General features: G+C 42.2%; 6 protein-coding genes and 1 long non-coding RNA gene across 13 annotated transcripts in view; 1 reads left to right on the top strand and 6 right to left on the bottom strand.

Moving 5' to 3' along the window:
* Positions 1–2766: 2766 nt before the first annotated feature.
* Positions 2767–36255, bottom strand: snx2 (sorting nexin 2). The gene is made up of 15 exons (XM_083783313.1): positions 36029–36255; positions 27684–27792; positions 26188–26348; positions 23653–23719; positions 23093–23136; positions 22735–22876; positions 21951–22029; positions 18246–18321; positions 15937–16050; positions 14981–15074; positions 14600–14805; positions 8576–8719; positions 4329–4409; positions 4167–4238; positions 2767–4036 (listed from the first exon to the last, which is right to left on the bottom strand). Exons 1-15 carry the CDS (start codon positions 36125–36127, stop codon positions 3986–3988), a joined length of 1539 nt encoding a protein of 512 aa, XP_083639439.1. The 5' UTR covers positions 36128–36255; the 3' UTR covers positions 2767–3985.
* Positions 36256–36727: 472 nt separating this feature from the next.
* Positions 36728–43776, top strand: rnf214 (ring finger protein 214). Of its 3 annotated transcripts, none has more exons than XM_083784090.1 (7): positions 36728–36887; positions 36978–37068; positions 38105–38328; positions 39177–39310; positions 40834–41062; positions 41228–41431; positions 42336–43776. In XM_083784090.1, exons 1-7 carry the CDS (start codon positions 36867–36869, stop codon positions 43461–43463), a joined length of 2031 nt encoding a protein of 676 aa, XP_083640216.1. In that variant the 5' UTR covers positions 36728–36866; the 3' UTR covers positions 43464–43776. The 3 variants fall into 3 exon arrangements, with proteins under 3 accessions (XP_083640216.1, XP_083640217.1, XP_083640218.1); XM_083784091.1 differs by having other exon boundaries at positions 36728–36878; XM_083784092.1 differs by lacking the exon at positions 36728–36887 and having other exon boundaries at positions 36977–37068; positions 38107–38328.
* A 9822-nt stretch (positions 43777–53598) lies between these two features.
* Positions 53599–70945, bottom strand: sncaip (synuclein, alpha interacting protein). Of its 2 annotated transcripts, none has more exons than XM_083783740.1 (12): positions 70811–70945; positions 68733–68825; positions 68070–68142; positions 66847–67412; positions 65201–65378; positions 63807–64063; positions 62907–63086; positions 62676–62789; positions 62359–62484; positions 60781–60950; positions 60242–60331; positions 53599–58728 (listed from the first exon to the last, which is right to left on the bottom strand). In XM_083783740.1, the coding sequence occupies exons 2-12, from the start codon at positions 68787–68789 to the stop codon at positions 57678–57680; spliced, it is 2862 nt and encodes a 953-aa protein (XP_083639866.1). In that variant the 5' UTR covers positions 68790–68825; positions 70811–70945; the 3' UTR covers positions 53599–57677. The 2 variants fall into 2 exon arrangements, with proteins under 2 accessions (XP_083639866.1, XP_083639865.1); XM_083783739.1 differs by having other exon boundaries at positions 70772–70921.
* LOC310872749 (kinetochore protein NDC80 homolog) lies at positions 70681–91636 on the bottom strand (the record flags this gene model as incomplete). The annotated part of the gene is made up of 14 exons (XM_083784810.1): positions 70681–70711; positions 72048–72214; positions 73233–73335; positions 73616–73656; positions 73859–73951; positions 76471–76560; positions 76857–77009; positions 78602–78733; positions 85571–85683; positions 86359–86452; positions 86568–86645; positions 87609–87711; positions 87991–88160; positions 91586–91636. The coding sequence occupies 14 exons, from the start codon at positions 91634–91636 to the stop codon at positions 70681–70683; spliced, it is 1419 nt and encodes a 472-aa protein (XP_083640936.1).
* Positions 91637–93762: 2126 nt separating this feature from the next.
* lox (lysyl oxidase) lies at positions 93763–103114 on the bottom strand. Its single transcript, XM_083784073.1, has 7 exons — positions 102567–103114; positions 98451–98562; positions 97732–97863; positions 95820–95976; positions 95521–95616; positions 94461–94576; positions 93763–93910 (listed from the first exon to the last, which is right to left on the bottom strand). Exons 1-7 carry the CDS (start codon positions 103111–103113, stop codon positions 93904–93906), a joined length of 1167 nt encoding a protein of 388 aa, XP_083640199.1. The 5' UTR covers position 103114; the 3' UTR covers positions 93763–93903.
* A 9082-nt stretch (positions 103115–112196) lies between these two features.
* LOC310872354 lies at positions 112197–115604 on the bottom strand. The gene is made up of 2 exons (XR_014570372.1): positions 115462–115604; positions 112197–115273 (listed from the first exon to the last, which is right to left on the bottom strand). It is a non-coding gene; the product is annotated as an uncharacterized lncRNA (long non-coding RNA).
* A 2180-nt stretch (positions 115605–117784) lies between these two features.
* Positions 117785–144179, bottom strand: part of ddr2l (discoidin domain receptor family, member 2, like) — a gene marked incomplete at its 3' end in the record, with an annotated part of 42345 nt that continues 15950 nt past the window's right edge. Inside the window, exons 5-20 of one of the 4 annotated variants that reach the window (XM_083784143.1) lie at positions 143520–143672; positions 140911–141058; positions 137004–137109; positions 134624–134822; positions 133831–134077; positions 133007–133096; positions 132591–132733; positions 128209–128314; positions 126979–127095; positions 123992–124066; positions 122701–122945; positions 121866–121993; positions 121084–121281; positions 120589–120823; positions 119148–119297; positions 117785–118055 (exon numbers count right to left, since the gene is read on the bottom strand). In XM_083784143.1, the coding sequence (XP_083640269.1) occupies positions 117921–118055; positions 119148–119297; positions 120589–120823; positions 121084–121281; positions 121866–121993; positions 122701–122945; positions 123992–124066; positions 126979–127095; positions 128209–128314; positions 132591–132733; positions 133007–133096; positions 133831–134077; positions 134624–134822; positions 137004–137109; positions 140911–141058; positions 143520–143672 (2475 nt within the window). Of the gene's footprint in view, positions 118056–119147; positions 119298–120588; positions 120824–121083; positions 121282–121865; positions 121994–122700; positions 122946–123991; positions 124067–126978; positions 127096–128208; positions 128315–132590; positions 132734–133006; positions 133097–133824; positions 134078–134623; positions 134823–137003; positions 137110–140910; positions 141059–143519; positions 143673–144179 lie in introns of all 4 variants that reach the window. The other 3 variants (XM_083784142.1, XM_083784144.1, XM_083784145.1) reach the window with 3 other exon arrangements.

Here is a 144179-nt window from a genome sequence, read left to right on the forward strand (position 1 = left end):
AAGAGTAACAAAAATAGCTAAATGCTCACATCATGTTGCATCGAGAAGATGCATTGTGAGTTTGTAGATCATCTATTTTGGCCATTATCTTTTGTGTGTTGTGTGTGCGCGCGAGCGTGCGTGCGTTGTTGAGCCAATGAAAAGTATCAACAAGAGTATAATAACTATAGGTTGGATCCATTGAAAAATAAATCCCATTTCTTGAAAAGTAACATTTTTGGACATACAAGGTTTCCGCACCGGAAGCAATATGTAGAAGTGATGCAGAGTCTCCTGACAGTGTGTGTGTGTGTGTGTGTGTGTGTGTGTGTGTGTGGCCTGCTAAAAGGCTCAGTCTGAGTGTTTTACAGCCTGAGGCTCTGCGATCAGGATGAGATTATGACAAGCACAGCAGCCCCACTGACAAGACAGAGAAAAAAGGGCTGTCGTTCACACCGGCTAAAAGGAAATTCACACAATAATGGAATACAGGTGACCAAAGCAGCCCAGTGGTGGCCGTTATGTACTGCAGATAAGCAGCCTCTAATGATCTCTCAGAGTTTGTACCGCTTTACCATATTGCCAGACAATTTCATTTACTCACATTTAAAGGTATATTCAGTGATTTCACTCAAAAAACCTTAGGTTTCGTTTTTGGCTGTGGGACCCAGCCTTTCGTCCAATCAGGATAGAGAGTCAAAAACGAAACCTAAGGTTTTTTGACCCCCAGGGGTTAACTGGGGACAGGGAGGAACTCCTTATATGGCCAGCACATTCTATAGTAGGGAGAATTATCACAACAAAACAAAAAAATAAGTGATATTTGAATTAAGTGAAATCACTGAATATACCTTAAATTCACCACATACAGTACAACCACAGGAAGCAGAATCACAATGCGTCGTCACAATACTGCGGCCTGACGCCTACAAATGCTGAGCAATGATTTGAAGCAATAATATATTATGTGAGTCAATGCTGCAAATATTGTGCTTTTTATATATCAGTAATACACGTTTTTTAGTTTTTGTTGGATTAAGCAGAACACATCACTGTACTATTGTATTACTGTAGGCTACAAAGTCAATGAAAACAAACAAAGTATAACTAACTATCAGCACTAATGCAAATGCGAGAAGAGCGAATGTTTCTTTTGTCAGCAATGACTTTGGTACTGAGGGTCAAAGGTTATCAATTTAGATTTAGACTTAAAAATCATGACAGTGATATATATATTATGACATACATTCCTTTATTTGTAATTGAAGTTGTCCGACCCCATGGGTAATGAAGCAGGAACACAGTCAAAATCAAAGATAAACAATCCAAAACAATCTGCTTACACAAAGCTTTATATTATCCATCTAAAAAGAAAAGAAATCAACAGAAATCTCTCAATCATTGCACATCATTGCCTAGCAAAAAGAAAATAAAACATGGCAAAAAATATTAAAAAAAAATGCTAATCGAGATGAATGAGGGAATAATGTCGATGAGGACTGGGTACCGAAGAACATTGTGGTTTCAGTATCACTAGAATTTCAAACTGGCAAAATAAGCTTCTGAATATCTGATTCTACTGTATATGGTGTTCTATTGATTTTGGTGTATTCGCAAATATTCATGGAATACGATCAGAAATCTGTGTACAAAGGACAAAGATATTTGGTGAACTTTCACCAAATATTAAAAAAACGTATGAAAATATTATAAAGATGAACAAATTATAATTTCATATCCATTTTCAAAGTGGAAATATTGGAAGCACTTTGGTACTGAAACTATTCTGGCGACACCCAATCCTGGTGTTAAAACAAAAAAGTTTGAGAACTATAAACATACTCTGTAGAACCATGGACGGACGGACAAATTGATGGACGGACGGAGAAACAGGTGGACGGACGATCTGTCACCGTGACAACAACTCACTTTTACATTTAAGCCATTTACCCGTTACTCGTATTTGGAGCAACTTTCAGACAGTGATTGGGGAGAGAGGGTGTTCCGTGTCTTACTCAAGGACACTTAAAACGGACAAGCTGCCCTTTGAACCGACAAGTCATTTCCAGTTTACAGGACTCTCTCTTAATGCTACAAGTCTCCTACACGCAATAACTACGATTAATAATACTATTAATGGGATACTTTGTCTTCTTGAATTTCAGTCCGTTATTCCTCCTAAAATACATTTCAGTGTTTACACTTCATTTATCTTCAAAACAGCCTGTTAGAATTTGTCAGCATTAGATTTTTTTTTTAAGAGCAGGAAGCGAGCAAGGAATGTGCTGTATCAGTGCTAACAAACTGATGTCTCATTCTAGCGGTCACTACCTCCGGCTGTATATTTAGAGCATCAAATTCAAAGGGCTGTATTTTGCGTGTCTTAACCCATTCTGACCCGAGATCAGATTCATACGAGGTTTCCACTGGACACACACTGGTCTGATGAACCCATTCTGACCTGAGATCAGATTATAAAAATGTCAGTCGTTCTTCGATTTTTCAAAAAATAGCAGACCTACAAGCTCGTATCGCGCCACTCGGTGGCGCGATATGAGCTTGTAGATCTGCTATTTTTAAATAGCTAAAGCATAACATGATGCTAACACCAAAATGGGTGCCCGGTCAGAATGGGTTAAGTACCAGGTCTTATTCCCTAACTTGAGTAAACTAAAGACCTGGAGGTGTGATCAATGCTCTTTGGCCACTCAGAATAGCCAAATGGCATTGATCACGCCTCCAGGTCTTTAGTTTACTCAAGTTAGGTAATAAGACCTGGTACTTAAGACACGCAAAATACAGCCCAAAATGTCAAGATATCCCTTGAAGTAATGTTTTAAAATAAGTACAAAAAAACGTTTGTGTTCAATAAATTCAATGATTTGGATCAGCAAAAAACATAACAAAAACATACATTTGGTCATTTTATAAAATACACACCAATCGTATCACCTGGGAGGGGTAATCCAGAGTTATCCACTGAACAAAGATGTGAAATGTTGCTTTGTCCCCTCTCTCTCGTCTCAAACATGTTGCCTTCCCTAATGATCATACAGCAACACATCAGTTCACCATTTTCAGGTGCCTGGAGCGCAAGAGATTAACCAGGTGACAAAATGTACAGCAGGAATCAAAAGGTGTACCACCCATGGTCTTTTTCACTGCCAGGCAACCGTTACGTAATGGGGGGGGACGGGGGGGACTACATTTCCTCTACATTTATTACTGATAACCATATTAGTAGTGTTTACAATAGCCAGATGTCCATGTTTTATGCCCATTATGATTTATCACATTAGAAAACCTGAATGAAAAAGGGCCAATGTCAATAAAATGTGGAATAACTGAACCAAAGATGCTATAGTTCCGACCTTTTGAGGTTATACTCTTCTCACGTAGCCCTTTTTTGTTTTGACAGAACAAATGGAAAAAACAATTGCCATTGTATATTTCAAACGTTTGCTTAAATTTATTTGACAGTTGGATGGAAACAACTATTGAAGCCAATGGTGACTGAGGAATGTCAATAATGCTAACAGGGTATTAGTTAGCTAAGTGCCAAGACCATAGCTTTTCTCCCACCATGCGATAAGTACTGTACCTGGTGGAGAAACAAAACAACACACCCTGAAATTCACCCTGAAAGTCAAAATATCAAAGTATTGTTACAATCACTAGTTGGTGGAAAACAAGACACCAGATCAGGGGCAAGAGATAAACGCTGTCATCTTTTGATGACATCACACTGATCAAAAGGTAGATATAGTAGCTCAGAGGGGGGGGGGGGGTGGGGGGGGGGGGAGTATACAAGACGCGTGTGAGCTATTGAGTGAAATTAACAGTAAAATTAAAACAGTGGTATTTAATTACGGCAGCCATGAAAAGGTAATAGATGATTCACTTCCTCGCTGCTTCTTTCCTCTGAGTGTAAACAGAAGAAAGGGGGAGATATGGGGAAGAGAGGTGCCTTCTGGGTAGTGTAGTTTGACTTGAGCTCGTCATCAGTCTATGAGATAGCCTTTGCTTCAGGTAAGAAGGCCTCCCAGTACTTTATCAGCTGTGGAAAAGTAGAGTAAGAAACATAATAAAGACAGTGAAGGGGAACAGCGTAGGATTTGGATAGGAAGGGTAATACTGTGTTTTTTTAGTTTTTGATTTGTTTCTCTGAGTCTACACTGTTAGCCTACCTGTTGTTGTGTCTGAACCAGTGACTCCAGGTATTTAATGATAACCGATTTGAAGTCCCTCACTCTTTCTTTCTGCAGAAGAAATTAAGACACATGAATAAAGTAAAACTGTTTTTTTTTTCTTCTATTGATGTTCAACAACTTTCTTAGCAGTCAACTAACCTCAAACCTGCTGACTTCCTTGCGGATGGTTTTGGAAATTAAATCAAAATCTCTCTCCCCCTGTTGGACCTTCCCCTCCAACTGGAACATGAATATAGACACAGGGGAGGAGACAGAAAGACAGACAGATAGATAGATGCTTTCAATACCATAAAGTTCAAAGGTACCACAGCAACAATTCAAATGTTGCTTTTAGTTGCACCATTCTGCATCCCCAACAGAAGCATTGTTTGCTTGTTTGTTTTAATCTCATTTTTAGATTGTCAAAACAAAGCAGACGTATATGATTATTCAAGTGAAGGATTGTCAAATTAAACTGACTCCTATAGATATGAGGGATACAGAATAGCTGCAGACTTCTATTTAAAAGGCAATGGTTAACAAGGCAAAGGTTAAAGAAGTTTTTTCTAAGCACCTAAATCAGAGTTTCTTCACTTTCAGTACAGCCAATACAGATTTGCTCTCTGAAAATAAACATAATGGTATATTCTACAAACCGGAATACTAGTAGTATACGTAAATAGTACATTTAATTATGAAGTTATTATGAAAGATAAAACCTCCTTGGAGATGAATTGAAATAGTTCTACAACTCACACAACTCTTTGTGTGTTTCTATTTGAGTGTTATTTTAGCTCAGTTTCTCCAGACCCAACTTCTGATTTCCATTTTATTCTGGATTAGTTTTTTGCGTCCGGTTACCCCGTCCACGACAGGCTTCAGATGTGCCTCCTCAGGAGACTTGGCTCAGATCTGAACCCATTTGATTTGGCGTATTGGCTTGAAAGTGAATTGACCCCAAGCATACATACAGACTGTTCTTACAAGTGAATTGACCCCAAGTATACATACAGACTGTTCTTACGAGTTTCTCAGCTGAATACCGGTGATTAGGGATGGGAAATTAAATTATACCAACTTCACTGACAAGTGACAACTAAATGTATTGATGTTTTCTTAAAGATGGAGTGCCGTGATTTTTTCCACCCTATAACTTGATCATCAGGTATTGTTATTATATAAGGAGGAAGAACTTTTTCAAAAAAAAAGTGTACAGTATTTGATAAAATGTCGTTTTTATGTGGACACGCCCACCAGTTAATTAAGTATGCCTGGTTTGCCTGGTGGAACTGAAGCCACACCCACAGCTGTTGTTGTAGTATGATAAGGGGGGAGGGGTTAAGGGAGTGGATGATATTGTGATGTCACTATATCTGTTGGCATGTTTGACTGTCAATGTTTCAGCCTCCAGGAAGAAACCCTAAATACAAAGGGAAGACATCAATGCACATAACAACCACACCAAGGGGTCTAATGAAGTACTGTCACCTAATAAACACATGCAAAACTGGAAAATATACAAAAATTACGGCACTCCATTTTTAACTTTTCTCCACAATGTTCATTTAGAAACCAGATGAATTCTGAATTTGTATTCAAACTGGAAGAGCCTGGAAAAGCAGTACACTGTATTTATATAAGATTTAGCCATTCCCATCCGTACCGGTAGTTGGTTGTACACACTGAGACACATAATTTGTAGTTTAGAAGATTATGTGTATTAAAATGATGAATACTAACTGAATGGTGCTGGCTACCACAATCTAGCTACATGGGTTTTAAAAGGCTCATAAAATGAACACCTTTTTAGTCTAGTTATGTGGGTGATGTTATGCAGAAAGACAATGATGAACAAATTAGAGTGAAATTATCCTATAACAAATCCATTATTTAAGTGACAAATGTGTCACATGAAGGTGTTTGCATGAATAATATATATTTTTTTAAAGTACTGGATACTTAAAGTAGTCCAACAAGTGAAATTTGAAACGGTTCATTTTGACAAACACATTCATGTGACTTTGGACTCTTCAACAGTGAGAATGCAAAACAACAAATTAAAGTAACAGATGGTTGCGTGATAGTGGCAGGAAATTACAAAACAAGTTCTAAACGGGTAAATGCCAGCCAACAAAGGTGTAGATGGACAGACAGACAGACAGACAGACAGACAGACAGACAGACAAACAAACAGGGGCAGGTCCTACCTCCTCAATCTCCTGGTTGAAGGCATGGCAGGGAAAACGCAACAAATGTTTAAAGGCAGGGAGAAAAGAACGCTCTGAGCTTCAAAATCATAAAGAGAGGAACCTCCAGGTGCTACTACTAAGGCAGGCAGTTAGCTGGTTAGGAGCGGTTAGAAAGAAAAGGTTCATTGTGTGTGTGTGGAGGCTCTGCATCCACAGACTCAGCCAAGCAGTGAGTGAGTGAGTGAGTGAGTGAGTGAGTGAGTGAGTGAGAGAGAGAGAGAGTGAGAGAGAGAGATATATATATATATATATATATATATATGCTGGCAGCAACCTAGGTAGGTATCGTATGTGATGTTTAGCCAGCAAAAAAGAGGTACAGGCCAAAATTAATTTAGGAAAAAAGTGAAAGTGATTGAAACACAACAGTTTTGAAAGACGGTTGTACTTTGATGGATGATGACAAAAATATATTGATAGGTTGAACATTTTAATTGGGGAAACGCTCAGAGTACGATCAGGAATCTGAATCTACACAAAAGTAGGTGAAAGTAACCCTGAGTGCAGTTACTTTCACTGCCTACAGGGGGCAGTGTGGGTTAATAATCTGACAGGAGATATAAATAAAGAAATCCAGGCGCACACACACACACACACACACACACACACACACACACACACACACACACACACACACACACACACACACACACACACACACACACACACACACACACACACACACACACACACACACACACACCTAGAAGTTATTGTTTAAAATTAGTTATTAGGAGTAGGACCAGTACACATTTGTGTTTGTGATGCCTCTTGTTAAATTATTGTATGTTCTTTTTTCTCATCTTTAGTATAAAACACTTTGCCTTTGACCCATAGTAATACAGAGTTCATGGGAACTATTGTTTCATCCTAGTCCTGAGCTTGTTGACGGCAACAGCAACACCAAAAAACACCACAACTGACATGGTTGTGTTTCTATTTCAGGCCAAACACAGATTGCACTTTAGGAATTCCACCAGGTAGCTGGTCTGTAGCAGCACCAGAGAGAAGGAAGGAGGGGGGGAGGGGGGGCGGCGTTGTTTTCTCTTTGGCTGTTGTTGTCAAGGAGGCACCAAACCAAAACACTGTCTTCCTGACAACCTCTCAAAACTCTCATTTTCTCAAAAATAAATGTTGGTTGTAACTCTACTGGCCTGTCCTCTAAAGACACTATCTGACAGGCTCTCTCACTCCCTGCACAATGCCTCTGACAGTTTTTCTCTTTTAATACCAGACCCCCTGCCAAGGTAGTTCCCCTTCTCCTCCGCCGTTTACTGTGTGTGTGTGTGTGTGTGTGTGTGTGTGTGTGTGTGTTAAATCCTGACAAAGCACGATAGAGGATGAATTTGTACAGTGACAGCTACAGCCGTCTAATAAATTATACTCTCCTCGCCTCTGCTCTACCTCGTTTGACGGGATATGAAAATTGTACTATACATTTTTATTATGAATTATAATCTTAACCACATGAACCCTAGTAGTAGTGTCCCTATTCTGGGGGCATACTGTAGATATCTAGTTTAGAGGGGAAGAGAGGGGGCCTAGTATAGAACTCTGGGGGCCTCCGGTCAACAAATTGTGCACGTCATTCATTTTTACTAACAAAGTGTACATGTGTTTCTATGCCTTTTATTTCTATTGCTATCACTTTTCCATTTTTGCCCTTTTCCTATATTCGGTCTGCTTTGTGATTCTCCTTTGTGCCATCTCTGGGTGACTCTCCTACTAGTAAGGGCATTTTATCAGGTATTTGACCAATCTGGGAACTAAATCGTTACCAAGAAATTTCTTCACCAATGTGTTTCTAAAGGTGTCTAATAATATGTACTAAAAGTTTGAAATTCAACTCCTGTGGGAAATTGAGTTATTAGCATAATATGTGACCATACCCATAACATCCTATATAAGGCAAAAAAGTCCAAATCTCATCATTCTTTCAGTAGCATGTGACATATGAAACTAGGGGGTTTTCATGATTCTGAATCCATTCCAAGCATTAGTTTTGCACAAAAAACACTCCTTGGGAGGAAAATGAATGAAGTTTGAAATGAATTTCAAACTTTTAGTACATATTAGACACCTTTAGAAACACATTGGTGAAGAAATGTCTTGGTAACGATTTAGTTCCCAGAGTTGAATAGATTTCTCTCACTATACCTCTTTGATCTCGTCCTTGGCTTGCTGCAGCTTGTCGGGCTTGTTGGTGTACTGCAGCTTGGCCTCGGCCTCCCGTCTCTTCTGCAGGAGCAGCTGGGTGTCCTGCCACTTCTGCCACGTCTTCATGCGGTGGTCAAACACTCCCTGGAAATGAGCCAAAAAACACATCACACAGCATAAAGAGATGCACACCAACACTATTATCAACCCATTCTGACCTGAGATCAGATTCATACGAGGTTTCCGCCGGACACACACACACTGGTCTGATCAACCCATTCTGACCTGAGATCAGATTTAAAAAAAGAATGTCAGTCGTTCTTCGATTTTTCAAAAAATAGCAGACCTACAAGCTCGTATCGCGCCACTCGGTGGCGCGATATGAGCTTGTAGATCTGCTATTTTTCAACAGCTAAAGCATGACATGATGCCGACACCAAAATGCGTGCCCGTTCAGAATGGGTTAATCAAATCATCGAGAAGCTATATATATTTCTTCTTAATTATTTATTAATAAAATGCATACGTCATACTATAATTCAGTCAAATAATTCAGACCCATGTCTGAATGAATGAATGAATGTCTGTCTGAATGAATGTCAGAAACACCGGCGTGTCTCCTCATTGCCTGCGCCAATCGCTCCCAGTTTTCACACAGGCATGGACCATAATTATATGGAGGTCTTAACGGAGCCATTTGTTCAATAACATTAATAATGAATTTATTAGTGAATAAAAACCCGTTTATTTGTCCGTGGTCTATCTCCGACCGAGCCACACTATTAGCACACATCTCTCCATGGCAAAAAAAAAAAATCTGCACGCTCCCAGAATCCAGCTAGGCTACATTTTACCGACGCAACTGTCATATTTACTGTACAGATATTGTTTTTACATCACCACACGATCCCACGGGCAAAGTTGCTGTGACGTCATAATCGTCACACTTCTCCACCAGCACAGAGGCCAGCCATGAGCCATCCACACCGTTTGCACACATCTCACCATGCACAGCAGCAACAGCTAGCCTGTCCACACATCAACCTTGAACCACTACTTTGCATTCATATTCATGTCATATTTACAGTACTACGGCCTTCACAGTGACCAGGATCCCCCTTTGCACAGACAGGCGATTGATGATTCAAACCACACATGGGTAAAAACAGCGCAGGCACCATTGTGGCAGACAGGCAGCTGTTACACACGGCGCATAGCCTACTAAGGTTATTTAACCACTTTGCAATGCAATGTTTGAACGTCACTTCATATTACAACTTCAAACTAAACGCGGGTGACACGCCTGGTCACTGACGACGCGCGTCGCGCAGTTACAGATCTCATCTTTCCTGCACCTAATGTGAAACATTGAACAGCACGGCCACGATCACAACGGAATGATTATCTATCGGGGTGGCTCTGTTGGATCAGAACATATCAATAATTTAAGCCACCACTCGACGGAAGGGAAACACACATCCCGTAAAATACAATGATAAAATACATACAGACAAATGCAATGACTAACGTTTGGCTGCCCTGTCGACACCACTTGAGTAGGCCTACTCAGGAACGAAACATTCCTAAATCACAAAAAAACGTCTCATTCTTATCCTGATTAGATAAAGCACAAAAGCCAACCTCCGACTTTAATACAGTACATTATATGCATCTCTATGGGCAGCAGACGGTCAGCTGAGCGCTTAGGGACCGTCTACAAAGTGCAACACCAAAAGTGAAAATATTCAATAGCTTTATTTCTATGCAGAATAATACCAACAAATATACATCACACATCAATGGTGTACTTATGATTGTACTACAGCATCTATTAGTGAATACATTTTTCCCATTGACTTGCATAGGAAAATCTACAACTATAACATTATGTCCTACAGTCCACTTGCCCCCCCCCCCCCTCCCCCTCAGGAGTGTAGGCTCATAACGGGGAAGAAGTTATAAGAGTGCGGGTGCCCCGTAGGCTTTTGTTTTCATTTGCTCGGTTCACCAGCAGCCCTTAGGGTTATCGGTTATGGTAGCCCTTAGGGTTATCGGTTAGGGTAGCCGTTAGGGTTATCGGTTGGCCACCAGCAACATTATCTATCTATCCATCCATCCATATTAGCCTATACTTTTGTGCCTATAACCCAACTTCCCAAGATCATCTGTAAACTATTCCCTGCCTATCAGTAATGTGATCTATTACATCGCATTACCCACACTGAATATCATTTGCTGTTCATATATTCAGAACGGGTAAGGACTAGTTTCTATAATTAACTAAATTATTAGTCAATAATTATTTGCCTATAGGCAACCACACTAATAAGAAACATAATTTCATACAGTATTTATGTATTATGTATTATTTATGTATTGAAATGCTTAAATATTTGTAGAAATGAATTATGCATTTCCCTAGATAAGGCTGACTATATATTAGGCCTGGTGCAAGGATGTAAGTTTGCGCAAGGTATAGTGTGCAAATATAGTTAGGATATATTATCATTGTTAGTTACGCTCTACTCTGGTCCATTTGCTTTACATCCAGCAGCTTAAACAAGAGGGTGGTAAATGGGTAAGTCAGCAGTACAGGGGGCATTATTCTACTCTATACTCACATAATGCAACTAACCTAGCTCTAAAAAGCCAAATGCAACAACATAGCCAATAGAATAGAGACTACTAGACAATGGCGCTATAATAATAATAATAATAATAATATCTCAAACTTATATAGCGCTTTTCTGAGTACCCAAAGACGCTTTACATGGGGGGGCTTTACAGAGGTAACAACAAATTAAAACAACTTTAATAGAAAAAGGAAAAAAGAAACACTAAAAGCTAAAGAACATTAAAAGACAGTGAAAAGGGTTAGCTAGGGAAGGCAATTTTGAAGAGGTGGGTTTTGAGGGTGGATTTGAAGGTTTGAAGGGTAGGGGCATCTCTGAGTGCCTTAGGGAGGGCATTCCACAGGGTTGGGGCAGCAAAGGCAAAAGCTCTGTCCCCCCACGTACGGCGTTTGGTTATGGGGACGTCGAGGAGGTTTGCATCACCAGACCTGAGGGAGCGAGAGGGGGCATGGCGTTTGAGGAGGTCACAGAGGTATGGGGGAGCCAGGTTATTTAGTGCTTTGTAGGTGGTCAGGAGTGTTTTGAAGTGGATTCTTTGTTTAACCGGTAGCCAGTGAAGGTCACGGAGGACAGGTGTAATATGGTCTCTGGAACGGGTACTGGTGAGCAGGCGGGCAGCTGAATTCTGGACATATTGCAGTTTATTGAGGACTTTGGAGGTGGTGCCGTAGAGGATACTGTTGCAATAGTCAAGGCGGGATGAGATGAAGGCGTGGATGAGTGTTTCGGCTGCGGAAAATGACCGAGAGGGTCGGAGACGGGCAATGTTCTTGAGGTGAAAGAAGGCGGTTTTGGTGACTTGGTTAACATGGGGGAGGAATGAAAGGGTGGGGTCGAAAATGATGCCAAGGTTGCGGATGCGGGTGGAGGGTGTAACAGTGGACCCATCAACGTTCAGTGAAAAACCTTGGGTGGAATTGGTGAGGGAGTTGGGACCGACCGCTATGGTGTAGCGAGATGTGTTATAGTGTGGCATGAATGGGACCAGGCGTGGCTCTATGGTCGCCGTCAATGGTGAGTGTATCCAGAGCTAATCTTGCAAACCACTGGACAGATCGGCCCTCATATACTGTGTGTTTTATACTTTTAGAAATACAAAATTCTCAGGATGTAAAGCAGCCTGAAAAATCAATTTCAAGCGGTGCCATATGGGCATGTTACGTTGGTGATATAACATGACAAACAACATAATGTATATATATACTGTATATGTCATCTACTGTAATAGATGTTCAGGCCCTTCACATCTAGATTTAGATTATAGTAGCGCCGAACAGAGAATGACATCACCATTTGTGGTGACTAACCACAGGACAATCAATGATTAATACTTGCGCAAGCAGAGCACGCAAGTATTGTAGTCGGCTGGACGAATGTATGTACGGCATGTATGGTGGGTATATATACTGGATGTTGATGATGACGTAATTAAGATATGTTTCAATGTGGGGTTATAACTGGCTGTTGATGGTGACGTAATTAAGACAGGTTTCAGATCACATACATATACATACAGACATAACCCTTTATCCACCCGACATTGAAACATAACTTAATTACGTCACCATCGACAGCCAGTTATAACTTGACATTGAAACATATCCTAATTACGTCAACATCAACGTCAACATCCGGTATATATACCTACCACGCATACATACGTCCAGCCGACCACAGTATAGTACTTTCAACTTACATACATACGTTAACCATTACCTAGCCTGGGGAACCCAGACCTTTTTATTTCCAGGGAGAAATAGTCTGCGCCTTTGTTAAATTGACACACACACACACACACACACACACACACACTCTCTCTCTGTCGCTCTAATTAATTAGTCTCATGTCGCGCAGCTGCGTCTAGATTCTCCCGGCGCCATAGAAAGCATAGGTGGACCCCAGGCTACCAGTTACCCAACCAATATTGAAACATATCGTAATTACGTCACCATCGACCATATTGTATTTTCTTTTTGGACATGTAATTTTCCTAGAGAACGTTAAATGGTTTGGGTGAGTATGTATGTTTCATCTGAAACTAGCAACTTGCGAGATACACACAACATACATAGCCTACTTGTGTACTACTAACCTCCCAACTTGAAAGTTATCTTAATTACGTCAACAACAACGATGATGGGGAAGAGATAGATTGGTTATGTCACAATCAACAGCCAATTCAGTTTCAGAATCATTTATAAAGAATTACAAACGTTTATAAGAGCATACTATTTAATTATTTCGTATCGTTCAGGAGGTTTTCAGAAGTTACAAATAAGTAAAGACACACTGGTCTGATGAACCCATTCTGACCTGAGATCAGATTCGAAAAATGTCAGTCGTTCTTCGATTTTTCAAAAATAGCTCGTAGCGCGCCACTCGGTGGCGCGCTACGAGCTTGTAGATCTGCTATTTTTCAATAGCTAAAGCATAACATGATGCCAACACCAAAATGTGTGCCCGGTCAGAATGGGTTAATGATTTTGAAGAGGAGAGATTATATCATTTAAAAAAAGGTTTTTTCTCTCTCTAAAGTTTTAAACAAAACAATTGTATTTTATATTAATGTCGGATTTCTTTAAAGATTTCTTTGTTCTTTTATTATTTAATTAATTATTAATATTGGCACTCGACAGAGTGCAGTTCTAGTTCTGGGCGCCTGCCATGCAATGGCAGAAACACAGGTTGAAATCCGCAACACATACTTAATAATTAGTAATTAGTAATTGTCCGACTTTATTTATTTATTATTGCGTATAAACGTTTTAGGGATGTCATTGCAACTACGTTTGCAATTTCCCAGAATTGCATCTTTCTGTGGTTGTCAAAGGCTTTATACTGTATAAACAGTTAATTCCGTATAACCGTTGTAGGCCCCTGTGATGTCATGTGGGTCAATACATCATCATTCATACTGTACTTATGTACTTTTATGTTGTTATTCAAACTGTCAGGCAAACTGAGCTACTTGCTATATTTCGCAGGGCAGGGATCAGGTACCAAAAAGTACTCATGGGGTACACTCAACCAGTGGATGCTGCCGTAAAGAACTCTGGTATCACCTGCAGGACAGGGTCGTCAAGGCTAGAGTGTTAGTGCTAGTGCTACAGCAAGTGCTATGAGCTAATGTAGAGTCTGATGAGGCGAGTCTGAAGATTACGGTGGAAGATTGGGAGTGGGTCTGCTCTGCAGTTCTAACTGCAATGGGGAGTTTGTTCCACAGGCACAGTCTGGGAGGCAGTCTGGGAGGCAGAAGGGAGAAGAGTCTGGGACGTGTGGAGGGTTGTCCTGGACGTTTTAGGGAGAGCTTCCCTATAACTATTTAGCGGTCTAATTTACAAATTCTACTCTGCTCTGTTTTTGAGCACAATGAACTGGCGGTCATTTTTACCTTGACAGCAGTGATAAGGCGTACGTAGTCCCCCAAAAGTTCAGAGAAGAGGTGGAAGTCTGCATTGGCCTGTTCCTGATGGAGCTGGTCTATCTTCTCCTCTACCTCCGCCAGCTGGGATAGCGCCCGCGACAGAGCTGTGTGGTCCTCACTATTACCCAACATTGCCGCCGACTTGGCAAACAGTGCCGTGTTCACCGACAACTCTGGAGAGGAGAGGAAAATATTGTTAGATTGAAAGCATGCATGAATGTGTGCTGGATTATCAGTTGACAGCTGCTTGCATTTTCTGCTACCATACTGGTGATAGGACATCCACAGATGAACATCCGGGGAGTCCCGGTGGTGGGTATAAAACAACCACACACACACATTATCTACCTTTACGGTGACAGACCAGTGACTCCACACTGGCATGAAGCTTCCTCAGTTGAATGTCCAAATTCTCAAACTGCTGCTGCTTCTCTTCAAACCACTGACACACACACACACACACACACACACACACACACACACACACACACACACACACACACACACACACACACACACACACACAGACACACACAGATTTGATGAACTCCTCACACCCGTTATCATTCTCTCTTGCCTCTCTCTCCTCCCTCTATCCTTCTCTCCTTCTCGTCTGGAATCTCCATCAATCCCTTCCTCCACCCCTCTATCCATCTCTCCTTCTACCAGGTTTCTCCACCCCTCTATCCATCTCTCCTTCTACCTGGTTTCTCCACCCCTCTATCCATCTCTCCTTCTACCAGGTTTCTCCTTCCTCCACCCCTCTATCCATCTCTCCTTCTACCAGGTTTCTCCTAGCCTCGCGATACGAATATCACTGCGTGGATTAGTGGACATTAGCCTCGTCCCTCTCAGTATTTAGATTTTATTTTGCAATGTCCCGCCCCATATTTGAATACTGGGCCCTGGTTGGTTATAGCCTGGTTCCAGACGAATCTGGTTGGCTTGTCACCACTTTGGCCATGAAGCCCTCCCACAATTGAGAGGGGCCAGATTAATCTGCCTGGGGTAATATGCATTGCAATGGCAGATGAAGGCTGGCTATGCGAGGCTAGGTTTCTCCACCTTCTCCTCTCCTCATATCTTATCTCCGCCAAACCTCACCCACCTCCTCCATATACACCCCATCTCTCCCTCCCGCAAATCATTCATTCACTCATTCTTCGCTCCCCATATCTGATTTGTTAATCTTAATGCCTTCTTGTCAATTATTTCATTCATTCGTTCGTTCCTCTCCAACAGCATCTTACTTATTCATCTTTAGTGATCATGTTGTTCTTAATTCATTCATTCATTTCTCTTACAGCGTCTGATTCGTTCATCTTGATGGTCATCTTGTTGACAGCATCCGCAGCTTTGTTGACCATACGAAGGAGTCCCGCTCCACTCAGTGCCTGGGTGCTAACGGCCCGCGGCAGCTTGGAAACCAAGACAAATGGGGGCCAACAAACGCTTTAGCAGATACAAACAAACTGGTTAGTAGGCAAAAAAGGGAGAGGAAAAAAAACATGGAGTGTATCCTACGATACAACACACCCCACATTTCTCTTTTCACTTCTCATTTAGTCTTTCTCCATTTCTCTTTTGTTCTATTTTGTTCTAGTTTCTCTCGCATAGTTTTCTCAATTCTCTGTCTTGTTCTCTCCGTCTCTGTCCTTTTTTCCACATTTGTCTTTGTCTTTAAGCTTTTGTTAGTTTTTCTCTGTCTTTCTCAATCTTTAACTCGGTTTCTCACCAATTATGTGTCTGTCTGGCTCTAACTCTGTTATACTCTCTGATTGTCTCCGTTCACATCATCCAGGTCTTACAATGTTTCTTTAATCCAGCTCCTGTTAACGGTTTATCATTTCTATCTTTCCTTTGTGTCTTTGTAGCTGCTACTAGCACTGTTGGGTTTTCTCACCCATCAATTTTCATAAATGCTTTAATTTATAAAAAAAAACATGTAACTCTATAACTCACAATCACCCACTTCCCACAAAAGACAACCTTCAGCCCCAAAACAGGATGCCAATCTAAAAACAAGTTTGCCTTTCCTCCATTCTAGCCAAGTTTACTTAGAGTGGAGATACTAGCTTTTTCCTCTGAGCTGACAGTACTAGTAAATTCCCTCCAAAGACCAGTACAATCTCATTTAATAGAGCAGGCCGCAGCCTGGGGAAAACCACAGCGCTGGGACCCTCAGGAGAGGTGACAGAGTGGGGAGGAGGGAGGAGGGCAAAAATAGCTTTCAATTGAGAGTGGTCCCATTTGTCCCCTCCTTGGTTCTCTAGTTGCATTTCATTAAGAGGGGATAGACAGACGGACAGATGGATGAAAGGACACGCTCGGTCAGGCGGCCAACCGATACATCTGTTTAAAGCTGTGACACCGGGCCATTTATTCTGGGACCCAAATGACACTGGGCTGGCTTTAAACCTAATCCCCCCCTACATGGTTTAAATGGAGAACGGAGGCTAACAAAGAATTAGAGAGTTTGTTGAAACGATGGCCGGCAATAAAATGAGGCAGAAAATAGCTGGGAAGCCAACAAAACCAGTTCGTTTTTAGCCATTAGCAGAGGCCCTTGTTTGCCCCTGTTGGAAAGTTTGCAGCTCCCAGTTACAGGTAAATGAAGTGAGGGTTCAAGCCCACTGAAAAACTGAAACGGATTCTTCTCTATAGTGTTTTCTTTTCTCAAACAAAGACTATTCTGTGAATCTTTCCGTATGTTTGTGACGGAGTGTTTTTACCTTTACAGTTCAAAGAATAATGAGCGGTTTATTAGTCACACACTAACAGGTACGAGCAGCAAAATGTTGGTGGGACATGTTCCATAAAGACTGCACTAATAAAACAATACAAAATAGCAAGAAGATAATGATAATATTTAGCATAGTATAAAATGTGTTCTAACCCATTCTGAACAGGAACCCGTTTTGGTGTCAGCATCATGTCGTGCTTTAGCTATTTAAAAATAGCAGATCTACAAGCTCATATCGCGCCACCGAGTGGCGCGATACGAGCTTGTAGGTCTGCTATTTTTGAAAAATCGAAGACACTTTTAGAATCTGATCTCAGGTCAGAATGGGTTAATAATGAAACTGTCAGGATGTAATAGACATTTTTAGAATCAGATCTCAGGTCAGAATGGGTTAGTAAGGCCAGACGGGGCCCCGGGCCAGCCCAGTTAGGGCGCAGGTAGGGCCGGGCCGCCATTTTCGGGCCTGGTGAGAATTCTAGCTTTCACCGGCTGCCGGGCGCAGCTGCGCTAATAACTTTGGGGCGGGCCCGTCTAGAGATTGAATGGACAGTCAAAAGGGAGACATGGAAGAGGAAGGACGGGTGGGGAAGGATCAACATACGGAATGTCAGAACAGGTAGGCTCCATATATGGAGATCTAAGGGATTGAGGTCAGATGTAGAGTTGCTGGCCGGCTCCATCTATAGGTGATGATCCAGGTTTTGCAGGTTTTCATAGTAATCTGCGACCTACAGTCGCAATAAGGCTTAAGTGATTATCAACTCCTGACTATTCCAGTAGTTTATAGTAGACAGTAGTCCAGTATATATTCATGACAGCATAACCAGTCCAGCACAGAGACTTTTCCGAGTAAAAACATCTGGCTTCTACCTCTGAACTCTCCAGAAACTGCAGAACATCTGGGTCCTTCAGCAGGACAGGGTGCTTCACTGTTCTCATCAGATATCTGGTAGACGGGACACAAGATGGAGACAATACTCAGGTTTTTTATTCATCCAAGTAAACCTAATCTCTTATCTGGCACACTCACTTTCCGCTTATCTGACCTTCTAACTTGACATGAATGTTGAGTTGTATAGTAAATCTCTGGCCCTTGTAAGACTTACTACTGGTTGCTTGTAATGTTTGTGATGAAGGAAAAAGCACCTTTATGACAATCACAGTAACTCTTGTTAACTCGCTCTAAAGTTGTATTTACTGCAGCTTGTTGGGTTGAACAGACTGAATTAGGCATGTAACGATATATCGTATATCGATATATATCGATATTATATCCTGACGATATGTATCGATTTATAAAAAAAAGAGAAGAAAAACTGTGTGATATGAAATGTGAGCTGTAATCATATTCCATCACATTCACGTGCTTTTGGAGAGAAATGAGACACTCCATGCAGTCACTTTCAGTAGTAGTGGCCTGCAGAGGGGAGCTGTATGTGTCTGTGACACAGGTGATGGTCGTTATTGATGCTCATTAATACATCAAGGAAGGGAATTATGTTTCTGCACTGTCAAATAGGTCTACATCTATCCTAAGATGCCGTCAAATAAAATAAGAAATGTTAACTCGAGCTAGGTTTAAACATGAAAGCATGTTTACAGTTGTTGCACAGAAATTAAGTAATTTTACATGAAAAGTAATGCTACTTTTGCTATGTACTGTAGTTAAATAAAAATTGTGAAAAAAGCTTGGGGGGGGGAAGATAAATCATTTAAAAAGGATTCTTCGGTCATTTGTCTGGAAAATAATTGTGTTGTAAATATTGTGAAAAATCGTATCGTGAACCTCATATCTTGATACGTATCGTGAGTTGAGTCTATCGTTACATGCCTAGACTGAATGGCAATTTATTAACCCATTCTGACCGGGCACCCATTTTGGTGTTGGCATCATGTTATGCTTTAGCTATTTAAAAATAGCAGATCTACAAGCTCATATCGCGCCACCGAGTGGCGCGATACGAGCTTGTAGGTCTGCTATTTTTTAAAGAATCGAAGAACGACTGACATTTCTACAATCTGATCTCAGGTCAGAATGGGTTAATCAGACCAGTGTGTGTCCAGTGGAAACCTCGTATGAATCTGATCTCAGGTCAGAATGGGTTAATTATTTTTCATTGGTCATTATGCCAATTCCCTCTTTGTACTGTAGGTCAGTTCTTTTCAACTCACAGTGATGAGTTTCACCGGGAGGACGCAACGCACGTCAGTTCAGCTCGCCACTGAACAGGCACAAAACTGTAGGAGTCACTCATGCAGGGATACACTAGATATCCCACTCTGGATTCCCTCTAGTTGTGTCCATTGGAGCACGCGGCCAAACGGCACACACTAGAGGATTTAGGGGTAGTCGTAGATTCGTAGCTCAGTGGGTAGAGAGGCCATCAATACCCAGCGACATACTAGCGTCATGCATGTAGTTTTGTATATCAAGCTGCCTCACGCTAAGGAAACAGGAGATACAGTAGGCTCCTGCCCTACACGTTAAAAAATTACCACCGCTGAAGTGCCCTTGGACCACTACCATGAAATGTTCTATGAAATAAGCAGGGCCTGGCTGTAAACAAGTATCTGATGCGCAGTCCAGTTACCCTGGGTAAACATAGTACCTTTCCTTTCCTTTACGGGCCCCAGGGCCCGGCAAGGCTTACGAACATCAACGCCACAACCATAATACCCGAGCAAGCAGTGGGCTCTATGCACACGCCATTTTGGAAAGAACTTGGGCCCCTTCCCTACTTCCTTCACAGGTGTTACCGCTGCCTGGTACTAATGAAGGCTCTGTTCCATTCTGGTCAAACAGAGTCAGGGTGCTGCTGTTGTGTGTGTTGGAAACACTGCTGCAATCTCAATTCTCAAAGTGTCCTTGAGTGCGTTCCAAATGGCCCCGTACGAATGTGTAACTCAAATTAAACCAAATGGACCCTTACGGGTTCATTTGGTTCCATCTCAGAGGTATGGGGGCCTTTGAAATAAATAAACAAAAGTTTGAGAACCACTGCACACTATATGGAACAGACTGAGCCTTAATTAGCATGATGGGTATTCGGTAACACCTGTGAAGGAAGTAGGGAAGCGGCCCCGGAAGTAGGAAGAGTTATTCTGTGCATATAGCCCAGCGTTAAAACAGAACCCCAGAGAGGAAGACTGAAAACATTCATTATTACAATGAACCGTGTAATGTTTGACATTACAGTTGGTGAAATTTTTTTACAGCGTGTATCTGTGAGCACAGCCGCATCCATCAGGCTGCAGTTCTGCAGCTCTGAGGCCCATCAGCTGTCACTGGGCTCAGGAGACTGGCTGACCTTCCTGTCAATCACTGCTGCCGTAGAAAAGGGCAGCAGAATGTCAGCCCCGCCCTCTTTAGCCCTCACCTCATCTTTATTCAATCCATCAGGAGGGCAAAAGCTGGACACACACACACACCTCGGACACACAAAGGTGGGGTGTTGTTTACAAACATATCAACAGACACTGTGTGTGTGTGTGTGTGTGTCTCCTTATGTGTATACATGGATTATTTTGTGTGTACTGTACGTGTGTCAGTATATCGCTGACAGCCGTTGCGGTGGCAGTGTGTGTGTGTTGTGATAATGATGTACCTAATATTTGTGGTTTAACCTTTGAAGCAGTAAAGATCTGAACAGGCCTGATCTTTCCCGGTGCTGAGGATCTCACCTCCTACTTTATCGCTGACAACCTGACAACGCAGCACTCTAACTAGCCTCTAACGCCAAAGACAGGGAGAGGGAAGGTGTGTTAGTGAAAGGAAGCCTGAGAGGGAGAAAGAGACTGCATATATCAAGAGAAAAAGAGCTAGACGGGGTGAATGTTGTCCTTAAAACTGCATAAACACAGTTAAGGGACTTTAGCTAAGGTTGTCTCCATTTTAATTTAGTGGTAACGTTGCAGTAGCAATACTAATTAACCCATTCTGACCGGGCACCCATTTTGGTGTCAGCATCATGTTATGCTTTAGCTATTTAAAAATAGCAGATCTACAAGCTCATATCGCGCCACCGAGTGGCGCGATACGAGCTTGTAGGTCTGCTATTTTTGAAAAATCGAAGAGCGACTGACATTTTTAGAATCTGATCTCAGGTCAGAATGGGTTCATCAGACCAGTGTGTGTCCGGCGGAAACCTCGTATGAATCTGATCTCAGGTCAGAATGGGCTAATTAAGTTATCGTTGCTCTCAGAGCTACAGGCCCACGCTACACGTATACATTTGGTTCTTATTACCAAATACCAAAAATATGAAGTCTCAACATGAGGTCCGGAGACCCAAGGGGTTCTTTACCCTTGGGTCCCCGGACCTCATGTTGAGACTTCATATTTTCATATCCAAGAAACACGTCACAGAGACCCCTAAGAGGTGATTACTTTCTCTTCTATGTTTGACATGGAAATACTACATCAAACAGTCACTTTCAATTTGCTATTTGACATTTACATCAGCCAGAGATTCCGCACAACATACTTTTTTGTCCATCTGGAGCACCCCCTTCCTCTCTAATGAACAATCTTAGCCTATTGCAGTTGGAGAATCACTTAAATTGTGACTTAATTACCTTTCTAAGGCAGATCTTCTTTTCTCCACAAAGTCATTAGAAGACTGGTCTTCCTTCCCGACTTTCACCTTGGTCATTCCTAGAGACAAATTAACATAAATAATTAACATAAGGCAGAGAAGCATGTCTAATTAAAATGCATATTAAGCATGTACGCTGTCCATCTACAGTAAAGGGTCAATTAAGCTGAAACATAGGACCTTCCCCCTTGGTATTTTCATCCAATAAACATGTGTTATCATGGGGCAATATACTGACCACAGAACCAATTTCTTTGTTTTGTCATGTACGAAGCACCAGTGTTTGGCGTCAATCCGAACTAGTGTTTGGTGTTAATCCTCCAAAAGGGTAATGTTTCCTTTGGTCCAGGAATTCACATTATTTATTTTTTTAATATATTTTGTAACCCATTTTTCACCCCTGTGTCAATTATCTAATGTGATCCTGGGCTCTACACACCCTCCGCCAACCTGGGGAGAGCAACAGACTTGAACTCATGCTTCCTTCATGCGTGAGTGTCCAAGTTGCTCCTTTACACCTGACAGGGGGGAGTTTCCCTGGTTGGACGTAGCGCGCATGGAAGGAACACATTATTCCAAGGAATTCACATTATAGACATTGCCACTGACTATCCAAACAAATTTCACATTGCCGAATGCCAAAGAAATGGGACAGCCATAGGTTTCACTTGGCCTGTTTTTCTTATCTTTACTTTTCTTTTGTATTATTATTATAATAGCTTTAAGGAAGTAAACTACAGGTAAAATGAACAATGTTGACTTACCCACAATGCTTTTCTCCGGGGCAGGAGGGACTATGTATCCTATGTGCAAGTATTTGGATGCCAGTTTGCTGTGAAGGCCCAGAAAGTCACTGAAACGTCTCTTCACCGTGAACTCATTTTGCTTGAACATGGACATAGAAGTCTGAGCAACAGAGGGAGAGAGAGAGATAGAAACAGAGATATGCAGACAAAGAGACGGAGGGGAAAGGGTTACATTTTAAATATAAATTACACAATAGATTTTATTAAAGTTTAATTTTTCTGCTATTAATTAAATCAAGTCATTATTATAGCATTGTTAAGAGTAGTTTTTGCTCCGACATCCTACACAGGACACCACAATCAAGCATTAGCTTACCCTGGTAGATACTTTGTAGGCCATGTAAGCATTCATCCCGTCACCTGGAAGATACACACACACATAAACCACCCCATTTTTTATTTTCATTTAAATAATATTGACACACACACACACACACACACACACACACACACACACACACACATACACAGCCTACACATATGACTCAAATACACAATGTTACATACAAATTGGTGGTTATACTCAAATAGGATAATATTAATCAGAGTAGAGAATATTCAAGGGCTGGAGCCATGCAACTCAAATCTCACTGTGTAATTAAGATCTACAAGCTTGGGCTTGTAGGTCTGCTATTTTATTTTTAAATCGTGAAAATATTTATTTCAGAAAACTGGAGGATTTAGAAGATTTCTTTTTATTTTGAGGTCAGGCCTAAATGGGTTAAACATTACTATTTCATAGACTACTAGACTCCTTAGGGGAGATTCTAGATAGAATATAGCCTATTGCTCAGACATAATGCTTGTATGCATGTATGTAATATGTACAGTATACGTAAGTAGTTTGTAAGTGTGGATATCATCCAGTGTACTCACCGACTTTCTCTGGGTCTGACACTACTATGTGCATGTCAATCAAGTCTCCAATTTCTTCCTCTTCAATCTACACAGAACAATAACAGCATATTACATTGATTTATTAATGAATGGATGAGAAACCTCAGCTTAGCACGAGACACAACTTTCCTAAACCTTTAAAATGCAATATACCTAGCTGGGTGTGCTGGGTTAAAAAGATGTTTATTATGGATACACAAATCTATACCCAAAGATTGTGCGCTCCAAAACTAGATACAGGCTTTTGGGTTGTGCACTCGGTATGTCTGTTACATTTTTGGCGAGGTGTTCATTTCATCCTGTTGGGAGTGTGGTCATTGGTGTGGTGTGATTATGACCTAGGCCCTCAGCCTATAAAAGGATGACCGTTATATCTTTGTAACGATATCTGTTGCAGTTGTGTGATCGCCGTGTGTGTGTGTGTGTGTGTATATATATACTGTCAGCCCCAAAGCTAAGGCCTCGTTTAGACGGGGACGGTCTCCAGATAAAACGGCAAAGTCCTGTTGCGTTCTCATTTTTTATTGACCCTTTACACGAGAACGCACACTTTATGAAAACGCTATAATGTTGCTAGGTTGGCGGTAACTGGCTGCCAAATAGACCAGTCACCCACGTACGAGAAGAACCAGGTAGCTTCCCCCTTCACACAACCCTATTGGGGTTTTGAATGACGCTTCAGACCACAACGTGGTTGTGGCCGTCGCTGCCTTCTCTCGATAACGCATGGAGTGACACACAGGCTGACAGGCAGCCCAGAGCATGCAGGCAGGGATGGTTATATATTTTATAATACATTAGGCTACATAAACACTGCTGCCGCCTATCAAGGCATTTTATTTACATCATGGTTTTACATTCACCATCGCTGATGAGCGACGCTTTGTAGGGAGGCTTGTTCATTGTAGGAAATCATATACAGTATGGCTCTGCATCAATGTAATAAACATATGCGTTGTGAGCCAACGTGAGCCATGATGTCATACGTTTTGCGGATTCACCGTTTTGCCTGTTTTCACGGAGACTGGAGGAAACAGCGTTTTCAAAGATTTCCACTCTGGGTGGTGGTTTCAGTTTGTTGCGTTTTCACCTCCTGAAAACGCCGTTCTCGTCTAAAGGGACACCAGCAAAAGATTTATTTTGCCGTTTCCTATGAACACCGTTCTCGTCTAAAGACCACCTACGTCCACCTAGCGGCTACTGATCCCATAGGCTCCGCGGACTGTAACCATGACAACAGAGCCCATAGCCTGTGGCCGCGCATGTCCAGGGACTATCTGCTGTTTACACAAAGATGCTAAAAAAGAGCTCACATTTGGTGAAAGTGGAATACAGGCTCGCTCACCGTGTTCATATGGTAATGGTCAATGCCCATGTTCAAGTTCAAGTTCGATTGATTTGTGCGGACGACAGGAAAAGTCAAATGCCCAATTCAACTCTGTCTCTCGTAAAACATGAGAAGTCGCACCGCTTTGACAAGTTGACCATCTGTTCTGTCTAAAAGCAAGTCTCTCGATTGCCAGATGGACCAGCTGAAGGTTCATAAAGTAATGCTCTCATGTGTAATGAGAAGCAGAAGTTTGCAAAGTTTAACCCCAGAACCAAATGGCTAATGCAACGTGGAAAGGATATTATGTAATGCGACTTTGGGTACTTGGAAAAGCGCTAAATAAATTTGAGCTATCATTATTATTAATATTATTACTATTAAGCCTTTTCTACTGAACATTGCTCACCTTTGCGGAGGTAAAAAGATGATGCTGGGATCCAGAGCATACTGGAATGCTGCTATCCATAGATTATAGACCAGAGCTTTATTGATTACTGAGGGAGAAATCTGTCTTTTGGATTAACATATCACATCCACACTGCCCTATGCTGGAATGGGGATTCTGGACATAGCTATATTTCATCCATACTGTATGCTCATCAGATAGCAAGACTTATTAGGCTATCGTGTTGCATTCATGTGTATGTGATGAATATATTATTAATTAATTGTGTGACATGGAGGTGCGTCTGTTGGCTCCTGTGACATTAAGGCATGATAGACTATTATTATCACAAAACGGTGGCCACACTGGCAAACACAAGGGACCTAATACAGTAATTCAGCTCTAAATGCATGAAGTGATAAATGAATAAGAAGTTTGAATGTGTATCATGTCTAGCCTAGAATACAGTTTGCATTCAAGCATATATTTTGACATCTTTTATCTTTTATATGTGATGACAAATGTTGGGCACATACATATTTTATTTGAGGTTTGGCACAATTGTAATTGATTTTGCATGAAGTATAAGACGTTCTTTTTTTAAGTAAGCAAAGCTTTCGTCTCGTAAATCTACTTCTGACGTCCTGAGTTTGAGTGTACGTCCGTCCAAATCAACAGACAAATAAAAAGATTACAGAAGAGTAAGAATGATGTGGGAACTCGAGCTTAGTGAAAGAGGCCCACTTTGTCTTTGTGAAAAGAAGTGTACGAGCATGTCAAAGTGTGTTTGCATGTGTACCTCGTCAAAGGATGTGTGTGTAAACAGGTCATCGTGATCCAGCGTAAGACGTGGCGTGATCACAGAGATGGGCGGGGTTATGGGAGTAATAGCAGGGGAGGGGCCATCAGACAGGAGGACATCCCTCTCTGGACTGTCCAAAGATACTTCTTCTGTTGCTTCTAACCACACACACACACACACACACACACACACACACACACACACACACACACACACACACACACACACACACACACACACACACACACACACACACACACACACACACACACACACACACACACACACACACACAAGTCTGAGTATGTGTGTGTTCATGCGCCAAGGTGCACAGTAGTGCTGCAAACAAATATTCCATATAATATTCAAATATAAAACAGTTTTACTGCATATTAGGCTACAATATTGTATATTAACCCATTCTGGACGGGAACCCGTTTTAGTGTTTTAACTAAGCATTATGTTATACTTTAGTCTGCTATTTTTTTTTTAATCGTGAAAATGTGGCACAAATTTTTGTATATAATATATTCTTTCAGAAGACTTTTTATTTATTTCGACGGCAGGCCTAAATGGTTTAAAATTATATAAATTTGACTTTCGATAGGTTCAAATGAGTCAAACCCATGTGTTTTTTTTCCCCCTTATTTTTAAAATACAAGACATACAAGGAACATGGTACACAACAAAAAACAAACAAACAAAAAACATTTATGACAAAACAAAACCAACAATAACCCACTAGCCCTGAGGGGAGAATAGACCTGTAGAAAGATTTACGATAATAAACAATACTTACAAAAAATAATTGGGAAATAAACTTGTAGGTAAGAAATGACCATATAAAAGAAGCTAAAGAAGAGAGGGAAATTAATCAATTGCAGTTAAATAATTAATATATAAAAGAAAAGGGTCCCATGTTCTAGAGAAGTTATTCAATGAGCCTGTAGTTGAGAATTAAAAAAATGTCTAGGTGAATAAAGGATGACAGGTCTTTAAGCCAGGATGTCGTGGCAGGGGGGGCTAGGATTTTGGGGCGAGTCTGTGAGGGAATGAGGAAGTTATCATTGGCAATCACTCGAAGCGAGTGACATGGCATTTCACAAACAGATAGGATGACTTTAAGTTAGACAAAATACTTTTAGAGAAAGCAGTGTTTCATCAGGTTTGGTATTTTATGGTTTTATTAGTTGAGTGTGAAACTCCTGTCCTTCTGTGTATCTGCCCTGAATGTATGTCACGTATGAATGTTTGTCCATTGGAAGATGCCAAACGTGGTTCACCTTCAACTACGGTATTCACAATTCTAGGCTGCTGTGTTGTTACTATGCATGTTATTTACAGTTATATACTATTTTATATTTTATTTCCAGGACTTATAGTTTGTTTTACCAGTACTTAAATGTGAAGTAGGGTGTAGTTACATTTTGACATAATTTCTCCAATATTAGCTAAGTCAATAGCTGAATGAGTGAGTGAGTGAGTGAGTGCACCTGCAAACAGGTCTTCGGGGTCATCATCAAAGAGTGCATCCTGTTTGGGTCCATTAGAGTTGCTACTGTCATCCTCTGCTGGTAGACTGGCAGGCTCAGACACTGACTCCTAACACACACACACACACACACACACACACACACACACACACACACACACACAACTGTAAATCTTGGGACAGACACAAATTACCTCCACCAAATTAAAATATGGGCATCTCATTACAAAAAATTATCTTCTTGATCCTAGAATAGTTTTTGACTAGATTTACGATAGATAGTAACCAAAAACCATAAGATAATTGCATCCTCCTGGTTAGTCAAACCAAAGTTATAGAATTCTACCAACTTGTATAAAGATTAATGAGTGTTGAAACACATTCTAATGCAGCATCAGCAATAAAATAGTAAAGAATACAAAGGTCAGGACCATCGTTCTAGGAATTAAGAGGGAAGTGCCAGGAAATATGACACAAGAACTAGTTTGAATATTGTTATTATTACTTTCATAAAAATAAAAAAACTTTGACTGTTCAGTGCAGGCAGGTCACATAATAAAAAGAAGAAGTTGCACAACAACCACATCTGTATGTGTGCATATTCCAGTGAAATGCTCTCGCTCCCAACGGGCCATGTTAAATGCTACAACTGCTGCTCCGAGTCCTAGAGTTCTCTGCTGTCTGGGTACAACTGCTGCTCTGAGTCCTAGAGTTCTCTGCTGTCTGGGTACAACTGCTGCTCTGAGTCCTAGAGTTCTCTGCTGTCTGGGTACAACTGCTGCTCTGAGTCCTAGAGTTCTCTGCTGTCTGGGTACAACTGCTGCTCTGAGTCCTAGAGTTCTCTGCTGTCTGGGTATGACTGCTGCTCTGAGTCCTAGAGTTCTCTGCTGTCTGGGTACAACTGCTGCTCTGAGTCCTAGAGTTCTCTGCTGTCTGGGTATGACTGCTGCTCTGAGTCCTAGAGTTCTCTGCTGTCTGGGTATGACTGCTGCTCTGAGTCCTAGAGTTCTCTGCTGTCTGGGTATGACTGCTGCTCTGAGTCCTAGAGCTCTCTGCTATTCTAAATCCTTTAGACCCGTTAACCTCATACCAACCTTGAAACGTACTTTAGTTATGTCATCAAGAACTTATATTAAACCTAATAAAAATAATATACAAAAAAGAGAACTTATTGGCAGGTGGAGTACACCGACATACATACATATACGCAGCTGATCGCAGTAATTACAATAGTCTAAACGGGATGTTATGAGGGCATGAATGACGGAGAGGAATGGTTTAGGAATGGATTAGCTTGTAGATCTGATATTTTAGGATGTAATAACGGAATGCGACCCGCGACCCGACTATGGATAAGCGGTTGAAGATGGATGGATGGATGACGGAATGCCTTGCTTCGGTTTCCTTGCTTCTTTGTTGTGTGGCCTATGACCAAATACTTGGGTTCATATAAGGATTCCAGTAGTCAGAACGTGTTGAACTGGCCTGGGGTAAACAGTTAGGAAGGAAGACGTGGTGCTGTGGAGAGGAAAGGAAAGAAGAATTAGCTGAGAGGACGGAATAAAAGAAAAGCATGAATGGAGGAGGATGTGAGGAGTTGAGGAATGAGTAGCCAGGAAATGAGAGGATGCGAGTGATGATAAAGAGTCGCTTCCTCCTTCCTTACTCAGCAAAAGAAGGTGTGTGTACTGTGTGTGTGTGTGTGTGTGTGTGTGTGTGTGTGTGTGTGTGTGTGGTGGTTTAGCCCACATTAGTGATGGATTGTTGATGACCGATTGTCCAACATGATAATTATGTGCAAGATATTGTGATCACAGACGAATCAAATCATGAATGCATTTTTGGACTTCCGATAATGCAGACAAAACTATATTCTGTGATTATAATGTTTGTATTATATGTAATGAATTGTGCATCTCTTCTGCAAGCATGAATTTCCAGTAAATCTCATTTATCATATCAGATAACCAGGAAGGTGCCATTGTGTAGTACATTGTACTCAGAACTATTCCTGGTATCCTAGCAAAACCATGTAACAGCGAGGCGATAGGAGGAGAAACATGAGAGTCCACGCCGGGTATGCTAGAGCAAGAAAGGGACACCACAGGCCTTTGGACACAGGTCTCAGGTCAGTTTAGTATCACTGGACAGCCAGCAGCAGACGGTTTTACAGACCGTATACAGTAATGTTGCATGTTCACACGGGCAGATGCAAAGATTCACAGCATATTTCTCATTTCAAATCTTTGTAGCTAAAGTTGAAGTAAGTCCAACTTATTTGTAGCTTTTTGTAGCAGCTACAAAAGTTGCTTTGTAGCTCCACGTCGCTGGCTTCCATTGAAAATGAACGGTACACTGTATCCATCTACCCATGTGAATGCAACGTAAGTGTCAAGACTCAAGAGTGGCTCAGTCAGTTACTGTTTGTACTACACTCTAGGCATAGATTTAAGGGTGCACAATTCATAGTTCATCATATCGGTATTGGACAATATTTACTAATTAAAATGCATTATTATCGGCAAATCAGCATCAGAATCCTGTTAGCAGATATTTTATTTCATAATACGGTATTTGTGTTTGAATGTAAAGCTGAAAAGGCCTTTTGTAATGATTGAAGGCTGCAGATTCAATCACTGTTTTCCAGGCAAGCTCTCAAAATGGTCTGTTGTAGAACAAATAAAATGAATAATAGCAAACAAATTTATATAGCACCCTTATCCCAGGCGCTTTTTAGTTTTACATAGATCCATTAACACACAAATTCATACACCGATGGAGGGGGAAACCATGCAAGGCACCAACCTGCTCATCGGGAGCAATTAGGGGTTTTTGCTAATGGGTTCCCAGATTGCTTCTGCACTAACCCGGGATGGAACTGGGAACCAGAGGCCGCTCTACCAGATCTAACTCTGGGGTAGCCCGGGATACAACTGGGAACCAGAGGCCGCTCTACCAGATCTAACTCTGGGGTAGCCCGGGATCCAACTGGGAACCAGAGGCCTCTCTACCAGATCTAAACAAACCGCAGTGCTTGTTTTTTAGAAGTCTGCATATTTGGTACAGTTGTGATGTTCTCGGTTAAAGACCAGCTTGTGCCCAGTGCAACATGATTTTTTTCTACATAAACTAAATGATCTGTAACACCAATGTGAACACTACCCACAGAAAAACAACCTGAAAAGTGAATGGCTTGGCGGCGAGTAGAAGAATGGTCCCAAAACTGAAATCGTAAAAAGAAAAAAACATCTGTCCCTCAGAGCTGCCAATGAACCGCCATCACTTTAGTTCTCTAACTGACATAGCAGACTGTCTGAAATTCCATACATCTGTCAAAATCACTGCACACAGTGCACAGTCTGCAGACCATGGAGGAAAGGTGGCAGGCTAAAGCCAGAGACTGAAATCTGTGCTGTTACTTTAACTTTGGCGATAAATTAACGCTACGGATTTGTGTAGGCCCAGGGCAGGCAAAACTACACTTAGTACAACAGTCCACCATACAGCATCTGTATGTATTGTATAGGTAGACTGTAGAAGGTCATAGGAGTTCACGTGCCGGTCCAATGTATTCTGTGTTTATTGGACACAGTCAAGGGAGCGTCCTAACTATAAAAGCACAGACTCACTCCGCTGATCACAAGGAAAAAGGATGACAGACCCAATGACACAAACACAACAACAACAGAGATACAAACACTGGCAGTCTGGCACACACACATAAATTTGCCTGTGTATGCATTCACAAGCAGGAACACACACACACAAATACCTCAATTGTAAATTGTTATTTTGTGTTTTATATTTATGGGATCTGTTATGGCGATATTGGACATTATTATTTTCATTCACGCATCCCATTGCAAAACGTTCAATGCTGGCTCATTTAAAATCCACAAACTGAGCAGGTTGCATGACGACATCCAAACATGGATATGGCCTTTTCAAGCTTGCCTGTCTCACTCCGACAGGTACACAATACACATACAGTACCTGTCAGAGTGTTTGTGGAAGAGGGGGAAAGTTGTACAGAATGGCACTACAAATATTTCCACATCTAGACCACAGTGTGACATACATCATCCAAAGATCTGGCCATGTCTATGATTGCAGACTTGGCATTCACCTTCTGCATGGACAATATGATTATTTACCATAACAACGTGCAACACAGTGCACAAAAAAAAGAGGAAAAACAGAGTGGGCAGTAAGGAAGGGGAGAGAATGGAAAAGGCAGAACAAGAATCTTCATTGCCACAATTCACAGGCCAGAACTGGTGGAGAGTGCATCCGGCATAATAAAACGACACACTATGTTGGTACACCCAAACATACAGGTCAAGAAGCTGCAATAAAGCGCCTAGAGCAGGCGTCTCTTCCTGGTTTTTAAACAACTGGTAGATGGAAATGATACTTGTGCACGGCTTCAACTTGATGGAGTTGACACGTCTGCAAAGCGTTTGTTTTCTTTTGCTGACGCATCAAGTTGCAGCCACGCGCGAGCGTCATTTCCATCCACATAAATCAGTAATTAGCCACTGAGCAACACAGCACAATACTGCACAGGATACAATGATCGGAACCATGACTAGGCAACCACTACATGAAATGTAGAATTCTGCTTTTGATAGTATATTAGTTACAAGGTGTGTTACCATTAACAACAGCTACACCGATGTTGTCTCCCTCTTTCGAAGGATAAAAGATCATTACAATGATGTCAAATCTACAATAATAAATGGTGGCACATCTAGTGCTTCAAATAACTTCATTGACATTTTCAACCAGTATCTGTCCTACCTGACAACAGGGTCAAAATCTCTCTCAATTGAATTTGAAGACTAGGGGGACACTACCTGCAACCACTGCTGCAGTGTGCTGTATTATATAGTATTACAGATTGATTAATAATTGTCTCCACCAGGCCGAAGGCATGGGGAGAGAGTATGTTTTGCACTCTGTCCGTGTGTGTGTGTGTGTGTGTGTGTGTGTGTGTGTGTGTGTGTGTATGTCCGTCCGTCTGTGTACAGCTAACCTCCGGCACCGTTAACACTGTCGATGCCACATTTTGCACACATTCCCTGGATGCCCCTCTGCCCCAAAATTTCCTGAACGGCCTGTTATAGCGCCACCAGGAGGCCGGCTTTTGAAAAACACATTTTTGGATAATACTCCTCCAGTTTCTCTCCAAAAATGCTGCAAATCGTTACACACTCTCTCTATAGAGCGTCGCAGTCCCTCCCCCTTTCAGAACAACGAGTGGCCCAGGAAATAAATCCCAATGCATTTTGCCCATAGGAATTTCTTAAAGTATTTATTTAAAGACGGTTACGCCGCGGACAAAGCCAACTCGGATCGTGACAAATCATGACAATGAACACAATGTTTTGGGCTGATCAAATAATTTATAAGAAGAAAAACAAAACAAATAGTGTTGTCTCCTGCCTTTATTTTCTTCTTTCTAATACTTTAAGAAATGCCTATGAGGAAAATGAACGGCGATTTATTTTCCGGGTCTCTCGAGGGGGCGGGACTATAGTCATGTGTTCAAGCCGGATCTGTCTGATATTTCATATTCCATTTTTATTGGCTAAAATTGTCTTTCAAAGTTCGCAGGATTAGCCAGTTTTTTTTTTTTTCAATGTATTTTTATTGAGGCTCTGAAATGTCACCGCTCAACAATCGCCATTCAATAAGGTAAATTGAAGCGCAGTCTAGAAGGGTCCACTGTATCCAATACTGGTTCCCATACCTTCGTGAACCCTTCCATGTTATCACGGAGGAGATAAGTCAGTTTCTCCAGAGGAACGGATTAGCCCGTTTTGAACAAAAAGCAGGGTGCAATTTACGTGAAATCTTTCACAGACTTTCCTACTGAATATACCCTTAGAGTATATATGAATAGAGACGGCACCGGATTCCTCCTCCCATCCACTTGCATTAAGTTGCTCAAAAGTTGCGCATGAGGCATTCTCGGATGGATTGCCCCAATAACATGAACGTGCTGGTCGTTGACTATCATTGCGCCGTTTGCGCGCGTTCACGTATGAAACATTCGTTCACGTGTCATGGGCCCAATAACATGAACGTGCGCAATGATAGTCAACGGGCTCGAGCTGCAATGACAAATTCGGCCACTATGTCCATTTCGCTTCAGGGTTTCCTCCGGGTGCCATCTCTATTCATATATACTCTTAAGAATATACCCCACCCTTTTCACATTGGCCACCACCAACAGGTGGATTTTTGCAAAACACATTTTTGGAACAAAATGCTTCAAATCATCCAATTGCCATCCAAGGCGTAAGAAGAAATCAGAAATGGCACCCTTTTCACATTGGCCTATTTTAGCGCCACCAGGAGGCCTCCCACGAACCTGACCTGCCCTGGTGGAGACCTGTGCCCCGAGGGGCACTTTTTCTAGTTTAATATGTTTTCAAGAATTTAAATTCCTGCATTGTAGCTTTAAATCTTAATCTCTGCAGTGTATAGTCTAGAGTCATGGTGGTGGCAGTAGGTGCCCACAATGTCCACTAATGAACAGCAGATAGGTATCTGCTGTTAAAGATGACCTGAAATAGTACATTGAGGGCATTTAATTTCTGTGTTGTTACTTCACAATCCTAGTTAAAAAGGCAGCTGTGCATGTCTCCGCTATACAGCAATGGGGTTGGGGTTGAAATGCACACAGCTTTGAAACCTCCAGACCAGAGTAGAGTTCTCAATTTCAGCTGGCTACAGACAACAATTTATGCAAGTTGGGTTAGAGTTGCACAATCATTGCGAGTTGTATTTTTAAGTTCCGCTGCCAGTTCCAGGAAGTTTAGTCACTGAAGGCTGCCATGACGCTGTTGGGGAAGATGAACTACAAATGAATGGATCAGTTGTTGGCTCGTTCAGCCGTTTCTGGCATTAACCATCTCTGTTTTCTCTCTCTTTCTTTCTGGGCATGGGTCGGGCTCATAAATGTACGATATGATTGGGCTTGGGTCAGACTCAGGCTTCAAATCATTCAGGCTGGGCCAGGCTTTACTTTTACAGCCCATTGAGAACTCTAGACGTCACGAGACACAACCAACCTGGCGGAGACATGTGCTCCGCTGAGCACCAGTTTCTAGTTAACTAGCTACCCTTTCCTAGCATGACTGCAGATATTCTCTAACAAAACAAAAAAAAAAGTCAAAAAATATATATAGTTGTACTTTAACCCATTAAAACTGTCTGACTGTCTGACCGTATGTGGAAAAACGTATGTTGTTATAAAAGTTTCATGTGAAGTACAATATAGGCCTATTTGGCCGCGAACCCCCATCACAAAATGTTTTGTTCCAGAAGCAAAGATGAGTAAAAAAAGAAAATCTACAAGCCTGTGAGCTTGTATATCTGCTATTTGTAATAGCCAATCAATGTGCTATATATCCGGGAAGTTAAAATCTAAAATGACACAGAATGCGTTCCCGGTTTTAATGGGTTAACCTAGACACATCAAACGGAAACGATGGGTTAAAGGCGCATGAAAATGAACTGAGTATGCACTTGTGCACAAACGATACTTATCTCAGGAGTCCAGGACAGAGAAGTGGATTTTTTTTTACTTTTTTCTGCTTTGCTATGAATAAGATGCTTATTTAATATTTGCATAACCAGAGAGCTGCTTGTGTATTTGTTTTGACACTTACGACCAACATATGATTTTGTGGTGTTCTGAAATGTATTAAGCTCATTCTAACCCTTTTCTCAGGCTTATGTTAAACTTCATACTTAGTCTTGGTCTAAGCCTCTCAGGGTACGTAGCATGTATTTGTTTTGACTCTTGAGCATGAATTTGTGGACAAAAGGAATGTATCTCCTGTCAGATAATCAGGGGTCTGTAGTCTGGGCCCAGACAGACTGTTGAGTTTAAAACCAGTTCACATGAGGTAAGAAGACTGCCTGGCTGGCTCTCTGCCTGCATGGCTACCTGTGACTGACTGTCACCTGACCTGACACTGAGTAACCCGGAAGAGGGCAAAATATACACACAGTCTGCGTTTTAATGCGCAAGTATGCACTTCATGAAAACACTGAGCTTCATGAAAACACTGAGCTAGTCTTAGCTAGAATTACAGTGTGCACCGTACACTGCACAGTATAACGCCCCAGTGTTATTTTATCCATTTTGTAACTCTGAGGGTGTACAAATGTAACTACCGGTAAATGGAACCTCCGTGTTCATTTGGTTGTATAATTATGTTAACTCTCAGAGTTAAAAGGGATTTCAGTGTGTTTATGTGTCAGATGAAAGCATCACGCCCAGTGGAGTGGTCCCCTCCTCGGCCTCGCATCACCCATGCACCCCCTCCTCACCTCCTGTGTTGTGGCCGGCTCTGGAAAAAGATCTTCCCCGTCTTCCAGTTCCTGGAAGTCGGTCTGCTCCGGTGGAGGATCCCTGGCCGTGTCCGCCATCTTCACTCCCTGCCTGGGCTTAATAACAATAATATATCCCGATCGAGAAAACAGTCGATAGAGACAGACAGAGAGAGAAGAGAGGAGAGCAGCAGAGGGAGTCAGGAGGTTCTCCCACTGCTGTCATGTGACTTCTCACAGGAAGACGAAGGAGGTTAAAGTGTAGATCCCAGTGTCCGAAGGGACAGCCACGCTGTGATAGAAATTTAGTTTACTTTGAATTATTAATTTTGTTATTGTAAGGCGTGTTTGAGCACGTAGAAAAGCGCTATATGTATATATTACTAGTGTTGTTATTTTTGTTGTTGTATTGTTACTATTGTTGTTATTATAATACTAATATTATTGTTGTTATTAATCTGGCATTTTACTTTTCTATAGAATATAATGTGTATAACAAATGTGGTGATCATCATATATGATCCCATTGAATGATATTTTGCTGTTTCTACTCGGGCTAGATGTGACAGTAAACTAGCCAATGACAGCGCGGATGTCACTCTGGACTATGGGATGTAAACATTTGAGTTGTGATTGGAGGGTTTCACGCGGACCGTGTTCCGCCTGTTTCAACCATTTCCGTGTCAAACACGTCCCATATGTTGTTCGTGTTAGTAGCGACACAGTAGATTATACACAGTGTTTTTATAATAATAGTAGATAATATAAGACGACGGACAAATAAAGTAATAACGTTACGTGGAAGAACGCTGAGGCCTTGTTCCTGTTTGTTCGTGAAATGATAACTTCGGTGAGGCGCGTGAGTGATTTAAAACTTACACCGGGGGTAACATCAAATCACCATTCTTGTGTTGAACTTGATTATAACTTTTCGTTTCGGTTCAACCAGGCTGGTATGGACGGTGTTGGTGAGCTGGGCACAGCGATGACTTCAGGAAATGGACACGATGCTGCCCCAAACCTTGGGAATCGACTACAAGGTAATATCAAATTGAATAAGGAATTTGGTTTGTCATGGCCGCCATGTTGGCTCCAGACCACTGCTGCATTTGGAGCTGATGTGATGTGATGGGTTGGTTTAATCGCCTGCATGCACGTCACCGTGCTGCGTTTTGTTTAATGGGGAGGCCATTTGATTCACTTTGACGCAACGTTGCTTATTGAACAAGAGACGTGGCACTTGGTAGGTTATTGTTCATTTATATATCATTACATTCAGTACAGGCTAGCACCAAGCTACGTTTATAAGTTGCAACACCCTCCATTAACACAGCCCATTCATGAAACAGACTTTATTGATTGATTGACTACTTTATTGGCATTAATGTAATCAGTACAGGGTACAGTCAAGTCCAAAGGTAGCCCCTCTCGGCACCCCCGGTTGAGCTCCTTTCATCGTTCACCCGTAGGGTCCCTCTGCAGTTCGTAAGCATCGTCTGCTTTTTCTGCACAACATATCCAAAAAGTAAAGGGGTAAGTAGTGGGGTACCCAGAGCTTTACTTTTTAGATATGATGTGCGAAAAAAGGTAAGAATTGTGCATCGTGGCAAATATTCACCGGTGTTCCGCTCTGCTGGTACCCGGGGCATTGGAAACTCATCTCGGAGCTACATAATAAATGGTAAATGGTGCATTTATATAGCGCCTTTATCCAAGGTGCTTTACATAGATTGTGCATTACATTCACCCATTCGGGAGCAATTTGGGGTTCAGTGTCTTGCCCAAGGACACTTCGACATGTAGACAGGAGGAGCCGGGATTCGAACCGCCGACCCATGGATCATTGGACGACCTGCTCTACCTCTTGAGCCACAGTCGCCACAGTAATGGACGGAGAGGTTCCATTATGGTGCTGTATTTTCGAGATGCCGTTAAGTGTGAAAGATGTTCCTCTGCAGCTAGTGTGAAGTTTAGACGTTAATCACTTTGCTTAGCAGATGATGTGCGAATGACTTTCAACTATTTGTGACAACTTGGCCTAGTTAGATTTTTGCTCTCCTTAATTTCCCCACCTAGAGCCTGGTTCTGAGGATGGCCATGTCAACGGCCTAATGTCAGAGAGAGGTGTAAACACCGACGAGGACTGGGAGGCACAGATAAAAGCCATGGAGGAGTATGGGGTCGGCCTGGAGAAACAGCACAGCACACTGCTCACACAGCAGGAGCAGGAGGAGGCAGACTACCAGAAAACAAAACTTCAACTTGAGCAGAAGAAGGAGGAAGGAAAACGCCAGCAACATGTACGGATCACGCCATTCTCTCTCTCTCACACACACACGGTCATGTGCATGCCATAGCCGCAATTTGCAACTCTAGATTTTTTTACAATGGGTTGAATCTAGAGTTGCAACAAGCTCCATCCACTTCCTATTCATCATTTTTGGTTTGTGATCTGCTTGTCTTAAATGACGTTAAACTCACCAACATTGCAGCTGCAGTCCAAGCTTGAATTATCCTCTTTCAATCTGCCGAGCTTGTTTTTCATAAAAATCCCCCGTAGACATGTTATGAGCTACTTTCTGTCCAAAATATTCCAAGAGTGACATTCCGAGCCAGCCATTTTGTATTTTTGCAACGTGCCGTAAAACAAGATGGGGGGAGCGCTTGTTTAATAGAATCTTACCTGCGCAGGTAAGACACCCAAAGAAGAGGCAGACGCAGTGAGACGCCCCATCACGCACAGCCTTCTATTAAACAAGCGCTCCCCCTCACATCTTGTTTTACGGCACGTTGCAAAAATACAAAATGGCTGGCTCGGAATGTCACTCTTGGAATATTTTGGACAGAAAGTAGCTCATAACATGTCTACGGGGGATTTTTATGAAAAACAAGCTCGGCAGATTGAAAGAGGATAATTCAAGCTTGGACTGCAGCTGCAATGTTGGTGAGTTTAACGTCATTTAAGACAAGCAGATCACAAACCAAAAATGATGAATAGGAAGTGGATGGAGCTTGTTGCAACTCTAGATTCAACCCATTGTAAAGAAATCTAGAGTTGCAAATTGCGGCTAGTGCATGCCATTGCCATACATGCTGCGGCAAGTTAGCATCCAGAGGAGACACTAACATGTTGCAACTCTGTTCCAAGGTCCTGATGGATAAACTAGACTCTGTACGTGTTAAGCTCCAGCTTAATAACTCCAAGGCCAGCAGGAAGAACTTCCTAGCCAAGAAAGAGGAGTTGAGCATAGAGAAGACCAAAGCAGAGGAGGAGAAGAACAGGTAAACACTCGATCAACAATAGGTCACAGTTGTTTTTGTGTGGGTTTTTTTCTATGCAGGATTGCAGGTCTATGATAATTCTGATCTTATTCTGTTTTTCGTTCATCTGAGAAGTGAACATTACTTCTCTAGTCCACCCAGTGTTGTTAAAATATGTGAGGGGGTCTGTGTTTTCTTGGTTTCTCATTATAAGCGTCTCTGGTAAACGGTCAAAAATAACAGATTGGACTCCTGACATAATATCACCATTGACCATGCAGGCTACCCCCTTCTAAACTGTCTGTGTATCTGTCTGGACTGCATGTCATGGATCACTGACGTCAAATACTGGTCTCCAAGTAAATTACCTAGGCCCGTCACAATCATTACATAATTGCCTAATTAAATTATTTGAGATTATTTGAGATCTCGCGCTTCGCGGCCGTTTGTGTGCGCTCTCTCCGTTGTGTTCTCCCCCCCCCCCCCCCCCCATATTTGTATGATTATTATATTAATAACGTGTATGCAGCCGCGTTTGGTTTGAAGTTATATGGAGTGATGTTCTAACATTGCAAATGTGTCTTCCCCGTCAAGCCGTGATGGATCATGCTTGTCTGTTGCGTTGCGAGTCTGCACTGTCTCAGTGTGTTAGTCTGCAGACTGCGTGGCCGCCAGGGATATATGCCTCTCCCTTTGGGACTGTATATGATGGTCCCAAATTGGGACCATCGTATACAGTATATATATCTATGCTTCCCATTGCCCATAGGCCGCTTTGCTGTCCCATTGGCTAGAAGCAGCCAATCACGAGGTTGTTGCCAGTGTTGCCAGAAATAAGCTAACCAACCATGTTACCCTCAAGTCCTAACTATTACTCAAAGTATATTTTTAACACCATATATTTCACTGTGTAGTTTAGGAATTGAACACATTGATAACGTTCCCTGCTGCGTTTCCTTAAAGCGGTTTACACAGCCAGTGTGAATGCAAACGCAGGAAATTTAAAATGCAAGAATGATGCAACTTGTCCACCCATTCGCATCAAGTCTACCTAAGTAGAGGTGTGAATGCGACCTTAGATGAAAATACCTGGTCTGTAAGCTTCTCCGTTTTTACTACCCCGTTTCGCACCAGTGAGGGGAGGGAGGGGCTAGCCCACACCGTACCCGCTGCAGTCAGCGCACACAGAAGTCAAGGCAGAATTCAGTCACAATGTCCAGTTTGCTAATTCACAGCAGAATACAGCCAGTAGCATATTAAGTAAAACATTATAGTGGCTATTATGGGAAATGTACACTAACTAATTTACCTCGGAGAATGTTTTAATTCTGGATAAAACCATAAAATGGTCTAATCTCATGGAATAAATGGATGATCAAAAGGAGTTTTTACTGGTGCGAAACGGGGTAGTAAAAACGGGGACGCGGTCTGTAAGCTCACAAAGAGTGAGCATGTAAATCAGCTATTTTTGCTGAATGTTCACCTACATGCCAAGTATATGGATACTGGTTTATCAGGTTAAAATGCTCTTCTCCTGCTGCCAGGCTGTCGAAGGAGCTAGAAGAAAGCGATAAAAGGCTGGTGCTCCTTGAGGAGGAGCAGGCTGAGGAGAAGCAGTCATGGGAGAAGGAGTTGGAGGAGCTGAGGAAGGAGATGGAGAGGGTGCAGAAGGATGCGAAGGATGCTGAAACACTTGCCTTGCAGGACGAGATCACTGCAGTGGAAAAAAACAGAGAGGTGACCATGGCTCGCATCGATGCCTGGCTCAAAGAGGTACGATTCAACGGCAAACAGGCCAACAAGTTAACATCGTCTAATTTATAAAACAACTGGATGGAAACAGACACACTATGTGTCCGTTTTGTCTATCAGCAATTCATAGTGCTTTACAGGCAACACTGAGATACAAACATAAGAATGTGGCTGATATTGTTGCAGGTGGGTCAGTATCTGAATGTTCTGAAGATGGACCCCTCGCCACCGCAGCGCCATTTGAGACAGGAATGGGAGAAACATGAGAGCCTGGTCAGGAGCAGTCGGGGCCAGCTCCAGGTTACCTTCCAAGAAGTCCTGCAGCAGCTCCGACAGGGCAACGAGGTTGAATCCAAGATTAAAGTGCCTACTCTGCCGCAGACTCCCATGGTAACTTCATACAGTTATAATAATACATCAAAAGAAAATATGTTAAATATAAAAAAAATATGTTAAACATTTTTGACTACAATCCTCTACAACATTATTAAATTATTAAACAAGGGTTTGCAAACCCCCTGGGGATTCAAATGCCATCAACGCATTGGAAGGGTTAATCAGAGCATTCCATGCTCCAGTAGACGCGTCTACTGACCTACTGCAACAGTCTCCAGCGCAAAACGTTATATTATGACGTTTGAGAAATTCAGTAGGCTGCATTCTGCGTTGATCACTACTGTTTTGACATCAGCGACGTGCATTGTCTGACATTACAAACCCTAACACTAAATCTCACCCTAACCTCAGTCTTAAACCGGCCATGTAAGTCCCCTAACCTCATATCAGTTTTAACCATCCATGTAAGTCCCCTAACCTCATATCAGTTTTAACCATCCATGTAAGTCCCCTAACCTCATATCGGTTTTAACCATCCATGTAAGTCCCCTAACATCATAACAGTTTTAACCGGCCATGTAAGTCCCCTAAGCTCGTATCAGTTTTAACCATCCATGTAAGTCCCCTAAACTCATCAGTTTTAACCGGCCACTAGTCTGTTGACAATGTGCGTTGTCGCTGGTAGCTGTGATCAAGTGCACAGAATGCAGTCGACTGAGCTCTGGTAGGTCAGTAGACAAGTCTACTGGAGCATTGAATGCTCTGATTAAATGTAATTTTGTCCCTTTCAATACATTGATGGCATTCGAAACGTGTGAAATTGTGAGGAAAATAGGATTTCTATTTATTATTTACAAAAATGTGGTTGCAATGACAACGAATGATAATTGTGATACAAGTGTGAGACTGAGTCCGAGTAAAGGCATAAATAATCCATCCACCTCCTCTCCTCTCATAGGTGGATCTGATAATCGGCCAGATGCGGCCGCAGCCAATGCCCCGTCCCCCGTTCCTGCCCTATCAAATGGGGGCTCCGCCTCCTAATATGGCTAACATGGGGTTCATGACTCGGCAACGTCCCCCCTTCCCACACCAACCTTATCCATACCAACCGTATCCCCACCCACACCAACCTTATCCACACCCCACCCAGCGCTACCAATACCCGAACCACCCACACCTAAACCAGCCTCACCCGCACCTGAACCAGCCCCACCCAAACCAACAGCCACACCCAAATCAGCAGCCCCAGCACCCAAATCAGCAGCCCCAGCACCCAAATCAGCCCCACACACACCCAAATCAGCAGCCCCACCACCCGAACCAGCAACACCCAAACCTACCCAACCCAAACCAGCCACAACCAAACCAGGCCCACTCATACCAACAACAACTACAGCAACAACATCTACAATTCAGACCCCAGATGAGAGTGACCCCACCACCCAAACTCTCTTCCTCTCCTGTCCAAACCCTCCACCCTGCTACTCCATCACCCACACTTCCATCTAACCAGTCCCCCACCCAAACCCTCCACCCTGCACCCACCTCCATATCGTCCTCCTCCACAGTCCCACCCGCCTCTGCTGGAAAACTGGACAAGCTCCTGGAAAAACTGGGGGTGAAGTTCCCACAATACACCCGGGCCCAGCTCATGTCTGCGCTCCAGCAGATCAAGAGCTCTCGTGGCACCATGGCGGGTCTGTCTATGGACGAGGTCATTGAGCAGGTGGGGCTCAAACTGGCTGACAAACCGGCACCGGGCCCCATCAGCAGGCCTACTGCCAGTGCCACTGCAGCAGTCAGGGGCTTCTCTGGTCCACCCCAGCACCCCCCTGGGCCCATTCAGAGGCCCCCACACCCACCTCAGACCCTCCACAACAAGCCTGTGTACGCCCCCTCTCCGCCTCCCTCCCCTCAGCAAGCCTCCACCACTACCAGAAAGCTATGTCTAGTGTGCCAGAACCAGGTGGAGGCAGAGAGCCAGCATCCACTGAGTTGCCCTCACATTGTCCACAGGGACTGCATCAGCGTTTGGCTCCAGACCAGTAAAAGCCAGGCCTGCCCCTTCTGTCCTTGCAAGTGATTCAGGGAAGAGAGGATGATGTTCTATATCAACAACATGATGCTGGTCTGTAACAAGACTCCACAGTTCACTAGAGTTGAAATCAGGAACTAGTTCATACAATTGATCAGCATAGAATATTTTTTATTGAATAATGTGGTTTAGGAATGCATTCATGTAATGTAAAAGACAGTTATACAATATTAATAGCCTTTAATCAACATTGAGATGGACTCAGGTTATCTTTATATTTTATTTTATTTTTTACTTTTTTATGTTTCATTTTATAGAGAAATTAAGTTATAGTGTTGGGATAGACGATCGGTGAACTGAAGCCAGAACTATTTGGGTTTTTGTGTAAATGAGTATAAAACTGACATACAATAAAGTGCTTTTCAAGTAAAGATTGGTAGTCTTGTCTGCAGCAGTGTGCAAGTAATGACAATGAAAAGCACAGATGGAGAATTTGAGAGGTCAGTGAAGAGAAGACTGAAGACACAAATGTCATTGGTGTCAGCCACAACAAATGGAGCTACTGTATGATTGCCTGTGTGTGCTGTGTGGAGTATTGTGAAGGCAGATGAAACACAGCACTTCAGTAAACGGCTGACCAGAGAAAACTGCCTCAACATCTGTCTCCCCTCTTAACTCACTGTCACTGCTAACAGGTATTCACCACCAGGGGGCCATGTGTGAGTATGTGACAGTGAAAGAGTTACAGTAGTGTGTACATGAGTGTGTGACAGTGAAAGAGTTACAGTAGTGTGTACATTCGAGGTGTGTATTTGCCTTGTGTGTTCCCATAGCTGAAGTATGTGCAACCAAACATTTTACACCCTCAAATTTAAGTGTCCCCTTGAACTCCTGTCAGGTTGATGGGACCCCCTGAGACACTCCCAGCCACTGAGGCATGTGCCAGTGCTGCACTTGTCTGCTGAGCAGTAATGAGCTGATATTTACACCAAATAAAAGGTCCCGAGCAAGCAGGGCCCTGGAAGACACTGCTAGAAGTGAGATGGTCCCTTGAGGGCCACAACAGGGACAGAGAGACATACTGTACTTGCAGAACATAGATGCACACATGAACGAAAGGTTGAGCATGCACGGGGACACACGCACATTGCAGACATCAAGTGACAAGCATAAATGAAGCACACAAAAGAAACATACCTTTTCGAACACAGCACACGTATAAACACTGTGCTCATCCTACAACATGTACACATAACAGTATACACAGTGCCCTGTCCAACACAAGAATACACACAAAACACCCACAAGCACCCTAAGAACCACAAGAGACAGGGCCCCTAAAGATTTCCTTCGATAAACACATACACACACTGCCTATACACATGCAGGCAGTGAGGGACTGACTGCATGTCCCCGGGGATGTCCCAGCCTGCCTTAATGGGAGCCACTCAGTGGTCGATAGAACAGGTTAAAGGAGCCATTGCATTCCAATAAATATCCACAGGGGGAGGCTGGCTCTGCAAGTGTCTCAGAGCTGAGAGCAGTTGGGAACAGAGTAGACACAGTGTGACATATACAGTAACAGATAGACACAAGGAGCATGGACCAGAAATGGTATCGTTATCAGTCGAAAAGGGAGAAGAGTCAATTCAGGGCACGCTGAATGTGCACAGTGTGTGAGAGAGAGATTTCAGCTGATCAATATCGGTGTTTGTGTGTGCACTGTTTATGCCTGCATGTGTGTATGCACATGTTTGTGTTTTGTGCGTGTTATACCATTATGTGCGAGTGTGTGAAAGTGAAATAATGTCAGTATGCTGCATTGCTGCCTGAGATGACAAAGCTGTGGTGTGTTTCTGGACTGCTGGCTGCCTCCTGTTTACTGTCTGAAGTCCAATATCTCCCTCCTCTAACAAACTACTCTCTCCCCTCTCCGTCTCTCTGTTTCTCTCTCTTGGTCTTCAAAGGTTAGTCTCTGCCCTGCTCTGACAGTTACTCATTTTACAGCTGGCCATGCCAATAAAGCAGCACATTTCACACAGCGTCTAAGGAATGGATAATGGTCATGAAAATAAAAACTTTTGATGGTAAAAGGTTCAGTTACTAAAATCAGCACTATATTCTTCCAAGCAGAATCTCATTAAGGTGGATATTTTGCAACAGATGTCAGTAAACAACATTACAACATAATTGATACAATATTGTTTGTTTTGTACTATAAAACATGCCAAACGTTCAGTGTTTCAGTATTCCAAGTTGTGTTGAATTAATTGTTTTGGGGGTTACAGGCATTAAGCATAATGTAATAATAATAAGATAAACTAGTGTGTTGAGTTGTGTCGATATAAATAAAAGTTGCAGTCTGGGTGAGGTCAAGTCTAGCCCTATCAGAACAAACTTCTATCACAAGTTCACGTCGCACACATTTACTGATTGACAAAAGTTCAAATGTCTGTCTTTCTGACAAAGCCTGATTGTAGACCAACCAACCAACCTCAACCTGCTTACATTTTTCAATGGTAACATCAATAATCTAGGATTAGACTCTTACGCTACTCATAGCGTACGTAGCCGCCCGTAGTAGATCACTAGGAAAGAAACAACTAGAAAAAGTGCCCCTTCGGGACACAGGTCTCCACCAGGATATGATCGTTTGTGACGTAACAGTATATTCATAATGCTTAGTAATGTTATGAAGATGAATGCATGCTGTTTTCAAAAAATGGCTGGCATACATTAAATGACAGATCCGGCGTAATTACATGACTATAAAGATAGCTAGCTAGGGTCTTGACTGTATTACTTTGTATAGGAGAGACAGAGTTTAATTGCCAGTCAAAGCAAAGACTGGAGGATGGCACGTCCTTGCCGGACATGCTTGAAGAAACTCTTGGGTACTGAATGGCTGCCATGTCCAAAGTGGCCAATGACACCCCAGACTACATACAGTACTGTAGTGTTGCTTTAATGCCACAGGGAAAACTCAGTTTTTCAGCCTCATTTTACTTCAAACAGGATGTCACTCTTTAAAACATGTGTTTAGTGTCAATTTGGGTCATAACTCAAGTGCACACTTAAACTGTGTGTTGGTTTGTTTACTGTTTTACTGTTGAGTGAGACCCACAGTTTGGGAAACACTGCATTAGATCAAAGTGTCTCCCAAATAGAAGGGAGGGAAACAGATTGTTTTAAATGCTGGCTATTCCAATAAAGTAGAAAACAGGAGGGGGTTAGACAAAAAAGGAAGAGCTGTTATGTTATAATTTGCTATTATTTTTTGTGCGTGTAAAGGGTGCGAGTCTGGGTGCTATAAAGATTGATATGACAATTCAAATTGCATTGCTATATCACTCAAACGACGTTTTTGTATTACTGTTGTATGGTAGACAATATATTCAAAGTGGGTGATGCCATGGGCCACGTTGCCAGGGACAGAGTATGAGTACTAAGGGACAGAGGACCACAAGACGTGTGGTCCTGAGGTCCGTTGTACACAATGTACAGCATAGCTTACTGCAACCACGGGGCCCCAGGGGCCACACGTTGTTAGGCGCACCGTTGCTCCAGTCCGCACCAACCAAACTTGGCACAAACACTAGTCACACGAAACATCTAAATTGCACACATATGGGGCGCCATGGCAGTGTTTAGCATTTCAAATGGCCATAACTCAATGTGCTCTGCTCAGCACAATGTAGGACTAGATTTGAAAGTTGTGTAGCGGCCTGAAAATCTAGTTTTCTAAAATAAAATAAATAGCTGATATAATCTCACAATATGACACTATGCAAAATGTTGTGAGCTTGTGTGTGTAGTCACTACACACACTGTAGTGTATATCTGCTATTTTAGGAAAGATTTGAAAGTATAAAAATAATGTATTCTTCCGGAATAACATAGCACTTATATTTAAACGACTCCTATAGCCTTTATGATTAACCTTTACAATTAACCTTAAAGGACCACTTCACCACTTTTCAACCTATCTTCATATAATAGGTCCTCACTAATAATCATGAAAAAATTGCACGATTTGTTTCTACTCGGTCTGTGTCTCATAGGAGGGCTGTGGGCAGTGTAGAAAACGTCTTCCAGTGACATCATCATTAGGCAGATTCTTTTTTAAACAAGATTTTTTTACAAAAATGTTTAGATTTTCATTATCGTGAGAACGATGGCTTCCATTTTTGCATTGCAACTTTTCAGGACTAGAAAGCCTGCAGTTTCTATTAGCTTGTATTCCCCATCGATGATGTCACTGGAAGACGGTTTCTGAACTGCCCAACAGCCCTCCTATGAGACACAGACCGAGTAGAAAAACATTGCGCCATTTTTTCATGATTATTATTGAGGACCTATTATATGAAGATAGGTTGAAAAGTGGTGAAGTGGTCCTTTAACAAGAAGCATTGTTGTCGGGATCATATGAAAGACGTACAGCTGCAGGGCCTCTCTAACCACTATGCCATTCTGACATTCTGGCAACACTAACCATAATCTAGTCAAAGGCTTCATTATAATCTTGTGTTGTTGTTGTTGTTGTTGTTGGTGGTGGTGGTGGTGGTGCTGCTGTCACTTGGGCTTCTTGACTAAAGTTTTGTCCGCAAATGTACACTTTCTCATTATATGACAGCCTTCAAAATTGGTTACAAGGTTCAAACCACCAATGGCATGGGTCTTTGTCCAGAATCTTATTAGAATATCTTGTGACCCACTTTGGGCCCCAAACCACTGGTTGAGAAACACAGTGCAGAAATATTATTGCTGTGTTTAATGTAGCCCTTTAAAATGTCATTTTAACATTGTTTATATTCTGTTAAACCTCTGGTGGCTAGTTAAACCCATTTGATGCATACTCGCCCATAGTAGCATGAAAAGAATTCATGTCAATATTTTTGCCCACATGGTTGAAGCCTACGCTGGGTAAATACAGGCTGAAGTGTGGTATGTATGACTGTAGATGAATACAAATAACACCATAAAAAACACATACCAGGCCTAATAGGGAGTCTGATCTATACTGGTTCCCTCAGAGGACTGATTTTTTTCCCCTTTTCTTTTCCATTTTATTATTTTTTTAGACACAGGGGGGAACAAAATGAAAATAGATATCCAGAACCAAAACATTAACAATTAAGCTTCACAGTAGAATCCCGAGTCTTCATTTTAAAACACCCTTAGAATTCAATTAACACTCAAGATTTTGCCTTTTAATAGGCTTAAAGGACCATACTGGCATACAGTATATGGCATTGTCTATTCTGTTCACAACTTTGGACATATTAAATACTTTTTGTTGGTAAGGTCTTTTTTCTCCAAGTCATAAAAATTTTACCGAATTTACTTGAATAATTGACTCAATGTTGGCTAAACATCTCTGCGCGATAATACTGCGTTTTAATGCTGGCGTGAATTGGATTTAATAAATCAATCTTTCCTCCAGGGACAATTTTCAGATAGACTTTCAAAATAAATCACATGCTTTTTTATACAGTATGTTGAATTACTTCAAGAAAGTTTCAAGTTGCTGTTCAAGTTGATTTCCATATCGTCCAGTGGCTTCCTTCCTTGGAAATCAAACAATCCAAACGAGCTTTTGAAAAAATGGTCAGAGTGAATGCCATGAGTCATAGTCAAAGGGCTAAGCAGTGCCATCACCCATCAGGTATGGTCCTGGGAACCACATGAACCCTGGTGTCCCTATTCTGGGCAAAGTAGCAGATCTACAAGTGCAGCAATGCATCGCAACACAACGCGCTGTAAGGTTGTAGATCTTATTTTCGGCAAAGAGATTTTGTGTAGATGTAAAATGAAGGGGTACAGAACCCTTGGATAGTCGGTACTGATCCCTATATGTATGAAGTTTCCTGTGTTTACATGGCTAGACCATTTCTCTATAGTAGCCTTTTTTTTATTCAACTCTACTGTATTTCAGATTAGGGCCCTATAAGACTACCCTACAGTGTATTTTATTTATTTAACCAGTAAAAGCCACATTGAGACTAAAGTTTATTTTACGTGTGAGAACTGGCCAAGAGAAGAGGCAAATAATGTTACACAGCTCTGCCAGTAACAACAAATACAGGACAACAATATAACAACAGGTATGGCCTGCAGTGTTATATTCAGCCAGGGAGACAACACTTAGGTAATAAGTAACAATGTTAGCATTTTCTCCTTCACTCGCAGTCTCGAATGAATAATGTACAAATGCCATGCCCCTTCACTTCAGTGAATATGTTGGTGTGGGAGTCATAACTGGGTTGCCAGATTCTGCCCCATAACAACTGTCAGCAGCAAACTGTTAGCTCAGTTCCCAGACTGTTACTGTGGTCCAGCTCAGTTCCCAGATGAAGTGAGGTGAGCTCATGAGTGAATTGTGCTCAAATGTTAAATGAACAAATCTGTGTCAAAGTAAAATGATTAATTGGGTGTCCCTTTGGAGGTTTATGTTTGGCTATAGTGCACTGAGAATGGCTTTTCCCTGGTCAAAGTGAAGGATGGTACTACATGAAGACCAATACTCTTAGTAGACTGAGACCCAACTAGCATCATTCTCCTTTGTCTTAAAAGCCAAATTTGTGGATTACATTTGTGATTACTGTGATGTTCTCTCTGTTTACTAATAAAAAGAAACGATGTCCAATGTGGGTTTTTTTTAAAGAACAATAACGATGATACAGTAGTATCACAGTTTATTAACTTTTAGGACAGTGGTTCTCAACCTTTTCAGGCCGTGACCAAACAAAATAATCATATTGATAAGCACTTGGAATGTAGGAGTTGAGGCATTACATTTTGTTTGACTTGGTTCGACAGATAACTATTGTGAAAATAGGCTTTTCAAAATGTTTGTCTTTCTCTTATTATTTGACAATTATGTTTGATCCATTTTTTATAGTAGGCTATAGTTAGTTGATTATCTTTGATGCAGTAATGATCTCTTTCATTCATTCTTTCTTTCTTTTTGGCATTAAAAAGGTCTTAAAGGTCCAGGCCCTTAGGGATTTTTCGCAAATTTGTCTAAAAGCGCCAAATTGTGCACAGATGTAACCCAGGGCATGCATTGGGTCTAATAATTTAGCTAGGGTGGCCGAGTCAGTGACCTTGGGAAACTTTGTGGCAGCTGCTGAAAGTTGGGGTACCAAAATAACAACCTATATAAGGCAACATCTTCTAGATTTCACTATACTTTAAGTAGCATGTGCATGTGTCAAACTAGGGGGTTTTGCAAGAAAAACACTCAAGTGGCTATGGCCGAACCCTATGGCTGAACCAGACTACATTTTTATATCAGAAAGTTAGACTACTATGATAAAACAATACTATTTCATATCTTGCCAAGTGACAGATCCTGATTTGTTTAATATGTATGTTTTAACCATTTGACTGCACTTGAATGGCTGCCGCAAAGAGACTTCATCATGTATGGTTGACTTGACTTGTAGTTAAGCCTATTAAAACTGAGCACATTTTTCTTTGAACCAAAAGAGCTCACCATTATTCACAGTCGGGGTAAATGGGAACAGCAATGCTGCCCTCTTCTGGCACAATAGGGAATGGACAGTCCTCTTTTGTACCAACAATGTTGGTGCTACTGCTGAAATCTGTGCTCACCAGCAACTTCTTGCACAACACAAGAACACTACCAACCTATATTAACTTGTGAGAAATCATCGCCCATCCAGAGGTGTGTGTGTGTGTGTGTGTGTGTGTGTGTGTGTGTGTGTGTGTGTGTGTCACTGTGTGTGTGTGTGTGTGTGTGTGTGTGTGTGTAGCTATATTTGCGAACGCAATGAGCACTAACTATGAGACCCTGCAGATCATGTCTGTGTGTGTCTGTGTGTGTGTGTGTGTGTGTGTGTGTCTGTCTGTCTGTCCCGCTGTGACACCACCCGCCCGCCACCAGAGGGCGCAGCTGTAGCACACACACACACACACACACACACACACACACACAGTAGAAAACTTAAAAAAAAAAAAAACTAACTAAAAAGAAAAAGAAAGTACGTAATTTATTCTAATTGTTGTTTATTGCAATTTACGAGCTGCGTTCGCTTCCCGCGTTTGCGCGTCTTACTTGTTATATTATCTTGACATGTAGGCTGGCTGTGGGACAATGGGTTCTAACTCCTAATCTTATAAAAGCTACAGTACATCCACTCTTTGGATTTGGTGGGTGATAGTATAAAACAGTTTTGTGTGGGTTTTCTCTAATATGTTGTAATGCATGCATTTCATTATTTGTGACCGTTCCACACCATACTCAGTCACTACAGTCCTCCTCATGCCCTTGGGACACATTGTGCATGTGCTCCTTCACGCGCGCGCACTCACGCACGCACACACACTCACACACACGCACACACACACAGGTCATCATGGGTCACAACTTGACATCAAAGGCAGAGCACCAGAACAATGCTTGGTTTTGATTTCCATGTAAATACTTACTGTTCCATTCCTATCTCCATATATCAGACATAACAGAGCAAGTCAGTCAAAACATTTTAACCAATCATTACAAAACACTCCTTGGCCACTATAGGGCCTAGTAAACCTATACCACCCAAGTAGGCTATATACTGTAGGCATGCATGTTTGATGCTTCACAATGCAAACATATTTGATTTAAAACACCATGATTATTGAGAATGAGAATCCAGTCTATGAGTTTACACAGACAGGACCAGAGAAAGGCCTGCACATAAGACAAATCTTGTTTATCATGGAAGCCCACCTGCCCCTGCAGCCCAGTGTGTCTGCGGTGGCATGCACAGGAGGCGATCTAATTAGCTTTTTCTTAAAGGTTGTGTTTATTAGTATCCATCATCGCTGTCGTTACATCAATTAATACTGTTGACGGCGGAGGAGGAATTGTCACTGGGGTGGGCATGGCTAGAACAACCCCCACCCCTTCAGGGGAAGAAGAACCTCCTCTCTTTGGCATTAAAAGACCTGTCATCCCTGCCGCGCGCCCCCGCCCCAGCCCAGCGGTGTCAATTAAATTTGATTGACTGAGTAAAAGAAGCACACAAATAAGCCAAAACAACAGACACAAAAATCTATACACGACTCCCCCAACTGTCAAATCAAGCGCTCGTCTCGTCCGTTTTAGTGGCGTGCGCTGCCCGCCAGCACCACCACGCGCCCCGCTCGCCTCGCACCCTAAACGCTTCCTTCCCCTCACAGCATGCACCAATTAGCCGGCTCCCGCGCCTTCCTTCCAAGGTGTGTGGACGAGAGAGGCACCCTGGGTATTGACTCAGGCTGTTGTCCAATAAATGAGGTCTAATTTATCAGTTTAACTTCAACCCCCCCGTCCCCGTCCCCCCTCCATCCCCTCTCTCCCACTAAGGAAAGGAAAGGAAAGGAGGAAGATAGTGGAGCAGAGAGAAAAAGAATAGCTCTTGTTTTTTGTTACATGAACTGGGGGAGTGCCAGTGGATGGTGCTGTGGTGGGTGGAAAATGTCTGCGGGCAGGGGTGACTATAGGAAGTGAGTGTGTGTGTGTGTGTGTGTGTGTGTGTGTGTGTGTGTGTGTGTGTGTGTGTGTGTGTGTGTGTGTGTGTGTGTGTGTGTGTGTGTGTGTGCGCGCGCTTCTGCATTCCTTAACCCTTACATACCATGTCCTCACATCTCTCAGTGTTGTTTTGCTAATTGTCAGGCAATAAGACCATGTTTCATATTCCAGACTATGATTGAGGGACACTATTAGTGCGAGACCCATTAGGTTCCGCAGGGAGAACCCATGGGCTGTGAGAGAAGCATCAAAGGCCAATTTGCTACACAAACACCATAAATCCTGCCCTGTTAAGTGACTGTTTTTGATACTGTGAAGCTCAGAGAAATAAATATATCGTCCATTATGTATTGTCCATTAAATAACCAGAAGACACAATTCACAGATGAAATCAATCTAGATGTCAGGGGAGTTTCTCACTCAGACCGGATGTAACCTATACATCATCAGGACAATTTTTACTTCTAATATTAGAAAATAGTAAACAAACCCCAAAAGAAACTAAACAATATATGTCATAGACTTATGTGATATGGGAAAAGCAGGATCTAGCAGTAGGCCTATAATTCTACAGATGGATCCTATAGGCTATATGGCTTAATTGGGGTTGTGATTAAATGCCTATACTGTAGCTCCCATAAGGATTTCCCCCATACAAAAATTGCATTTTGAAAAGCTTCATATGCCAATACAAACTGCAGTTTTATTAGGTTATGGCAGATGGCTATAGATGACATTAATTCACATCCGTGACATTCTGCAAAACTGGACAAATCAACACTCAAAAGGCAAGAAATTGAATTAATGAAAAATGAATGTGAAGAGCAGCATGCACTATGGATTACAAGCACAATCTGGGATATTGAACATAAATTAGGGATACTATTCTAGTGTTTGATTGGTAGATGGGAAATATATTTGGAACTTTCTATCAAAATATAGGTGTGTTTTACTCCAATGTCAATCTGCGAACCCTTGAGAGATTACTCAAACATAACCAAATCTATTACAGCCACAAAATACTGTTTCAAACTTGTGTGTTTAGTGTTAGTCCATCATTCAACTATAGAGAACATGTCCCTGGTGATCCTGCACATTTGTTTTAATTTGTATCACTGATTGGGTCTTTAAAGCCAACTATGGATTACTATTATTAGCACCATTATTACTATTAACTGGGGTGACATTTTGTCAAATTCCACATGCCTCCTTATGACACATATAACTAAAGCTCTGCCCATATTGCCACTGACAGCTGTCAACAACCCCATCTCCCCTGGGTCTCTGACCAATTTTAGAGCTGTTTTGACAGCACTTTGATCTTTTCCAAATGGTTGTAGTATTAAGACTTTACACAAAACATGAAGCTATAACATCGACTAAGACATCACTCCAAGCCTCTGACTTACAAAGATATTCTTAATGTCCTATAAGGCAGCATGAGAGCCATTATAAACACACCAAAGCTCACAATGTGTTGTATCAATCACCAAGTTGATACGATAAGCAATGTCATGCACATTAGTTTAATTGGAATATTTTAATTTACTGACATTTTATGTCCTGCCTTCTAAGATTTGAGTTGAGACAAGATATCTATCTGTGTTGCAATTAACTATCAGACATTTAAACACAAGTATCCAGTGAAATGAAAACATTTTGTACACGGAGAACAAAGTTACAGTTTATTTTAGTTCTGCGTTGATCAACAAAATGTTTAAATAATTAAAGGATATTAAAGAGAACATTGTGTTTGCTCAATGTTGAGCTCTGTCTGTCTCGGTACAGTATATGTAGGTTATTAAGAAACAAGACTAAAAGAAAGATATCACTAAGGTCAGACAATCATGATTCAACATTCACAACTATTGCAATACTAGTGTAATAACTTGTCTTGTCTTTGTTTGTTTTTTTAGAGAGAGAGTAAACATCCAAGTGGCTGGGTATACTGATGTCAATCAATCCTATAAGGCCAGGCACCGAAAAGTCGATCACAATCTCATGTAAATCAGGTATTTTTGGTTAAAAAACAAAAACAAAAAATGTAACAAAACAAAATCACCTCTGTTGAAAATCCCATGATTTGAAACAGGAAATATTCTATTACCTATGGCTATTAAACTGATATTAATTCAAACAAAGACTGCATTCCAAGTAAATCTCAACAGACATTAATCATACTGATCTGTAAGGCTGAGACACACATTCTCCAGGCAATGTGGAGGGGCAATTTCACCAATAATACATTTCTGACTAAGTATTCTATCAATCAATCAAGACAATATTTAATGTCACCCATAATGTCTTTATCCCAGTTTGTCAGTATCAAACTCCTAAAATCAATGTTTTCACTTACATTTCCAGTCTTACATGTCCATTTTTACATTCCTCAAGATTCTGAGATATACGTACCATGACCCGAAATATTGGGTTAGGGTCATTGCACTGCAGAGATCCTAAAACCTTGAACTTATGGAATAAATGCTTAAGATTGCCCTGTGTAAAATTGAAATGTCTTTCAAATATTACAGATCTCAATTGCCTCAAAAGATGCACCATCACTCATGAACTATGGACACAAAACCAATGGCAGTGTTTAAACACAAGAGTCGACCGCACTTACTCATCCAAACTTCTGACTTCTGAACTTAGCAGACTACTGAACAGTTACATTGAACACCACATGCAGTCATTTCAAAGTAAATGCTATAAATTGTGCTTGGTTATTGGACTAGTTTAAGGGACAAACAATATTTTAACTGTGTGTGTGTGTGTGTGTGTGTGTGTGTGTGTGTGTGTGTGTGTGTGTGTGTGTGTGTGTGTGTGTGTGTGTGTGTGCATGCATGTTTTATATTGTGTGTTTTGAAGCTGTTTTCTATGATATCGGTATATACCAGTAAGGTACAGCAACTATTCTTGAGGAGATTGTCATTCAAAAAAAGCCTAATTTGTGAACATGAGTCATGTCATTAAAACAACTTCATTATGTGAATAGGAACGTGCATCTCACAAATTTAAATTAGAGGTAAAATAACTAAGATGCTAAGCATGGCATTTAAAGAAAAACGTTGTTAACTTGTGGTTACATCATGCTGATGTACAAACGGTCGACAGTTGGGGCCAGGTACCGAACTTGAAATAGTGGCGAGCAGCCAAGTGACCACACACACCGATATAATATCATTTGTCATTTGACAAAAATCTAAAAACATTTGTATAACTCTTCTCAGGCGTCAATAGGCTAACAACACAGTTCCACTGACAGGACAGAGTGCACATTCTCTGGATTCTCAATCTGTATTTTCTGTCAGCTTGCTGGTCAACTACAGTCCTTTGTTAATAGAAGGTGCATCCCACAACCTCCCAATCTCACTTAATAGTCACAACACCCAACTAAATTCTACTTAATGCCAAACAAATACTGCATAGATAATAACCAAGAGAATAAAAAATAGTGGAATACAATATAAAAACTAAACAAAAAAAAACTTTAAATACTGTTAAACATATACAGTGGTTTCAAATACATTTGCTGTGCTGGTGAACATAACCACGTTATTTGTAAACGTTCTAATTCTATAATTGTGTGCATAAAACATAAATACTAATATTTTACAATTTCATCTTTAGTGTTGAGTGGACAATGTCCAAAATGTGTGGTTACAGTATGTTACAGCATCCGGACCAAAACCTTGACTTTTTCTACCTTTAGACATCATATAAAATCTACCACAGTGGTTCTCAACCTGTAGGCCGGGGCCCACTGGTTGGCCATGGTGATATTGCAAGTGGGCCCAAAAATAATCAGCAAAACACCAAGATTTGAATGTAATGTAAAAAAAAAAAAAAAAAAAAGAAAAGAAAGAAAAGTAGAGAACCACTGGTCTATCACAAAAAAGATATTGCATGCAACATGTAATTTCTGATTACATGCGCCGATAATTCTATTCTCCTATATTATGACCTTGGGTCTAATGATTTATACCAATATCTACTGTACAAGCTCATAACATGTGCGATGAATTGTGTACTTGTAGTGAGCTTGTAAGAGTGGCTATATATTTCGGGTGCTTGGTACAGCACACATTATAAGTATAACTTAGGCTCAAGTCAAAACTATGTGTAAATGTATGTATATGAATATGAATAAGAACATCAATTTGTTCTCCTATTCAAAGTTCTGTTCTGGAGATATGGTTTCTGTAGGACTGACAAGCAAATGGAAACAAACCATCATAACATCCATAAGCTAATCTGCTTAAACGTCTCAAAGTGGTATGAAATACACATTCTCATTCACCTCTTACAGTTGACGTCATATCAAATACATCATGCCAACGATAACATAGAAACAACAGCCTAGAAACATGTTTCAGCCCCACATTGTATGAAAACACTGTAAACAGTTATTATACATGAGCAACATTTGGAGGGGAAAAGTCTTACTATTGATTAACACTAAATTGAGCAGGGACCAGATGGATGATAAAAAGCCAATTTATTGCAATCTGCTAGTTACCAGTTAAAATTCCCAGACTGGCTGAGGAAGTCAAACCTGAAAATTGAAAACAGAGTGGACAATAAATAATAAAATGTCAGTTGGTCATAACTTTAGGTAGAATTAGCGAACTGCATTGTCTCTCAATGTTGCTCATGTATCTAAACCTTAATAAGCTGAATATTATAAAACCCACTGCTACAGTTTTGTTCCCTGCCCTTGAGTAGGCACTTATTCTGAACTAAACGTTAGTGGTCTTGTTCTTGCCCTTGGGGCCTTGTCCAGGACTGCCTTTACTTTCTGTTGACTTCCTGCCAGGCGAGTTCTGAGTGCTTCCGGACACGGAATGTTTAGTTGCAGGTGTTCCACCAACAGAATGTTTAACAGCAGTGGCTGACTGATTGCTACCACTGCTGTTGTTGTTGTTGTTGTTGTGGTTTGTGTTGCCACTCAATGTTTCCATAATGGATCTAAATGTTCCAAATGGTCGTTTACCTTCAGAACCGCCTGCAGGAGTCCTCTCTTTCCCATGATGCCCCTTGGCTGGCTCTGCTTCCTGGTTGGAGCTCTTGTGGATCTGCTCGTCAAAGGTGACTCTCAGTTTAAGATTCTGGGATGTCTTCCTGCGAGATGAAGGGGACTTCAGGGCACTTTTGGGACTGGTGGCAACTTTCTGACCATTGCTGTGGTCATGAAACTCACCAGAACCATCTGCCGGTTTACCATCCATAGTCTCTGGATCACAAGACGTTGGAGAACGGTTGCACCCAGCAACGTCAATGGATTTGGAAGCCCCATGAGCAGTAGAGGAACAGGAAGACGAGGGGAGGTGCTTTTTTGTCACCAAATTGAGATTATTTGTGACTGGCTCCTCCTCTGTGATTGGCAGGTGGGTAGGCCTATCAGGGCGTGTCGCACCTGCAGATGGGGCTCCAGGGTTTTTACCCTCTTCTGGTGGGTAAGTGTCTGAATCTGATTCACTGAGAGAGCGCTGCATGATTTGTTTGAGTCTTGCTAGTTTGAGCTCTCTCTTCTCGACTAGACCTACTCTGCGGCCTCCAGGGGGACCCCCAGGAGCCACAGAGCCACAGGGACCCTCTCTGGCTAGGCTGCCAGCTGTGGGCAGCCTATCTCTGGGACATAGTGTCTCCGACATGTCCTTTCCCAGGAGCTGCCGTATCACGGAGTCTGGAGCTACACACCCTTGTCGAACAACCCAGTGGCTGTCTCCAGGAGTGCCCTCTGCTGTCAGTGTCATCTCTGACCACGCCTCCATTGAGGGCTGATGGGAACTGAAGTCCAGAGAGGGAGAGAGAACATCTCTCTTATTTTCACAAATCAGTGGTGGCAGGTAAGTTGTCAATGACATGCAGAATTGCACACCTACAGTACTTCCACTGGCACTTGATACTATTACTACCAATTATAAATGTAAAATTATTCGGATGGCATTTGCCTAAATAAACCTTGTTTTGACCAAAAATGCCATCTAGGACAAGGAATAGGAGATACAGGCGATTGAAGACACAGATAGAAGGGGTGTTTATGGTGACGACGATCGAAGATGGCGCGACCCAGTGTTATGAAAACAACAGCTAGCAACCCGATGCTAACGTGAGTAGCATTGTGACTTGATCAATCGAAAGCGCTATAAAAGCACAATTGCCATTGATCTACGGCAATGGCGTTGAGGGAATCACCTATGCCATCATGCATAGCGGGGGTTGCATTTCCTTTGTTTTCATCATAGTTGTCTTTCACGCCTCTGAGTGTGACTAGTCTTTGTTTGATGATCTCTGACTGGGACCAAAAGGAAAACAAATAGCATGATGATCTCTGACTTGGACCAGAAGGAAAACTAGCATAAACACAACAGTTTTTACAAAATCTCATTTCTTATACACCTTTCTTTGAGATTTACATTAGATAATTAAAAATCTGATATTTTCTCCCCGTTTCCGATCTTTTGAAAATCATGTGATCTGAGCCGATTTCCGCCGATCACCCGATCCGATCGGGACAACCCTAATATCGACACCTTTCGCTGTTTGATTTGTCCTAATCTCTCAAGAAGAGATTCTGCAAATTGAAAGGAAACAAGCAGCAGAGGACGCCGTTTTTATTTTTTTGCCAATGGGTTCTCAGATTTGTCCTAATGTTGGTGCTAAATAACACTTAAAGTCACTGCCAGTGACTTTAAGCTGCTTTAGCTCTGAGCAGATCCACATGGGCACGCATGCAACTCCAGGACGCACGCAGGTTTTTGGCAGAGAAAATTAGATCGCCTCGCCCTTTTTTGTTTGCTTTTTTCTTCATGGGACCCCACGGCGGCTGGGCCCCGGTACAGCGCACCGGTTGCAACGTCGATATTTATGTCACTGGCTGAGATATTATCGCAGCAAATTGTAGGTTGTGATTTTAATACCTTTGTGGTGTTTATTTATGATAATAACTGGACAGAATTGGCTAATTTCTTACATTCTTTCACAGATTTTACTGTAAGAGAGAGATAACAATCTGCGTATTCTGTGAAGAATTTCCCTTTAATAGGACAATGACGTTTTAGTTTGAATTAAAACAGTTTTGGCATTTGGGAAAGTAAACTTCCTCAGCTAATGACACCATTTTGATAAGTAGTCTTTCACCCTGGGACCAGGGCTTAATAATACTGTATACTAGAAACATACTCCATGCAAAGACCACTCCCATTTGGGGTTCTGATCTGCAGTGTAAGAAACCAGTGTTTTGTGAAGGTAGGCCAGAGGGGATGTGTGCTGTGCATGTGTTCATGTGTGTGTTTGTTACCTGGGTGACCTGTTGGGTGTTCCTTCAGTCTTATTGGGATCCAGTTGACTCTGCAGTTGGTTCTGTAGAGCCAGCCTCTCTGTGGCTTGTCTGCAGGTGGGACAACACGCATGTGTTTATCGCTTTCAGCTTGTAGGTCAGCTATTTTACCTATATTTATATTTATCTCCGAAATGTTTTGAAAATGTACAAATCTAAAAAAAAATTAAGTGGTAAACTCTTGTCCCTCTTCTGGGACTGGTACACGCTTCTCTCTCAGAAACATTGTCTATGCACTTTGGATATATTAGGGTTTTATGGCTACAGTGATAGTAAACCTACCATGCCATGTGTATTTTGGGCTTATACAGTAGGTAACAATGTAATAGAACAAGTGCAAGAATAAACAAATCACACATTTGGTAAAAATAACGATCTACAAACAACGCATTGTGAACTTTTAGATCTGCTATTTTTGCTACTTTACTACAACTAAGTGTCAGTGTGTGTGTGTGTGTGTGTGTGTGTGTGTGGGGGGGGGGGGGGTCGGGGGGACTCACTCATTGAGCTGCTTGGTAAGTTTGACCACCTGCGAGGCCAGAGACATGCAGGTTTCAACAACAACCAGGTAACGTGCACAAGTGGTGTGACCCTGCCGCTCGGCACTCTGGGAAGACCTCTCTCCCTGCTGGTTCTGTACTGTAACATTAGAGCCGTACTCTACCAGGGTCTGGGCGGACACGGACACACACACACACACACACACACACACACACACACACACACACACACACACACACACACACACACACACACACACACACACACACACACACACACACACACACACACACACACACACACACACACACACACACACACACACACACACACACACACACACACACACACACAGTTTAGAACAGGGCTACTGTAGAATCACTGTAATGTTTTGCTCAAGATCAGGTAGTCCGCCCACTAATCTGACCATAGCAGCTGGACATACTTCCTGTCTGGCAGCTATTCAATAGTCTTATTCGCACTACAGTGCCAGCCAAGGCTCACTCATTATCCATTGTATTTAACTTTTATATTTCTGTCACTGCACTGTACACAGTAGAAATCCAACCAAATGGACCCATGAGCTCCCCACTGTCCCAGTTACACATTAACATAAATTAGCCCTAAGGGCTCTGAGAGTAAGACAGAGTTACGACATTGAGGGGGCAGAAAACCCCCTCAATGTATTCAGGTACTCGCGCGAGCCCATAAGCTCCAATGCATTCCGTAAACTTCCGGTTGTCCCTTTTCAATAGAAGTCTATGTAGAAGAGCCTGGCCCCATGAAGTGAACGGAGTTGTCGCAATTCTGTCTTACTCTATGGCTCTGGTCCTGTGGAGGTGAAGTATCGTCATTCCAGACATTTGATTGGTGGCCAGGTTGGCCCATGAGTAATCTCTCAAGAACAGATTTCGAGCTGCACTACTGATTCTGTCAGCAGGGGCATTCAGAACGTGTATACATTGTTTTTAGTGGGAATGAAAACATAGGCGCCCCACCGGAAGAGGAGGGCCAGCCTCCAGTTATCCACATTCTATTGGGCGGCCCCCCCAGAGGCAAATTTAAATGGATACAAACAGCAGAAGGCGTTTTTTCCTTTTTTTTGTCAACGGGTTCTCAGATTGGCCCACAGGAAACAGGCATGACTGATAACATCGGGCCCTCCAGACAGCCCAAAATAAAACACACCAGGCCTTTCACAGAACCCTGAGGTGTTAAAATGAATGCAGTTCTGTTGTAATATATTGTGTATTATTTGTGTGGTATATTGTATAAATCTGAATGCATTTAAGGCAGAATGCTGCTAACAATAGGAAATGCTGCTCACACGAGCTGTGGGTAAGAAAATATTGCATGGTTTCCATTTATACTGCAGCCACTGAGATGGAGACTTGAGTCTTACTGTATGAACCTCACTCTCCATATATCCACCTATTAGAGATCTGCAGATGACGTTTTTTGTCAAACGCAACCGTAAATTAATTATCCGCCCGCTATCCAACCGCAACCCAAAAGGTTGAGTGCACCACTCAACCTCAAATAAACTTAAACTTAAACTTCAAAACTACTTTTTCTACCTGTAAACAGGTGAGGTGTCCATACTGGGCTGCTACGTGAACTGCAGTGTTCCCATGCTGGTCTACTTCATCCAAAGAGATGGCCTGCTCCTGCATGAACTGCAGCAGCCACAGCAACACCTTTTCCTGGAGAGAGCGAGAGATGGAAATCACACACACACAGACATCATTAAAGTGTGTGTAACTCATTTAGTTAACCACTTACAATACATGCAACCACTCAAACCATAGTATATACATACCTATTTTCACTGTTTTTCCTATAATGACATCTGCAAGCTGCGGCAATTCTCAGGGAAGAAAAGTGTGCTGGTTACCTGCCCGTATCTGCCAGCATAGTGGATCAGACTGGGGTGTTCCCTGGTACAGCTGAGCTCTGCTATGGCCTCCGTTTCACTCACCATCCACCTCACACACTCCAGATGGCCATTCTGAAAGACATGTTTTTCAAGATTTCTCCAGCTTAATTTGTTAAGTTTTAAACGACAACCTGGATTGTCTGCTGTCCCAATACAATGTATTGTTGTCTATTGCTCCTTTTGCCCTACCTTGACCCCCAGGCCTGCAGGAGTGAGTTGCTGGCTGTTGCGTTCATTGAGGCCGTCCTCCCCCATCAGGGAGGTGAGGTGCTGGAGACAATCGGCATGGCCCTGGGAGGCTGCGATATGGAGCAGGTTGTTCCCATCCTCGTCCCTGATCAACTCCAGGTTGTCTGCTGCTAGATGTGGCTACAGAATATAGTAGAGTAGAGTGCCCATTAACTGGCTTATGGCCAGCCTAATTAGCAGTGGATTGTGCCTTCTGCCTGCACTATTCATATGTTTCATTCGTCATTTTAATGCCGATAGAAAAAGCTGTGATATACACACTACATCTCATTCTCACATGGCAATCCTATAGTATTAGACACTCAGTCCTGAAGGTGGCGGTAACGTCACCATTATGCCGATTTTGACGAAATAGAGCGAATCTGGCGATGTCACTTCCAGTTTAAGGAGCAATAACATCCGGTACTAGCTTTGGACTGTGCAGCACTATCAGATGTCCGGGATGCTAAGTGATCATTGTTTATTTTAATAACTAAGTCAAATTAAGCTCTAATCAAGCCCAAAATATCGCATTTTACGCAGCGATGCACATAAAGACCGCGCGCGTGATTGACCGTGCACGCGCAGATTTCGGCTGGTTTTAGGTAGATTACATCGGCCGTTAGCCAAACAAGCTAAAAGTTGCTACATTTTGTTATAATAAAGCTCCCAATTACAGGGGATTAAGATCTAAGACAGATTCTACAAATCTATAAAAAAAAAAAAAGTTAGTTAGTATATATTAGTGGTCCTCAAAACCTTTTATGTCAAGGACCCCTAAAATGATATCTATTTGGTCTCTTATGAAGGGCACATTCACCAGGAGCAAGATTTGTCCCTCTGTGATGATGTCACACTCACCAGCAGCGAGATCTGTCCCTCTCTGATGATGTTGATGATGTTCTGGTTTCTCTTTGTCTCCTCGTCCACCTCTCCTCCTCCTGCTCCGTAGCCCCTGGAGACTCCTAGTGCAGGGGGCCTGCCCTTGGAGCTGTCCTGCCTGCTCAGACTGCCGCCTGGCAGAGAGAACTTCATCCCCTGGAGCTGACCACCTGGAGCCTCCACACCAGGCCTCTGGCTCTGGGAGTCTGAGTAGACTCTCGCTGACAGCAGCTTATCTGGAAATGAATCGGCATTAGGTAAATATATGGCTACAGCTGGGTGATATAGTGTATCAAATTATTATTTGAACGTTTATTTATTATAAACGTTAACTTTGACTGAATACGAAAAACATTGATATTAAAAATGGAAAAAGCTATCAAATAACAGACAGAAAAGAGATGACTAGACTAGAAAAAGTGCACCTCGCAGCACAAGTCCTTGCCAGGTCAGGTAGGTTATTGTGGGCCAGTATGTTCAGAATGCATCGGCCACCTGGTCATGCTATAACAGGCATGTGTGACTTTCACGGCAATTCGGATGATTTGAGGCAGTTTTGCAAAAAGTCAGCCTCTTGGTGGTGCTGTGATAGGCTAATGTGAAAAGGGTGGCATTTCTTCCTCAGCCTAGTGGGAATGTGCATGCAAGGTTTCACGACAATCGGACGCAGCATTCAAAATTTGAGGCATTTTGTTCGAAGCGAACCACTCCTGCAAACCTTATGCATTATCTTTCTTAGCCAATCAGAATTGAATATGACAAATCACATGACTATAGAGATACTGAGTACCGATTTTTGTGATGTTTGGACACAATCTGTAGGAGACAAAAAGATTGTTTTGCAAAAGTCAGCCTCGTGGAGCTATTACAGGCCGATCTGAAGAATTTCTGTTCTGGCATCCAGGGAATGTGTGAGGTTTCATGCAGATCTGGCCAACGGAGCCAGAGGTTAGCTGTTCACAGACGGACTAGCCTCGGTACCAGGCTTTCATTTTTGTTGGTGCAACAATTGAAAGCCTGGAGGAACGCATTGGCCGCTCTGGTCTAAAAGTGGGAGTCAACCCTTCCGGGTGGGCGTCGCTCCAAATGATGTGACGTAGCGCTGCACTAGGGGGGGAGAGGAGGGGCCGGGGGTGACGGACAGATCGATGAGATCCAATCAGGGCGTGCGCAAATCTCAGCCGCTACCCGCCCCTCTAGACCAGAAACCTAACACGTTAGCTCAGGCTACAGACGGACTAACGGACTGACGGATAGACAGGGTGCTAAACATAGTCTCTGCCACGTGGAGACAAAAATACCTGAAAATATCAAAACATCGGACTGATTCAACTTTGTGTTACGCTGATAACTATTAGTGTTATGAAACATACCTGCATCAGAGAAGGAGGAGAGAGAGGAGGAGCAGCTGAGGTGTCCAGGGGAGTGGTGGTCAGGGAGGTAGGCTCCTCCTGCACCCGGGGAGCGGTGGAGGTGATGGTGGTGGAAGTCTGGGTCCATGGATTTAGACTTCCTCAGGTCTGACCACTTCACTGGCGACAGCACACAGTACTACAGGGAAGTACAGCACACATGTATCGTATGCTGCATAAACCACACATCTAAAAGACAAGCTACCCTGGCCTAGGTACTGACAGGGATACTACATACACTATATTAGAACAGTACAGTACTACAGAATGAACAGGAATATGGTGGTATAGAGGGTATGCACGTGACATCATCATTATCCCATTCTGACCTGAGATCAGATTCTAAAAATGTCTATTACATCCTGACAGTTTCATTATTAACCCATTCTGACCTGAGATCAGATTCTAAAAGTGTCTTCGATTTTTCAAAAATAGCAGACCTACAAGCTCGTATCGCGCCACTCGGTGGCGCGATATGAGCTTGTAGATCTGCTATTTTTCAATAGCTAAAGCATAACATGATGCCAACACCAAAATGGGTGCCCGGTCAGAATGGGTTATACCCGGGTGTTATGCGGGAACGCTTACTGAGGCAAAAAACGATTTTTACCCCACGATTTTGTAACCCAGTTTTCTTTTCACCCAGTGCCAATTATCTAATGTAATCCTGGGCGCTACACTTCCTCTGCCAACCTGGGGGGGCAGCGGACTGACCTCATGCCTCCTTCTATGCATGAGGAGTCCAAGCTGCTTCTTTTCACCTGACAGAGGGGAATTTCCCCGGCCGGACGTAGCGCGTGGAAGGGACACGTTATTCCGACCAGTTCCTTTCCCCTCCATCAGGCAGGTAGTTTTTTTAGAGACCAGGATTACGGCATGTTTTTGTGAGGGTATCTACCCTAGGGGACACGGGAAGAACATGCAAACTCCACACAGAAAGGCCCTATCGCCAACCCCCGCCTCGGGTATGGGCACTGATGACGCGGAGGAGGGAACACGCCGCCAGTGCCCACAGCGTCCCCAGCGGGAATCGAACCGAGGACCTTCTAGCTGTGAGGCGACAGCACTACCAACTGTGCCACCGTGCCCCTGACCTTTCTGACCTTGACCTTGACCCATACATCAATTTACAATTTACAATTTAGGCATTTAGCAGACGCTCTTAATCCAGAGCGACTTACATTTAAGCAAGAACAAAAGCATGGGAATACATCACATAAAAGCATTTATCAATATCATGAAACATGCGTAAGCTAAGAAAGTAACAGTGGAATATCTATATAATGAAACTATACATACACTATACATATAAACTATACATATTTACTACTATGCTATACATATGTACTATGGCGTGCTATGACTATATACAATACAATTATAGTGTATAGTGTATAGTGTAAATGCCACAGAATTACACAACTTACTGTAGAACCAGTTCAGATGAGACGGCATAATCATGGTTGCGCACATAATTGAATTGAATGACTCTTATTTGAAACTACCACTAACAAACACGAGAGGTCCAACATAGTTGTCAGATCTTAGCAAGTGCAGGTAGTGGTTTCAAGGAAGGATGTTTGTGTCATGACTCATGACCTCCTCACCTGTGTCTGGGCACTGAGAGGCTCGTTGTGGGGAAGGGCTGAGCCCTTCAGGCTCCCCCGTGGGTTCCTCTCCAGGGTGCCTCCTCCCAGGTTACTCCCAGTGATGGAGCGCTTGTCGTGGGGCACGCGGGGCAGCGTGGACATCTGCTGGCTGGATTTAATATAAGGCACATCCAGGATCTCATCCATGTCCAGATCGTAGTGCTCAAGCTCTCCAAACAGAGCCTGAGGGTTGTTGCCTCCTCCTCCTCCCCCACCACCAACACCCAAGCCCCTTGCCTTCCCCCCCTGACCGTCAGAAGAGGTTGAAGGCTGGGGTGGTTTATCCGTGCCCGAGTCCTCTTTGCCGTCTTCCCCCTGCTCTGCCGGTGCCTGCCCCTGTCCTTGCCCCTGTCCCTGCCCCTGGACTTTGCCATCCGAGTCGGTGTCATTGGTCTCTGGCTGGTGTTTCAGAGGGGAGACCCTCTTCACCGGGCGGAACTTGCTGTGGACGTCAGCGAGGCCTGTGGGTTTGATGCCTCCTCCAGAGTGAGACGAGACACCACGGCTCCAGTTGATGGCCGGCACTGGGTGCAGCCAGGGGAAAAGTTAAGACATTTATATTTCCCTTTTTATTTAATGTACAGCATTTGAGGGTAATTCTGGTACATAGGCCATGCAGTAGAAGGAGACAGGGAAGAGAGACACAGATCATGTGGTGAACACATTATCTGACTATGTCACCAGGACACCTGAACTTTAGTGTAATTTAATTTAAACTAATCCACTTCAAGCTAGTCAACGGCACTCTAATTTGTGTGCACAAGGATTAATTACTGCATATACACACCAACATAAGATTAAGCTATGCACAGCTTTAGTTCAGCGTAAATATAACTTCATCCTTAGCGGCAAGAACACTAAATACAGAGGGGGAAATGAGGTCGATATAGCTGATCTACAAGCTCATGTTGCAATGCGATGCATTGTGATGTTATAGATCAATTTTTTTCTTTATAAAATAGTGCTTACAAATGGTTCATCGGACTAATCAATTTAGATTATTAAAGAAAATCAAGTAGAATGTATTTTTGCATCAATTTGCAGATATATTTAAAACATAAGTAAATAAGAAAATTGCTTCTCAATTATTTGATTAATTGACAAAGTAATCGATAAGAAAATAATGGATATCTACAGCCATACTGAATAACACCATAGAAGGAGGCTTCAGGGAGCTATACCTGGTCTCTCTTCTCCCTGGACATCACTCCTCCTTGACAGCTCTGGAATGCTCTTTAGGGACGTCACAGAATACTGCAGAGCGCAACAGAGAAAGTAAGGCTCAGTTCAAATGAAAGTTCTCTTTTTCCTTTCCAATCTAGGTGCTGCCAAATTCGTATAGTCTCCCTCACTGCCAACACCTTCGTCTTGGAGAGGGTGGTTCTCAACCTTTTCAGGCCATGACCCTCCAAAAATAATCATATTTGAACTGGGGACCCCCAACCCTGATAAGCACTTGGAATGTAGTAGTTGAGGCATTACATTTTGTTTCACTCGGTTCTACAGACAAGTATTGTGAGAATAACCGATCTACAAGCACAACAATGCCTCACGCTGCGAGGCGTTGTGAGCTTGTAGTAGATCAGCTTTTTCACATGTTTGCCTCTTTCTTGTATTATTTGACAAGTTGGCCAATGTTTGACCAGTTCTTATAGTATAGTTTGATAGATTCATTTTAAATTATCACTTCACTGTCATCTATCCTTGTGTTGCACCGATTATTGTGAATTATGTTGCGTGAAGCATATTTCCATTTACCAATTTCCTGTGGGCAGATTTGACCAAAGGTTGGTTCAATTCATGCTGCATGTATTTTTCTTTAGGTCACTGTAATTAATACTGACCACTGCATCATCAGAGAAGTCAATCTCATCAAGGTCCAGGTATTCAGGAGCTTCCATCTTCACACACCATCATCAGCCACAGGACTGTGTGTACTGTACAAAACATATACACAACATTACTGATATATAGTAGTCAGTAAACACAGGACTGTCACATTCAATAGCCATAGTTTTTCTTACTAAATAAATATGTTGTGTCATACTGATACAATAGTGACACACATTGTGATTCTATTTTCAGGCTAATTTAAGTATGCTGTGGCTTGCCATAAAGAACAGATCTACAAGCTCACAACACATTTGTGTTATTCCGTAGATCTGTTCTTTTAACAAGTGAAACTGTTGCACGATGGAGCAATGAGCATACATTAGAGTGGATTGTCCCTATAGCAAACGATAAATTAAACACACAACTATCCGCTTTCTGATCCTGGATGTAGAAAACCAGAGCAATGCTGTACAAACTACTTAATCCTCTACAAACGGCTTAATCTCTAGATCAAAGCCAACACAAAATTCTAGGATAATCTGGTATAATTAGACAGCAGTGTGACACTTTAAAAGGAGCATTTGACCACTTTAACATACAAACACAGTAGAGGGACCTTTCTTTTTCTTTAACAAGTATGTATATTTAACATTACAAGTCCACTATGTTTTAAAACATTCCAAACACAGTGCAGCTGTTTCAACCACTAAATAGCATAGTTACCCTTGAATGGTTACAGTAGGCTATTTGCTAAAATGGCTGGTAGTGTACTATACACACTTGCCAACTATAGCTGAAGATTTCCCAGTAGTTGGCTGGTGACTAGTGTTATTTCCCACCCTATGCCTGTGCTCAAAACAAAAGGATGGATTCTCTTGCCTTGTAACCCAAACATAAGACATGTTTTTAACTCCCTGAGTGATTGAGCTCTCGATACAATGGCAACAGCTGGACAGGAGTTTCTAATGTTAGGGTTGAAGCTTCCAGAGCTTTATTTAGGATTGTAGTGTTTTCAAACACTGACGTGCTTAGAATGTTACCAAAAGAAAGGCTGTTTTCCATTTCAGCTTCAATAATTTGTTAATCAGCCCCTACTGCACTAAATTAACCATTGTACTCAATTGCTGTAATCTACCTCCTAGCAATTTGTAATCTTATAACAATGGATAAACTGTACAACTATACAGACAACTTCAAATGTTTAGGCAAATCAAAGCTCTGCGTGTTCAGTTTTGTTCGATGGCAAAGTTGATAAATCTGTAGGGTAGCCAAAGAGAGAAAGCGTGTGTGTAGTGTGTGTAAGACAGTTTGAATGTCTAATAATTTTAAAAGCTAGCCTACTGCAAGCTACCGGTAACTACAAAAGCATACCTGTAGTGAAACTACCGGTAACTTGGTGGAGAATGGAAAAAGAGCTGTCATCCAAATGAGTAAGACTGACTGTTCTGCTGAGTCCATTGGGTCTAGTCCGCAATTTAACCTGACTGTCATTATAGTACTTTAATTTAAAAAAAAAACTATACAATATAGGCCTATATCATACCAAAAATGTACTAAATGTACAGATAAATAATATCCAATGTCATGGTATATTTCACATTTGATTAACTAATCAAAATTGCAGAAGTGTGACTTGCATGTCATCATGAATTACTTTGATCTGTGTTCACACAGAAACAACAAGTTACACTAAAAGTGTTCCAAAACATTTGCACAACATAAGCAGATACAATAACCATAGGCTGCCTTTAAGTATTTCTACCTTGCCAGCTACTGTACTGTAGCATCATATACCTTCACAGGAAACGGTACATTTGGATGTAGCCAGTTTAGCCATCATTTGCTTAGGTCTAGCAAAAAGCAAATGCTGGCTGGCTAATTAGTTGAGCTAGATGGCATCCCAAGAAGCTAGCTAGTTAGCTTGCTGGCTAGCTATAATCAGGCACTTGGAAAATTAGGTCAAAACAGACATGGTTCAGGTAAAACCGTTCTACAACACATTGAGCACACCACAAGACACACAGACACAGACACGCACACAAAGACTTACTTTTCTTGAAAACAATTGGAGGACTTTAATCTATCGTACCTTATTGAAAATGGTGAGATGAGGAAAGTATAATAGCTTGATAAACTGAGAGCAAGCTAAAGCGCTAGCTAGAATCCTTGGATCCAGCTGTTTTTTTCCCTTCTTGCTGTCTTGAAGCACAAAGGCTTTGACATAATGGGGAGTTGCTGAGAGAGCGGAAGTGGGTCGGTCCGTTACATAGGTCCGTTATCCTTAGAATAAAGTAGCCTAGAATAAAACGCATGAACGTTACTTACACCAAGGGCTATTCGAACAATTAGTTTTTTCTATCTTAAGATATTCAGGGGGAAAAAAACAAACAAAAAACATTTCAATGTGGACAATCTTTGCTTACTTATGAACTAACATTTAACTATTTGAGTAATTAGTTAAGTAAATAAATTGTAATTAAAAATATATATTCTATATATATATATATATAGTACGAACCATTTTTTACATTTAACAATATAAAGTTATATTTTGAATAGCGTGACAGGCCAACACCAACGGCAGCTGTATATTATTCGACCAATGAAATAAGATCTTTCATATTGCCAATCGTACCATACTTTCATCGTGTCAGCAAAAAGAAAAAAGTTGCACTGCATGCGGACATAAACAGTGTTCCATAATTATAGCCTTCTGAATGCCTGTGGGTAGATTGCTTGCAACATTAAGACTTTAAAGACAACAGTGCCATCTAGTGGTCACATCGAAAACGTACTCGGGTTTATCATCTTTAAAAAAAAAAAAGATCACACCCGTGTGACGTGAGGGGTGCTCTTATCAGAGCCATAGAGTAAGACAGTTACAACATTGAGGGAGCAGAAAACAGCCCAGTCACGTGGATCATGTACTTGCGCGAGCCCATAGACTCCATTGCATTCCATAAACTTCCGGTGTCCCTATTCACCAATAGGAGTATGTAGAAGAGCCACCATTGGACTGGTCCCATGAAGTGAACGTAACTCAGTCTTAATCGATGGTTCTGGCTCTTATCATACAGCATCTGAATTTGCTACATAAACAAAAAAGTTTCCTGGTTTTAATGGGTTAAGAAATCCATAGTGTAAAGTGACAAAGAAAAACACATCCAAGGCGCTCTGATCACATTAAAAATCCTTTATTGCTGGGGATTCTCACAAATACAATTCTTCAAATGGATCTGTGCAGTTCTATGACTGAATGTACATCAAATTTAACATCTTTGGGACCTCGATCTACTGTGAAAGTCTGCGTTTTCATTTCAATTTACTTTTCTCCCATGAACTGTGAAGAAGCCTCAGCTTTGTCCCATTGAGCATACAAAGCATCAGCCTTTTCCTTGAAGGAGTCAACCATATCCTTGATCGGCTGGATCTGGTGTTCCGCTGTCAATGCAGACATGCCATGCAGTTGTCTTTTCTGATTCTCCGTGAATTTCTGTTGATTGGAAGGGGTACAAGATCTCAGCTTAGACAAAGATAAGTTATAAAACCATGATTAAATACGCCATTTTGCAATGTTCAAATTTAACTTCCTACATGTAAACCATTTGATAATCATTTCAGCAATGCTTGTAATTTTCTTAAAAAAAACAATCTCACTGACCATGTTAAGTATAAATTAAGGCTTAAGTGGTTAAGGTAGAAGTTAATTAAATAACATTTGTTGTCCAAGTAACAAGTCAATGAACGGAAAATAAAGATAGTTTCATACTGAAAAAAGCCAGTCACTGGGGATCTCTTTGGTGTGAACAGATCTACACCATCTAGTCCAGTGGTACTGGAGTGGGGGTCTGGGGTCCCCAAATTATTTGATAAGCATCACTATCAGCTTTTTCTGATTTCACAATTGCCATTTTGAACATTATACTTATGGGGGCCCCTGGCACAACATTTTCAGATGGGGTGCATAATGCATATTCATTTGGGGGATGGGGGTCCTCAACATGAAAATGTTTGAAAACAACTGAAATAGTCTAGATCTGTACCATCTAGTCCAGTGCTACTCAACTGTGGGCTTAATATATCTGCACAAGATTGTAGGCATTTTATCGTTTAATCCAAGAGAAAGTGATATGGCCTTATGTCAGCCGAGTATTACTTATTCACCTGTGATAATCTATTCATCATTATGTTCTCTACGTGAATGAAGCCTGGTTTTGTAACGTCATCATTAATCACAAGGTTTTTGTTCAGTGAGGTTTGGCCTTAGATGGAAATGTGGCTTTTTACTGTGCAGTCCTTCATTTTTAGACTACGGTAGTCGTGTAGTCCGTTGTAAAATAAAATTGTAAACGACTCAAAAATACTGAAATTTTTAGCTTGCGGCCCTTGGACTTTTGCAATTTTGCAGAGTGCCCTCTGAGCCATCTAAAGTTGAGTAGCCCTGATCTAGTCTAACGGTTCAGATAGTGTCAAGTCATTAAGTTAGCTATAGTTCACATGTTGTACTGTACCTCCAAAAGAGCCACGTGTTCGGCAGCAGCGGATAAAATAGTGGACAGGTTGTTACGCACTGTTAGTCTCTCTTCAGTGGTCTCAATCTGCACCAGGTGGTACCTAGGGTACAGATTAAGTCTAAAATCAGAGTTGGGTGTAAACACCAAAATAAACTACCTTTGAAATATAATATACTGCAATTACAAACATCTCCTCCACAACAATGATCAGTTAACCCATTTAGAGGTTTATTAAAATAAATAAAAATCCTGTTGCTAATGTATACACACACCACAACATCTTAAAGGGTTAAATGCAATAGGTTTCGACAGTAAATAGTGAGAAAACACCAACTGTTGCTTTGTGGCTTTCAGTTTCTGGAGAGCTTCATCATGGCCACTCCTTCTCCACTCTCAATTTCTGCTCCTCATATTCCATCTCCTACACACACACAGACACAAGATTGATATTAAATCAAAGTGAGACCCAAAGAAACAATTTAACCAGACAGCGATGCATCAGAACAAACAGCACGGTTTTGACTTCCTTGTTCCCACAGAGGACCCACTCTCACACACCAGGGTGACACAGCTATGAGACCATTTAGGGCCTTCAGAACATTATACACTCGCACACACTTTACCTGCATGTCATGTTCCAAATGTTTATCGTGTTTGCCGTTGTTCTCTCTCAGTAGCTTCAACTCCTTCATCTTGTGTAGGATTTGGCCTTCCGTCTGAGACAACCACATTTAACATGATTAATATCTGGCTGGTACATTACAACCACATTTAAACTTAACAGATTGAAACAAGTTTTGATTTAACACAATTTAAACCATTTTGGACTGAGGACAATTCTAAAAACACCTTCTAAATCCTGACCCAAGTTCTGAAAAAACACAAAACGCATCAATTTTTGAATACTGTACAGAACATTTTCAGACCATGTCCCAATATATGATTTGTAAAACGTTGTGAAAGGGGAACCGCGCAAACTTGCATCGGCCTACCCCTGTACTAGACAGGGATAAAAGTCTGTGTAAGAGAAAAATAAATCAAATGAATAATAACATCAATTTTTGGGTTGGTAAAAAAGGTGTTTTCCCAAAGTTGCCTTTACCGAATGTGTGTGCCAATCCATGCGTCATGGATGGAAGCAGCTTTTGAAGTTCTGTTGTATTATATTGCTAGTCTGGTCAATAAATTCAAATACATATATCTTGAACTTACATGGTCACATGGTGCATAGAAGTGTGTTAAAGTTTAAAAAAAAACCCAGAGGAAGACAATTACAGGCATGTAGCCTTCAGTAGTCCATTATGCACCTTGCATAAGATTACAAGCGAGAATAAAAGTCAATTAGGCTACAAGAGACAACCTATTGGTTTGGCAACTAAAATTGGATACAGGATAAGTGGGCACAATAGGACATCTGGGCACCTCGACATCTGGCATTTTATCAAAAATGAAAGAAAAATTTTACATTCACTGCAATGACATGTGTTACTTGAAACCTTTACGTGTAGTGAAACAGATACACGGCCCAGTGTTCACATCAAACATCACCACTCAACGTAACGCAGCAGAGGCTGCAAAAGTGTAGTTAGTTTCCTCATGCAGATCGGCTACTTTCGCCGTTTGATAACTTAATGTTTGTTGTTCGTAGACAAGGGCAGGCAGTGTGGTTGCTTGAGCCCTGAGCAGCACGCATGCAACTAGGAGTCCGTGCACACACGGGCGCTCGCTCGTTATTAATTAAGCGGCGGAGACAAAATTATTATTATTATTATGAGGATCGATTGGCACTTTGTTGCCCCCCTGAACCCCTCATATCACTTCACCAGCATAACAAGCCTGCTGTGTTGCGACTGCTTCGGTCATGTCATTCACACCACAGCCATCTACTGTACACGTACATACCCCCTTAATATTAGTTGCGGAACTACACCAATCTCATTAATGCACCCTACAAACCCTCCCGAGAGCTCAGATCAGCAGACTCAGGTAAGCTGGAAGTAGCCTCCCTAAACGGAAACTGCCCATAGATCCGAAGTCCCGTTAGTCCGAACATGCACTGCTCCCGTGCTTGCGGTTAGGTTTAGGTTTGCTCCCGTGCTTGCGGTTAGGTTTAGGTTAGGGTTAGAGATAGGGATAGTAATTTCGGAACAATGAACCTTCTGACTAATGACACGGCACCCCCTAAACACACCGGGACAACGCTCCACACGCCCCAGACTCTTCTGGCTGGAAAACTATGGAATGCATTTCCCATTGCAATTAGAACTGCAGCTTCGCTCTGAATCTTCCACCAGTCTGAAAACACACCTCTTCAGACTCCATCTTAGCCCATAGCACTTTGCCGTAGTACTTAACCTAGCCTAGACCTCCTACAGGCGTATGAAAAGGATCAACTATCTTAGATAGCATTTTTAAACTGACTCAGAGAGCAGTTTATTTTGACTCTGGGAAGTGTAGTTCTTTTGGGATGCTAAGCAAAAGCTACACTACTGAGTTTTGACCGCACACTTACGCCCGTAGCTTATGCATGATAACTACTTTGTATGCATTACCATGCTTTTTTATTCTCCGTTCTTGCTTAATGTAAGTCGCTCTGGATTAAGAGCGTCTGCTAAATGCCTAAATTGTAATGGTCCTTTGAAATCCTCAGGACGGAAATCCGTCCTTTGGTATATAGGTTTTTATTGGCATAACATATTGCCTATGTACACACACACCATACCATTAACGTCCTATACATTATGCTTTATGTAGCGTGTGACATGTAAAACTATGGTGTTCATGATTCTGAATTTCAATTAGTTTTGCACAAAACACACCTTGGGCTAAAAACGGCCATAGCCACTTGACCTCATCACATTTGTGATGACGTCTATGGCCGTTTTTAGCCCAAGGAGTATTTTTTGTGCAAAACTAAATGCTAAATCATGGGGGGAAAAGTAGTTTAACACTCACAGGCTACTTAAAGCAAAATGAAATGTTGACATTTTGCCTTATAGGATGTTAAGTATGGTCACATATAAACCCCTATAAAATAAATTGCTCAATACCAACAGGCGGTCGGCAAGTGGATTCATGAATGCATGTATATAGACAATATCTTAGGCCAATTAAAATAACAATATATCAAATTTCCCACTCCATACCCCCAGCTGCCAGACTACTAGTTCAAATAGTATTACTTCTCTTCCTCACTCTTGGTGGTTTAATATTTACCACGTAATAACGCGATTACCTCCTCATTAGTCGCCTGTAGGCTGAGCTTCTTGTTGGCCATTTGCTCACTCCCTCTCTCCACGTCAGCGATCATTTTCTTCAGTGGCAACTAAACATGACAGAATGACTAGATAAATATGTAGCATACAATAAATCTAAACATGCATCATACAAACTACACATCTTGGCTTACTACAATTATGCAATCTCTGAATTCCATATAGTTTGTAACTACACCTCCCGAAAGCGAGAAAGCTGAGGAAGCTCAATATTACTTTATTTGTAGTAAAAATAAAAAAAACACCACAAATGTAAAGGCCGTTCAATAGCACAGGTAAAAAAGACAAAAACGATGGTGGCTTTTACCAGACAATCAATATGGATTCAGATCCATAAGTTACATACCTGGATCTGTGCCTTGTACTTGACCATAGCACCGGGTTGATCCATGGATGTGGTCTGCATCTCAAAATCATGTCCACAGGCATTCTCTGCAGATGCTGGGATCAACTTTAGCTTACGGGCCATCTTATGGTACTCTGCCACTCTCAAGAGAACCTGTGATGGGGAAGCAATTTTTTTTTTTTTTTTTTTTTTTTGCGGCTTACGCCTTTTATTGATTTTTTTTTAAGGGACAGATAGTAGGCTGACAGGAAACGGGAGAGAGATGGGGGGATGACATGCGGTAAAGGCCGTGTCGGGTTCGGGAGTCGAACCCGCGGCACACCGCGACTGGATCACCAGTCCGGTGCCCAGACCGTTACGCTACGGCCTGGGCCGGGGAAGCAATTTTGACTTTAACAATACCATTAACACCAGTAAGACGCCCTGAGGGAGAGAAGCGATCTCACCCTAAAGGGCAAGGTTGCACTGAAACAGAGCTTCTTAATACGGCTCAGTTGAGAAGCCAATAGTTAAACTATTACCCAATATGGCGTCAGTGAGGTCAGATGAAGAGTTAAAGGTATATTCAGTGATTTCACTTAATTCAAATATCACTTCTTTTTTGTTTTGTTGTGATAATCCTCCCTACTATAGAGTGTGCTGGCCATATAAGGAGTTCCTCCCTGTCCCCAGTTAACCCCTGGGGGTCAAAAAACCTTAGGTTTCGTTTTTGACTCTCTATCCTGATTGGACGAAAGGCTGGGTCCCACAGCCAAAAACGAAACCTAAGGTTTTTTGAGTGAAATCACTGAATATACCTTTAATGGCAGTCTCCATATATGCAGATCTAGTATGACAAACCATATATGGCTATCCTGGGTTTGATGAGGTCAGTGTTGTTTATTTGGATCCCCATTAGCTACTACCTTAGTAGCAGCTACTCTTCCTGGGGTCCACATATAAAATACATTATAATTACATCATATTAAATACATTTTACAAGACTGTAAGAAAGTACAAAAAGAGTGATTAATAAATATAACATCGCAACCATGAATACAATTTCAGTTTGAGTAGCAACGTTCAGTATGAAACATTTTAGAGATGGGAAACGTAAAAAGACCTTGTGCTGAATGAATGTCTGGTATTGTACATGTGTTCAACAGAGCTGAACTTCAGTCTGCAATACAGGACAGCCGGAACTGTAGATGCAATAATACACAAAAGACAGCAGGGAAATATGAAGTCTGTCCTCCATCAGTGGCCATCCCAAAGTGGCATGTGTTGTGATCTTCATATATGGCGATTATAGTCAGCTCCACATACGGAGATCCATGTGTTGTACCAACATGGCGCATTTGCAAGTGTGACTCGCGTCGCGGCAACCACGACTGTCACAATATTTACATTCCCCCGTTTTTCATTGACCAAAAAATGCAATGAATGAGGGTGTAGACCATGAGTATTAAAAGGATAGAGACTAAACTGGCGTGAAGCTCCGCCCCCTCCGCTATTCATGTCAGTGGAAGTTGCTCAGTGGCGTTTTGAAGCACCCGCAAGGCTGCCGGAAGTACCGTCTATTTCCACATTTTTTCACTGATTCAGCATTTGGTCACCAAATTTTGGTGAATAATTTAACGGCAATGAAACAATTAACTATTAACATCGCTAATATACATTGCTGTGCAGCACCACAAAGGCATTGAGTTTTGTATCTAAATGAGCACTGAGGATTTCACTGTGTGTACTCTTGAGTGTATACGCACCCGTTCCTTTATCTTGGCCAGACCCATCTCTTCCTGCCACGTGTGTTGCTCTGCCTCCTCTTGAGTCTTGCAGACGATGGAGATTTCCTTCTGGAGCTCCATCTTCTCCCGGTTGCAGGTGGAGCGAAATGCCTTCACGACGTACGACGTACGTCGCGACGTATATTTTTCCGTCGCAACGTATATTCGAGTACGTCCTGGCGTAAATATCAATTCGTCCCGGCAGAACGGACTCGTCGCGGCTATATCTACCCGTTTGCGACCTAGTAGTTTGACTATTCTTTTACGTCGCGACAGAACGGGACACGTCACGGCTATATCTACCCTTCTCGACGTAAAAGGTAATTCGTTGTGGCGTGTGTGGACTCGTCGCAACAGAACGGAACTCGTCGCGGCTATATCTACCCGTTTGCGACGTAATAGTTTGACTTTGTTATATGCCCGGTGCGCGGTGCCCTGCGCGGTGCCCTGCGCTGCCCTACGCCCACCGCGTGCACCTTGCCGGTCCGCCCTGCGCCCTGTGGCCTGGCACGTGCATGTGCACGTGTGCCAGGCCACCGCGTGCACCTTGCCGGTCCGTGGAGCCCTTCGCCGTCCCCAGGCGACCCTGCGTTCCAGAGCTGTCACCCATGCCCACCGAAAATAGCAGATCTACCAGCTCCTCTCCTACATACGGGATGGCCCGACCCGCGTCTGTGGACCCCTGGGGGGGTGTGTGTGTGAGCGTCTGAGCTCCTATCTGTGTGCCTCCCCCCCCCCCCCACCCCATGTGGACCCTTGCAGGGGGGGGGGGGTCGGGGGGTCCCCCTATGCACTTTGTGTAGATGCTGCGTATCGCCTCATACTGAAAAAATTACTATTTTACGCACAGCGCAAGGCAATATGTGATTACGATCGTCCTTCTGGGGGGGGGGGGGGGGGGGCTGGCCTACACAATAGATAACTACCCTGGCCAACACAATAGATAACCTACAAGGACATATGAATTTAATTTATATACACGGCTATATTAATTTAGCCGATCATCAAAGCTCACCGCGCTCGTATAGCGCATTGACTGTCTGTCTGTCTGTCTGTCTGTCTGTCTGTGTCTCAATGACTTGCCTTAGGCGGATAATATAGACTACAAGTACTTTATTAAAGTAAAGTAAAAGAGTGAGTTCTCATTGCGTTCTCTGCGTCGTAGCGCATGCAGATAGGCAGATAGGGGGGGGGGGCAGTTCTATAGGCAAGGGCAGAAGGTTCCTATAACGACAGTGGGTGCGTGCCCACCTTAGAGTAGCCTATATATTTTAAGGCACCCGCCCCGCAACTTATTATTATTGGCTTATTATTTTGCCACCAGCGGAGTTGACGGTTGACGCCGTTGTCTAGTATAGACTATAGGCCTGTGCCAGGATGATTTTAAATAAATATGTCTCTGTCTCTGCGTCTCTAGAGCTATAACATATATACTGTAGCACACATCATGTGTGACACATGTGCACACACACACACACACACACACACACACACACACACACACACACACACACACACACACACACACACACACACACACACACACACACACACACACACACACACACACACACACACACACACACACACACACCGAGTACTAAGTATAAGTAGCATATAGGGTACGGCTCTAAAAACATTAAATACTGCGGGAGCATTACACTAAACAAAGTTGGATTTGTACATTGCAGAAACGTAACATAACGTAAGTGTTCTTATTATTGTCCGTCTGGGTTTTATAATGCAGTGTGAGTCCGCTCCGCGATAGCCGATCTGCAAGCTCACAACGCGTTGCGCTGATTGACAGTGCACGTGCAGCAGCTACTGTATAAAATTATATTTAAGTAGGCTACTTTTTTGTGTGACGTCTGTGTGTTATTGACTTCTTGTTCCTTAATGTGCAGGTTTATCAGAGCGATATAGTGCAGCTGTGAGTGAGTAGGCCTATAGCTGCTGCTGCTGCGTCCGTGCACCAATAGAGCGACCGCGGCAGCGGCACGTATGCTTGAAATATTAAATAAAAATATGTTGGGCTTCCGGGCGTCCGTTTCTGGACTGTACCAACGGGCTTAGGGCCGGACGGTCCCTTAACTCCACGGGCCCCTATATTTTAGGCCCGTGCAGGGCTCTAGTGTGTGTGTGTGTGTGTGTGTGTGTGTGTGTGTGTGTGTGTGTGTGTGTGTGTGTGTTAAATGTGGTCATTTAAATGTAGGCCTATTATATACACGCACCATACAAGCACCTATATTATATAATGTGTTATACAAATGGGCAATCAACATATAGCAGCACCCCCCACCAGCAGATGTATATAAACATGGAATTGCGCTATGATATTAAAATGGACTGAGCTGTGATTGTGCCGTACTGCGCCGGCCGGTGGCCACTGGCCTATTCTGCCAGTATAAATGCATTATCATGCCTGTTGGTGAAATATAAACATCTAAAATGGTTCAGTAATAATTAGCATAAGTTATTATTAACGAAAAACATCTAATACTATTTTAAATTGGTCTAATAAAGTTAGTAACTAATCAGAAGCAGCAACCATTTTGTTTCAAACAACTATAGACCAATAAAATAGTAGGCTAGTATTTATGTTTTTCGTTAATAATAATACATGCTAATTATTATTGAACGGTAAGTACGCTGGTATGTACGCTAAGGTACACTATAAGCTTGTAGATCTGTTTATTTTAGTCAGAATCTCGTGTGTGTATGTGTGTGTGTGTGTGTGTGTGTGTGTGTGTGTGTGCGCGCGCACACACATCACATGTGCACACATGTGTGCTATATGTTATAGCTCTAGAGACGCAGAGACAGACATATTTATTTAAAATCATCCTGTCTCGCACGGCATATAGAGCCAATGAACGGAGCATACACCCCCCCCCCCCCCTCTCTCTCTCAGCACACGCTGTGCTGTGATATCAATCAGACGCAAATGATCATTGAGTAACGTTAGCTCTGACTCGCACATTATGTGAGATCACATAAAAGGCCTTTAATATAGCCACAGATCATATAGGAATAGGCTTGGGCACTACCCTACCATCTCTCTATAGTGGGGCACCGACGATCTGCAAGCTCACAACGCGCTGCATGTGGACGCAACACTTGGAGCTTGTAGATGCGCACCACAGATCATACAGGGCGTGTGTTCCAGCTAACCCTATAGCATAACACACACACAAGCAACAGTATAGACATCTATTCATCATTATTTATTTCAAATCAAAATACAATGTAATGCTGCACCACTGTCATGAAGTTCGCACGCACACACACACACACACACACACACACACACACACACACACACACACACACACACACACACACACACACACACACACACACACACACACACACACACACACACACACACACACACACACACACACACGTTTGCTTTCATTCGCTGTATGATACATTAGGCGATATAGACCCGCTGCGGCCCAGCGATAATCAACCGCTGTCCGCTGCGATGCGTGAGCTTGTAGATCAGATGCCGACAGACAGACAGACAGACAGACAGACAGACAGACATGAAATGAAATGGTTCAATAATAACACACACGAGATTCTGACAGAATGCGGCGGCATGCTTAAAATAAACAGATCTACAAGCTTATAGTGTACCATAGCGTATACATACCAGCGTACTTACCGTTCAATAATAATTAGCATGCATTATTATTAACGAAAAACATAAATACTAGCCTACTATTTTATTGGTCTAGTTCAGTTGATTGAAACAAAAGTCATGGAATTCAATTGCCTACATTCAGTATAGGCCTGGTTTTGATATAATGATGCAGGGAGATTTTCTGAGCCAGTCCGTGCCATGTCATTTTTTCAGATTAATATTTAAATCTTTAGTTGGAAGAATGCAATAGCATATCATAAGTGTTGACCATAATGGGACGGTTGGAACCAAATGAACCCCCGACGGCCGGCGCTATTCAGCTATAAGGCCTATAAACGATATGGCCATACAAATATGGTTATGTGGTGGTCTGTGACATGTCTGCGTGCGTGCGTGCGTGAAAGAAAGACAGAATACGACGCAATGACATGTCAAATTGTCAATTGTAGATCAGCTGCTTGTTATTTAAGTAGGCTAATATGAAGGCAGCGTCTCCGCAAACGTGGACACCCGTGGCCCCCCTTGATCCCCAAGGGTCCACGGTGACCCGTACCGCCCGGGGGTCCCCGGACCCGTTTGGGCGGCCCGTCAGGTGGTTTTCGAGCTTGTGGATTTGTATTTTTAATATTGCTTGTCAAACGTTTAAGGCATATAGCCTATTTAATCTGATTGGTATAGCTCTGCATGGTTGCTGCTTCTGATAGCCTACTAACTTTACGCACGCATGCGACACACACACACACGCACGCACGCACGCACGCACGCACGCACGCACACACACACACACACACACACACACACACACACACACACACACACACACACACACACACACACACACACACACACACACACACACACACACACACACACACACACACACACACACACACACACACACACACACACTAGAGCCCTGCACGGGCCTAAAATATAGGGGCCCGTGGAGTTAAGGGACCGTCCGGCCCTAAGCCCGTTGGTACAGTCCAGAAACGGACGCCCGGAAGCCCAACATATTTTTATTTAATATTTCAAGCATACGTGCCGCTGCCGCGGTCGCTCTATTGGTGCACGGACGCAGCAGCAGCAGCTATAGGCCTACTCACTCACAGCTGCACTATATCGCTCTGATAAACCTGCACATTAAGGAACAAGAAGTCAATAACACACAGACGTCACACAAAAAAGTAGCCTACTTAAATATAATTTTATACAGTAGCTGCTGCACGTGCACTGTCAATCAGCGCAACGCGTTGTGAGCTTGCAGATCGGCTATCGCGGAGCGGACTCACACTGCATTATAAAACCCAGACGGACAATAATAAGAACACTTACGTTATGTTACGTTTCTGCAATGTACAAATCCAACTTTGTTTAGTGTAATGCTCCCGCAGTATTTAATGTTTTTAGAGCCGTACCCTATATGCTACTTATACTTAGTACTCGGTGTGTGTGTGTGTGTGTGTGTGTGTGTGTGTGTGTGTGTGCACATGTGTCACACATGATGTGTGCTACAGTATATATGTTATAGCTCTAGAGACGCAGAGACAGAGACATATTTATTTAAAATCATCCTGGCACAGGCCTATAGTCTATACTAGACAACGGCGTCAACCGTCAACTCCGCTGGTGGCAAAATAATAAGCCAATAATAATAAGTTGCGGGGCGGGTGCCTTAAAATATATAGGCTACTCTAAGGTGGGCACGCACCCACTGTCGTTATAGGAACCTTCTGCCCTTGCCTATAGAACTGCCCCCCCCCCCTATCTGCCTATCTGCATGCGCTACGACGCAGAGAACGCAATGAGAACTCACTCTTTTACTTTACTTTAATAAAGTACTTGTAGTCTATATTATCCGCCTAAGGCAAGTCATTGAGACACAGACAGACAGACAGACAGACAGACAGACAGACAGACAGACAGTCAATGCGCTATACGAGCGCGGTGAGCTTTGATGATCGGCTAAATTAATATAGCCGTGTATATAAATTAAATTCATATGTCCTTGTAGGTTATCTATTGTGTTGGCCAGGGTAGGTTATCTATTGTGTAGGCCAGCCCCCCCCCCCCCCCCCCAGAAGGACGATCGTAATCACATATTGCCTTGCGCTGTGCGTAAAATAGTAATTTTTTCAGTATGAGGCGATACGCAGCATCTACACAAAGTGCATAGGGGGACCCCCCGACCCCCCCCCCTGCAAGGGTCCACATGGGGTGGGGGGGGGGGGAGGCACACAGATAGGAGCTCAGACGCTCACACACACACCCCCCCAGGGGTCCACAGACGCGGGTCGGGCCATCCCGTATGTAGGAGAGGAGCTGGTAGATCTGCTATTTTCGGTGGGCATGGGTGACAGCTCTGGAACGCAGGGTCGCCTGGGGACGGCGAAGGGCTCCACGGACCGGCAAGGTGCACGCGGTGGCCTGGCACACGTGCACACGTGCCAGGCCACAGGGCGCAGGGCGGACCGGCAAGGTGCACGCGGTGGGCGTAGGGCAGCGCAGGGCACCGCGCAGGGCACCGCGCACCGGGCATATAACAAAGTCAAACTATTACGTCGCAAACGGGTAGATATAGCCGCGACGAGTTCCGTTCTGTTGCGACGAGTCCACACACGCCACAACGAATTACCTTTTACGTCGAGAAGGGTAGATATAGCCGTGACGTGTCCCGTTCTGTCGCGACGTAAAAGAATAGTCAAACTACTAGGTCGCAAACGGGTAGATATAGCCGCGACGAGTCCGTTCTGCCGGGACGAATTGATATTTACGCCAGGACGTACTCGAATATACGTTGCGACGGAAAAATATACGTCGCGACGTACGTCGTACGTCGTGAAGGCATTTCGCTGTCTCTCCCCGGTTGAGTCTCTCCACATCAGCTGGAGTGTAATTCTGATTATCCAGGAGGTGCTGCAGTCTGGCCCCCTCCTGGGTCAGAGAATCAAGACGGTGGGCTGTGAAGGTAGAGTGGGAAGGATGGCTAAGACACACCATCTTACCGTTTCAGTAGGTGGGGACGGAACTAATTATTTAAACTACAGTTCTTTTGCTTGCAGACTAGGGTACACATCCAGTTATCAAATGAACCCTAGTGTCAGTATATTCTTGCCATCATCATGGGTGAACATTTGACAGAAATGGATTATCTACCACCATCCCAACACAATGCAATTTGAGCTTGTGTCAAGCAACAGGCTAGGTACAAATGGAAGCAAATTTACCAACAGCCTGCAGCTCTTCAGCCAGTCCGGAGTCCTCCCTTTCCAGACTAGTCATGAAGGTCTTAAGCTCACTACACTAAGGTAGGTGAGCATTTTCTGGAGTTCTGTCTGGAGCTGATCCTTCTCGAGTCTCATCTTCATGAGCGGATCCTGGTGGTGAGAGTTCTGATTAATCTCTAAAATCTCTGTAAATGTTCTGCACAAAAAGTTAGGAGTCACTGTTTGCACCAAAAGCATGTACTGAGCATCAGTCTGAAATCATGGGTGCTACACACATGACATATTCTTACAAAAGGTATGGATTGAGATGTTACTCTTTTGTGCCATCTCTGGTACCTACATTTCCCAGCGGGATCAATAAGGTATCCGTCAGTGGCATCATCAAAAGTAGTCTCAAGTCTACAACATGCAAATGAGATCCAAGGCACTCTGTTGCAGTAACATTTAAAAAGACTATATTTTAATGGCTTCAGCTCAGCAAAAACCTTCCTGAAAGCATTACATTTCTATGAATATGTCCCGAGGTCTATTATGTCAAATTTGGCTTAGGATATTTATTTACAATTTCTAACGGCACTGGTGGAGCACTGTAAAGGTGCGTGAATTCAAAATACCAACCAAATGTTTCTCCTTCTCCAGCTGATCCACCTGTTCAGTCAGTGATGTGAATGTTTGCTCCATTGACATCAGCTGGGCCTCATCCACACTGTATGCCTTTTCTAATGACACAAGCAGCCAAAACTGCAATCAATGTTTTCTTAGAACTGACCTGTACAACAAACTGTCAAGTTCACTAAAATAACTGTTCAAATAATTGCATGTTTCTTCTTAAAGATGTGCAACATCTCCCAAATACTTACTAAGTTCTGACAGGATTAGACAATCCTCCTCTTCAAATGAGTCTGCTCCCTGCATGAACTTGGTGTATGTGTCAGCAACCATGTCTACACACAGCTATGAAAGACATTCAGAGAACAAAAATGAGTGATCTTGTCATTTAGAACTAAAAAACATCCATCTAACAGATATTTAAAGCTATAAAAATGTGTTTGATTACATTAATGGTTACCTTGCTACACTCAACAAATTCTCCAGTTTCTTCAGAAAAATCCTTGAGCATGTCCTCACTCTCAAGACCACGGGAGATCTGACAGAAATAGAACATTTTAAATGTTATCGAGATCTGACATAGACAGCACATTTTAAATGTTATTCATGCCAGTACATATTCTTAGTTGTGTGACGGTGTTTAGTTTAGTTTATTTGCACAATAAAAACAGTACAAAAAGGTAACATCAATAGAAGTGTGAAGTGTGTGCAGGTGAGAAAATAAACCCAGGGAGGGCTTATATGAGGTTCTCACCAAAGTAGTAAAATAGTAAGACAAAGTAATCAAACATAGGTATGGAAAATAACAAAAACAACAAGAAATACATTATTTACACTTGTGAAGTGTGTGTGTGTGTGTGTGTGTGTGTGTGTGTGTGTGTGTGTGTGTGTGTGTGTGTGTGTGTGTGTGTGTGTGTGTGTGTGTGTGCGCGCGCGTGTGAGCGCGTGACTGAGTCAGAGTATGTCTGAGTATATGCACAATAAGAATGAGTATTGCACTGAGAATAAAAGCAGCCCTTCTGCAATGCATTGTCGAGATCTGACAATCATTCAAAAATGACACCAGCCCAAAATAAAAGTCACCCAATGGTATGTAGTTGGGAGTTTCTAGTGTGTAATGTAATCCAATACATCTTAAAATACTGCAGGCAATCCTTTTCTTTGTGACGTCGAGGGTAAAATGGCCTCTATCAGAACGTACAGGTTTGTGAATGCCATGCAATTCAGCATAGCACGCTGCCATTCTTATGCAGCATATTTTGCTTTGCAGTCGCTATTGTGCAGCCATCTGCTGAAGGGAGACAGCTCACTCCTTAGCTACAACACTGGAAAAACTATTTTCTAGTTGAGAACACCCACGATTACTTGCAAAAGTCTTCAGCAATTAGTTGCCGATAAATTACTACATTTCTGGCAACCAGTTTAATAAGCGATTTGATTATGACTAATCATTGAACTCCTAGCGACACCAGTGCACATTGAAGTATATAGCAAGCCTTACTTTGACCGTGTCAATGAGCCAGATGAGAGCTCCCAGCAGCTGAGGCCATGTGTGTGGAGCTCCAACAGAATACATGGAGCTCTTGGACAGAGGAATGGTATACCTTAAACCGCAAAGAGACAAAGACGGTCAGCGGAACGGTATATATTAAACCACAAAGAAAGATGGTCAGAGCAGAGTTCAAGCAAATCTGGCAAGCCGCCCATTAGATTTTGAGTTACAGAATATTGTATGCAACCGGAGATCTTTGCCAAAGGCCTTGAATCAGTAGGGTTCAATCGTATTAGTAAATATAATAAAATCTAAACACTCCCTTTAATACTGGTATATAGGCAAACAATTTTTATACATGTGTAGAAGTATGATGGCATTATTCAATTACCCGAGGTCTCTCAGCAAACGAGGTACCTCCTCCTCCACTTTGGATTTGGGCAGCACAAAGGTTGGGTCCAGCTGTTGAAAAAGGAACTCAAACACTTTGAGGAAATCCTTGGTAGAGGGAGACTGGAACGTTTTGGTGGACACCTCTCCATACGAGTTTTCTGAGAGGAACTAGAAATAAAAATTATTATTTTTGCATTCAACAGTTTCCATGTTGAACATTTTTCAAAATTATAAATGGTTTTTCTGTTTTTCATTTCAGCTCCGGTGGTCAGCTCACCACCGGAGCGGTGGTCACCTCACCACCGAAAGTCCAGACTATAGGCCTATTCATAGTCTGGATTTTCGGTGGTAAGGTGACCACCGCTCCGGTGGTGAGCTGACCACCGGAGCTGAAATAACGTTGAGCGGTGGTGAGTAAAAACAGAGAGAAGGGCTGGAGCGGTGGTGGTGGTTTTGCTCTTCACCGCGGCTCGTGACGTCATGTTGTAGTTCGGTGGTCACCCCACCACCGTAAATCCAGACTATGTATGAGCCTTATGAATGAGCCTTTCCCAATGAGCCTGGGACTGTATGACGGTAACAATGAATGTTAATAGTTTAAAAAAAATAAAGGAATGGTTGATCTACAAGCTTCACGTCACAAATGATGTCTTGTAATGTGATGGCTGATGCACTACTATAGGGCTACTAGCGGGCTAGCACAACTTGAACTTCCTTCCAACTAAACATTGATAATGGACTTGTTGAAGTTCGAGGAAATATTAGTTAATGTGCCATTTCTACGGCAGCCATAATAGTGACTAAACACAACACATATTACTAGATGTTACCAAAAACAGTCATTGCATTGGGCCAAAAACGACCATAGCCACTTGCCCAAATGTGCTGACATCACATTTGTGATGACGTTTTAGCCCAAGTCACATATTATGCCAATTGTGGAAATTGCTCAATATATGCATGCAAGTTAGCATCTGGCAGTTTCTACGTGCTGGGGACCCATACTCAACATAATGTAAACCCTTGCCTGGTTTCACATTCTGGCAAGTGGACTGTTAGCTTAGCCCTGAAACATGACCGTCATAATGAGAATGAGCGTCACGTGTGAACCATGGTGGCTACTGGCCGGCTAATGTTAGCTTAACATTTCAGGACAGAACTTGGCTGAGAAGACAGTAACACGGTCTGAAAATGCTATGATAGCAACAGCAGTTCATTTATCATTGGCTTATGTTACTTACCGGTCCATTATTTCTTGTAAGTGAATGTAGTTTTTATTTTATTTTAACCGCGTGGCTCAACAAACTTGCCACCTCAAGCCCACTGATGTGTTGCTGGCTGCCTGAGTGAGGGAGTACGTTTATAATTATATACAAGGCCCTGTTGGATTGAAGGGCGGTGCATTTGACCGTGATTGGCAGTGGTGGTCTGGTGGAACTCTCGCTTTGAGAGTGACAGTCACGCAATTTGACTATAGGCTGCCTAAATGTTGTACTTTTACTCACTACATTTATTTTAAAACTTTAGTTACTGTAGTTAGGCCTACTTTGTAGATTTTGATTATTATTATTATTACAAAACATACCACTTCAAATAGCCGATCTACAAGCTCACAATGCATCGCGATGCTGAGCTTGTAGATCAGCTATTTTCTAAAGATTTTCATACATTTGAGTGTATACAGGGACATTCTGCAATATATCATTCTGCAACTTCTGGCACATTTTGACCACTATAAAATGTTCAGATCATTTTACAACAATTTTCTTTTGCACTTCAATTCAATTAGTTTTGAATTATTATCATCTGAACTCATTAATATAAACTCATCATTTTTGTCTAATAGTGTATTGGTTTTCTTCATGTTTTCCAGACAAGGTTGGAGTACGCCCTCTGGAGCAGGAAGATGGCATTGCAGCAGCATCTTCCCTCCCTTTATGAGTGGTATGTGAACTGTCTGGGAGAGGGTCCATGAGATTGCTTGGGTTGACCAGTACAGGTCCCAGGGTTATTTATCCGTGATTTTTCAGGTTGCCAAGGAACAGGCGCTCAAAGGTCTTCATATTGCGTGGAAAAAACATGGGACAACCCTTTTTGGGAGCCTGTTTCCACAGACAGAGGGAGCAGGGTCATGATTTGCAATTGCATGGTCCAAAGTTTTCAGGGGGATGTAAATATATTCAGTTAATTTTACTTTGCCATAACCTAGGGAAAAAAAGGGGGAAACAAAAGGAATCCCGCACACTGTCTTCACTCTTCACTAATTACACTACAGCATATTATTGAGCAACATTTAATTAGGATTACATATTTTTCTACTCCCATTCCAGGCATACACCATCATGTTGTTCGGCTGGGGTTGTTAAAATAAATGTTAAATAGCTCTATATGCTCTGTAATCATTGCTATATAATGTTTGTTCATTAACAAGGGTCTTCAGCTCTTTACTAAACAGAAAGATGAACATAAGATTCATTTTCTGGTTGGGATACCAATTTCATCCAATTAGGAGAGAGAACTCAGACATACAGTATACAGGATAAACAATGAAATTGGCAGCAATTACACAAAATAATTGCAGACAAAATTGAAACTGGAACACTATAGGGTTGGCAATGGTTAACCCACCTTATGCATTTTCTGTTTATTAAGAGCTGGAGAGACCCCTGTTACTGGACAAACACTCATGCAATGACTACTATAAGAACATACTGTATCTTGCTTGTCTAACACCAGTTTTACGCCTGAGGGCGAGGAGCGACCTCGCCCTTGCACGCATCCACCTAGGTGACAGCGCTCGCTTTGGCGTGGGGGTCAGATCAACATATGGAATGAATTCTGTACTGGCCATATATGGAGCGTATAGCCTACTATAGACTCTGGACATGACAAAACACAGTGATGATTTTGGTCATATTCATTATCTGCTATGGTGTTGATCCACTGACAGTGAAAACTGTCAATGGTTTCAACACAGCCATCTTTTTAGAGTACATTGTGATTCAGAATGTTGACAAGCTTCATGGAGATGCTAATGTCCCTTTCCAGCTCGATTTGGCACCTGCCCACAGAGCCAAAACTACTAGTAACTGGTGTACTGACCATGGTATTACTGTGCTTAACTGACCAGCCAACTGGCCTGACCTGAACCCCACAGAGGATCTAGGTTGTATTGTCAAGAGGAAGATGTGAGACATAAGAGTCTTATGTCTCACATCTTCCTCTTGACGATACAACCTAGATCTTATGATAAGACTGAACAATACAAATTAATTTACGGCTGTTATCAAAGCAAACCAAGTAGCTCAGACCAATTATTAACTGCATACAATATACTTTTCAGATTTCTCGTTTAAAAAAATGATTTTTTTAGTGGTTGATTTTCATGAGCTGTACGCCATAATCATCAAGATTAAAGCAAAAAAAGGTTTTAAATACTTCACTTTATGCACAATGAATTGAGAATATATGAAAGTTTCACTTTTTGAATTATATTTCGGAAGAAAATGAACTTTTACAAAATATTCTAATTCATTGAGATGGACCTGTATGGAGATCTACGGGTGGCAGCGGGGGCAGTGTCTTGAGTGTACAGGGTTTGATGAGGGCCCTGGTACTGGTAGGGCCAGCCGCCAGGCCTTCATTTTCGGGCCTGTTGAGAACTCTAGTTTTCGCCGGCTGCCGGGTTATGGCTGCACTAAATACTTTGGGGCAGGCCTGTCTAGAGTTTAAATGGACAGGTATCAGTCAAACGGGAGACATCGAAGAGGAAGGACGGGTGGGGAGGTATCAACATAATGGAATGTCAGAACAGGTCAGAGATCTAAGGGTTTGAGGTTTGAGGTCACATGTAGAGTTGCTGGCCGGTTCCATATACAGGTATTCAGATCTGGGTGATGATCCAGTCTTCTCCATGTATGGTTATCCAGGGTTTGATAAGGTCAGTGTTGTGATCTCATATATGGAGACGGCCATATATGGAGCGTGTCAAGAGGCGTGACGGACTGACAGCCAGTGGCGTGACGAACGGACGGACTAACTGACAGGTTTTGCAGTAATCTGCGACCTACAGTCGCAATTATATCAACCACATCCATGACTATGCGTGTTTCAGTCAAAGTGTTTTTTTTTCCTTGAATGCACACACGTGTGTAAAAAAAAAGAAGAAAAAAAATAGTGCATTCATGGAGATTTTCAGATTACGGCGGGGATTTTTGACAAAATCATATCCAACATTAACAAAATATTCATTTTTTTTGTATTAAATCTCAAATGACTATAATGTTGCCAACAATAGGTTCCTTGATATGAAAAGGGTTGAACCACTGCAGACTGCCATCTTTGCATACCCAGCCATAGCATAAATGGATCTAACATCTAACTTCCTTATTCACTTATAGTTATCTCTATATTTACAATTTACTAACCAATCATATGACATAACAATAATAATACATTACACACATTCACATTCAAGCAAACTTTATTGATACCTGACAGCCAAGCCAATATACATGCTCTGCAGATATTATACTTTACAAGTACAGGCCTTCATGAAAATACATCTTGCACTATATACAGATTTCTCCTTATAGACTGACGTCCACATTCCAACCCTGATTTATGCTTCTGCAACAAAATGTTGTGCAAAATATGTCACTCAACAAAAATTAAATAAGGTAGGCCTATATATTTCAGTTGAAAATACATAATTATTTGTCGCTGGTCGCCAAAGCATAATTCAGACTTAAATCCATCTGTTACCCTGTTTTCTTGAGAAATGACAGCTACAAGTTGCGGCCATTTTGTGTCCTCCTAGGTAGGTGATTGATTTAGGTTCGCACTGGCACAATTAGAAAACAACCCTTATAATGACACAATTACAGTAAACAAAATATTGTGTTTAAGCACCATTACTGAAATGCAACCAATGCAAAATATTTTAAATCTGAAAACTGTTAATGTTTATCTTCATGAAATTCACCAAATCTGGAAATGGCCTTTCTCTACACTTGAATACATTACATAGACATTAAAACAGTATATGTCTGACAATACACAAAGGCTTCTTGATTGAATACTTTATCTCTTTCTCCATTTTCTCATCTCCCCTCTAACTCCCCCTTTTACTGTAGGCCTATCTTTGTTTATTACTGTCACTCAATGTGTGTGTGTGTGTGTGTGTGTGTGTGTGTGTGTGTGTGTGTGTGTGTGTGTGTGTGTGTGTGTGTGTGTGTGTGTGCGTGCGTGCGTGCGCGCAAGCGACGTGTGTCTCTCTCTCTCTCTCTCTCTCTTTTTTATTATTAATTTATTTTCCTTCCCCCCCTATATATATATATATATATATATATATCCTGGTGTCTGTATTTTAGCCAGTAGACCTACTGTATAGGAGAAAATCTTAAAAAATTCCCAAATGTTCAAAAGTGTGTGGGGGGAATAGCCGATCTACAAGCTTGCAAGGCGTCACATCTCGATGGCGCTTGAACTTGTAGATTGGCAATTTTCACTATTCGTATAGTACAACAAAGTATATAGGGTTTAAGTGGTTAAAAAGAATGAATGTACGGAAATAAATCAGGCATTTTTACAAAACTACTGTAGAAGTGACACATCAGCATTTTGGCTGCATTTCCTGATGACACTCAAGATGGACATTTGAAAGTCACATACAGTGTAAAATCAAGGTCCTTGCAGACTGGACACGTTTATCGGAAAAACATTGGACAAATTCAGGTAAAAAACAAACAAACAAACGTGTGCAGGGACCTTAACTCAAGAGTCACACTCAGAGTTAAATTAACACTCAAGATTTTACAGTGCATGCAGTGCTTGTGTAAAAACAGCCTTTGAGTGTCAACATGTTTAGCATAATTTCTCCTCTGCTCCACTGCGTCGGTTTAGTTCAGGCTCAGTAGCTGTGAGAAAACAGAAAAACAGTTAAATCAGCAATGGACAGAATAATAATAATAATTTGTTTAGTACATTTCATGACATGGGCTCACATTAGGCTATCATAATTTCCTCAAATTGCTGATCTACAAGCTCTTTTGGTATTTAAAGGGGGGGGGGGAGAACAGACCAATTATAGAGCCCTGGGGGACTCCGGTTAAAGTTAAGTTGTTAATTATGGATGTTTTTGCTGATTTTACTTGTCTTCATTGTACAGAACTTTGGTCAAAATGTGTTGTTAAATATGCTTTGTAAAGAAATCGACTTGACTTCAGGTCACCCTAAGGTCTTAAACCCCTCTGTTCCAAAGGTAACATTCAGTAGCTACTAGCTATAGCTACTAGCTACCCATTGCTCTGGAGCTGTGTGTAATATGTGTGTGCTGTTGAATTCAGTATCGGTGCCATGCCATGTGTAGTGGTATTGTTGACTGGGGGGGTCGAGTCATCCCTTTGTTGTCTACAGCAGAAAGGAAACAGAAATGTAATAGAGATACAGAGGAGAAGCAAGTCTTACCTGGTGATACTGCAGCCAGAGACATGTGCTGCTGTGCCAGTGTACTGTACATCGCAACGTACTACGTTGTTGTTATAGTTGGACTCTGGAACCTGCTGATTTGGGTTTACCGTCAACTGATAAGACAAACACATCGTTTTTATATTAAAATCTATTGCCTACCACTGGCAATATGAGAATACAAACATAATTAGCTTGTCCACAAATTACATCATTCCTTAGTCAAAGGGCATGGTAATAGGTCCTATACTGAGCATGTCATAACAGGCGGACAATCAACAAAAATAGGCAAATATTTGCCAAAAATAGCAGATCTAAATTCTCACAATGCGTCGCGAATGTAGATTTTAAGCAAAGAGATTTGGTATGCACTATGCAGACAAAAAAGGACGGGGACTGCTATAAGAACAGCAGTACAGTATATATTTATACTGTACTGTATACAGTCATTTAATCCTGCTTTGCTGTCCTTATGTAGCATTATGCAGAAGCGGGAATTAAACCGGGGCTCCCACTCGCCAGACCAACGCGCAACCTACCGTGCCAATAGGGCTGAGCCCGATTGGCAGGGCTGTTGCGGGCTGGGTCTTGGCTGGGGGCTACATGTACAAAGTGCAAATAAGACAATATTTGTAAAGGACTTTAAAGTGTTTCAATAATTGGCCAGCCAAAAGGGTTATCGGCATATAAATGACATTGTACTAATTAAATTATATCTGTTCTTACGGCTACTGTTTTCACTCAATATAAATACTGACAAATAAATAAGTCAGTGTGTCCAAAAACGTAGTTACTGCACTTTGGCTTTTAGGGGTTAGGGTATGTTAATAGGTCCTATTCTGGGCATGTCATAACAGGCAAACAATCAGCAAAAATTGACAAATAACAGATATAAAATCTCACAATGCCTCACAGTGTGCCACATTGTGAGATTGTAGATTGGCTATTTTCAGCAAAGCAAAAAAGGATAGGAGTACTGGTGACCCAGTATACTGTAGACCCCTGGGGGACAGCAGTCAAAAGGTACATAGGATTTACATGGTTCAGTATACTGTATGACCTTGAGTATGTATTTTCCTGGTGAGACATCTGTGATATCAATCCACTGGCAGTCAATGTCAGCATTGTAGGTATCATAGCAACCAGGACTCAGACCCTGGACAGAAACAATCATCATCATCATCATCATCATCATCATCATCATCATCATCATCACATCAGATCAGATCAGATCAGATCAGATCAGATCAGATCAGATCAGATCTGTGTCTGTGTATAGGGAATCCCCTCTGGCAAAGAGAGATATTAGGCTTCTGGCAGGATTTTCATAGGTTACTGTACATAGTGTATTATCCAAACCTGTGTGTGAGAGGTGCAGGCGTAGCGGCGGTAGTATCCAGGGTCGCAAGACGTGTCCTCCAAGCAGAAGCTAGCTTTGTGTCCCTCAGCAACCCGACTCTGGGTGCTTGCATCCAACAGCTCATACAGACTGAATTGATCCATACTGTGGAAGTGACTGACGTACAAGCACAGCATAATGTAATTGTCATTTAGGGCTGTCCTCAACTAAACAAATTCAGGTTCAGGTTCAGGTTCAGGTTTATTTGTCATTTGTATAGATACAGAGTATACATACAATTAAATTTATTTTGCTCAGAGCACTCTCAGTCTTACATACACAGGACATAAACAAATCTATAGTGCAAGAAAAGACAAAAACAGGAAAAGAAAGGTGCAAGTGAAGTGAAGTGCAATACAGTTCAAGGTCAGCTGTTCAGCAGCCTGACTGCCTGGGGGTAAAAACTGTTACTGAGACGGGTGGTACGAGATTTGATGCTCTGGTAGCGTTTTTTGGAGGGGAGTAGTTTGAACAGGGTATTTGCGGGGTGGCTGGTGTCTTCCATGATGTTATGGGCTTTTTTCATACAGCGAGTGGTGTAGATGTTATGGAGACTGGGTAATTCTGTAGTGCCGATGATTTTAGCTGCTGTTTTAATGGTCCTCAGCAACCTCTTGCAATCCTGAGCGGTCGTGTTACCGTACCACACTGTGATACAGCCAGTTAAGACACTTTCAATTATACAGCGCCTTATACTGCGCCTTCTTGAGGATGTACTCGTTGTTGAGTGACCATGTGAATGTGTCTGTGATATGTATGCCCAGGAATTTAAAGTTATCAACTATGTCGACAGATGACCCTTTGATGGAAATGGGGGTGTGGATACCTTTGGACTTCCTAAAGTCTACAATGATTTCTTTGGTCTTATTGGTGTTAAGTGAGAGGTTGTTGTTATCGCACCATAGAGTTAGATCCTCTATCTCCCTCCTATAGGCCCTCTCATCACCGTCGGTTATTAGTCCGATCACTGTGGTATCATCCGCAAATTTAATTATGATGTTATTCTCGTATCTGGCGACACAATCAAACGTAAACAAGCTGTACAGCAGAGGACTGAGGCAGCAGCCTTGGGGCGCACCGGTTCTGGTGAGAATTAAAAAATGTATTAGTCAATTAAAAGTGAGGGGCGCTCTTATCATTGTACAACACATACTTTATGACTTAAATTCTCCATTAATTGTCAATGGGAATTTAATCTTTGTGTAGGACGAAAATAGCCGATTTGCTTGCTCTTATCATTGCACATCATAATGACGTAACATGTCAATTTGTCATTTCACATATGATGTAAATTCTCCATTCATTGTCAATGGCATTTAATGTTTGTGTTGTTGTGTTGTTGATTTCACAATGCCTACTGGCTACTGGCCTGCAGATTGATAGAATTAAAGGGTTATACATGAGTTTACACTATAGGGGCTCCATCTTGTGCCACCCTTATCCCTTATCCTTAAACTTATTTGCCATTTCTTACTATTTTGAAAACCATTTTAAAATAGTTCAACTGGCCGATCTACATCGAGACGTTGTGAGCTTGTAGATCGGCTATTTGACCTATTTTAAAAGGTTTTTTTAAATAGTAAAAATGGAAAATAAGTTTAGCGATAAGGGTTAAGGGGTGGTGCAAGATATAGCCCCTCATGTGCAGATAATTTAAGCAAGAAATATTTCGGCATAGGAAAAAAGCATAATAAATCACTAATGGTCTAACAAAGTCTTACCTTATTCTGATTAATAGATGATCAGAGGCATTATACATGACCATTTGTGTAGTTTGACTAGTCTACTGCCGTATTACTGCACAATAATATAATGTCATGTAAAAGTATTTCCATTGTTTGTCTCAAAATGATTAAAGTCTCTGTGACTTACTGATGGCAGCTGTGCCATTCCCAAGCATAGCGAGGTCTACTGGGGAGGAAGTCGGCTGTTCCCTGATTCTTCACTCTCTGAGGAAACCTCAAGAGGACCCTGGTATCATAGTCTTGAGCATAACTTGCTGAACTGTATAGGAGAGGAGAGGAGAGGAGAGGAGAGGAGAGGAGAGGAGAGGAGAGGAGAGGAGAGGAGAGGAGAGGAGAGGAGAGGAGAGGAGAGGAGAGGAGAGGAGAGGAGAGGAGAGGAGAGGAGAGGAGAGGAGAGGAGAGGAGAGGAGAGGAGAGGAGATTAGGAATGGATTGCAGAAGAGTTATTGGTCAAGTTATTGGACAAGGAATAGTTACATCGGGTCGTGCATATTGATAATTATCATGAATCTCATTGTACAATTTTGCTTCCTGCATGGATTAAATTAAAATTGCAAAGTACTCAGTCAACAATGCAAATGGTGCAGTTATGAATCATGTGGTCACAGTAGCTTTGTGTTCAATAATAAAATACAATATATTCCCATACAATTAACATGAAATTGCAATGTATAGTGCAGAAAAAAACGAGGATGTGTAAGCCTGTGGGTGGAGTTAGGATATAGCAAAGCTGTGGCAGGATTTTTGTTTTGTGATGTATATATGAGCGCTCTTCTAATAGTATATTATACATTAGTATTGTACTACTGTATTCTTTAGTAGTGTATACAGAGTAGTGTACTGTACCTGGCCAGGCAGTTCTCCTCTGAAGCGCAGCGCAGGTTGTACATGGGGAGTCTCTGGATGTATGTAGAGATCTGGACGTAGTAGGGGTCAGGGTACAGGTCAGGGAGACCTCCTACACTCAGGAGAAGGACACATATATCCTTCAGCCAACATGACAGTTGAGAGAGAACAAACTAAAGGATCCCATCCAACATTAAATGACACTTAAAGATCCACCAGCGGCACTCAGAGGCTGACCAAGCCAGACCAAAGTGGTCTGAGCTGACTGTCATTGGTTCAGGTTCAGGTTCAGGTTCAGGTTTATTTGTCATTTGTATAGATACAGAGTATACATACAATGAAATTTATTTTGCTCAGAGCACTCTCAGTCTTACATACACAGGACATAAACAAACATCTATAGTGCAAGAAAAGACAAAAACAGGAAAAGAAAAGTGCAAGTGAAGTGAAGTGCAATACAGTTCAAGGTCAGCTGTTCAGCAGCCTGACTGCCTGGGGGTAAAAACTGTTACTGAGACGGGTGGTACGAGATTTGATGCTCTGGTAGCGTTTTTTGGAGGGGAGTAGTTTGAACAGGGTATTTGCGGGGTGGCTGGTGTCTTCCATGATGTTATGGGCTTTTTTCATACAGCGAGTGGTGTAGATGTTATGGAGATTGGGTAATTCTGTAGTGCAGATGATTTTAGCTGCTGTTTTAATGGTCCTCTGCAACCTCTTGCAATCCTGAGCGGTCGTGTTACCGTACCACACTGTGATACAGCCAGTTAAGACACTTTCAATTATACAGCGATAAAAGTTCACTAGTCCTTTTGTACTTAAGCCAAATTTTTTAAGGCGCCTCAGAAAGTACAGTCGCTGCTGCGCCTTCTTGAGGATGTACTCGTTGTTGAGTGACCATGTGAATGTGTCTGTGATATGTATGCCCAGGAATTTAAAGTTATCAACTATATCGACAGATGACCCTTTGATGGAAATGGGGGTGTGGATGCCTTTGGACTTCCTAAAGTCTACAATGATTTCTTTGGTCTTATTGGTGTTAAGTGAGAGGTTGTTGTTATCGCACCATAGAGTTGCCATCCTCATTCTCTTTAGTGGGGCTAGAATAAATAAAATAATAATAATAATTAAGGAGGTTAGTGTGGAATCAGTGGGTTCCTCAAGCTATTTTGTGGTTCCACATGGGAAAGCCCATTAACTTTTCACATAGAGATTTCCTAAATTATTTATATGAATTATTGCTAAGCCAGGGTGACCCGCTGGCCAAGTGGTCCAGGCGCATGCCACATATAGGCTCTGGCCTGACAATGTGTTGCATGTTCGAGTCCCGTTCATGACGACATTTGCTGCATGTCTCTCCCCCTCTCTCCCTCCCACTTTCCTGTCTGTCTTCACTGATGACTATCAATAAAACAAATCTTTAAAGATAACATTATTGTTAAGCCTGGAACCAAGCCGTCCAGGCTCCTGGTAAATTATGATCATAAAATATTTGATTCTGTGTCAAAAAAATAGTTTAATATTTAATTATATTATATAGGTCTACTATATTTAATAAATATCCTATTTTGCGGTTTTCAATTTTATTTTGACACAGATTCAAATGTTTTATGGTCATGATAAACGTTTCATGAAATCTGTCCATTAGATGCATGCATGTGGACATTTTGGCTTTTCTCTTCGCAGATGAGTAAGGCTGGGATTGAGGCTAACATTTTAGCCTATCCCATTCTGACCGGGCACCCATTTTGGTGTTGGCATCATGTTATGCTTTAGCTATTGAAAAATAGCAGATCTACAAGCTCATATCGCGCCACCGAGTGGCGCGATACGAGCTTGTAGGTCTGCTATTTTTGAAAAATCGAAGAGCGACTGACATTTCTAGAATCTGATCTCAGGTCAGAATGGGTTAATCAGACCAGTGTGTGTCCAGTGGAAACCTCGTATGAATCTGATCTCAGGTCAGAATGGGCTAATTGTGGATTTGTGGTGCTATAGGAGACATGGCATCACTACTGGCAGCAGATAGGCTACAATTCATCCACTGGGGGGCATGGATGCACTCATGGTAATCCAACCATTAGACTTATTATCTGTCTTGTGTAAGTGGACATTTTGGTCTGTGGGTGGCACTAGACCAAAGTCAGTCGATTTCATCCCTTGCAGAACACAAAGGTGCACACACAGTACATTTCATGTGTGACCGGTGTCAAAATAGGTTCCTTTTTTATTTTTCTGTTATTCTTTATTTGTTTTGCATATATATAATATTGTATATCCGTTCAGTGACTTATGATGATCCTTCCTTATTAATATACCTACCACTGTCGATTGGATATATGATCCTGTATGTGAGCAGAGACTTCCGGTTCCGCCGGACTAATGATGAACTGAAACTACTGAAGCTAAAAAATAACTCAAATAATTAAGGGTTGTATGTCTTATAATAACGATAAAGAATATTCTATTGCCAAAGTACTGCGTGACAGATTCGGCCTTGGTCACACATGCATGGCAACCCAGCCAAGTTTTCGAGATATCTTGTTTGGGAGACACAACCTTTGCAGGTTGCTGATCTGATCTGGATTATAGGGGATGAGGAAACTGGCTTGTATTACCGTTACCGGACAGGCGGACGCAGTATAGCTCTGGACTGGATCAGAGCTCTGAGTAGCTCATATCATTTAGAAACAGGCTTTCCACAGGTAGGCCTATACTGTCTAAAGCCTGCATGGTATTGCAAGGTTAGGGTTCTGTCATTGTCATCCATCTATATCTGTCGTAATGTATTAAGGAACTGTCAATCTGATATGACAGAATGGGTGCAAGGGGACTTATCCTTGGCCTTACTACACATATGGACATGGCTATACAAATACAGGAAATAATATAGGCAAGGCATCAACAAAGCTTGTAAAAAAATGTGGAATAACATTGTTATGATTGTGAAATATGATTTAATTGTAATACTTGCGTCAGTCTGGCAACTCCACAGTAAGCCATTTTTGTTGGGCAAAGTATTTACAATGTTGCAAATTACATGATTATTGCTGATGGGGAGATATGGGGAAATAGAGAACCTTATGCAACAGGTGTTGTAAAAGTGCAACACCCAGTGGCGTGCACAGACATTTAGAGGGGCAGGTGCTCAAGTGAAAAAAGGGCACTTTGTGCAGCGCGTGGAACCGGCCAGTTGTCTTAATAGTGTGAGATTTATAGATTTTGGGGCATAAATAATATATTAGAAGCTTTTTTTATGTCACTATGGTCCACATACTGTACACTGTACTTTTTTGCCCTTTTTTTTCAAAAGGGCACATTGCTGTCCAGAGGGCAAGGGCAGGTGGTGCTCTAGCACCCCCTAGTGTCTATCTGTGCACGCCACTAAATGTCTATACTGTCTGCCCCTTTTATTCTATTCAGTATAAGCAAGTTGTGATTAGTTTAAAAAGTGTTTGAGATTGGGGACAACATTGATTGCTGCCCCCATGCTAAATTCAAAAAAATATTAATAAAGTAAAAAATAAAAATGAATGTGTTTTTCCAAACACTATGGAGCAAGCAGGACAACATGAGTGAGTAGCATTTTTGACTAAATGGAATTTAATCTAATCCATATGCATGTAGATATATGGCACAATCATAATCCACCTAAATTACAAAATCTAAAGTTAGGTAAATTGTGATATGCATATCATCTTGACTGTATAACGGAAAATCTTTACCAAAAACTATTTTGAAGAATGAATTAAGTAGCCTAATGTGACTGAATTTCTGACAAAGACGTGTCAAAGTATATAGTACAAACTTGCCAGTGCCTCAAATATATGAGTCACTAACACAGCACGGTGTTAAAGAACAATGCCACGACAATCTACCACAACAAGCCTTGACTATAGGCTACATGAAAAGATTACAGTAGAGTAGCCTAGGTTAACAAAAACATATAATCTTTCGAATCTTATACAGATTTTGAAATCGTGTGACTCAGCAAGCATGAAAGCACAGTGGTCTACGCTCATTTTATCACATGGGGAAAAAAAGAGAAAAACATAAACCACGGGACGGGTAGTAAGCTACATTTACACGTTATAATGCGAGAATGGAATTCCCCCCTACCAGCTTGGTGATAGCTGGTGCCTTGACCAGGTCTGGCTCTTGCAGCGGGCCTCGGTCTGTGGTAGGAGTTGTAGTAGTTGTAATAAGGATAATAGTTCGACGCTTTATAGGGGTTGTATGGATCATCTCCGACCATCATGTCCTCCCGCCTAACAGCTGCAGGGTTGTCCTCCTCAGCGCGGGGAGCTGCTGGTCGGTTTGGGCGCTGCTGACGCGCGGCGCGTAATTGCGCACCGCCGCTGCTAGCTGGGAGCCTCGGGGAGCCTCGAGAAGAAGAAGGGGCCGCCAAGGTGTCGTTATTGTTGCTTACGACGACGACGGGATTCCGTTGATGGGCCGGGTCGCTATGTCTCCGGTTTGACGGCTGGTACTGAGAACCACCGCGGCTCCGAATGCTGAAGACCTGGCCGTTATGTTGCCATGTTAAGCCCTGCCTCAGCGCACCTGTCCGGGAGCCGTCCTGACAGCGACCCTTATCTAAGAAACTACAAAGAAAGCATAGCTGTGTGATGGACAACAACATTGCGTCGAATGACAGCCCCTTCATTCCTAAAGATGAGATTAAAAATAAATTAAACTATAAGGTATAGGAAAAATATTCTATCCACTTGCACAGTTGCTGCTCACATATAGGCCTACTTTTCACAACTAAGGGTTCTATATATTGAAGAGGTCACATCTAACTTGCTGATGGAAAGTGGAGAGGAGGCAGAGGAGGAGTTCCAGTTTTAAACGGATTCCAAGTTACACAAACCACTGTGGGAAGATGATCTACTGTGAGATTAGATTTAATTTAGTGTCATCAATGCATTGTGAAACTTTTAATTTGACCGTCATTCCCATTTTATTGAACTGCCATTTGTTTTATAGTCATGCTGAATATTATCGTTTATCAGAACAACACACAACCTTTTCTTTAATAGCCATGTTAATTCGGCATTTTCATGTAATTTATAGACAGTTTTATAATGGAATAAAATAGAATGGCATGAAAAAAAATAACTTGTTTTCTTTAAGCCTTGTCCTATTGTTTTCTTTCACTTTAGCTCACTATACAGTATAGCTGCTCCTTTCTCCACACCAGGAGGTGTAATTTGTGACATTCTTTTGGTCACTCAGCTGTTGTTGTGACCTAGCTATCTCTTTTGCAGTAGTATAAGGTCTCTCATTTTAAACTCAGATGGATTTGTATGGTATAGTCCACAGTAGCCTATCCATGGTGTACTATTACACACTGTGTAGGCTATAGGTATAGCTATACTGCACTATAATGCAAGGATGTACTTATACAAGATGCATCATAGACTTGTTTCTGCCCCCTCTGTTAAATTATAATTTATAATATTTATTATTATCATTATTATTATTATTATTATCAATATTATTTGTTTTTGACAGTGGATGCTCAGTGCAATCATTGTTCAATTGTAGTCAAGGTCAAAGTTGTCAGTAGTGCTTAGATCAGTGGCGTGCACAGACATTTAGAGGGGCAGGTGCTCAAGTGAAAAAAGGGCACCTTGTGCAGCGCATTTTGGGGCGGGAACCCATTTTGGTGCTTTAGCTATTGAAAAATAGCAGATCTACAAGCTCATAGCGCGCCACCGAGTGGCGCGCTACGAGCTTGTAGGTCTGCTATTTTTCTTTAATCGAAGAACCACTGACATAGAAACATAGCTTTAGATTGTGGGGGGCCTAAATAATATAGTAGAAGCGTTTTTTATCAATATTTTTAAGAGAAAAATTGCCAAAAGGGCAGGGGGGGCTCTAGCACCCCTAGTGTCTATCTGTGCACGCCATTGGCTTAGATCTTTTCAGACCATCAGCAGACTGGCAACGTTTTGCTACCTTGTTTGCTTATAGTTAGTCAATGGAAAGAGTTAGTGCTGTACATGTGGTCAGCCAGTTGTGTCCTCTTAGAGTTCTGCAATCCTGTCAAACACTCTGTCTATACCTTACAACACGCACACGTAAAACACAGCTTCATATATTTAACAAGGACATTATAGCATTCTGAAGTTGAAAACTGGCGAAATGGATTCGCTCGGTACAGTAAACTCCTTGTTATAAAGACAGTCCAGGCTTTTGTTTTATTTTATGAGTGGAATGCGTTCCCTCCTGCTCCAACATGTTTCATATTCCCGTCTCCCCGCTGAGACCTCAGGATGCTTTAAAAGGCACTTTATACCGACTGAGAGGTTTCCTCCAGTTGTGCGTCGTGCCACCCACGTGGCACAAAGCACACGTAAACATGTTGCTTATCTGACTGTCTAACCCATCTATATGCTCATCTCCTGCTTCAAACAGTATATGCCTATATAGGCACATTTATTGATTTATATGCTTCTTATAGCACTAATAAAAGGGGCATGCATTGTATTATTGTTTTATTTCACACATGCGCACACACACCTTACACACCTCACACGCACGCACGCAGGCACGCGCACGCACGCGCGCGCGCACGCACACACACACACACACACACACACACGCTCAGCTTTCCTTTTAAAATTATACTGCGAGCTGCTTCAAACAAGTTACTTGTTTAAGTCGCTTAAAAATATTTTTTCTTCAAGTACTTCAAGCTAGTCATTTATAACAGTTATAATTCATCTAAATGACCTAAGTCCTGCCCAGGCCTAGAATGTCAACATGCACGTGTATAAAACCATGCAGGAAGCAACATTTTCAAATTCTGTCCAATGTATTTGTTTTATGAAACGGAACATAATCATAGCAATACAGTACCAGATATATAGACAACTCACTTGTAACGAAGTCACTCTGAATAAGTAATGTCTGCTAAAAACCTATAATTGTATAAAAATACTGCCTTAAGCAAGAATGTTAACAGTCATATTGAAAAAGAATGTGTCAATGACATAATATAGTGAAAGGCATAGAAATAAAATATAATATATCATCATTACTGTTTGTGTTCTAGTTGTCATGCTTGTATAGTTTCCAAACGTACAGGTCAGGTTATATAATGACGCCGTGGTGATCCTGAATTTGATAAAGTTTAGGACATCTGCTAAAACATTAACTGCTCTATCCAGCAGTGTAACGTAAAAAAAGGGGGGAAGAGGTTTTGGGGTTTTCTAGTGGGTCAGTTTTTTTGCATGAAACAATCCAGTATTTCTTATTGTTACATCTCATGCATGCATATGTCTCTGAGTAAGAGTAAGAGTAAAATTCTTTGGCTTTGGTTCCTCCGTTTTGTAGCAGCAAAGATAACAAGATAACTTAAGTGTGTGTGTGTGTGTGTGTGTGTGTGTGTGCGTGTGCGTGTGCGTGTGTGTGTGTGTGTGTGTGTGTGCGTGTGCGTGTGTGTGTGGGTGGTAGGTGTCAATCTTTCATAGCCTGGATGCGGGGACTAGCATTCCCAGAGCTAATTGTTCTTCCCGGTCTTCTCATTGATGTGTGTTGCATATTTCTTGCGTGTCTTTTCCTGTCATCCTCACAGGTGAGATATAGGGTTCCGGGATATATTGTAACCAAACAATGTCACCTGAGCATGAATCTGGATGGACTGTGTCGGGGGTCTGTATCCATAGAAATGAACCCATTCCATGCTGGTGCTGATCAGTAGCCGGTATAGCTACTGTATATATACTGTATGCACTGTATGCCTGGCAACACCTAGGTAACAACATGTGTATGCACTTTACCGTTGCTGCCAGCCTCATGCAGCCAGCCCCTACTGCCTGCCACTAGCGCATTCTGACCTGAGATCAGATTCATACGAGGTTTCCACTGGACACACACTGGTCTGATTAACCCATTCTGACCTGAGATCAGATTTTTAAAAAATGTCAGTCGTTCTTCGATTTTTCAAAAATAGCAGACCTACAAGCTCGTATCGCGCCACTCGGTGGCGCGATACGAGCTTGTAGATCTGCTATTTTTCAATAGCTAAAGCGTAACATGATGCCAACACCAAAATGGGTGCCCGGTCAGAATGGGCTAGGTAACAACATGTGTACACATTTTACCACCCTGTCCCTGCCAGCCACTACTCTGCCTGCCACTAGGAAAATGGCGATCAGGCCGAACAAAAGCTCATTTTTATAACATCTGTGTAAACATCAAAGGCAGGCTGTTCCCCAATGAGATGCAGGTGTCAGGGGTTGATCTGAGGTTTTTCTTTAGAGGGCTCCATAATGAGGGCCCCCATGCCTGCAGGGGCCCTCACTCCACCAGGAACACATAAAGACTCATGGAAACTGTGGACACAGTAGCACTGCGTTTGCCTTTATCATCAGCAGCAGCAGCAGCTGCAAGATTTAATCAAAAAAGAAATGGAGAAAATTAGATTTGAAGTTAGGTACTTGCTATGTTGCAACTAATGCATGCATGCACACTGCATGCTTGCATGCATGTGTGCAAGCTTGTGTTCGCACGCACGAATGCGCAGGAAAACCAGAACCGTGTTCATTGCGTGGGAGTGAGAGAGAGAGATTGAGAGTATGCTTTGTTGTCTTGCTTGTCTTGCATATACCAACCCTGCCTGTAAAAAGGGACTAAACAACACTTGGTTGGTACAGTCATACTTGTTGTGTAAATCACACACAAAAGCTTATCGTTCACAAATGAAGAAGAAATGTGAATCAAATTCAAGTTAACAGTACATCTACTAGTGATATTCTAGCAGCTTGTTTGGCCTTGTAGCTGGGTCTAATCAGACACATCATGGTTAGACTGGCTTGGCATTTCCCAATATACAGTAGCTGATGTAACTATCCTCTGTTCTTTTTCCAGAACTAAAAACATATACAGTGTAGTAGCTGTTGCAAAAAGTCCACAGTGAGTCAATCCATATCTTCTAATTAAAAGAAAGGGAAAGCCTTAGGTTAGGCTTTTACAGCGGAATTTGGTAAGCATCCCCTTCAACATTAATATCCAGTTGGTAAGCATCCCCTTCAACATTAATATCCAGTTGGTAAGCATCCCCTTCAACATTAATATCCAGTTGGTAAGCATCCCCTTCAACATTAATATCCAGTTGGTAAGCATCCCCTTCAACATTAATATCCCGTTGGTAAGCATCCCCTTCAACATTAATATCCAGTTGGTAAGCATCCCCTTCAACATTAATATCCAGTTGGTAAGCATCCCCTTCAACATTAATATCCAGTTGGTAAGCATCCCCTTCAACATGAATATCCAGTTGGTAAGCATCCCCTTCAACATGAATATCCAGTTGGTAAGCATCCCCTTCAACATGAATATCCAGTTGGTAAGCATCCCCTTCAACATGAATATCCAGTTGGTAAGCATCCCCTTCAACAATTAATATCCAGTTGGTAAGCATCCCCTTCAACAATTAATATCCAGTTGGTAAGCATCCCCTTCAACATTAATATCCAGTTGCTGTCGCCTCACAGCTAGAAGGTCCTGGGTTCGATTCCCGCTCGGGGCGCTGTGGGTGCTGGCGGCGTGTTTCTTCCTCCGCGTCATCAGTGCCCATACCCGAAGGCGGGGTTGGCGAATGGGCCTTTCTGTGTGGAGTTTGCATGTTCTCCCCGTGTCCCCTAGGGTAGGTACCCTCACAAAAAACATGCAGTAATCCTGGTCTCTAAACTGCCTCCCCCTGGCCAGCCGGGACGCCTGATGGAGGGGAAAGGAACTGGTTGGAATAACGTGCTCCTTCCACGCGCTACGTCCAACCAGGGAAACTCCCCCCTGTCAGGTGTAAAGGAGCAACTTGGACACTCAAGCATGAAGGAAGCATGAGTTAAGTCCGTTGCTCTCCCTATAGGTTGGCGGAGGGTGTGTAGAGCCCAGGATCACATTAGATGATTGACACTGGGGTGAAAAATGGGTTACAAAATTGTGGGACAAAAAATATAAATTAAAAAAATATATATATATCCAGTTGCTGATTTGAATTGGCTGACTACTAGCTGTAGAGCCAATGGACAGGACATCTCGTAATGCTAGTATTTGATGTCGTGCTTATAGCCGGCAATCTAATGCTCATTTGATCAACCAGATTGTCAATGAGTTTGTGAGTGAGTGAGTGAGTGAGTGAGTGAGGGCAGTTACAGCCAGTCATTTGAAAATTTGTATAAATAGTTGAATGTGTGTGTTTCCTTGCTGTAAATACTATAGTATAGATTAGAACACAGCATCTACGCAGCAACTGACCCCACATAAGCCCTGACCACTGTCCTCTAGGGGAAGCACTGATCACTGTGTGTGTGTGTGTGTGTGTGTGTGTGCGTGCGTGCGTGCGTGCGTGCGTGCGTGCGTGCGTGCGTGCGTGCGTGCGTGCGTGCGTGCGTGCGTGCGTGCGTGCGACACGCTCTCATTGAACATATTTAAAACGGTTTTACAATTCAGCTGCGCCCTTGTTAGTCCAAATTATTGAAGTCATTCCTCACCTTAAAAAGGGACTAGTGATAAACATATAGGTGGAAAACACACTAATCACATCCCCAGACCTGGCCTTGTGCTGTTGGTACCTAAGGGAATTTGGGCAGGTATAGCTGGAGGTAGCCTGGGCCCCTCAGGCATCTCCATTCTGAACCTCCAACCCAGTGAAACTCCATCCGGGCTTGCTGTACTCTGGTCAAACTGCCTATAAAACGATACAACCCCTCAGAATCAGAACCATGTGATTCTGCATCATGCGGATTCTGGTAGAGTGATGGCTCAAACCCCTGGGAAACAACCAACATACATATAATGTAGTCTAAAAAAGGAGGATATTTTCTTGCAACCAATAAAGATGGGTCTTTGCAACCCAAAAATGGTTCCCGACCCCACAGTTTGGGAACCACCGACTTAAACACTATATGCTGTACTTTGTTCAAGTTTGTTAGGGTCCCCCAGCTGTCAACTCTTTTTGGACTCCTTTTTCACCTCCACGACCACACTAAAACTCTTTACTGAAAATAGGCGATCTACAACATACTGCAATGTGTTTTGAGCTTGTTTGATTCACTTTTTCCACTGAATGTTCAACTATTATGACATGGCCATAATATGGAGCTAGGGTTCAAGTGGTTAAGAAAAACATCACTAGAGTATATGGTGCAGGATGGGCTTTGTACAGTACCTAGTATGGGATATGTACAGTATGGACCAACGATTTCGAAACAATGACTGATATAGGACGGGAACCCCATTTGGGGTAGTTGCTATACAACATATTTTTTTGTAATCTTTGAATAAATATTAGTTTTTCAGAAAAACTTCAGGATTTAGAAGGCATTTTTAGAATCGGCCTCAGATCTAAATGGGTTTATATAGGCCTATTTCCATCTGAATTACATAAGGCACTGGGAAAGACTGTTGTTACATGTTGTCACCGGTTCATGCAAGCTGTCCCTTCCAGACCATATATTGAGGTGATAAAGATGGCCTAGTCTTTCCAGTCTGTCCACAGAACCACCTCCTTCCCCTGGTGCGAGAAAAAAGAAAAAAAGAGAACCCTGACTTTGTGCTACGTGGCTCCAGCAGCACACGAGGACTTCTATACCAGAGCATCAAACAAAAGAAGACGTGTGTGGGGGAGACGGGAGGATGGAGACAGAGCCAGAGAGGTGTGTAGACTTTACTGTAAGAAAGAACAAAGAACTTTCCTTGCAGAGTCCAGCAGCCTATAAAACTGGTTAAGAAAGGAACATATATACACCAGTTTGACGTTTCTACACTAAAATAGCGTCCGACATATACAGTTCAGGGGTAGATTAAGGTAGAGCTCAGTCTTTCTCCTGTAAGAGAGTGTCAGTTTACGTCTGTGGGGAATGGGAAATTATTTCTTATTTCTTATCCAAAACGTTAAAGAGAAGTGGAAGATGAAGATCTGTGTATGTGTGTCTATATTCCTTATAATTCCGCCCCATGTGACGTCATGTGGGTCAATACGTCATCATCACGACACCGCTCACTTCACACTGGGTGTGATTTTGTTTTGATCGATTGAATTTGGTAAATGATGCATTTACAATACAGCATCTTTATCCATAGCACTTTATGCAATGTACAGTACATTACATTCACCCATTTGCACACACATTCACACACTGACGGTAGAGGAAACCATGCAAGGCACCAGCTTATCGGTAGCAGTCTGAGGGTTCAGTGTCTTGCTCAAGGACACTTCAACATGCACTAACCAGGGGGAGCTGATAGGATCGAACCTGGATCCATCCGATTCCCAAGCAGCTTCACTACCTCCTGAGCCACTGCAGCCCCACAGCAGATTTACCAGTCAGTCTCTTTTGACTGGCTCTTTCCTACTGTTAACCTCTAGCCTTTAGTCTTAATTTTTCTAGATATAATGATAATTTTGTTTGAACATATCCAGATCTATGCAACATTCTCACATTGGGACCACTCCTGTAGAACACACACACACACACACACACACACACGCGCGCGCCCATGTGTCTGCGTGTGTAATCCTTGACCTGTTCTGGTCCACAACATTTCTCTTACTTTGACCTCCGGTCGATGTCGACGTGACAGAAATCACACATGTGGAGATTGTCTACTCCACGGCCAAGTTCTCTCTTTCACGTTGAAAAGAATAATTACAGCTAGGCTAGGGTTTTGGCAGGAACTACTCTATCACTCCACACTGAACATAAAAACTGTTGTCTCTTAGCACAATGGTATTGAAACCATATCCCTTGTGACCAACAGTTTCTAAAGAATTGCGCTTATAGTGGTGTTTTATATTTAGACTAGGCTACTAACTATTTATTCGCTACTTTAAGGTTGCACTACAGGAACTTGGAAGTCATTCTACAGCTTTTTCTAAAATATAACAGGCATTTGTGTATAAATATAGCTGCTATAGTTGACCTTTTGGCTTCTGTCTGACCTTAGCTAGAGAGAGAGAGAGACGTGTCACACATACAGTATTTAAAGGCCTCGACATAGTCAGTTTTGTTCCTTGCGTGGGGGAGTCAAACGGACACAAACAACGCAGTGGTAGATGAGAAATACACAGTGGTTGTAATAGCATAATGTAATGTCACAGAATAATGTAGGCTATGAATTAAAAAAGCGAATGGAAACATTTCGTGAGTCCTGACTTCTTGTTTTTAGATTTGCTCCCAAATCCCCAATGTTCACAAGTGAAATGGTATATTTCAATACCAATTTATAAAAGGAGCCATGATTTTATTTTAAAATGAGTTATCATTTTACAAGCACACTGGTTCAAGTGGACTAGTGAAGTCAGAGCTAGCTCTCTACTGCCCCTTGCTGTTCTCCAACAGAAAAGCACATGGAATTATCCGGAATACATTTTCCATTTATATTTTAAACATTCAGCCGAGCCGTTTTCCTGAGAAGCTTGTACAGCGACAGTAGAATAAAACTAGCGCTTATGTTTTGACATCCCCGGCCGGCCCAGTAGCCTACTACAAAATGTCAGGCTGGTTCAAACCTCAAACAAATCAATGACTCAAGCATTCCTGAGCAGGTTGTGACAGACCAAACCCTTTCCTCTTTGTCAGTCTCTGGACTTGTTTAAATATATATATTGATATATTAAATAACAAAATAGTTTCTGGATAACACCACTGTAGAGTTAAATGCCTAATTTGGAAAATTGAATGCATGTAATAGTTTTTTAAATATTCACTAAATGTAACGCAACAAAGAGACGTGTAAATTGAGAAGTCAGTTTATTATAAGAAACCAAACCGAGACATGAAAGCATAGAAACCTACATGGGGGCCACAGAACGAAAAGTGCTCGGCTCCCAATATATTACTATACACAGCTACTCTGACTAGCATATGTACATGTCTGACACAATGCTGTAGATGAGACAGAATATCACACAGGGTGGAGTCATCTGGAGCAGGGATGTGTTTAGAAATATAAGTTTTAAAATAAGCAGGAAGACAGGAAAGCTCCATTACAAATGAAAGAGCTCCAGCATGTCCAAACAACCTGAATTCCTGTAAAGAAGAAAAGTCACATGATTCAAGACCAGACATGTTAAGAGAAAAAAAGCAGTATATAAATTCTGATAGATAGTCAATAGTTATCACACTAAATCTGCATTCGCACACTGAGATTATAACTGATACACAGTCTAAAAGACCAGCCTCTCTCTCTCTCTCTCTCTGCATCTCTAATGAAACCAGAAAATTAAGGCACTATAGGCTCACGATTGCAAAGGACTCTGGGAGACTGAGTTTAGTGGTTTCCTTATTACATCCAATTATTTTCTCTCCCCTTAAAACCCCCCACCCCCTCTTCAGTCTCTCCTTCTCTCCCGTTTTGTCTTTTTTGCAAAGCCAAGCAAAACTGGGCACCTCAATGCTTAGCGACTGCAGTCTCAAATATTTCCCAGTGCTCAAAGGAATGTCACTTATAAAATAATCTAATGTCTCTCCCAGACTCCCACATACCTAATACCTATCCATGCGTACAAAAACATGCATCTACATTCTCACATACACCACGCATATCTAGAAGTGTTAGGATACAGTACAGATAACACAAACAAAATGCTACTGTATTATGACAACAATAACAGAAACAATGTAAAACACATACAATTCTGTCTTTGGGACTCCCCTAATAAAATCGCCTCTCCTAGTCTCACACATGACGATGTCAGTAAACGGATGCCATTCCAATGCTTACTGGGAGGAACACAACAAAGGTGATCAGAAAATGCCCTCCAAAAAAACTGTGGGAGCAAACAATTGTTCTAAGAGAGAACACACAATACATATATGGCACATTGACATTAACAAAATACATTTAACATGAAATGGGACACAGAATGATAAAATATCCAAAAAAGGTCAAATGTGCTTTAACATTTTGTGATTATGAGGGAGATGACGACATCGGGGCAATCAGAGGGCAAGAATAGGCAGGTAATAGGCTGAAATGACACAGCTGGCTGAAACTGAATGAAGATAGTTCTTCTCAATACTATAACCGTCCATTATCCTTTCTCTACTCCACCGTCTCTCCATACTGTCGCACGAGTGTTGCGTGTTGAACATGAATACGTGAACAAGCTCACAGTGTAGGCCTGCAACTTTCAATATGCGACACTGTTGTGCGACAGATCATACATTTGGATTAAGTATTAGATGTAATCCAGAGCAGAAGTCCCACATGCTGCTTCAATACTGCCGTGGTAAACTTACTTTAACGTCCTTTATTTTACATGAAAGTGCGCAGATGAAAAACTATATATATATTTGTTTTTACATTTTACCCTGCACCATGACCCCAACTGAAATGTGTGTGTGTGTGTGTGTGTGTTTTGTTTTTTATCTCAGCCACACTGAAGGCCAGGGACGGAGATGATGTTTTTGCCCATGTGTGTGTATGTGTGTGCATGCATGCATGTGAATCCTGAGCGAATCTTAACCAACTGCTGGATTAATCAGCAGCAGACCACAGAAGATACGGCCCTCGCATTGACCTCACTGCACTATAGCACACTCTTGAACCATAGGCTGTACAATGAAGGTGGGGCCTAAAAAAGGTCTGGATTTGAATCACATATTGATTGGCCTCTAAACAAGTTGGAGACAAAACCAACTTCGCTTAGACCCATAGGGAGTGCCACAAATGTGACAAAATGTCACTGTTGCAGAGACATCATTTTTTTTTTTTTTTTTTTTTTACACATTATAGGTATACATAATCACAGGAGTGGTGTCAATCAGAGCCATAGAGTAAGACAGGCCCCGTGAAGTGAACAGAGTTGTCGTAACTCTGTGGCTCTGGTGTCAATGAGTGCCAAACTCAGGAGGGGCCCATTTCTTACAAATAGGCATAAATCATGAGCACAACATCCATCAATCCCAAATTTAATTTCACCTGTGCCCATTGGGAAGGGGGGGGGGGGGGGGGGGTGCCGCCAAAATGATAAAAGTTAGAAGAACTGTATGTTATTTCCCCACCCATGACTTCCTCTGGTCTGGGCGGCTGCAAACCCAAGACTTACACAGCGCTGTGTATAGTAGGCCACCGTCCCGATGAAGATATGCGCTCTGTGGAAAACTCTTTTTGTAGTTTGTTTTGTTTTTTCAGTTCACTGTGCCCTTGCTTAAATTATAAATACCGTAGTAATGTCTTTCTCAAACTCATTAGCAGATCATTACTATCAGAATAATGTGGAACCTTCTCTAGATAAATAATATAAAAAGGTTAATACGGTTTACCAGGCAGATAAATGGTGCCTCTGTCATTGACTGGTGAGTGCAGGTTATGCAGTAAGTGGGACTTCTCCAATGGTTATTTCTCTTTGGCGTTTATTCCACCCAACTCAACAGTCCCTAGTGGCTCAGTGGCCCTCATCACAGAGGGCCCTGTTCTTACACAGTAGTTCTGCTGTGGCCCCTATATAGACACAGATATTTGTCTATATATCTACAGGCCACTACATACATATTAAGTTAACATATCTATATACTGTATGTACAGGCCCCTGCATATATAAACAGAATCTATAGCTACAGTTATCTGCATAGATACAAAAACTGAATATTTAAAAAGGTAGGGTAAGTGATTTTCTTTGGTTAAAATAAGTGTTAAAAAGCTCTATATTGTGATAGTACTCATTGCTATAGAGTATTTGTTCAGTAACAGGAGTCTCTGCTCTGTCTCTCCAGCTTTTTATTCAACTGAAAATGTATTTTCAGGTCGGGATACAAATTTGATCCAATCAGTATAAAGAAATCAGTCGTGATACAGATTAACCCATTCTGACCAGGCACCCATTTTGGTGTCAGCATCATGTTATGCTTTAGCTATTTAAAAATAGCAGATCTACAAGCTCATATCGCGCCACCGAGTGGCGCGATACGAGCTTGTAGGTCTGCTATTTTTGAAAAATCGAAGAGCGACTGACATTTTTATAATCTTATCTCAGGTCAGAATGTTAAAAGTTAACACACGTTAAAGTTAAAACACAAAGAAATGAGCAGACTAAATTGGAACTGGAACACTATACAAATTAAGATGTGACAACCAGGTATAGTGTGGTGACCACCGTAGAGACGGGTGACAGCCGGAATGTAGACGGCACCCGGGTGAGCAGTAGTGTGGTGACCACCGTAGAGACGGGTGACAGCCGGAATGTAGACGGCACCCGGGTGAGCAGTATGGGTTAGCGGCCCAGCCTGTGTCCTCCGTGAGGAGGAAGCACAACAAACCCTCTGTGAGGCCTTTAAGAGGGCCACTAAAGCCGCAAGCGGAGCCTGCAGCACCACCTTGGTGCTCAGGTGGAGTCTGCGGAACCATTGCGGCTTAGGAATCCACCACTCCTGAATGAAGTGTCTGGTGCTGGGACTCTGGTGCAACGCACAGGTCCTGGGCCTGGTGAGAGCAGGAGTGGACCTGGTGAGACGTAGGAGGGGCCCGGACAGGAGTCAACCAACAGAGCCTAGTCCCTCCATGCGCCAGAAGCATACGTCCCAGCCCTGGCAGAGTATTTCTGGAGTAGTACCAACGGATTGTGTGGCCCTGGTCTTTCCCTAATGGGACTGATCGAGGGTAGCTACTGGGACGTAAGTCGGGACTGGGCCGCCTGAGTGAGGGGTATGATGTTCGAGAGACCCGAAACCTTGATGACCTTGGGATACATCACTGAGGATACGTCCCAGGTGCATCCATGCAATGTTTTTGTTATTAAAGCTGATAAATGACAACTTTCTCCTGATTGGCTGAAATGTTGTCACCTACCTGAAAATCAATTTTCTGTTTATTAAAGAAGGACATGGAGACCCCTGTTACTGAACAAACAGCACTATTGCAATGATTAGTGCCTTCACCTTTCAACAAAAAAAACATTTGTTTTAACCAAACTCATTCACTTACCCTACCTTTAAACATCTACAGGCCCCTACAAAGACAAACAGTTGACACACCTATCTATATTTCTGACCTGAAACAGTACACAAATGAAGAGATACCTTGACATTAATCGAAGTTTTTTTTCGATTTTTTTGTTGTTTAGTTTTGTTCTTTATTTATTATTTGGCCAGGCACTATTGATAGCTGTGAGCCTGTGACCACTGATTTCAATGACCAATGCTAGAATATTAAGAAGATGTTGACTGGAAACTTAAGCCAACACCATTTTTGTGGCAAATGAGACAAATTGTCAAGGTATCACTTTGAAATCTGTCTCTATTTCTGACTCTCATCACATCAACAGAGCAAGAACTACACTGCAACACCATCCAATTGTTCTACAGTAAACAAAGTGCTGAATTGTTATTTTTCTTTGGTATAAACAGTCCTGACAGCAAACAAAATAAATGTTTAGGGCATATTTAACCAAATTACCCACAGCCAAGTGGAGTTCACTAGGCTACATACACACAAGCATTTTAGCACCATAGAAGAAATAATCTGTGTCTATACTACATGCCTGAAAATTCATATCACATTTGACAGCACTTTGACAACTAGTGTGGAAGGTATGTATAAATGTAGCAAAGGTCAAAGCCCAACTGCCTGTGATTCCCATAGGTTTCAATGCAGATTCTTACCACTGTGATGTGATGCTCACCTTTCATATCCATAACAATGACCAAGAAAATAAGATAATAAAAAATACAAATAAAATAGAATATCTAAAACAAAAACAGTTAGCTCCAGTGTGGGTGAATATGAACATGGATATGTGAAACAGACACATAGGTAAACACAGTGCTTTACAACAACAAACCACAGGGATAAGAGAAACAGACAAAGGCTGTCCAGTTGTTGGCATGTTCAAAGGTTCAACCAGAAGCAAAGTAAACTATATAATAAGATACAAAAGTCTTAAGTCAAGAAGAGAAACTGCAGAACAGAGCTCAACACACAGTTCAGAAAGAAACAGGAAAGAGAGTGTAACGTCTTGTTTCACTGAATGAGACAGAAGAGATTGTTTTTAAAAGACTGGATAGTCTGAGTCTCCCAGTAGAGTCGACCGGCATCAGCTATCCACCTCCATTTTGTTTATCAGGTTGAGCTGTTGAAATGCTATTTAAATGTTAACCCATTCTGAACGGGCACCCATTTTGGTGTCGGCATCACGTTATGCTTTAGCTATTGAAAAATAGCAGATCTACAAGCTCATATCGCGCCACCGAGTGGCGCGATACGAGCTTGTAGGTCTGCTATTTTTGAAAAAAATCGAAGAACGACTGACATTTTTAGAATCTGATCTCAGGTCAGAATGGGTTCATCAGACCAGTGTGTGTCCGGCGGAAACCTCGTATGAATCTGATCTCAGGTCAGAATGGGTTAATAGTTAATATCCTCACCACCTGACTCTGTTCACATCAGTCAGTCGGTCATCTCACAACAATCCAGAGATTGAACAACCCCCCCAAGTGGGACATTCCCAGACGCCTTGGCTCACTGGTTGACATGGGGCCTCAGAGCTTGGTAAAGCCCCTCGAAGGTTGGTCGCTCTGTGATGTCACGAGCCCAGCAACGCATCATCAGCTCAAAAAGAGAGGGAGGGCAGAGGGGAGGGGCATACAGGAAGATCTGAAGGAAAGCAGAAAGAAGCAGACAGAGTTATTTGATTTCTTTATACACAGGTAGGAATCAGGCATGTTTTAATAACAAGATCATATTGATCATATTGAACACATGACTAGTCAAATGATGGCACTAAAAACTAAAACACACAATTCTCATTAATGTTAGCAATAAAAATCTAAAACAAATGACTGTTGTTACATGTTAGAAAATAAGCCAAAAATGTAAGTGTACAAGACAATGAAAAATACTTTTGGTCATGCTTGTGATTTACCTGCACCTTGCAAAAGATGAAAAAAAGAAACACATTATATTATAATAATATCTCTCAACAAATAACTATTACTACCTTCCCTTTAACTTGGATCATCACACACACTCACACCAGCGAGACTTATTGTCATGACTTCTGTGCACTTTTTTGGGCTAGTTCCTGGAGAGGTTTCTTGGTGCGTACTGCGGGCAGACGCCTCTACGTTACTTTAGCCAGCATGAGACAGATAAAATGACCTACTCACCAATGTCGCGGAGGTTCCATGTTTAACGTAATTCCAAAGTGTGTACGTTGTCTAGTCACATGGATGTTTTTCATATCGTAAATATTTTGGCTAAAAGCTTGTGTTTAATCCATGTGTGTTAGATTAGCGCTTCGAACGGCAGCAGCGTCATAACGACTTTCACATTCAACAACTGTCATGGCAGCTTGGTTACAACTGAAACGGACTTCCTCCAAATAAGAGCCACTTGTTGTAATGATTAGTCAGCACTTGTAATTGTAATTTCTAAGTCTACTTACGTCCTGTAAGTAGATAGACATTTGTAGTACGTGAAACCAGAGCTACTAAATGTTGGTACTAGCGGCAGTATACAATAGTGCTTCATTTTGTTTGATCTGCCGCGCAACATTTATTTTGACCACGCATGCACATCTGTCCACCAGTTATGTGCACCCCTGCCTATAACCAACAATAACAGAAAATGGAGGACAGAGCATAATTTCAAGCTTAAAACTTTGGGAACCCCTATAGAGACTATACAGGGCCCCTATGTACCTGCCCATGCACCCCTCGCTATGTGGGGGTGTGTATTTCAACTTGCCTGCCTGCCCTGGTTCCTGAAGAACTCTCCAGTGTTCTCTATGACCTGTTCATCTGACAGCAGACTGTACGGCTGCTCCTTGCACAGGGTGAAGATCTCCCACAGAGTCACTCCAAATGCCCACACGTCACTAGCTGTGGTGAACTTTCCCTGGGGGGGTAAAACAGACAGTGAGATCTTTATTAAATCACTTTCCACTACAGCCACCCATCTTGGACCCCCCACCCCAGAATCTGAAATGGAAATATAATTAAATGTGTAAGCCTATATATTTGCAACGCAATTACTCTTATCCCTGAATTATACTTTATACTGAATTATACTATATGTATATATTATACATATTATTGTATGTACTGTATGTACCCCTATCCAGCTCTTACTGATTATAGTGTAGCCTATCTAGGTCTGTTGTAACAAATATTTTTCTTCAAAATTTAGATCATCTAAGCATTTTCCTGAATTACTTAACACTTTCCCTCCCATTTACGAGTCAATTGATATAGAGCAGCCTCCCTCCCATTCACGAGTTATGTTTTCATTGTTTAATTTGCGTTTCTAATACGTTTTAAGGGTTTCCATCGGACAGAGTGGGATAGGTGTTACAGGTGGGATGGGCTCACAGGATCACACCATTTTAAGGCGGATCTTTATGAAAGGAACGATGATGTTGGCGCGGTGGTTCTGCAAAGGTTAGTGAAAAACCAGGCAGTTAAATGGGGATTGCGATGTTTTTATCCCGCCAATAAAAACAAATCTCTTTGCAGTGAGGTTATCTTCACAGAAGAAAACACATTACGGTAAATATGTGATGTCGCGTCTCGATAACTAATCACATTGGATGGACTTGTCTGTGTAAAACCAGGAAAGGTTTTTATTGTAGGTGAAAAGTTATTTCTCACTACAACCTTAAAGGAGAATTCCATGCTAGAATGCTTTCTTATCTTTCTTACCTTTCTTTGTAGTTGTTATGTCCCCACCAAAGAGGTCTAGGTGTTTTCTTGTGCAAAAACTCCTTATTGGCTATTTTCCCTACCATAAGCCCTCAATGAATTGCATTGCATTGAATGGGAATTGAATGGGGCTATGGGGTGTTATGCTAGTTCGCTTATTTCCATCGAAAGAAGTAGTAAAGTGTGCCGCTTGCGATATTATTTACATTATGAAGAGAGGATATATACAAAGAAATTATAATTTTGAGCGATGGAAATAAGCAAATTAGCACAACACCCCATAGCCCCATTCAATTCCCATTCAATTCAATGCAATTCATTTAGGGCTTATGGTAGGGGAAATAGCCAATAAGGAGCTTTTGCACAAAATAACACCTGGACCTCTTTGGTGGGGACGTAACAACTACAAAGAAAGGTAAGAAAGCCTTTTAGTATGGAATTCTCCTTTAACAAGTGATTATTACTGGCTTCCTTCCACCTTTCCTCACCAATAGGATGCTCTCCCAGGCCATCCATCGTATAGGTAACACCGCTCGGCCCTGGATGCGGTAATAGTCACTGCTGTAAAGGTTCCGGCTCATTCCGAAGTCGGCGATCTTGATGGTGAGCCGGCGGTCCACCAGGCAGTTCCTGGTGGCCAGATCACGGTGGACAAAGTTCAGAGACGCCAGGTACTTCATCCCAGAGGAGATCTGCACCGACATGTGGAGCAGGTCTGATAGACTGCAGAGAGAGAGAGAGAGAGAGAGAGAGAGAGGTGGGGGGTGGAAGGGACAGAAAGGTGTTGTTAGCTTGGACATTCTTTTTCTTAAGTGATTGATTATCCCTTGCATAACAGTGACCTACAGTATTAGAAAAAGGGTTGGGGCAAAATTATATGAATAGGTGCGTCGCAAAGTCGGCACAGCAACCACCTGGTTAAATAAAGATTGAACATATGGTTACATTGTGTGTACAGTATGTAAGGTGTACAGTATATGTACCTGACTGAAGGTATGTTGTTGGCATGTGTTAGCGTGCTCTCTATCTCGCGCTGGGACAGGAACATGTTAAGGTCACCGTTCTCCATGTACTCCGTCACCATGCACAGCGGGTCTGACGACACGCACACGCACAGCAGCTGGATGATGTTGGGGTCGTTGAGACGCGACATGATCTTTATCTCCTTTAGAAAGTCATTCCTGAGACAGACAGACAGACAGACAGACAGACAGTTTGTTTGTTTGTTTGATTCTTGAACCAGCTCATTTGCCATGGCCAATCCTCATACCAAAGACTATAACAATGGTACCCAATGCCCAAGTCTCTACCGACATACCGTATTGTACTAGTGTAACTCTTGATCTAGTGTAACTCGGCTCAGGAACTGTTCTCAAGGTCAAGGCTACATCCTATTAGAGTTAAGACTACTGAATTTGGCCCAGGCCGTAGCGTAACGGTCTGGGCACCGGACTGGTGATCCAGTCGCGGTGTGCCGCGGGTTCGACTCCCGGACCCGACACGGCCTTTACCGCATGTCATCCCCCCATCTCTCTCCCGTTTCCTGTCAGCCTACTTTCTGTCCCTTAAAAAATCAATAAAAGGCGTAAGCCGCAAAAAAAATAAAAAAAAATAAAAAAAAAATAAAAGGCTACTGAATTTGGCACTTATGTTAAGAGACAGTCAGTCAGTCAGTCAGTCAGTCGCACACACACACACACACAAACACACACACACACACACACACAAACACACACACACACACACACACACACACACAATGTACCTGGCTTGGCTGGTGGCGTCCGCCCTCAGTTGTTTGACAGCCACTAGAACAGGTCTGCCGTCTCTGTCGGGAAGTGGGGAGCCCTCCCCTAGGAACTCTGGGAGACCCTCTGCCTCACACAGATGGACCTAGAACCCAGAGACGGAGAGTCGAACAATGCCTTTGCTTCTAGTCTCTGCACCCGTGTGAAATGAAGGGTGCTCTTATCATCTCATTCCGGCCAATCACAATTTGCGTCCTCACCTTTGTCTCCAATGTTTGTGCTTACACGAACACTCAAAGCTGGCCGGCCATTCATTGTCAATGGCATTCACTGTTTGTGTTAACACAATGTGTGTGGTTTACACTAAAACTCTCAAAGCTGGAGATAGGAGGAGCTAGCGCCCCTCAAAAACAATCACATTTGTGTGAAGTGAGGGGCTCTTATCATAAGACGATAAGAGCGCCCACCAAAAAAGTGAATCTAGCAACAATAGGTGCAACAGTTAATCAAACTAATCGATTTAACCCATTCTGACCGGGCACCCATTTTGGTGTTGGCATCATGTTATGCTTTAGCTATTGAAAAATAGCAGATCTACAAGCTCATATCGCGCCACCGAGTGGCGCGATACGAGCTTGTAGGTCTGCTATTTTTGAAAAATCAAAGACACTTTTAGAATCTGATCTCAGGTCAGAATGGATTAATAATGAAACTGTCAGGATGTAATAGACATTTCTAGAATCTGATCTCAGGTCAGAATGGGTTAATCATTTATAAAAAATTGTAGCAATCGCTAAGGAAATAATCAATATTTTCAGCCCTAAAGTCTAGCTAACCACCTCCTTTCCTCACCTCGCCAAACTGTCCCTCTCCCAGCTTCTCCCGGAACACCAGCTGTGTGCGCGGGAACTCCGCGGCGGAGATGTCCTTCCGGGTGAGCGAGTCCACGGTGAGAGCAGGAACGGCGTACATGTTGCTCCCGGTGACGCCCTGCAGCCGCACGATGTCGGTCTCCGCGTAGTGGGGGGCGTTGCTGTGGAAACACTGGTGCGGGGTGCACTGGGTGACATCGGGCTCAGCGTAGCCCCCTCCACATCCTGCCGGTGGTGGTGGTGTGTGGGAAAGACACAAAGCCATTACTTCCATGAAGTTTAATAACTTTATTATTATCTGAAGACCAGGGCTACGCAAAAAAGAGGTCCAGGGACCCCCCCAGGGGTCCTTGAGGGGGTTCCAAAGTTGAACAGATTTAAAGTAGATCTGCTATTTTCAAAAAATCGTGAAAAGATTTGGAATATTTTGGAAACGTTTTAACAACAGAAGTCTTTACAGGTGGGGGTACTTGACAAGAAAACATTCGAGAATCACAGAAGTAGCCGGTAATCTTTTTCATTTAGTTTATATTGTTTATACATTTGTGCCTTTGATGAAAGGTTTTGGTCAGTTACAGTAACTTGTTTGTTTGTATAGAAGAGTGTTATAGAAGAGTGTTCTTTACAGTAAAGTATATGATATTATACTAGTTATAAGCTAGTTACTCATAATCACAGTAACAAACTCCCTCTGCTTTATTAAAGGATTTTTAGGATTGATTTTAAAATTCTTTTACTTGTCTATAAAGCCCTCAATGGTCTCGCACCTTCCTACCTACATGACTGCTTGCCTAAATATGTCCCAAACCGCCCGCTAAGGTCTTCCACTGCTGGCCTGCTCGCTTTGCCTAAAAAAATGGCAACTAAAAAATACGGGGAAGCAGCTTTTTGCTTCTACGGGCCATCGGCATGGAACAAGCTCCCTCTGTACCTTCGTCAGGCAGCCTCTGTAGACATTTTTAAAGCTCAGCTCAAGACCCACTTCTACAACATTGCCTTTAAGTGATCTTATATTTTGTGTTATTCATGTCCTCACTGTATTGCATTACTGCTTGTTTTTTAATGTCGTTGCCTTGCTTTTCTTTTATGCTTTGCTTTTATTTTATTCTCCATTGTTCTGTAAAGCACTTTGAGCTGCATTTGATGTCATGAAAGGTGCTATACAAATAAAGTTTTATTATTATTATTATTATTAAAGCGCACCATTATCTGTGCTTAAAGTGAAGAAACAGACTAAACTAGAGGATGAAGCCACACCTTTCAGCTCTTACCACTCAGCCAGCCTGAAGTCATGTGACAGGAAGTCAGCAGGAGCAGGTCATAGAAAGGGTTACCAAGTAGAAGGGCTGGAAAAGTAAACGTGAAAGGAACAGAGCGAGACAAGGACCGGAAAAGGCAGAGTATAACCCATTCTGACCTGAGATCAGATTCATACGAGGTTTCCGCCGGACACACACTGGTCTAATGAACCCATTCTGACCTGAGATCAGATTCTAAAAATGTCAGTCGCTCTTCGATTTTTCAAAAATAGCAGACCTACAAGCTCGTATCGCGCCACTCGGTGGCGCGATATGAGCTTGTAGATCTGCTATTTTTAAATAGCTAAAGCATAACATGATGCTGACACCAAAATGAGTGCCCGGTCAGAATGGGATAAAGAATATAGAAAAAATAAAAAGGATGGAGAGGGAGGGAGAAAACGGAGAGTACCGAGAGAAACACAGAAAGAATGAGAGGATACAAGAACACTGGAGGAGGAGGAAGAGTAGAGGACAACTGAGATAGAAAAAGGGGCTAAATAGATGAGGGGTTAATGGGTGGGAGAAGGAGACAGAAGTAAAAGATGCATATCAGGTCATGCACATACTTAACTATACTGTGGTTAACACAGCCTGACAAAGACAGCAGTAAAGCCTGAGGTATACTTTGTTTTATGTGGTATCGTATCGTACACAACAAATAGCCGATATACTAGCTCACAAATTAAGCATGACAGCCTGGACACAACGTTTAGATTTGAACCCAGATGGCCTGGGAGAGTCTGCCTGACGTTTCCTCCTGAGAGACAGCAGAGGTGGAGATGACTGACTGTACACACAGTAAACAAAACACGCATGTAATCCATGGTAAGCTGAGACAAACTGAGCCAAGCTTTCATTTTCTACTTGAAGATCATGGACTGACTGGGCTGACCATCAGTGACTTGTACTAGACACATACATACACACAGCGTTGTGTCATCAGGGGCATCAATATAGCTGGGGGGGGGGAGGAGCTGGGGTAAAGTTCAGAGTTCTCCCAACCGGAATAAACAGTGAAGTGTTGGGTTTTCAAACACAGATGCTTTTAAATACTACTGATTTAAAAGTAGGCGTCATTGGCTTGCCAGATCACAGGCACAGATCCTTGTTGCCACTCGACAAGGAACTGAAAATGAAACAAGCTAGAGTCCGATTGGAATGTTTTCCTTGCCTGCTGGACATGATCCAACACAACACGATGGCCTGATATATTCGCATGGTAAGAGGCACTTTTCTATAGATATGATCACTGAAACTTAATATATAATATATATTTTAAAAAGCCATTAATTCATCAATGATGTTTATAGAACACGTTTTAGTGAATTTCAAGTAGGCTACCGACACCATTCGTTTGGAAGTGAGGCATTATTATGCATGAGTTTATACACAAGCCAAACGATCTGGTTTCAGAAAAAATACAGTTTAAAATGACAGTTTAAATACAGTTTAAAGCATGGCTTGGCAATGAATACGAGCTAAAGCAGTGTGTAAATCCTGCGTGATATGAAATGGTGAACGAACGCACTTTGCCAAACGATAATGGCTCCGTGCAAAGTTCCAACGGTCTCTAAACTACTTAGAATTCACTACAATGTGTTCTATAAACACTATTGATGACTTAATGGCTGTTGGTTTTTGAGATTATGTTAAGTTTAATTGATCATATCTATAGTGTCTCTGCCAGGCGCCAGTAACACAATGTTTTGTACATGGAGGGAGAGGGAGATCATGGAGAGGAAAACAGATCTCCAATTTCGGTGGTGCTTGCTTGTGCAACTTGACGCATGCAATAAGGTATAAAGAGATAAGGATACTCTGACTATAAACCACTTGAACCCCAGGTCCTCAGCATAAACCAAAAAAACTACAAACTCACAACGCGTCGCAATGCGCTGTGGTAGCCCTGGCCTGAAGTGTTTTACGCACATTCTCCATTTACAGTCCTTACAGCGGCTTACGCCTACAGCCCTACACAGATGTTCAGATTACAAATATAAAGTGCTCACCCCAGGGCCATGGATGTTACAATTCTGCTAGGGCGGGTATAAGTACCGGTATCTTCCGTATTGTTCAATAAAAAGCAAAGTTGATTCAGTTTTTGGCCATGTGCTTTCAACTATGCTCCCCTATCGGCTGGTGCATGTGGATACATTATAACTCTGATAAAATGGCCACCGATCGGATTAAAACGCTTTTTATTGAACAACGCGGAAGATACGGGTACTTCTACCCACCCGAGGAGGATTGTAACATCCGTGGCTCTAGGGCGAGCACTATATATTTGAAATCTGAACATGTATGTAGACGTTAACGTTGTATATGGGTAAAGTGCGTTGAAGTTCCGCCATGACAAACCAGCGCCATGTGAACCATGGCTAAATCGTCTCATAAGACATATACTTAATAATAAGTCAACTTTCCGAGGGTGACTGAACGATTGCGTTCCAGATGTCCTTCTGATGGATTTTTCTTGGTTGTCAATATTTCTATCATCCAACAAATCGCTCTGAAAGTGATCCAAAGGATCGTACGCTATTATAACTCTATGGGGGAGACCATTTTCGTTACCCCAGGCTAAAACCGGATGTGATGTTTGTGGGTGTTCCTGTCTACCTTTGTGTCAGTGTATGGTTGCAGCTAAATGCCCTGTGAGAGGGCTTCAAATTGTCCACCAGGAGGCGTAGTATAGCAGTTCTGTTTCTCAATGAGCAGTTAAGATATTGTATTCCCTTAGTACTGCTCAGATATGTCCAATGCATTAGTGTGTTTTTCTGCACTGTCCCATAGCACTAAATGTGAGCTAATATTGCAGATACCATGTGTGTCTGTGAGCAGCACAAAGGCCTGCACATTTCCTCTGCACCAATATAACAGAGAAAAAGGTATACAGTGATTGTACCTGTAGTGTAGAATGTTGCCGTTCTGGTCAGAATTGCCATTACGAGTTTATTTACCTGAGGCCTCGGCGCTCTGTGACAGTTCTGGGAGTTTATTCCTGAGCGCCGCAGGGTTCTGGTATTGTGGGTCCAACAGGAACACTCTCTCATAGTGAGGGTCTGTCTGAGCCGAGCCTAGTCAGGGTCAGGGGATACATGTGGGAAGAATGGAAGTGCAGTAGCAATGAATGAGTGACACAATGCAGTAGGAATGCCTTACTCAGTGAACCATTACCCAAAACACTCACTTTTGTGGACGCCATTGAATACCATTGATTTCAGTATAGTATGGATTTCAGTATGGAAATGTGGAATCATGCCAGCTTTGTTTGTGATGCGTAAAAAAAAAGCAAAAGCAAAAAGCCAGCCTAATGTCAGATCATTATGGCAATATTGCCATTATCTGTATGAAAGGGGGCTAGTGGATCATTTATTCAGGGACGTTTGATGACATTTTGAGGAATGGAAGAAATTTGAACAAATACGAATCTATAAATAAAGCCATTTATTAGTACAAATGATCTGTTTATGTACGATATATGGCCAAAGTTGTACGTACACAATGACATTATTATAATATATCATATTAATACATCATCATAATAACCCATGTCATAAACCATTAAGAGAGGGAAGTATTTGTGTCATTTTAGGCTTTAGCGTTGGCTATTCAAAAATAGCAGATGTAAGCTCACATAGCATCACTGCGTGCCGTGCTCCATTTTGGTGTTGGCATCATGTCGTGCTTTAGCTATTGAAAAATAGCAGATCTACAAGTTCATATCGCGCCACCGAGTGGCGCGATACGAGCTTGTAGGTCTGCTATTTTTGAAAAATCGAAGAACGACTGACATTTTTTGAATCTGATCTCAGGTCAGAATGGGTTAATCAGACCAGTGTGTGTCCAGCGGAAACCTCGTATGAATCTGATCTCAGGTCAGAATGGGTTAATGGGTTGTACCTGGTACCAGGTACCTCTGGTCTTAATGGGTTGTACCTGGTACCTGGTGTACGACATGGATTTCTAAACAAATTAGTTCAATGCAAAAAGCCATTCTCCTGATTGCTGCCTTCCGGCATGGCATGGAAAGGAAAGGAGTGGCATTTAGCATTTCTTTCACCGTGTAGTAAACGCTGCGTTCGTGGTCTGGAGAGGGCAGTTGTTTTACAGACGGGTAAAAGGGCAGGGGCTGAAGCCCCCTTTGATGTCTACGTGTGCACGTCCCCTGCCTGGTACCAGTGTCGTACCTGTGGGTCCAGAGCGGGGGGGCACAGGGGGGGTCTGGAGGATGATGGTATCGCTGCAGGAGGACAGGCGAACCGTCACGTCCTCCTCGAGGATGCGCCGAGGAGCCTGGAGGAGAAGAGAGAAGCACTCTGGTTGATTCATGCATATACTGTACTATACAGCAGGGGTTCCCCAACTGGTCCACGCCGGCAGTGTTGATTTCGTCGACTAAAACTAAGACAGAAAATGTTCGCCGACCACCTTTTTCCACTGACTAAAAACTAGCTCTGATGAATAAAACTAAGACTAAATATATTGACAATTTTGTCGGCAAATAAAAAAATGTTAGGAAGAGACTAGTGGACAAGAGATGCAGTACAAGTCATTTTACAATCGGTTGCATGCTGAAAATAGCCGATCTACAAGCTCACAACGCGTCGCAGCCATTTTACAATTGGTTGCATGCTGAAAATAGCTGATCTACAAGCTCACAACGCGTCACGCTGCGACGCGTGGTGAGCTTGTAGATCGGCTATTTTCAGCAAGTGTAACATCAGCCTTTACGACGGCATCAAGGCCCGCCAGAATACATTTTAGTCGACTAAATCAACCGTAGATTTAGTCGACTAAATCGGACTAAAACTAGACCAACACGAAAACATTCCGGGTGACTAAAAGGTGACTAGAAATAAATGAAAACTGTTCAAAAGACTATGACTAAAAAAAATCTAATTTTGCTGCCAAAAACAACACTGGTCCACGGGAGACGTGAATCGAAATAACCTTGACCTTGAAAGATACCCATACCAAGGATTCGTCAGTAATGTCATGTCACTGTGATTTATAAACAACTTAAGAGTCCGTGCTACTTCCGTGTTGCAGAACAGTGACATAACCGTCACATCCTTGGTATTTTTATCGTAGCCTTAGTTTCACGTGTTCGATCAGATGCGTCACATTAAGCCATATATGTTGTCACGTTTGTGTTAATGAAACCCTAAACGGGATTATTATTTCATGTCAACATTCACGTTACAACTATCAGAATATGTAACTCAGGTTACAGTTTAACTTAAAGTTTTACACCTGTCCAAAGTCATTTCTGTTGTGATGTAGTGATATAACAATATAAATAGCAGCCAGTCATTGACAGTCTGCGAGTCAGCTTGTGCATCTCGTCTTGTATTGGTACAATCGATGCACGACTACCGTGCAAGGGAACCCCTGCTGTATCTATTCTATATTGGAGAAGTTGTACCCAACACATGGCAAGAAACCCAAAGCCACAACAGCTACGTCGCTATTGCAACACCCACAACGGCCATCTTACACACTACACCCACACACACTCACACGGCAGTGACGTCACACACTTACCTTCGCAGTGTTGCAACGCTATCTCCTCCTATCGCGCCGAACGGCAAAACTCGACACCACCCGCCAAACACTGGCACTGCCACCAAAAATGCCTCCCGTCCACACTCACGCCGCCAATGCATTTGTTTACTACAAACATTATCGCCCGAAGCACCCACACCCCCGGAACACTGTTGCCCTTTCACCACGCTAAATTCGCCAGGTCTATGAGCACAAATTACATGTGAGAAAATTAATTCACAAGCCCACAAATGCCATTCAACACACACTACGACTCGCTTACAATTCGCCAACCTGGCAACTACTACCCCGTCTTTTAAGCCACTCCCCTGGGCTGCTCTGATAGTCTCCCTGACAGTCCTGTCCGCAGGAGAATAAAACAAGGAAGGAGAGGAATCTTCGCCTCACGATTTTGCTTATTCCTTCTAAATCACTGTATATAAAATATCGCTTACTCAGCGAATCTCTTAGTTTCGTCAACATTGTTCTTCCACAGAACTTGGTTTGTTCCAAACTATTACAATTACACCGTTCGAATTTGCCATTTCGCCTGCCGAGTACTTTTCATTGCGCACACACACACACACACACGCACACACACACACACACAGGAATAGCCGTGCAGCCTATACACGGCGCCAGCGAGACAGGACGTTATAATCTTGAGTTTCATTAAATAACTGTCTTTCTCCGCACGCGCACGTGCGCACACAACATTATTCAACTGAAATGCGTAACGCCAATATTGGGCTAATATAGGTAATATGCTACCAATATGTGCGTAGCCTACAGCCAGAGATTTACCCACGGAATGAATATATATATATATAATCATCTATACCAGGGCTGCCCACATTTTTTGAGTGGTGCAACCACTCCTACAAGCCTTAATGTCCGTGTACCTGTGTATGTATGTACCTGTATGTATGTATGTATGTATGTATGTATCAGTGAGCACCAGTGGTGTGCGCATGCGTGCATCAGTGGTGTGCGCACGCACGTGTGTGTGTAGTGCCGTGCATGAACGCGGTAGTGGTGGGAACTTTCTTTCTTTTCAGTGAACGGATCGGTCGTTCGTTCGTTCACTAAAATTATTTGTTCATTTCGTTCATTTCGGTCCTGTAAACTATAGGATCTCCCGTACGGACCATACTCTATGGCATGGACCCACCAGTCACTCGAACGAGTCGTTCAATCATTGGCCGAGCCAGGCCGATCGTCCTTCCAGGCTATGGGATTTTCTTTGGGAGGGATGGGGTCTAATCTCCTCTTGTGCGGCTGTCGGCTGAGTAGCCATTTTTCCCCCTGCGCTCTATGCTAGTAGCACAGTAGCATTGTCAATTAGCATCGAACATTTGCGCTCGTTATAGCTAAATACGGTATTAAAAAATTATGAATTATGATCGAAAATCTCAGTTACAATGAAACTGAATGGAGGTGTTTTTTTAAAGGGTAACTGTTCCGTTTTGGTCAGACGATCCGCGATGTCAACACCAGTCACTCCTCCCAGTCACCCCCAGTCATGATGCCTTCTACCCGGGCATAATAATTTCCTCTTTACGTCCCCTTTCTGTCTGGGACGGTGGGACCATCAGAGCTCCAATAGCTATAGCAATTATCACAATTTAAATAAATAAGCATCTTGAAACTATTTCACATTAACAATGTTGGTAAAACTAAGATATTTGAGGGGAAATATATAATGTATATCCACAAATAAAACACACATCAATGCTGCGTGCGCTGCGTGCGTGCGGTATCGCACGTGTGTGTGTATAGCACGTAGCAACACAATGCTGCGTCGTAGCAACACACATCAATGCTGCGTGCGTGCATGACCGCGGTATGTGCGTGCGTGCAAAATAATGACACAGTAAAATGACACAGATGCTTTCCTGGTTCTAATGTTTTACAACCTGAGGCAAATTTTACAAATACCTTACAGTACAGTAACTATAACAATAAATGTGTAGTTGCACCACTCAGTTCACACGGGTGTGATTTTTTTACTTCAGAGCTACTTTCAAAACGACCAGTAAAATAAAACTATCATCCCATTGGTTTTTATTTTTGGTATTTGACTTTGCTACTGATGATTGTACGCAACAACAAGTATTGCATTGTGTGTTTGAGCTGACAGGCCCTTTTTGATGTCAATCAATCAAGTCATCTCAGGTCATCTCAAGTGGCAGATGCAAAAATAGTTTTTTATATTAAAATTATATATATTTTTAGGGCCATGTCATGTGGTCTACCTGCAAAGCCTTTGTGATCTATACTGGTAGATCCTGATCTACCTTTTGGGCACCGCTTAACGTCAGATCAGCCGTTTTGTCGGTCAGCGCCAAAAATGCCCCCCGACAGCATAATCGGAGCAAATACCGGGCAGTGTGTATAAGCCATAAAGTGTTGACTACACTACACTAATAAGGACACATAATAATAACTAATAACCCATCCGTTACTACATGTGGAGTCAACTCCCGCAATTTCCTTCTTCCCATAGTGCGCCGCAAGGTAACTCTGGGATGAGCGGCCGCAAAGCGGCCGTGAAATTCTAGTAGGACCATATTTGTAAGTATCTGTCTGAACACAAAAATGCTCAAGAGCCGAAGGCATGGGGAGAGTATGTTTTGCACTCCGTCCGTCCGTCTGTTACCAGCTAATCTCCGGCACCATTACATTTTGCACACACACTCCCTGGATGCCCCAGATTTTCCAGAACGGCCTGTTATAGTGCCACCAGGAGTCCGACTTTTGTTACACATTATCTCTATAGTAATGTGTTCAAGCCGGATCTGTCCGATATTTCATATTCCATATGAACCCTAGTGTCCCTATTCTGGCCATGTCATAATAGGTCAATTCAGCAATAATAGGTGAACGTTCTGCAAAAAAAGGCAAACTCAGCACAAATAGCAGATTACAAGCTCACAACGCGACATGCTTGAAGATTGGCCATTTTTGTATCTGACGTACAATAACATGTAGGCCTATACAGGATTTAAGTGGCTAATGGCCTTACCTTCTCTAGAACTTTGCAGACATACTGGCACCACAGGATGAGAAAGATTATGACAACCAATAGCAGGATTATCGTCACCAGGCATCCAATCAGGATGGGCGTGTTTCCATCATCTGTCTGATCAGTGGCTGAGGGGCTAGTTGCTATGGAGACATGGGCGACAGGTTAGAGATGGAAAAAAGGAAGGAATGCATGGAAAACTTTCCCTGGATGTTAGCAAGCTATCAGTATATCAAGTGATTCTAATTATCAATGCTAATGATACTAACAAGATATAATATGTAGGTTAACAACAAATGTTATGTAGTATCAACTTTATTCATCGTTAGCTATGGCAAATGCTTGGTTGAGAGGAAAAAACATGTGACTTCAATGAAGGTGACTCTTTTCAATATGGTAAATCTGTAAGCTCTTACCAGTCTTTGGTGTGGTTACAATGGGGCTGTTTTCACTTGACCACGTGGGAGTGGTTACTGGGGACATCTGTGTTGGACCTACGGTGTCCTCTGCAAGACAAAAACAGATGGCGAAGGCTAACCAAAATTAGAGATGCGCGATATAATCGGTAGCGTATCGAAATCGGGCCACATCGGTCATAAAAATGCCATATCGGTACCGACATGACGACGCAATAATAATGTGACCGCCAATGGCTTTGTACTCGCAGAGCAGCCAGTCTACCCGTCTCTGTCTCTTTAAGAGCGTCAGCTGTTAGTGGGGAGGCGGGTTTACCATCTACTTTCACCAGCAAAACTCAAATAAAAAAATGAAAGAATTCAGCATATCAAAAAGTTCAATATAAATAATTAAATATAATAGTGTAATATATCGGTATCAGTACCGGCCGATATGACCCTGGAAATAATCGGAGATCGGTCCAAATTTCAATATTGTGCATCCGGAATGTTTACTTAACCCATTCTGACCTGAGATCAGATTCATACGAGGTTTCCACTGGACACACACTGGTCTGATTAACCCATTCTGACCCGAGATCAGATTCTAAAAATGTCAGCCGTTCTTCGATTTTTTTCAAAAATAGCAGACCTACAAGCTCGTATCGCGCCACTCGGTGGCGTGATATGAGCTTGTAGATCTGCTATTTTTCAATAGCTAAAGCACGACATGATGCCAACACCAAAATGGGTGCCCGGTCAGAATGGGTTAAAAGTTCATGAAAATAAGTAATTTGTGCGTCTCAGTTACTCGATGTGTACTTCTGTCCTGACTGTACCTGTACCTGACTGAAAGGAGATTTCGCTGAACATCATCCAGACATCAGCGAAGAAGAAGCGACAGCGCAGGGCTTTGGCCGCCCGGCGGCTCAGCGGCACTGTGACGTAGCGCGCACTGGGGTTCCGGTCGTCCAACACCGTGCGGAACTCCACTGGCTCCACCTCCCAGCCCGCAGTTAGGCGGGGCTTAAACCAACAGGAAACTGAGGAGAAGATCTTGACCCCTTTGGAGAACATGTTGTTACTGTGGACCTATGGGGGAGGGAAGGAGGGGTGGGAGAGGATGGATAGATAGGAGAGAATGAGGGTGTTTATCAATAATGAATGATAAAAATCAGTTAACAGATCAATGAATTATAAACGGACACATTTTCATCAATCAATCCATTCATATGATTTGTTTTTCAATGTAGATCTCGATGAGATATACTTTATCCCATTCTGACCGGGCACCCATTTTGGTGTCGGCATCATGTTATGCTTTAGCTATTGAAAAATAGCAGATCTACAAGCTCGTATCGCGCCACCGAGTGGCGCGATACGAGCTTGTAGGTCTGCTATTTTTGAAAAATCGAAGAACGACTGACATTTTTTAGAATCTGATCTCAGGTCAGAATGGGTTCATCAGACCAGTGTGTGTCCGGCGGAAACCATGTATGAATCTGATCTCAGGTCAGAATGGGTTATTAGTCTCCCGAGGAAGAAATTTGTCTTAGACAAAGGGCCCGCATAAGCGTAGCCCTAGTCCATGTCGCCACAGTGCAGCGCCAAATCTCTCTCTCTCTCTCTCTCTCCTACCTTCATGGAGGTAAAGTTCCTCTGTCTGTTGAAGACAAACTCCATCTCTACGTATCCCATGGTTCCTATGGAGTCATTCCTCCAGCCCAGGTAGTCGTAGCCGGGCCAGACGAAATATTCGCGCCGCTCGCGCGTCAACAGGAAGTCATCTTGACCAATCACACCATCTGTGAGCTGGCCCAGCCCCCCAGACAGCTTCCTGTTGGCGGAGACAGACAGCCGTCAGTCATAGTATTATTAGCAATTATTCTATTATTTATCATTTAACTTGACCTTATATGTTTATTTAGACGGGACAATGCTGATTTACATCCGCAGTCCCCACACAAAACAAAACAGGCAGACAGTGGAATACATTACATTAGGAAACATTAGTGGCTGGATGGGTTGCCAGTTCGAACCCGGGCTCCCCCAGAGTTAGCGTCGAAGTGTCCTTGAGCAAGACACTGAACCCCTAATTGTCTCCACCAGGCCGAAGGCATGTGGGGAGAGTATGTTTTGCACTCCGTCCGTCCGTCCGTGTGTCCGTGTGTCCGTCCGTCCGTCCGTCCGTCCGTCCGTCCGTGAGCAGCTAATCTCGGCCACCGTTAACCCCGTCGATGCCAAATTTTGCACACACACTCCCTGGATGCCAACGATGAACCTCTGCCCCAAACTTTCCACAACGGCCTGTTATAGCGCCACCAGGAGGCCGCTTTGTGCAAAACAAGTTTTTGCACAGTACACCTACAGATTTTGTCCAAACATCACGCAAATTGGTACACAGTCTCTCTAGAGCCATTCAACGAAACCGGTCTTTCAGATTTCTCACACTCCATCCTGATTGGTTAAGATTGGCTTCCAAAATTCACAGGAGTGCTCAGTTTCAAACAAAATGCTGCAAATCATGAGCACATCGCGTGATTTCCGTGAAATTGTGCACCCACATTCCCACTAGGCCCAGGACGAAATGCCACATGAACAATTTCAACTCAGACTCAAGGTGGCGCTATAACTGGCCGAAAAGTGTTTTTACCTCTAACTGCACGGATCTGTGGATAACTTTGTATGCCAACTCCCTAGAGGCCAAGGAAAAACCTTTGCCTGGAATTTTTCACATCTGCTCTTTATAGCGCCACCAGGAGGCCGACATATGTAAAACACATTTTCTATTATTACTCCTTCAGATTTTATCCTAATTTCACGCAAATCGGTATACACTATCTCCATAGTCATGTGATCAACACGGAGCGGCACCATTTCCCATCTTCCATCCTGATTGGCTAAGATTGGCTTCCAAAGCTCACACGATTCGTCCATTTCGAAAAAAGGCCACAAATCACAAACACAGTGTGCAATTTCCGTTAAATTATACACGCACATTTTCACTAGGCCGAGGACGACATGCCACAATTTTTTCCTCAAAATCAGCCTCACGGTGGCGCTATAACAGGCCAATTCCTGTTTTTAGCTATAACTGCATCGATCTGTATACAACTTATGTATGCACACATGGAAAAACATTGTACCTGCATCCCTCCAACACGAACCTCCGGCCCAAATCTTCCTCAACAGCCTGTTATAGCGCCACCATGAGGCCACAACCTGACCTGCCCTGGTGGAGACCTGTGCCGATTGGCACTTTGTCTAGTTGCTCCTGATGTGCTAGCTGGTGCCTTGCATGGTTTCCTCTGCCATCGGTGTATGAATGTGTGTGTGAATGGGTGAATGTAATGCACAATCTATGTAAAGCTCCTTGGATAAAGGTGCTATATAAATGCACTATTTGCCATTTAAAGGCATAAATTGCATCTATATGGGGCAATAGAGGTTTGTAACGAGTGCATAAAGTGCAGTATTGCTTTCAAGACCATTTCTAATAGTGAAGGCAACATCCTCATGGCTAGGTTGTTATGTTATGTCATTGATTGATTGATTGATTGAAATATTTATTAACAGTTTGTAGAATTACAGTACATTTCAAGCACAAACTCAATACAAAGACTGTTAACTGTGAGTGGACGACCCAATTAAGACACTTGTTTACAACAGGGTCCACATTGTTCAATTCATCAAAACATTTAGAGACATACAAATAGACACTTCTATGTAGTTAAAGAACAGAACAGGAATTCATCATATAGGAAGCAAAAGGGGAAAAGATACATGCAGGTCATGCAGATCAACAGAGCACATACTGTGGCTATACTCTGGTTCATCTCCCTCTAATAGATTAAATCAATTGGTTCGGTGTACAGTATCTATGCATTGTGTGTGTGTGTGTGTGTGTGTGTGTGTGTGTGTGTGTGTGTGTGTGTGTGTGCGTGCGTGCGTGCGTGCGTGCGTGCGTGCGTGCGTGCGTGCGTGCGTGCGTGCGTGCGTGCGTGCGTGCGCGATCCACCTCCTCTCGTTCACTCCATCGTATGTTGAGTCGTTGAGGCTGGCAATAGGGAATCTTGGAGGCATCATCAACTGGCCCTCTGGAGCACTATAGGAGATCAGCCCATCTAGAGAGAGAATTTTGAGATTACCTTCTAAATACACTGTATATGTGTTTGTGAACCCTGGCCTATACAACCCTTTAGCCAGTCATCGACACACCGCAGACTTAACCCATTCTGACCTGAGATCAGATTCATACGAGGTTTCCGCCGGACACACACTGGTCTGATTAAACACATTCTGACCTGAGATCAGATTAAAAAAATGTCAGTCGTTCTTCGATTTTTCAAAAAATAGCAGACCTACAAGCTCGTATCGCGCCACTCGGTGGCGCGATATGAGCTTGTAGATCTGCTATTTTTCAATAGCTAAAGCATAACGTGATGCCGACACCAAAATGGGTGCCCGGTCAGAATGGGTTAAGACATAATCAGCCCCATTAACCCTTGGACTACCAGTCCCAATTTTTTTGTTTGGGTAACAAATTGGCATATTTTTAATTCATCGTTTTTTTTTTTAAAGATATTTTTTTTGCGGCTTACTCCTTTTATTGATTTTTTAAGGGACAGATAGAAGGCTGACAGGAAATGGGAGAGAGATGGGGGGATGACATGCGGTAAAGGCCGTGTCGGGTTCGGGAGTCGAACCCGCGGCACACTGCGACTGGATTACCAGTCCGGTGCCCAGACCGTTACGCTACGGCCTGGGCCTAATTCATCGTTTTAACATACCAGAAAGATCTGGTGGATTGAAGAGATGGTTTTTTTTTTTCATTCATTGCAAATGTATTCTCTCGATTCGCCACCAGATGGCGGGAAAGCATCATTATGCTGATTTTGGCTAAAATAGACGGATCTTCCTAAGTCACTTCCGGTTCAACGATCAACAACATCCTGTAGTATTTTGACCCTAGTCAATAGCTTGGCTGGTCCGGATTGCTAAGCTAATGCTATATTTTTCATAACTAAGTCAAATTAACCTCAAATCAACCCCAAAAGATCGCAAAATATCACATTTTTTACAGCGACGCACATAGAGACGGCGCACGTGCACGATAGCGCACGATCACGCGGATTTCGGCCGTTTTTTGGTAAATTATATCCAACATTAGTGATATTAGCGAAAAAATATTAATTTTTGCTCTTTTGACCCCGCGATAACTGATATTGATTGTCATTCCGTTTTTTCCGTTAACGGGAGGTTTAGATTTTTCGATTGATTCCGTTTTTTCCGTGAATTGTAGGCCAAGGGTTAAGAATGTCATATGGTATGACTAAACCCATGCGGTAATACAGAATACCGATTACACCTGGGTCTGACCACCTCTTAAATGCAAAGAGCAATGTTTGATTTGACACAAAAGCGCTCTGTGCGCTTCTCAGCGGTGTTGCCATGTCTGTTTATTATAAGCAACTTTGGGCTTCTTTTTCTGTAAAGTTGCTTGTAAATATTGGTAGTTGTGGTTGCTTTTCTTGTTTCTAAAGTACTTATTTGGGCTTTTCTCCTAATGTTGTTTAAACCAGTGATCCTCACACAGTGACATTGCCATGTCAAGGACCCCCAGATGAATGCATTTGCCCAACTAAGGACCCTAATCCAAAAATATTTTGGGCCAGTGACCCCCATGACAGATTTGTGTTTTTAAATGTTTCAATAAAATGCTTCAAAGAAATATTCCACAATTGTCACTTTTTTTCCAAGATTCCTTTTGAAAATAGCAGATCTACAAGCTCACAATGCATCACATCATGATCACGACGCATTGTGAGCTTGTAATTGGGCACCACGTTGGCACAAAGGGTGGCGACCAACATCTATGAGATCCCTCACATTTGTATGTAAATTATATTCTGCACAGCACATTCTATACATTCTATACTCTTCTCGGAGATAAAAGAGCGTAGAGTGAGGTTCTAAACGAAACAGCAACTGAAATGCTATTTATTTCCAACTCTCTCTTTGTGCAGTGCATGGGGATATATATTTATAATGATCATTATAACATAAGGAAGAACTTTATATTTGTGGACAAACAAAATATAAATGGAAATTTTAATGTGGTGTCATTAAAATTAATCTTGATATGGCAGACTCACTATCTAGAAAATAAAAACATGGCACTTCATTTAGAAAAGGTTGCAAACCCCTGTTATAGGCGCTTCTTTTGGGATTATCTTTATAGACCTATTTACTTGTTTGTATGAGACATGGCAACAGCATGTGCCTACTGCCAGCACAGCTTTTTTCTGTGGTAAAAAGTTGAGATTAGAAACGGCTGTAATTCTTTCATTTCTCAACCTTTAACTTTTTTTTAAACATCTCCATAATCCGTGGGAAGTTTGCTTTCATTCGCTGCATCACACCCGATTCAATTCTACTCCAGTAAAACCATAATATTGGGGATCCCCCGATGTCATGACATTACGCACTGAAGGTGAAACTTATTCTTACATGAATCGAATGAAATAAAATAAAATAAACTACAGCTGTTTTTCCATAGAAACAAATAAGAGCGTGTGTGCAACAGTGCGTATACATCATGCAATATCTTTGTCCTTGTCGGGTCCTTGTCGGATTGCCGTCTTGTCTTTCATAAAAAAGTTGAGATTTAGAACGTCCACAATTCTCTCATTTCTCAACCTTTTTAAAAAATCTCCATAATCCTTAGGAATCTTGCTTTCATTCGCTTTATGATACATTATGCTATTGTAATCCATATATCACGCGAAATTGTATTTTCGGGTTAGACGATTCTGGGAACATTACGCATGCGGATTGACAGCCTATATACTGCGTATATACTCGCAGTTCCATTCCGATCTGAAAGGTATAGGTGCCATCAAATGAACTAGAATAAAGATTTTTACAGCTGTTTTCCAATGCTTAGAACAGAAACAAATGAAGTGATGTCTCCCTCCCTTGTATAGCCTACAGCTGCCGCTGTCATGACTTTCCAATTAACACTGCAAGTTACTTAACAAAATAGAGACATATAAGCTATGCACATCATGGTTGTGACAGCTTGTGGATCTGTTCTTTTGAGGCACAAACGTGACAGCATGCAGTGCAAACCCAAATGTGACAAAGTCATGTCATGTCTATGGTGCCTGCCTGCAGAAATGTAATACCACTCGCACGCTATTAAAGCAAAGCCGAATTTGCGCATATCGTATGTGGGATCAGCTGACTGTTAAAGTGAATGGTACGGCCATGCTGAATGGGTGGATGGCGGTGACGCCCTAAACACACCCATGACTAATTCAAGGCCGTTTTGCGCACCACGGGTGTCGGAGAGCGCATATTACCGTGCTCATGATTGTAAAATGACATTGGCCACGCCTCCATCTCTTAAAATCTGTCATATTATATGTCATACCATATGACGTTCTTAATGAGGCTGAAGGTCATGTATGGTAGCGTTCACATTACAGTCCTTTAAAAACAAATAGACGCCGCCTTCTTGTATTAAACCCTATGAGAAATGACCAAAGTGGGACTGCATAAACTGCCTTTTCAGAACAAATAATATAATAATTATTATTATTATTACTATTTTTATTACGACAATTTAAGTCCTATCTTATGCTTTAATGTTTTTTTTTTCTTTCAAAATGATATTTTGAGAATCTTCGTGCAGGTGTCAGCAGTGTATGTATGTGTGCCTTGTCCAAATGCAAATCAAATAAAAACACAGCTTCTAGCTGCCAAATTAAAAAACATCTACTGTACATGATAAGAACTTGATATTCACAAGTTCAAGGAGAATTTGTAAGTAACTGTGTGTCTGTGCGTGTGTGCGTGCGTGCGTGCGAACCTGTGTGTGCGTGCGTGCGACCGTGCGTGCGACCGTGCGTGCGTACGTGTACCTTCCCAGGGACATCCGTACAGCTCAACTCTCATACAGACAGTGGTGGAGAGCTTGGTGACAGGAATCAGTCTGACATAGCGGGTGATGACTGGAGGGCGCAGGTCTTTATGGACTGAAGCATAGGCATTGATGTTGGCATCCATTACCTTAGATTGTCAGGCAAAAAAGGATAGAATATGTAGAATATGTAGTTTTCACATACACACACACACACACACACACACACACACACACACACACACACACACACACACACACACACACGACTGTCGACTAAAACTAGACTAAAACTAAAACTTTTCAAATGACTAAAATGACTAACTAACTAAATTACTTTTATTCAAAATACTGTGACTAAACTAAATCCAAATGTGCTGTCAAAATTAACACAATTAGCTAACATATAGCCTATTTATGTGATACAGTATGTGCTCTTATTTTTTTACTCCATCCTTCATTCAAGCTTATAATAGAATTAGAATAGTATTATCATTCATACAGTAAGTGCAACATTTACCTAGTTGTGTGTACATTTGGCCAAGACTGAGATTACCTACTGTTTTTTGTCTTTTTTTGAGTTTGTCTTGTCTTGTTTAAAAAAAAGAAATCATGATTCTGTAATTCATTGTTGTACATGATATCTGCATTATCAATAAATAAATCTTTAAAAAAAAAAAGACTGAGATCACCTTGTATATTGTACTACACTGTAGTTTGAGATACAAACTTCAATATCACAGTGAGTAGCGGGAGAACAGTGTTTAACAGTGTAATAACAATAGAACCAAAACATAATCTTGAAAACAATCTTCTATCCAAAAGCAGAGAGAGTAAGTGAGTGAGAAAGTAAGTAAGTCAGTGAGTGAGTGAGTGAGTGAGTGAGTGAGTTAGTTAATGAGTGAGTGAGTGAGTGAGTGAGTGAGTGAGTTAGTTAATGAGTGAGTGAGTGAGTGAGTGAGTGAGTGAGTGAGTGAGTGAGTAATGCTGCGTTCACACTGGCAGATAAAAAAATATATAAAAATACAAAGCTACATATTTGTAGCTGAAGTTGAAACCAGCTCAACTGTTTCGTAGCTTTGTAGCAGCTAGAAATGTCAGATCTTTTTATCTTCATGTTGCTGGCTTTCATTGAAAAAGAATGCCAGTATGCCTGTATCTTTGTAGCTGCCAAAACGGTGCGTTTGGAAGTGAGGGCAACATCCTCATGGTTAGGTTGTTTTATTATATTTCATGCAGATCAACAGAGCCATACTGTGGTTGTACTCTGGTTCATCTCCCTCTGACCCCGACATGATTGATGGTTCCGTCTTCTAACTAACATCCTCAACACCTGACCTTTGGCAGAACAAAGCCATGCTCTCCCTGTGTATGCTTTCTAGCTTCAAAGTGCCATTGTTCAAGGCATTTAACCCCCAACAAGCTCATTTGGACCGACTCGGTCAGCCTACAACAGGAAACGAAGGCGGCAACTGTTGACACGCATGAGATGGTGTTTAATGGTGTCCTAATGGCGTTGCCAGTGGATGCTGAGGTCACCAGGAAGTGCCTTATAAGTAATTTCTTGTGGTAGAAGTTTGAATGACCAGAAATGGCTCATAATGAAATATTAATACACAAAAAGCCAAATACTTTTCTTTCCGTCCTTTCCTCTTTCACCTATTCTTTTCTCAACTTAAACGTTTATCAGATTAACACATTTACTCCTTCACTTTTTCCTCTCTTTCTTCTTGCCCGTTTTAAACACATGAGCAATAGAGCATCCCTATTCTGGGGATGACAAAATAGGGTGACGTTAGGCAAAAATGTTTGATCTACAAGCTCACAATGCGTTGCAATACGATGCAATGTGAACTTGTAGCTCAGATATTTTTAGCAAAGATATTTTCTGTGGAGAGAGGAATGAGGGGGCTGAGGAAAGACCCCTGGGAATGCTGGTCAACAGTATACTATAGGGCAGTGATCTTCAATGTTTTTCAGGCCAAAAAAACCCTAGCTGAGAGAGAGAGAGAGAGAGAGAGAGAGAGAGAGAGAGAGAGAGAGAGAGAGAGAGAGAGATGAAGCTGGGACCCCCACTATAATCGCATAAAGTCCTGTTGCAAATTTATATTTTTCATAGATAGCTTCATAGACTTCATTGACAGCACTATCAAGTTGGATTCAACTACTTAAACCCTCAAACAAAGCCGAAATTACTACAAATCTACAAACTCACAATTCCTTGCAGTAGGCCTACTATGCATTGTGACTTTGTGAGCTTGTAGATCTTTGCATCCCTTTTCTGTGGAATACGTTATTCCACAGAAAAGGGATGCTACGTCATGCTAGGGTTCAAGTTGTTAATGTAAAAAGTTATAATTATCACACAAAGATTTGTTGCAACTCTGAGGACCCTCTAAGGACAATAGAGTTTAAGTGGTTAGAGTTCTTACATGTTGCAGATTTACATCGCAGTTATGAGCATGTTTTAAATACATGTGTGTGGCAGAAGTTTCTATATTTCTTACAGTTATGAGCATGTTTTAAATACATGTGTGTGACAGAAGTTTCTATATTTCAAAAGCAAATCTCTTTGGGACATCATCTAATTCTCCATCCCTCTCCTCTCACCTTGTTGCCCAGTCTATTTTTCCAGGACTTCCAGGTGAGACCATCTCTGCTGTAGTTGAGGCTATAGGCACGTGCAAACTCATTCCCTGAGCTTCTGGCGAATCGCCCCTGCGTCCCCACTATTGTCAGGAAGGTCAGCCTTCCCAGATCCACCTACAGGGACACATGTTTGATATATTGATTGATTGATTGATTGATTGATTGAAGTATTTATTAACAGTTTGCAGAACGGGTACATTTCACATGAAAGCACAACTCAATACAAAGACTGTTACCCACTGCGGCTATGCCCGATAACAGGCTCGACAAGCCAAAAGCTTATTGATACTCTGGTCTCGATAAATGCTGAACCGGGTTTGTAATGGACCCGATTCTCGGGCTCCGTCCCTACCCAGGGAGCAGTTAGGGAGGGTTTAAGTGTCTCGCTCCGAGCCACTTTAATACTACGCCATGCCTAGACTAGGCAGCCTGGAGGCGAACCTTCTGATTCAGCGCCTCTCCACCCATTGGATGATTTGATGAGCTATGTTATGATGTGCTATGACATGTTTTTTGACAGGATAATGTTTCTCCATAAATGAATGCCCTACTTTGTCGCGTAAAAAGTAACTTTTTTGGACACGTCCGACACGGACAGCGACGATATGATATGATATGATT

Source organism: Protomyctophum parallelum, assembly GCF_964188405.1.
Source record: "Protomyctophum parallelum genome assembly, chromosome: 15".
Lineage (NCBI taxonomy): Eukaryota > Metazoa > Chordata > Actinopteri > Myctophiformes > Myctophidae > Protomyctophum > Protomyctophum parallelum.

Excerpts from the sequence above, each read along its gene's own strand:
- snx2 (XM_083783313.1), bottom strand. The coding sequence starts at position 36,127 with ATGGCGGACACGGCCAGGGATCCTCCACCGGAGCAGACCGACTTCCAG. Across the intron at positions 18,322-21,950 it reads AGAAGATCTGCCTTAGAAAG|ATATCTGATGAGAACAGTGA; the intron begins GTAATTAAGTCA and ends CCCGTCTACCAG. Across the intron at positions 8,720-14,599 it reads GCCTTATCACTGCTGTCAAG|GGAGTGTTTGACCACCGCAT; the intron begins GTAAAAATGACC and ends GCTCATTTCCAG.
- rnf214 (XM_083784090.1), top strand. The coding sequence starts at position 36,867 with ATGATAACTTCGGTGAGGCGC. Across the intron at positions 37,069-38,104 it reads CCTTGGGAATCGACTACAAG|AGCCTGGTTCTGAGGATGGC; the intron begins GTAATATCAAAT and ends TTCCCCACCTAG. Across the intron at positions 38,329-39,176 it reads AAGGAAAACGCCAGCAACAT|GTCCTGATGGATAAACTAGA; the intron begins GTACGGATCACG and ends CTCTGTTCCAAG.
- sncaip (XM_083783740.1), bottom strand. The coding sequence starts at position 68,789 with ATGGAAGCTCCTGAATACCTGGACCTTGATGAGATTGACTTCTCTGAT. Across the intron at positions 67,413-68,069 it reads CCAGGGAGAAGAGAGACCAG|TGCCGGCCATCAACTGGAGC; the intron begins GTATAGCTCCCT and ends GGCTGCACCCAG. Across the intron at positions 60,332-60,780 it reads CTTACCAAGCAGCTCAATGA|ACAAGCCACAGAGAGGCTGG; the intron begins GTGAGTCCCCCC and ends TCCCACCTGCAG.
- lox (XM_083784073.1), bottom strand. The coding sequence starts at position 103,113 with ATGAAGGGGCTGTCATTCGACGCAATGTTGTTGTCCATCACACAGCTA. Across the intron at positions 95,977-97,731 it reads GAATGGCACAGCTGCCATCA|TCACTTCCACAGTATGGATC; the intron begins GTAAGTCACAGA and ends CTTGTACGTCAG. Across the intron at positions 95,617-95,819 it reads CCTGCACCTCTCACACACAG|GGTCTGAGTCCTGGTTGCTA; the intron begins GTTTGGATAATA and ends GTTTCTGTCCAG.